The 137,089-nt window shown below is 53.3% G+C and overlaps 6 protein-coding genes across 12 annotated transcripts in view; 3 read left to right on the top strand and 3 right to left on the bottom strand.

Moving 5' to 3' along the window:
• Positions 1 to 14,814, bottom strand: part of ANXA6 (annexin A6) — a 15,963-nt gene extending 1,149 nt beyond the window's left edge. Inside the window, exons 1-24 of one of the 6 annotated variants that reach the window (XM_064724670.1) lie at positions 14,678 to 14,814; positions 12,250 to 12,308; positions 9,690 to 9,774; positions 9,369 to 9,463; positions 9,096 to 9,209; positions 8,899 to 8,989; positions 8,706 to 8,785; positions 8,573 to 8,629; positions 8,331 to 8,424; positions 8,153 to 8,248; positions 7,847 to 7,905; positions 7,469 to 7,591; positions 7,231 to 7,289; positions 6,729 to 6,804; positions 5,769 to 5,850; positions 5,449 to 5,543; positions 4,918 to 5,031; positions 4,421 to 4,511; positions 3,919 to 3,998; positions 3,672 to 3,725; positions 1,878 to 1,895; positions 1,011 to 1,107; positions 614 to 709; positions 303 to 361 (exon numbers count right to left, since the gene is read on the bottom strand). In XM_064724670.1, coding sequence (XP_064580740.1) covers positions 303 to 361; positions 614 to 709; positions 1,011 to 1,107; positions 1,878 to 1,895; positions 3,672 to 3,725; positions 3,919 to 3,998; positions 4,421 to 4,511; positions 4,918 to 5,031; positions 5,449 to 5,543; positions 5,769 to 5,850; positions 6,729 to 6,804; positions 7,231 to 7,289; positions 7,469 to 7,591; positions 7,847 to 7,905; positions 8,153 to 8,248; positions 8,331 to 8,424; positions 8,573 to 8,629; positions 8,706 to 8,785; positions 8,899 to 8,989; positions 9,096 to 9,209; positions 9,369 to 9,463; positions 9,690 to 9,774; positions 12,250 to 12,267 — 1,833 coding nt within the window. In that variant the 5' untranslated portion in view covers positions 12,268 to 12,308; positions 14,678 to 14,814. Of the gene's footprint in view, positions 1 to 302; positions 362 to 613; positions 710 to 1,010; positions 1,108 to 1,877; positions 1,896 to 3,671; positions 3,726 to 3,918; positions 3,999 to 4,420; positions 4,512 to 4,917; positions 5,032 to 5,448; positions 5,544 to 5,768; positions 5,851 to 6,728; positions 6,805 to 7,230; positions 7,290 to 7,468; positions 7,592 to 7,846; positions 7,906 to 8,152; positions 8,249 to 8,330; positions 8,425 to 8,572; positions 8,630 to 8,705; positions 8,786 to 8,898; positions 8,990 to 9,095; positions 9,210 to 9,368; positions 9,464 to 9,689; positions 9,775 to 12,249; positions 12,309 to 14,240; positions 14,466 to 14,677 lie in introns of those variants that run through there. The other 5 variants (XM_064724672.1, XM_064724673.1, XM_064724674.1 and 2 more) reach the window with 5 other exon arrangements.
• Positions 14,815 to 17,116: 2,302 nt separating this feature from the next.
• Positions 17,117 to 23,491, top strand: LOC135453867 (cationic amino acid transporter 2-like). The gene is made up of 12 exons (XM_064725334.1): positions 17,117 to 17,125; positions 18,686 to 19,058; positions 19,157 to 19,312; positions 19,568 to 19,736; positions 20,026 to 20,162; positions 20,526 to 20,748; positions 21,203 to 21,339; positions 21,656 to 21,758; positions 21,854 to 21,996; positions 22,309 to 22,475; positions 22,980 to 23,088; positions 23,337 to 23,491. The coding sequence occupies exons 1-12, from the start codon at positions 17,117 to 17,119 to the stop codon at positions 23,489 to 23,491; spliced, it is 1,881 nt and encodes a 626-aa protein (XP_064581404.1).
• A 328-nt stretch (positions 23,492 to 23,819) lies between these two features.
• Positions 23,820 to 33,307, bottom strand: CCDC69 (coiled-coil domain containing 69). Of its 2 annotated transcripts, none has more exons than XM_064724823.1 (9): positions 33,153 to 33,307; positions 28,131 to 28,200; positions 27,572 to 27,729; positions 27,319 to 27,394; positions 27,065 to 27,138; positions 26,755 to 26,856; positions 26,467 to 26,586; positions 26,121 to 26,218; positions 23,820 to 25,945 (listed from the first exon to the last, which is right to left on the bottom strand). In XM_064724823.1, the coding sequence occupies exons 1-9, from the start codon at positions 33,198 to 33,200 to the stop codon at positions 25,342 to 25,344; spliced, it is 1,350 nt and encodes a 449-aa protein (XP_064580893.1). In that variant the 5' UTR covers positions 33,201 to 33,307; the 3' UTR covers positions 23,820 to 25,341. The 2 variants fall into 2 exon arrangements, with proteins under 2 accessions (XP_064580893.1, XP_064580894.1); XM_064724824.1 differs by having other exon boundaries at positions 25,645 to 25,949.
• Positions 33,308 to 49,027: 15,720 nt separating this feature from the next.
• On the top strand, positions 49,028 to 53,827 carry GM2A (ganglioside GM2 activator). The gene is made up of 4 exons (XM_064725169.1): positions 49,028 to 49,315; positions 51,090 to 51,242; positions 52,069 to 52,251; positions 52,365 to 53,827. The coding sequence occupies exons 1-4, from the start codon at positions 49,199 to 49,201 to the stop codon at positions 52,518 to 52,520; spliced, it is 609 nt and encodes a 202-aa protein (XP_064581239.1). The 5' UTR covers positions 49,028 to 49,198; the 3' UTR covers positions 52,521 to 53,827.
• Positions 53,828 to 54,823: 996 nt separating this feature from the next.
• On the top strand, positions 54,824 to 75,178 carry LOC135453672 (proton-coupled amino acid transporter 1-like). The gene is made up of 11 exons (XM_064724944.1): positions 54,824 to 54,907; positions 58,172 to 58,319; positions 59,004 to 59,094; positions 59,692 to 59,780; positions 60,011 to 60,106; positions 60,805 to 60,889; positions 62,945 to 63,163; positions 63,394 to 63,492; positions 64,889 to 65,055; positions 69,710 to 69,879; positions 72,524 to 75,178. Exons 2-11 carry the CDS (start codon positions 58,177 to 58,179, stop codon positions 72,790 to 72,792), a joined length of 1,428 nt encoding a protein of 475 aa, XP_064581014.1. The 5' UTR covers positions 54,824 to 54,907; positions 58,172 to 58,176; the 3' UTR covers positions 72,793 to 75,178.
• Positions 75,179 to 76,703: 1,525 nt separating this feature from the next.
• Positions 76,704 to 133,160, bottom strand: FAT2 (FAT atypical cadherin 2). Its single transcript, XM_064724784.1, has 24 exons — positions 132,709 to 133,160; positions 118,012 to 121,288; positions 117,303 to 117,617; positions 110,887 to 110,948; positions 109,753 to 110,064; positions 108,902 to 109,112; positions 106,380 to 106,519; positions 104,684 to 104,959; positions 104,037 to 104,247; positions 99,017 to 103,069; positions 96,464 to 96,660; positions 95,682 to 95,835; positions 94,778 to 95,011; positions 93,605 to 93,994; positions 92,611 to 92,825; positions 91,871 to 92,008; positions 90,893 to 91,036; positions 90,448 to 90,645; positions 88,518 to 89,325; positions 87,633 to 87,778; positions 84,089 to 84,530; positions 81,428 to 81,581; positions 79,203 to 79,795; positions 76,704 to 78,166 (listed from the first exon to the last, which is right to left on the bottom strand). Exons 2-24 carry the CDS (start codon positions 121,265 to 121,267, stop codon positions 77,637 to 77,639), a joined length of 13,179 nt encoding a protein of 4,392 aa, XP_064580854.1. The 5' UTR covers positions 121,268 to 121,288; positions 132,709 to 133,160; the 3' UTR covers positions 76,704 to 77,636.
• Positions 133,161 to 137,089: the final 3,929 nt, after the last annotated feature.

Below are 137,089 nucleotides of genomic sequence, written 5' to 3'. Positions count from 1 at the left end.
GTTGATGGGGCCTTAGATAGTCTTGAAGACTTCCCTGCTTAGTGCAGGGAATTGGACTAGATGAAACCTTCAAAGGTCCCTCCCAACCCTAACTGTTCTATGATCTCTCCTTGGACATATGCTGGACTTGCTGCCAGCAAGACATCAGCCTGACACATCTCCTGATACCCCCAGATGTTGGTTTGAGCCCAGCCCTCCCTACTCCCTCAGGGACAGCCAGAGGACAAACCCCATCCCTTCCATGGAGTTAAAGCACAGTCCCAGAGGGAGCCCAGCCCAGCCCCAGGAGGGTCTGTCCTCACCTTCATGGACTTGTAGAGCTTGTCAGCGAAGAAAGCCGGCTTGTTCTTCACACTCCGGACTGTGACACACAGAGGGGACAGAAAGGGGGTTCATGGCACCCAGGGGACACAGCACAGCAAGGAGCTGTGGCACCACTGTCTCAGCCACAAGCCCTCCTTGGTACAAGGGTGCAGGCCTGGCCCTCTCTAGGGACCCCATAAGTGCCCCAACCCCATGCCCCAGTGGAGTCTCCATGGCCCAGCATGGAGATTCCCAGCAGGAATCTGGTGCCCCCCTGCCTGGGCAGTGCCAGCTGGAGGGGAGCACTGACCGATGGCCACGAAGGCGTCACGGACATCTCCCGACATCCGCTTCTTGATGGCGTGCTCCACGTCATGGTTGGTCATCTTGATGAACTCCTGGAACACTGGGCATGGGGGAGAGGAAGGGGTCATTGCTGAGCTGCTCCAGCACAGCCCTGGGCACCCTGCAGATTGGAGCCCCAGCTCCAGTCTGGAGACTTCTGGACCAGGTGGGACCAGAGCAGGCTTGGGTGATTTTGACAAGCCACCTAAATGCCAGGCCATACCATTTCCACTGCCTCATCCCCACCACAGCTGGGGAGACAGGGCTCAACCTCAGCCTTGAGGACACCCCCATCTCCCCATCTCCCACCCAGCCCAAATCCAAGCACTGGTGCTGCAGCTGATGGAGAAATGGGATCCTACCTCTGCGGAGGTGGGGGTAGCTGCGGGTGCAGAGGATGCTGAGGAATCGGGTCTCCAGGGAGTCACTGGAGTCATTGCTGGACACATCAGCAAGTTTCTGGGAGAGAACAAAGAGTGAACATGGAGACATAGCAGAGAGGGACACAGGTGTCAAAAAGCTCTTCCTGGGACAGCCAGTCCTGACTGGAAACCTTTTTGTAAAGAGATTATGAGCAGGAAAATAGCTGGGGATTTTTCCCCCTAAAAAAGGCATTTTCTCTGCATGGATGTGAAGCTGCACACTCACAGATTATCTCTAAGAAAATACGTTTTCCAGTTTTTATGAAAAAAGCTCTGCAATGCTCATGGTTAAGACTTTTTTTGTCCTTTGTGGAGGATGTTTCAGGGGTGACAACACCACCTGAAGAGGAAATTCAGGGCTGCCAGATCCAGAAACCACTCTGGGCCACAGCAGTGCTGCCCATGAATGAAATGGCTGCCATTCCTCTGTGCTAATCTCATCCATTAGGCCATTGCAGGAGAAAGTCACCCTTCCCCAATTCCCACTTTTGGGGAGCCAGGGAAGCCGGCCCTGAGTCCCACAGTGCCTGGAACATGCAGGCAGCAGGCAGGCTTAATCCCCAGGGGCAGGGCAGGTGCCTTTCTCCCTCTCCTGCCCCACACTGCAGGGAAGTGCCCTCATTGCAGGTCCCATCTGTCCCCTTGTTCCCTATCCTGATGCAAGAGTCCCAAGCCACTGAGCACAGCCCATGGGGTCAGAAAGGCCTGGCTTGTGGGGCTGCAATTCCCAGCCCCAGCCCTGCACCCCAGGGTTGCAGCATCCCTTCAAACGTGCAGAAGGGTGAGGAGCAAAAGGCAGGCACTCACCAGGGTCTCAGCAACAACCTGGTGGAGAGAGAGAGACAGGAAGACAACAGGGTCAGAAGGTGCTGCTCAACTTTTATAACTCCCTGACAGAACAAGGGAAGTCTAGCAAAATCCCTTCAAACTACCTGTCCTCAGGTCCCCTGCTTCCCCATGAGCAGGACCTGTGTCCTGCTCCAGTTTGGCCTCTACACCAGGACCTTGGGAGGGGGCTCTTTGCCAAACAAAGTGATTCCCCCCCAGCCCTGGAGCTTGGGTGCCAGCCTGTTGCTCCTCTTGGAGCATCCTTGCCTGGCTTTAGGCTGGCTCCCACCAGCCCACCTCTGCCAGTGGGATGAGGGGAAGGGCAGCTGTGCTGACAGAACACAGCGTGGTGCCAGGTCAGGTGCCACCTGGCTGGCTTGCCCCTGTGCTCCCTGGCTCTCTCTGTGCAGCAGGGTGGGGTGAGCAGCAGAACATGCAGCAGGAGTGCAGGCAGTGAAGGGGCAGTGATGCTTTAGGATTTTAGGTTTTATATTTTACATATATTTGTAATCCTGCAGTGCCTTAGTGTATAACTCTGAACTCCATATAGAGTTAAACTCCATTAGCTACTGCTTTCCCATTTTAGTCAGACAAAACAATTCCTCTCTAGGCCTGGGAATCAAGGACACCTTATTGTCTCAGGCCCCAAGAAATGTAAACAAAAGGGAGCTGGGGGGGGAGCAAACTTAGGGTAAATGACTTCATTACCTAAAGCTGTAATTGGAATATTAACCCCTAATATGCAAATGGAGCAAACTTATAAAAGTATGAAAACCTTTGACCTGTCATCCATTTTTGGGTGTAGCCGCTGGGGGGCTACATGTGCCCTAAATGTACCTGAAGGCCCTTCAATAAATATAACTGCTTTTAATTCTCTTAATTTTGTCTGGCCTCTGTTTTTAGGTGGTCCCAAAAAAGCAGGAGCAGAGGTACAGGCAGAGAGGGTGGCAGGGTGCAGGCAGTGCCAGGGCAGAAGTACAGGCAGAGTGTGACAGGGTGAAGGCAGTGCACGGACAGGGACACAGGCAAAGAGTGTGACAGGGTGAAGGCAGTGCATGGATAGGGACACAGGCAGCACAGCATCCACTCCCTCTGCTGGTGGCAGCCCTGCTGGGAATGCTGTGCTGCTCTCCTGTGCATTGGAACATCCAGTGCTGGCACAGCACAGCCAAGCAAGGTCTCGGGTTTGACCCTACACAAATCTTCCCAGCCCCTTACAGAAAAGATGCAGCCCTGAGGAGCAGGGGGCCAGGGGACACAGCCCGTGGGTCACAGGTCTCCTGGGACCAGGAGCTCAGCCAGGGAATGGTCCCTACACCTCCCTGCACTGCTTCTGGCTGCTCAGCCTCCCCCCTCCAGTTGTCTCACCACACCAGGAGAAGTGTGGAGCACCCCAGTGTGTCAGGGCTGCCCCCTGCACAACACACAGAGCTGGGTGGCTCCTACAGAGCGGCCCAAAGCTGTGTTCAAAACTCAAATTTCAGCATCAGTGAGTGTTACTGAACCACAGAGTGGCAGCTCTGCAGCCTACAGGTGGGGAACTCCCTGGGGCTGCTTTCCCCATGCACGGAGCAGCAGAGCTTTAGGAATCAGGAAAGGGAGCTTTGCTTCCAAGGGTGTCATTTCACCTGGCATCTCTCCCTGCAGTTCACAGACACCCTGGCCCAGCAGAATTTGCTTCCCTGAGAATGTCAGTTCCGGACCAGGACATGCAACATCCTCTCCTTTTTTTTAATGCAAAGCCCATGAGAGCACTGCCAGTATGGGTCTTACCTTGGCATCTTCGTGTGCCTGGGTGAGGTTCTCTGGTCCTTCGTCACGGTTGCCCTGTGGTTGGATACAAAAATCATGGAGATGGAGAGGGGACATCTCCTGGGAGAGCCCCACGTGAGGGGGTGGCAGACAGTCCAGCAGCACTGCCCAGCCAGGCAGGGATGCTGTGTCTCTCCAGCCACTCCTTCCAGACCCCAGCACTGCCTGTGGCAGGGAGAGGAGAATTCCCAGTAAGAGCTGCTCTTACCAGAGCCAGGGACACGAGAATCCTCTTGAAATGCCCCGATGTGTCAGAGCTCAGGTCATCTTCCAGGCTCTTGTGGTAGGCTGTGGAGAAGGGATGGCTGAGCCCTGCAGCTCAGATTCCCACCCACCAGTGCCTGTTGTGCCTGTGGTCCCCATGGGAAGCATGGCTGAAGCAGATGCTGAATTCAAGGGAAGAGGGGATCACCCCAGAAGCTCTAATTCCCTGAGCATAAGCACAGCTCTTCTCCAGGTACTCTGGAGGAAATAGGATCATTGTGAAAGAGCCCTCAGGGAAGGAGACATTGATGGCAGAGCTGTGGCATGTCACCATGAGATGGAGAGAGGTGAGGAGCAGCACTCTGCTGGAGGCACTAACAAACCTTCACAGCACCAAGCCATGGACCCAACCCAGAGACAAAACTTTGCCTGGGCTCTGAAAGGACCTTGCACAGGGTGCTCTGTGCCCAGAACCTGGGTGCTCCCCTGTCCCTCCTGTGCCCTACCTTCCTGATAGGCGTCGTTGATAGCCCTGATCTCCTGGTTGTTCCGCGTGGCCATGATTTCGATGAGGACACTCTCATCTGTGCCAGCCCCCTGGAAGAGAGAGCCATGGTGGGTGCTGCAGGTACCAACACCAAATGGGGACAGGATGGCACCACCCTGCAGTGCCAGGCAAGGAGGGGTCCAGAAACCATGTGGCAAAAGTCTATGCCCAGCAAATGGGCTGGTAGGAATCAACATGGAAGTGTGCAAGTACGCTGCTGGTGAGGTCCCAGCTGGTGTGACTGGTGGATAGTAGTGCATGTCACTGGTTTGCCCCTACCCTGGCCCCTACCAGCTGGCTGAGCATGCTGGGCTGCAAAGAGGCATGCAAGTCTTGAGTGCAAACCAGGTCTTTGTCCTGGAGCTTTCTGATATTTTCTTCTCCATAAGAGAGAGACCCTGGGGCACGTGAAGCTGTGGCATTACCACCCTGGGTCACCAGCAGTGTGACAATTACCTCCACAGCCTTCCTCAGCTGCTTGGCATCATACTGAGCCGGAGTCAGCATCAGCCCAAGGATCAGCTTGGCCAAGCTGCCAGACAGCTCAGACTTCAGGTCTGCCAACAGGTCCTGCAAAAGCATTTGAGAGTTCAGTCCCCAGCTGCTTCTGCAGGGATGGACCAGTTGAGGCAACATGAGAGAAAAAAAGGGGAAGAGAGGTAGGGATTGGAGACATATGTGAAAACCCTTGGGGCAGTTTGAAGTCACATATTTGGGTGGCTCTGGGGAGATTCTGGCTCTGGAGTTCTCTGTGCAGAGCAGCAAGCAAAGGGGAAGGGACAACCTCGCTTGGGCTGGTGGGGCACCCAGAGTGGGAGGCTGCTGTGACAACTGTTTCCCTTGGGGGAGCCATGCCAGGGCATGTGGGTGTGCCCCAGCTGCCCACTGCTCCCTGGGCAGGATTCCTTCCAGTGAGGGGCTGATCTCCATGTGGGAGGGGGCAGGATGTGGGCAGGAGGAAGCAGGGTGGGATGGAGGCTGCAGTACCCTGCCATAATGAGCCTTGTAAGCCTTTATGATCTGTTGCCTCTGCGCGTTGCTCCTCTTGGTCACCACCTCTATGATGGCTCCTTCATCCGTGCCTGCAAGGACAGCAGAGCCACACTGTGTCAGTATGTCACCGTGTCACCCCTGATCACCTGCACGTCACCACCCCCACAAACTGGGTAGGCAGGGAAGGGAGAACTCCCACAGTCTCTCTTCCCCCTGGGGCTTCCATGCAGCCCACGTGTGAGCCAGGGTGGATTCTGTGCCCCAGGAGCTGCTGAGGAGCAGCAGGAAAGCCCAAAGTCACGGTCCCCACTTACCCAGGCCCTTCATGGCCTTCCTCAGCACCTGTGCATCACCATCATCATTGAAGTCTCCTGCAGGCTGCACAGTTCCTCGCAGCTGTTGGTGCAGAGAGGGGGTCATGGTCACCCTCAGGATGAGAGGGAGGGAGGAAGGGATGAAGGGATGGAGAGATGGAGAGAAGGAGAGATGGAGAGGAGGGAAGGTGCCACCCAGCAAGCTGAGGCCAAAGCAGGTTCTGTGTTAGTGCAAGCACCTGGGGATCAGTGAGGATCTCCCCACCACCGTCACCCCTTCCATTAAGGGGCAAACCATAGCCAGACCAGCAGAGAGCAGGAAGAGAACAGCAACAGACAGTCCCTGGAGCCTCAGTGTCCTGCCCAGTGTTACACCTGCCTGTCCTAGCCTGGAACATCTCAGCCTGGGCTGGCCATGTCACTGAGAGCAAGAGTCACTAAAAGGGTACCCACTCCTGCCCTACAGTTCTATCCTCCTGTGTCCCTATGCTCCTAACACATCTCCATCCTCACACTGTTCATGTAGGGCTCAGGGTGTATTTTCTGCATATCTCAGAGCACCCTTTTGTGGGAGTTTCAGCTGCATGCATGTTGCCACTCCCCATATGCAGCCATGCCCTGGCCAGCTCTGGGCTGCCCCAGGGGGCAGGAGTTCTTTGGTGGGCACTGGAGCCAGGGCTGCATGTGATGCATTGCAGAGACATGCAGGACCCACTGCCCCGAGGGAGGAAGGCCTCAGAGAGAGGAGGGGGTTAGTGGAGCCCACAGGAGGCAGCCAGCCCTGCCATGGTTCCATCCTGCCAACCTCGTACCCCAAAACCAGAGAATGGCATCAAGAGAAGCCAGGGAGCGAGAGTCAGAGCAGAGGAGTGGGGCTGGCTGTGCCCCATGGCAGAGAGGAGCAGCCAGGGGTTCCCAAGCTGGCAGGCAGCACACAGGGGTGCAGGGGTGGGTGCTGACCTCTACTTTGACCGCACTAAGCTCCCACATCCGATAGGCCACCTGCGCCGCCTCGGGGAAGAACTCACCTGCAGCACTGCAACGGAGGGCAAGGACAGGGCACAGTGAGCCATGGGGCCCTGCGCCTGCCAGCAGCCCCCCTCACCCTGTCCTGCTCCTCCACGAGGGGTGTTTTGTATCCACTGGGCACAGGGGCAGGAACCAGGTGCTTGCTGTGGGGCTGGATGGGTGGGAATGGGAGGAAATGTGTGGTGAATCCCAACCTCCCCCACCAGAGCATCCTCCCTCCAGGGGTTTGGCTCTGCCCTGCAGGGCTCCCATGTGCCAAAAAGGGACCATGACATTGTGGCTGGCCATGCACAGGGGCCACAGGGCCCCCTGTACCAAACCACAGTCACTGTGGGTGCTGCTGGTCCAGGTGCTCCACCAGGCTCTGACCCAGATGTTGTACCCAGCACCAAGGGAACAAAGAGGGACAAAGGGGGGTGACAGGTGGCCTTACTCATCATCCCCTCCACACAGCTTCAGCAGAGCCTTCTTGTACTCCCCAGACGTGTCCTCCTGGAAAAGCAGATGGAGACAGAGGACCATGCAGTAGGTAAAAACAAGGTAGTGCCATGGGATGGGCTCATGGAGAGGGGTCTCCCTGAACCCAGCACAGCCCTCCCAAGGGCGCTGGCATCATGAGGGAGGCAGCAGCAGCAGCTGTTGGAGGGTGAGCAGGGACCCCCAGCACTTACCTTTATCATGTTGTAGAGAGATTTCTCATACTTGGTCCTGAACACCTCCCGGATGTCCAGCATGTCGATCTCACTGCGCGACACCATGATGCGGATCAGAGTGTTGTCCCTGGTGCCCAGACCCTGCAATGGACCAACCCCACATCAGGCCTGGGATGGCCGAGCAGCTCTGCTCAGCCCATCACCTGTTGGACCCTCTATCTGATCTCTACCCAGCCCTGGCTCTGAAGGAATAACTCCTTTGGAGGGAAGGGCAGAGACCCCAGGTCACCTAAGTCCTGCCTTCACAGACCTGTGTCACCCTGCTCTCCAGCAGCACCCCGTGGCAACGGGACCCTGCAATGCTGGGGACCTGTAGATAAGGGGAAATACACTCACCTTCATGGCCTTGTAGAGCCTTTCAGCAAAATACTCTGCTTTGCTCCTGATGCATTTCACTGCAGGGAAATTGAGGTGTGGTGAGGGATGCCAGCAGCCAGCTTCACCAGTGCCCCCAACCTCTGAGCACCCACACCCCATGGGAACCACATCCAGCATCCCCACCCATCCTGAAGGAGCCTCCCTGAGCTCCCAGATACCAGGTACAGCCACAGCCCTGACCCTGCTGGCCCCTGTGCTGAGCCCTGCCAGCCCAGGAAGGGCAGTGCTGTGTTTCTGCAGGATCCCCATGTGGGGCTGGCTTACCCACGGCCAACATCAGCTTCTCAAAGTCACCAGAGAGCTCCCCCCGGATGCTCCTCTCAATGGGCTTCCCAGCAATCTTCAGATATTCATCAAAGACTGTGGGATGAGAGCAAGGAGATGCCTGGAGGAGCTGCCAGGGCACCTTCAGGCCCACCCTGAGCTCACAGGTGATGCTCACCCAGGCGGAGATGCTGCCTGCTCCTCCGGCCAAGGATGAAGATGAACTGGGCCTCATCTGTGCCCCATTTCAGCTCCCCAGCTTCCAGCAGGTCCTGTGGGGATGGGGAAGGTGACACAGCTGGACTCAGGGTGTTTCTCTGGCAGCCACCCACCTTTTGCACCATAAATCCAGATGTCCCAGTGCCACCAGCCCCATCCCTGCCCAGATATCACCTATCAGAGTGACCCACCAAGGCTCACCTTGGCATCCTGCTCCACCAAGTCCTCGCTCACCACATCATCCTCTTCCCTGGCACCCTGTGGGAGAGAGATGGGCTCAGCCCTGCAGGGCACAGGCACCCACCACCTGCAGATGCTGGACAGATGGACATACCTGAAGCAGAACAACGAGCATCTTCTTGAAGTGGCCTGATGTGTCTCCAACGATGTCAGCTTCCAGGTCTCTCCCATAGGCTGGTGGAAAAGGAAGGGAAGAGGTCAGGCCTGAATGCCTGGATCCTTTCACTTCTGCCCTTTTTGTGGCCCAAGGGGACACAGGGCAGCCCCTGCCCTTTCTCAGCCCTCACCATCTTTGTAGGCAGCCACCAGGTCATGGATCTCCTGGTTGGTGCGGGAGGCCAGGATCTCAATGAGGCACTTCTCATCTGTGCCAACACCCTGTGGGCAGAGACACAGCCCCATGAGCCCTGGGCTGGCTGGGCTGCCCTCAGAGGGGCCCTGGGCAGCGTGCCCACCCCTGGGAGGGTGCCCACCCCTTCCTCACCGAGATGGCATCTTTGATCTCTTTGGCATCTCCATAGGCTGGGGGCCGCATCAGGCTCACGATCAGCCGCTCAAACTTCCCCGTCAGCTCGTACTTCAGGTCTGCAATCAGGTCCTGGTGGAGGGGCAGAAAGGGGCTGGGGGATCCTTTGCTCTACAGCATGTTCTGAGTGGCTCCAGGGAGTGCTGGGTCCCTGCATGGGCTGGGGGGTGGCAGCCACAGCCACTTGTGTTTGCAGTGGGGCCAAGGGCCAGGGCGTGCTCCTGGCCTTACCTTCCCATAGAGGGACTTGTAGGCCTGGCAGATCTCCACCCGCTGCTTGTTGCTCCTGGAGGTGATGAGGTCGAGAATGGCCTCCTTGTCACTGCCTGTGGGGAGAGCCAGGAGTCACCACAGCCAGCCTGCTGTGCCCAGAGCTGCTCTGGAGCTGGGCTGGGAGAACAAGCAGAGCCAAGCTGGCTCCAGGGAGGAGAGGAGACCAGAAGAGTCAGCCAGGTGAGAGGGGAAGGGATGCAGGACACCCAGCTATGCCGGGGTCAACCAGGGAAAAAGGGACACGGGGTAGCCCTGGGACAGTCTGAGGAGCATCCATACCAAATCCCTTCATGGCATTGTACAAGGCCTCTGCATCCTGGTTGGCATCAAAGCCCTGGAAATCCTTCACTGAGCCCCTGTAGACCTGTGGGAAAGGAGAGAGAAGGTACAAGAGGAAGGAGCAGCCCCAGTGGGATGGGGGAAGGAGAAATTGAAGCTGAGCAGGACTGAGGTCAGATCCTTTATGGCTCAGGTTGCCCAAGGCAAAGCTCAAGCTCAGACATAAACAATTGTTTTCCTCTGCAGTTGTTCCCTTTCCTGTTTACTCTCCCTACAGAGGGAATTAATTTTCCACTGCCTGTTGCAAGCAAGGAACCACTTTGGATGCTGAGGATGAGACAAAATTACAGGCACAAATGGGCTGCTAAATGGAGAACACTGAGAAGCACCAGAGCTGCCAACAGCATGTCCTGCTCCAGCATGCACTGCTGTGGGGCCCAGGCTGATACAAGGGGCTGAAGCAGAGACCCTGGGTACTGGGGGTTGATATAAGCCACTTCTATCTGCTCTTCAGTCACTTCCAGACTGCCCAGGAATGACACCTCCAGAGAGCTCAGGAAAAAGGATGGACCAAAATCCCCCTTCCCAGGTCAGCTCTGTTCAGGAGAATTCACCCCACAGGAGCCTGAATGAGATCAGCAACCCCTGGGTGAAAGCAGAGGTGAAACCATCCCGGCCCCACATGAGGAACTGGGATACATCCCCACCAGAGGCACAGAGTGGGAAGAACTGAGCAGCAGCATTTCTTTAGCTGTCATGCTGACAAACAGGGGGGCTGGGAGCTGAGGTGGGGCTGTCAGCTGTGTCAGCACTCAGGGAAACTGAGCATCCTTCCTTGGCTCTGCTGGGTCTGTGCACCTCCCTGGGCTCATCTGCTCAGGATCTGCTGCACGGCTTCCTGAAGATCTCAGGAGCTGCACAAGGGCCCAGGCCTGCTGCCAGCATGGACATCTAAAGCCAGCATATCCTCAGAGAAGATGGGCATCAATGTCCCTGACCCAGGAAGTGCCTCCAGGAATGATCCCAAGGAGATGGACTCAGGGCAGCTCTCCTGGCTCCCATCCCAATGTCACAGCAGCTCTGCTGCACATCCCCCCCAGCACCTTCACAAACAAACCAGCCTCTCTCCTCCTGTTTTCCAGAGAGAAGCTGGGCACATCCCACAGGCCCTCCTGGGAGGAGCTGCTGGCACTGGTGTCCCCAAGAGGAGATGCTGCCCTTCCAGGGAACCAGGCAGGCACGGGACAGATCGTATTGCAGGTGATTCATCAGGAGAGCTGGATTTAGCCCCACTTCCCAGCAGCTCCCAGACCCTCCTGGCTTGGTACACGCTGCTCCCACACACATGCCTTACAGGCATGGAAATAAATTGCAAGGCAAAGGAGGTGCCTGGAGGCAGCAGGAGTGGACAAGGTGGCTGGAGGGTATTGGGAAGTCAAGATATTGGCTTTGGTTAAATGGAGAGGAAGAGCAGGGCTGTGTTCCTGCCTGCTGAGCCATCAAAGCATGAGCTGCCTGCCTTGATGGAGCAAGGGAAACTGAGGCAGGAGCTCAGTGCTCTGCATCACCCCACACTCCCTGCATTCTGTGTGGGAATGAGCCCCAGGCAAGTGTGGGAACATCAGCTGGGATGGAAACAGCATCCTGCCCACTGCATACTCCTCATACCCCCTTTCCCCCTTTCCTTGCTGTTTCAGCTGCCAGGGGCCTCCTGCCTCCCCTCCTCCAGCCTCTGAGTCATCCTGGCCTGTCCGGGACCTCCCAGCTAAAAATAAGCCACACTGGGGCCAGGAGGGTGGAAGCGAAATTCCCAGCATGGCTTTGCTCTCTTCCACCCCATGGCTGCTCGGGGTCCTGGGCTGCTGCAGGAAAATGCTGCACCGTGCCTCAGTTTCCCCACCCAGAGCAACCACTGCCTTAGCTGGGCAGGAAGCTTTGGGCAGTAAGGTTGGAGGGAATGATTGCTGGATTTCCCCAGGGGATGGGAAGCAGAGCCTGGCCCCAGCAGAGCAGTAGGAGGCTCTGGGCTGGGACTCCTCCCCTGGCAGCAGGCAGGCTACACCGAGCCAGCCACGCCTGCCCATCGAGGCAGGGCTTCCACCCACACCGAGATGTTTTCCTGGCTGCAGGGGAGCACCTGCTCACACAGCTGCCACACTGCACCAGCCTGGAGTGGGAAGAAATCCAGGCTGGGAGAGGGGAAAGGCCCAAACAGGGCTGCATGCCTTGCAGCATGATCAGGCAGGAGTTTTCTCCATCAAATGCCCAAATCCCCAGTGCAACATCTCTTCTCCCCTTCCCACGGCCCTGCTTCTCTCCCCCATCCCACTGTGGTCCCAAAAGGATTTTTGCTCCTTGCTGTCCCTGCTCCCCAGCCCAGCACTTCCCCCATCTGCATCACATCCAGACAGCACTGGCTGGAGAGGCAGGAATGTAAACAGGCTCTGGGCAGCACAGTGTCCATGCACGTCACCCCATCCCTGCTGCTGCTGCTGGAGACACTGCCCCAGCCCTGGGGGCTGCTCTGGGCCCAGCCCTGCCCTGGGGAGGTCACCCTTACCTTTCCTTGGGGTGCCATGGTTCAAAGCTGGAAATCACTGGCGTGAGGGCAGGGAGGAGCTGTGGAAGGGAACAGAGAGGTCAGTGTGAGCCAAGGCCCCTCTCTGCAGGCTGGGTGAGTTAAGGGAGGGTTTGCTCCCTCCTGGGGGTGGTGCCCATGGGAGAGCACTGCCATGGATGGAGCAGGGAAAGGGGAGAGCACTGCCAGGTGCTGCAGGATGGATCAGGGAAAGGGGAGAGCACTGCCAGGTGCTGCAGGATGGATCAGGGAGAGGGGCTTTGCTGGCTTTGCACAGCCACCCTGTGGTTACTGAGCCTTTGGAATCTGGCACTGAGGGCACCCCACAGGCCAGGGGCAGAGCACAGCCTGCACAGTTTCCTGTCAGTACCAAGAGAAACCAGAGGAGAAAAATGTGCTGAATACATGGAAACAGGCTGAGCATTCTCTGCAGGGCTGGGCCTTCTCCCTGCACCCCTCAATGTCCCTCCTGCTCCCCTGCAGCCCCAAGCCCTAGGACCATCCCAGCCTCAGCAGCTGCTGGGGACATTTCCTTGTCTCATGTTGCTGGACAGCCCCCACAACATCCCCAGAGCTGTTATCTGCGTTTCTGTGCAGCCATCAAGGCCACCACCAGTCCCACACATCCTTGGAGACCAGGAAACACAGCTGCGTTTCCAGGGTAACTCGCAGGTTGTTTTCTAACACCAGCACCGTTTATAACTGCAACCCACTGCGGTGTGGGCTCTCCCCACCCTCCCAGAGAAAGTCCCCCAGCAGCGCCATTTGCTCCAGAAGAAGCTGGTAGAGGGAGAAAAACAGCTGGAAAATGGAGCCCGGCCATGAATGAACCGCTGAGCGTCAGCTGAGGCCCCGCCTGGCTCCTTCACCCTCCCTCTGAGACACGTTGCAGAAAAATGCAGAGCAGAGCAGAGCAGGGCCACCCCGGGGGATTTCTGACCCACAGGAGTTCGGTTTCATGCCATGGAGCGGGCAGGAGAAATCACATGAACTTCCCATGCCTTGGCTGAACATCCCTGCGGGGGCTGCCATGCAAGGGAAGACCCAGCCCCGCAACCATCTGTGCAGCTGGGTGTCCCTGCCTGGGCACAGGGAGCTTCCAAAAGCACCCACAGGCACCGTGCTTGAGGGGAGAGAGTTTTGCAGAAGCGCAGAGCTGCTTTCACCTCTCCTTCCCCTCCAGCCGGGGAGGGTGTGAGCCTCGCCCCTTCCCGTGGTGCGGGCCGGGGACAGCCCCACATGTCCCGCAGGAAGTGGGGCCGCACTGCGGATGCTGGGTGGGTGCCAAGGGGTCCTACCCCGCACAAACAGCCTGGTAATGCCCCTCTGGAGCCTGTGAAACCTCCTGGGCATGGGGAAATCCCAGCATGGCACAGCCCCGCTCCCTCTCTCCATCCATGTGGCAGCGGGGCTGAGAACACCCAGCTCATCTCGGCACTGGTGGGGACTCGCCGACCACACCCAGTCCCCGACCTGTCCTTGTAGTGTCCCGTCCCTGTCCCCGCTGCTGGTGACACCTGCGCGGATCCCGGGAGAGCAGCCCCGGGAAAATCCCCGCACAAACACACCCCGTCCATCGGGCAGCATGGGGGTACACCTGCCCCCCACCCAACAACCGAGACATGTGGGTTATGGGGATCCCGTGGGAAATCCTGAGTGATGCACACAGCCTCTGTGGAAGCCTGTTTTGCCAGCAGTGCACCCCTCCAGGCTCCCCAAAGCCCCCCCAGGGCTGTGAGCTCCGGGCTGCACCCCAAGAGCCCGACTGGCTTGGGGGGCTCCCCCAGCACAGAGGCCACAGCACCCAGCGCCCCGCCACCCCCTGTCCTGGAGCAAAGGGAGCTTCCCCGGGTTATAAATACCGGACCATTCTCCTGCAGGGCTTCCCCAAAATGCCCTGCCCCACCCCACTGCCAAAAGCTCCCAGGCCTTGAGGAGCTGCGGGCCCCGGGGCTGCTGTGGGCTGCCTTTACCTGTGCACAGCTTGGTGGGTACCAAGGCAGGGGGGATCCCTCCCCAGCCTGGATCCCGCTGGAAGGAGGGCAGGAGGGATGGGCGGTTCCGCAGCCGCCGCAGCACCAAAGCCCGGACGGACTGAGGCGCATCTCGGCCGGGACACACCCAGCGGGGCCCGCAGCCCCCACCTCGGAAAGCAGCACCGGCAGCGCAGCCCCCGCGATTTGTCAAGAAAGAAAGATTTTTCATAAAAACAAAAACCCCAGGGATTCCCCCTACAGCCACCCCTTGGATGGAGCCTCCCCTTGCGCAGCTCACCGCCTAGCCCAACCAAGGCTTTCCACGACTTTCCTCCCCCCAGGCCATTGCGGTGAAAAGTGCCCGTCCCGGTCGGGCACCCCGCCCCGCACCCCAGACCCGCAGCCGCGGTGCCCCGGCCCGGGCGGGCACTGACCGGCAGCGCGGAGCTCTCGCCGGGTGCGCTCGCAGGAGCCGCGGCCGCGCTCGGGCTGTGCGCGGGGCCGAGCGCTCGTCCTTGGCCAGCAGCTGTTTCCTCACGGCCACAGCGTCACCGCCCCCTGTCCCCGCCTGCCACGGCCACATCCCACCCCCGGTGCCGTGCCAGAGCTCAGCCCGCGGCGCGCAATGTCACCCCCGTAAAATCACCCGCAAAATCACCCGCGGTGCGGCGGCGCCCGGTGTCACCCGCAAAGTCGCCCTGCTGTGGGGAATGGGGGTCTCCTGGCACAGAGCCCCGCTGGTGTGTGCGGGGCGCTGTGCCAGCAGCGGTGGCTCCGTGCCACACGCACACTGCCAGGCAATGCCGGTGATTGCATTTCAGCGCAAGGAAATGTCACCCTCCTGTCCCCCCAGCTGTGGTTTCCTGCCAGGCGCAGGGTACCCCAGTGCCTCCCGGCCCTGCCGCCAGCCAGCCAGCTCCTCCCGCACCAAATCACCCCAAATCATCCCAAATCACCCTTCCCTGCTCACGGCTGGGAAATGTCCGTCCCTGACCCTCTGCAGGAGTCTGAGTAGGGACAAACGGCCTGACCTTGGTCCCCCAGGACCCGCTTAAGGAGGGAGGTGCTGACCAAGGCTCTGCAATGAGCACCCACAGGGCAGGACGCGGGCTGGAATGATGAGCTGGTTTTGCCCTCAGTCTTCTCTTCCCGTGCTGCAGACACGGATGAGATGCAGCCTGAGGCTCTCCAGGATGCTCCTGGCAGGCTGTACCGCTGCCTGCACTGCCCTGAGGCCGTTTCCTTCCCCGCCTCACCCACGTTTAACCTTCTTTGCCACCACCCAGCTAGTGGCAGGGCTGGAGGAGCTGGCGGGGCGTCCCAGGAGCCACAGGCGGTGCTGTGTGACACCGGCCAGAGCAGAAAACCCCAAGGGACTCCTGGAAATGCTGAAGGCTGCTGGTGTGTAACCTTCCAGGCATCCCAGCCCTGGTGGTACCCACTGGCCTGGGCGTCTCTCAAGGCAGCTGAGCTGCTCAGCCCTGCCTGTGTGGGGCAGCACAGCCCCCAGGATGGCTGGCATGCAGCCACAGGACTGTGCTCCCCTGGCAGGGTGAGACCCTCACGGCCTCCCAGCACTGGCTGCTCCTTCCTGCCCTGTTTTCCCCTCAGAGCAATGTTCCCCTGGGCTGGCACTGGTATCTGGAGACCTCGCTCATGTGAGATGGCGTGGGAGACAAGCACAGCTTTGTTCAGGCTGTGCTGCAATGTGGGACAACAGCCCTGCTCTCCCTGGCTCGTGTGCTGAGCCACCCTGCCCCAGAGGTGCTCATAGGGTCTCTGGATATGGGGCTGCCCCATAGAGCCAGGACAGAGTGTACCTCTATGCTTTGGATGCTCTGGATCCTTTCTTGCTTTGCTCCTCCACGGCTCCCGCTCCCTTCCTCTGCTCCTTGCAAGCTGAAAGCCAGAGAATGGGCTGAGCCACAGCCTGAGAGGTTTTTGTCTCAAAATACTGTAAGCAGACTCAACCTGAGCACTATCTATAATAAAATCAAACCAAAATCACATGAAAAGACTTTTCCCAACCTCTCCTCAGAGCCCAGACTTGGTCCTCTTCTCCCAGGATGCTGATGACCAACCAGGTCACCCCATCACTTCCTCCATAGCCTCTCCTTGCCTGGTGCAGCCGTGCAGAGCAGCTGTGCTGGTGCCCAAGGACACTCATGTGCCCTTCTGGCCCCAGGGACCCTCACCTGGGACCCCCACCCACACAGCCCTGTGCCCTCATTTAGGCCCAGCCCTGGATTTACCCCTGTCCTGCTTGCCCTCCTCTGCTCAGCCCCTGTGAGCTGCACCCCAGGAATGCCCAGATCCCAGGGAAGTGCAAGCAGCCTCAGGATTTTGCTCTGGGGAGTTTCAGCTGGACATTCTGCTGCAGATATCCCATGGAGCTGGGTCTGTGCTCCTGTGCCTTGCTGCTGCAATCCATTTCACATCCTTCTGTGTTCCCCAGGGGCAGCTGGGGTCAGTCATAGCTGTAGGTGTACATATCCCTAAACCCCAACCCAGCCTTGTTACTGCTCCTCTCTGCCTGAATTTCCTCCAAAACAGCTCCACAGACTGAGATGTGGGTCCTGGTGCAAGGAGCAGGGACAGAGGGAAAGAATTCCCCTTTTCACCTGCCCAGGGAGCTTGGAAAAGTGAATTAAACCCCTTCAATAATACCTCTGAGCCTATTAGCATTGCAGGCTGTGTGTATGATTTGGAAGGCGTTGTGGGAAAAATATTTCTGCATAGATTTCCCATTGTGCAGGCCGGAGCGGTGGTCAGCAGGGGGAGGGCCAGGGTGCTCCCAGAAGGGATTTAAGGGGACAGCCTCAGGGGGCATTCCTGGTGCTCCCTGTCCTCAGCAGCTCGTTCTGGAGCAAAGGATGGCTACGGTGAGTCTTTTGTTTGCAGGAGAGGGGAAAATCGCCGGGGTTTGGTGTCCTGGGCGGGACTGGGGCTGTGCAGAGGGTGGGAGATGCTGGGGGCGGCTCCTCCTCACCCCCGGGGCACTGCATTGTCCTGGGCATTGGAGCTCCCTGCGACACCAGGGACGCCTCATCCTGCGGGTCTGGCTGCGGGCAGGGCTGTCCCTGTCCCCTCCAGTTCCAGGCCACAGCAGGGATCGCATGTCCCCTGTGCCACAGGGATGTGCCACTGCCCGGGGTGTCCCCCCATGGAAGGAGCAGATGATGGCATTTGGAGTGTGTGGCACGGCCTTGCTTTGCTGTGGGGTGACCTGGAGGTCCTGGCAGTACCATGGGATGTGGATCAGGTTCTCCAGTCCTGGAGCTCCTGGGAAAGGATGTGCGGGATGGGGGACACAAATCCCAGGCATGGCATGGCATACCAAGCACAGCTTCCCCTGAGCACAGATGTCACACAATTTGGGGTTTCTGCCAGGCTGACATCCCCATTGGTGCCTCCAGAAACCAAAGCATTACTGCACAGGCTGATGGCCCAGGGGATCCCCCTGAGCTGTGCCACTGACCCACAGTTACAGGGAGCATCTCCAGCTGAGCAGGTGGGTCCTCCCTGGTGCACTTCAAGGCAATTTCCAGGAGCAGAGCATCTCCCATCCTTCCTTGTCTGGCATGGGTTCTGTATTTCAAATAGTTTCAGTGTCAAAGCTGGGATAATCCTGACTGTGTGTCCCTGCTGAGGGTGCTGCAGCAACAGGACCTTCTGAGCCAGCAGGGGGGTCAAACACTTGTCCTTGTCCCCTCTCTCAAATTGGACATGCATAGCTGCATTTGTCACTGGGGATGAGAGAGCAGCACAGCTGCTTGAGCACCTTCTTGTCCAAAATGGGCTGTTTTACTGGCAGGGACAGAGAGCAGGCAGCACCCAGCGAGTCCAGGAGCACTGGGGATGGTGGGAGCTGCAAGGCCACCACTGAGGCTGGGTTTGTGTCACATCAGGGTGGTCAGTGGGTGAGGCAGAGTAGAAATTTTCCAGGGTAGAAATCCATTTTGATTTAGGTGGAATGTACATCTTTAAGCATGTAGCTTGCAGTGTAGTCTGACTGCAAAAGCCTGGGCTCAGAGACACTGCTTCAGTGAAAGACAGAGATGAAGGGGGGGAGACAGAAGGTGATAGAGAGAGACAGAGGCTGCTGTGAGAGCAGGTCAACCTGACCTAGGAATTCTTTCTGATAAAGAAGAACCAGCTGCAAATGTCACGCAAAATTCGTAAAAATGAATCTGTATGAACATATTGTGAAATTGTATGCATATAGATTTGAGAGGGGGATAAAAAGGGACCTGAAGTTCCCAGAGGTACGCATGTCATTTTAGGCGAATGATTCCCACATGTGTCCTGCGCTGTAATAAACATTCCAGCTTTACAACTTTCACAAAAGTTGTGGAGTTTTGTTTATTTCTGCAGAACAGTGGGGCAGCACACAGTGTGGCAGCACACAGTGCCCTCACCGCTGCTGCTCTCCCGTCCTGCAGGTGCCGTGCTGGAGCCGGCTGCGCTCCGTTCCCCGGCTGCTGTCCCGCAGGAAGCGAGTCCCGGCCGGCCCGGGGGACTCCAGCCTGCGCCGCTGCCTCTCGCCCCTGGACCTGGCTGCCCTGGGGGTGGGCAGCACGCTGGGGGCTGGGGTCTACGTCCTGGCAGGGGAGGTGGCCAAAACCAGCTCTGGCCCGAGCATCGTGCTCTCTTTCCTGATTGCAGCCGTGGTGTCTGCCCTGGCAGGGCTGTGCTACGCCGAGCTGGGGGCGCGTGTGCCCCTGGCTGGCTCTGCCTACCTGTACAGCTACGTGACAGTGGGAGAGCTCTGCGCCTTCCTGGCTGGATGGAACCTGCTGCTGTCCTATGTCATCGGTACAAGGCCCTCTTGATCCCTCCCACCATGTGTTGGTGGCTTTGCTGGGTGTCTTTTGAGCCATCACCTCATCACACAGCCATCCCCTTCTCCCCAGGTACTGCCAGCGTTGCCCGGGCCTGGAGTGCTACCTTTGACCAGCTCCTGGGCAAGAGGATGGGGAGGTTTTTGGGTGCTCACGCAGCCATGAGCTCTGTGGGGCTGGCAGAGCACCCAGATGCCTTTGCTGCTGGCCTGGTGGTCCTGCTGGCAGGTAGGATGCTTCCCCCTGTGCCACCCTCCATCAGGTAGGATGAGCTCCTCACCTCACTGTGGGCTCTTCAGGATGGGGCTGACCCCTGTGAGGATTTGCCATTTCCCTGAGCAAAGAATGGAGAATGGAAAGGGAATCTGGGGAAATCTGCAAGATATCCTGAATTTACCACTGCCCCCCTTTTCCACCCTCCCCAGGACTGTCTACCCTGGTGTCATCCAGGACCTCATCCAGTTTTGATTTTTTATTCTCCAGCGCTTCTTTCCTTTGGAGTGAAGGAGTCCACCATGGTCAACAAAGCCTTCACAGCTCTCAACGTGCTCGTCCTGCTCTTTGTCACAGTGAGTGGCTTCATCAAAGGCCACATGAGCAACTGGAGGCTCAGGGAGGATGACCTGCCACAGGCAGCTGCCCACGAGGCTGGGTATGAGGGGCTTCACTCTCCCTGTGCTGCCTTCAGAGTGGGGTGGGGAGTCGGACCCCCAGTGCTTTATGCCAGGAGACACCACTTTATCCCAGGGGACACCACTTTATCCCAGGAGACACCACTTTCTCTGTTTCTCCCTGTTGGCAATGTGTCAAAGAGACAAAATCCTAAGCCCTGCTGGGTTGATGCTGTGGGTTGAGGGGGCTGGATGTTCAGCTTGACCCCATCCTGGGACCCCTTTGCACTGACCCCCCTGCACTGCCTGGCTCTTCTTCCTCCTCCCCAGGAACCAGTCCATGGCTGACAACAGGACCAGTGCCTTTGGGGTGGGAGGCTTCATGCCCTATGGCTTCACTGGCACCTTGGCTGGAGCCTCTGCCTGTTTCTATGCCTTTGTTGGATTTGACTGCATTGCTACCACAGGTAACTGGGGTGGGGGTGCTGCTGGTGGGACCCTCCCTGCAGGCTGGGCTGGCAGTGACTGTCCCCACAGTGCTGGGAACTGGTGTGAGGCTGGGAATTGGGCACATTCCCAGCTCTGTGCTGCAGCCACCCTCTCCTGCCCTTTCTAAGAGTCCTCGTGGAATGTCTGGGCTAATCCTGGAGCAGAGACGTTCTCTATCCCAATATCCCTGGGGCCCAGAACATCCAGTGGTCCTTGCTAGAAGGTCTCTGTGTCCTCTCTTGGGGGGATATGGGATCTTCTCTCCAGCCTGTGCTGGGCTCTTAGCCTGCCATGCACATTAAATGAGCCTCTGTTCCTACAGCTGAGCTTGTTCTCCCCAGGGGAAGAAGTGAGGGACCCGCAGAGATCCATCCCCATGGGCATCATTCTCTCCCTCCTCATCTGCTTCCTGGCCTACTTTGGGGTGTCTGCTGCCCTCACCCTGATGATGCCCTACTACCTCCTGGACACCACGAGCCCTCTGCCAGTGGCCTTTGAGTACATTGGCTGGAGCAGTGCCAAGTATGCTGTGGCTGTGGGGTCACTGTGTGCCCTGACCACCAGGTGAGGGGCACCCTCTGATGGCATTTCTGTGCTTCAGAGCAGCTACTGGAGCTGAACACATCCAGGAGATATTATCCCCAACCCCTCCCTCCTGAATTCCTCCTTGCCTTTCCTGCTTGATTAAAATCCCTTCCACACAAAGATGTTCCCACCCTGGCCCTTCCTGATCAGGGAGAGCAGCCAAAGCCCTTGGCCACTGAAGGAAATGGCCAGGTGGCACCATGTCCACAGGAGTGGGCTGGGGTGTTCTGGCATGCACAGGTGACTGCAGACATCTCTTCCCTGACACTGTCCCTCATCTGATGGTGAGGAAGGTGATGATGTTGTTAGATGGTCTTGAGAAGGTTCTGGGCCAAACAGATGAATGGGAGCTCCCTTGGAGGGGAAAAAGGCAGGATGGCACCTCCTGCATTCCTCTCCTCTTCTCCCCCATCTCCTCCCCTGTCTCATGCAGCCTCCTGGGCTCCATGTTCCCCATGCCAAGGATCCTGTATGCGATGGCTCGGGATGGGCTCCTCTTCCAGCCTCTGGCCAAAGTCAGTCGCCATCAGTGCCCGGTGGTGGCAACTCTGGTGTCGGGGGCAGTGGCAGGTAGGTGAGTGCTTGGGTCACCCTCAGCTGTGAGCAGGCCTTGGTGGGTGTCCTCCTTCCCTCTAGCTTGCCTGCAGCTGTTTGAGCCTTGTCTCTTCACCCAGAGACAGATCTCATGGTGGGTGAGGACCATTTGGCCTTGATGGAGTCCCAGCCTCTCTGCACTGCCAGGCAGGAGGTGACAGGATGCTTTGTGCTAGTGACCAAAGCATCACCAGTCCACTGAAGTTCTGTTGCAGTGAGAGTATGAACTGAGGTGGGCACAGCAGCACTGCCAGCTCTGCTCAGAGGCTGTAAGGGCTTCTCTTCCCCCCAGCTCTCCTGGCCCTTCTCTTCGACCTGAAAGCCCTGGTTGACACCATGTCCATTGGCACACTGCTGGCCTACTCCATGGTGGCTGCCTGTGTGCTGCTGCTCAGGTGAGACTGCTGGGACAGGGGACAGGGCTCAGCCAGCTTCTGGGACAGGGCAGGTGCAGGTTTGTGTGCACTGACACCCCGTGTCTGCTCCTCAGGTACCGGCCTGAGCCTGGCCCTCGGGACACTCCTGTGGGGAAGGTCCCAGCTGTGCAGCCATGGTGGAACCACCTGGTGCAGCCACCTCCCCATCCCACCCCTCGCTCCTCTGCCCTGGTGGTCTGGGCTCTGACAGCTGCAGGTGTGTCTGGGATGGTGGATGGGCTCTAAGGGAGTTGCCTGGGGGGACCCAGGGGGGACATCCCTGCTGTAGCAAGGGCTGGCCTGGTGGAAACCACCCAGCAGCAGATGCAGGGGCTGCATGGCTCCTTCCTGCCCTCATCCCACTGCCCCAGTGGGACCTCAGGAAACCTCCCAGAGGGAGAGAAAAGCCAAACCCACCATGAGAAGCCACCCAGCCGTGTCCCCTGGTTGTCATTTGTCCCCCATAGCAGCCTGACAGAGGGATGGCACAGCCCAGGGGAGCTGCCCTGACACTGTGGTCCCTCTGCAGCTGCCCTGGCCTGTGCCCTGGGCTGGGTGAGCACTGCTGGGCTGCCCTGCCTGCGGGCTGGGGGTGCCTGGTGCATCTCAGCTCTGGCCCTGCCTCTCCTGGGGATCCTGGCAGCAGCTCTTCTCATCTGGAGGCAGCCTCAGAGCCAGGACAAGGCGTCCTTCATGGTGAGCACCCAGCCCAACCCTCAGGGTGTACCCAGGAACAAGGACCTGGGGCACAGAGAGCAGGCAGGTGCTGCAGCCCTGTGGGGAAAGGGCCATTTGGGGCTGTTCCCTCTGCTGCAGGTCAGGCACATCTTTGCTGCATCCACATTAATGAGGCACTGCTGGAGGCAGCCTGTGGCTCATGGGGTTTTCCATAGGGACCACGAGGGCTCTTCCCCCCATGGGCGGAAGGGGCATCTCCCAGCTGAGCCCAGTGCCTGCTGAGGAATCCAGAGCTGCTCTTCAGTAAAAAGATACCTGGCCCTAACACCTTGGCTTACTTTCACAAGCCTCTCATCTCAAATCCTGCAGTGCAAAACACCCTCCCAAGCATCCCTCTCCAGCACAGGCTGCAGTCCCAGCTCGGATGTCTGAGCCTCACAGCCAGGCTGGGCTTCCCTTTGCCTGTGGACAACCAGCCAGAGCAACAAAGAGCTGCATTTAGCTGTGGAATTTACCCTGCAGGTTCCCTGCCTGCCCTTCCTGCCTCTCGTCAGCATCTCCACCAACGCGGTGCTGCTGGCCCGGCTCAGCGCGGCCCCCTGGCTGCGGTACCTGCTCTGGATGGCTGCGGGTGAGCACGGCCCCTCCCGAGGCCCCGGGGCTGCCTCCAGCCCCTCTGGGGGGAGGGATGGTGGTTTGAGGCACCAATGTTGCTCTGAGCAGTGGTGGGGAGGGAGGAGATGCTGACCCTTGATGTCCAGCAGTGGTGGGAGCACCGTGTCCTCTGAAGTGTGGCCCAAAGGAGGGGGGCAGCACTCGGTGGCTGGGAGGGGAAGGAAGAGAAGCAGCCCATTTACACCCTATTGTGCTCTTTCCCAGGTTTCCTCATTTACTTTGGCTATGGGATCTGGCACAGCACTGAGAGCCCCTGGCCTGAAGGGACAGGTCCCCAGGAGCTGCCCCAAAGCAGAGCCAGGGAGGTGGCCCTGGAGCCCCGTGACACTGCCCTGTGCCCATCTGCTCCGGGGCAATGAAAGGGGCTGGCCAGTTCCTGAGCGCCTGGCTCCCTCCATCCTGTGCCTGGGGGCAGGGAAGGGCCTGGCTCCCTCCATCCTGTGCCCAGGGGGCAGGGAAGGGCCTGGCTCCCTCCATCGTGTGCCTGGGGGGCAGGAAGCCCCTTGGGCTGTGGCTCCTCTCCCACAGAGGGGCCCAGCCCTGCCAGAGCTGCAGGAGCCACTGCCCCGAGCCTGGTGAACCTCCCTGAGCACCCCAAATCCTCACAGCGAGCCCCTGCACACAGAGTTCTCTTTGGAGAGGATAAAGCACCCAAGTGGTTTTGCTGTTGTTACTGGGCTGTGTTTTTGGTTTTTCTTTTGAAACTTTTCCCTGCAGCCACCCCACAGGCCCCTTGCCCACCCTGCTCCTTCAGCTGCTCACAATGAGGTGGAGAGGCCTCTTGTGCTGCCCTGACCCTCCATTTCACCTGGGCACCCAGCCTGAGCTGTTATCATCCCCCTCATGACTGCCACTGGTCCAGGCTTTCCCCCCTTCACAGTGTGCAAGTCCTTTTCTGCACTCATTTATTCCTCCTCCTCAGTTCCCAGTGTCCCCTTTCCCAGAGTCGGGCACATTCTTCCAAGTCCCACGCAGGATCTGCCTCTGGGGTTCTGGGATGTGGTACCAGGTGTCCAGAGCACCATCCCAGAGCCCACCAGCTCACATCCCTTTGTCCCAAAATCCTGATCCCTCCAGCCATAGCCAGGCAGGGTTTGCTGGGCTATCCCTGCTTTGTGTTACAGCACGTGAGGGAGTCACAGATGGTGTGGGGAGCAGAGGGTGCCCTGGTGGGACATGGTTCTGACACAACAGGCTCCCCCATTTCCCCCTATGGCCACCCCATGGGCGTGTGTGGGTCAGAGCTGGACCCCACATCCACGTTGCCTTCCTGGCTGCCCGTTCAGCTGCTGTGTTTGTGATTAGGGTCAGCACAAAGGACGGAAGTGGCTGATGCAGTGGCCCTGATGCTGGGAGGGCCCGGGTCTGCCCTGAGCAGGGAGCCCATTGAAATGGAGGAAAAGGGGCAGGAAAATGGGGATCAGCCTTAAGGGCCTCATCTGGAGCTTCTTTGTTGAGTCTTTGTGGTGCCAGCTCCCACCCTTCCACTTCTCCCCACTGTATGGGGTGTGGAGCACACAAACCCCCACTCTGGGATGCTCCTTCACCAGTCCCCCAAACCACTGACATGGGATTGCTGAGGCTGCTGCTTTTTGCAGATCTGTAATCCTTACAGCCAGCAGCACCTTGGCTGGTGCACACACACACCCACACACACACCCACACATACCCACACACACCCACATGCACACACACACACCCACACGCACACACACCCACGCACACCCACACCCACATGCACAGCTCTGGTTAAACAGTCATGGGGAGGGAGGGGACAGCCTGTGACAGCCCCAGAGCAGTGGCTCCCACCACACTGGTGCACCCAGGAGAAAGTGCTTGTGTGCATCCAGCCCTGATCCACAGCCATGCTGGCAGCACCTTCCCTGCTGGGGATGCCCTGCCTGGAGCAGAGGGTGTGACCTGCCAAAGCCTGGTACCCCGGGAGGATGCTCTGCTCCCTGATGTGCTGCTCCAGCTTTTGGGGGAGGAGATGGGACTGGTGGTGCTGCTGATGAGCAGCAGAGACAAGTAGGGCTTTGTGAGCTGGGACATGCCTGAGCTGCAGGAGCAGTACCTGGGAGACATTTGCTGAAGGTGGAGAAGTTGATGGGAATAGTAGGGTGGGAGCCCTGCCTGGTGAGGTTAACACCATGTCCCCAGTGCCGTCCTCATCCTCCTGGTGCTTGTCCTGGTGGCCTCCTCATTGTCCTCATGCCCTGGGGCAGCACTGGTGCTGTTTATATTCAGAGCCAAGTGCTGGGTCAGATCTGGCCCAATGCAAGTCTGTGTGTCCTGGCTGACCCCTTTCACCCCCAGACACCCCCTCACCAGAGCAAGGGGTGCAGGGACTGCGTGGGTGGGAGGCCAGGGTCCCTCTGCAGCCCCACATGGGCTGGGGAAATGCAGGAGTAAATGTCCCGTGAAATGCTCCATCACTGCTGTGAAATGCTCCATCGCTGCCGTGAAATGCTCCATCGCTGCTGTGAAATGCTCCATCACTGCGGTCAGTGAGGCGCCCTGAGGGCTCGGCCAGCCCGGAGCCCTGCCCCGACTGGGGGCACTGGTGCGAGCAGCCCCGGTGAGAGCAGCCCCGGTGCGAGCAGCCCCGGGCTCGCAGGGCAGCCCCGCAGTCCCCGGTGCCGCCGGTGCTACGTGGCGATGAGGGGCACCTCGCCGGTGGCCATGGGGAAGGCGGCGCCGTCCCCGGCGTGCAGCACTCGGTACAGCAGCTCCTCCTTCTCCCGGCGAGCCTGGTCCAGCAGCTGCGCCTCCTTCTCCAGAGCCCCGCGGGCCGCCTGGAGCTCCTCGGAGAGCTGCCTGCGGGCACAGGGCACAGGCTGAGGGCACAGGCTGAGTGCCCACGAGCCCCTCTGCTCCCTGCAAAGCACCCGGTGGCACCGCAGGCTGCGAGGTGCTCCCGCACTGGCACCTGTCCCCCCCCAGTGCAGAGATGTCACCTGTGCCCCCGTGGGTGGGACCAGCGCTCACCTCGCCATGACCAAGTGGTTCTGGGTGCGAACTTGCAGGTCCTCGTTCTCCTGCTGGAGAGTTTTCACCTTCTCCTCCAGCTGAAGGTTCCTCTCCTCCTGGAAGGGGGCAGGAGGGTGAGGAGAGAGCTGGGAAGCACTGTTGAGCCCCCTGCCACCCCATTTTGGGTGAAAAGTTGGTGTGGTGGCTCTCCCATCTTCCCATTACTCCCCCATCTCCTCCCCAGGCCAGGAGAGGAAATGGGCTCCGTCCACCTTTACTCCAGCTGCAGTTTCTGGGCAGAATTTAAGTGGGTAGAGGAGCTGAAAAGAGGAAAGCCCATGTGTGACCCCCCCTTTCAACCCACCACGATCTCCAGGTGCAGCAGCTTCTTGTCCAGGCCGTGGATGTGCTCGTTCTTCATCTCGATGACAAAGTGCAGGCTCTCCAGCTCCTGCTCCCAGAACGGGCTGGGGCTCCCGTGCTCCTGCAGGGCCATCACTTGTGTCCAAGGGAGCTCAACACCCCCCAGGACAGGCTTTGCTCCCCCCTTCAGCTGTCCTGTGCTCCCCTCTGGTTCCAGCCCCCCTGCCAGGGGCCATCAGAGAGGCCCCTTGGCTCTGGGTCAGCACCCACAGCAGGTCCCTCCCTGCACCTGGATGTGCTTCTTGTAGTCTGTTCTCAGGAGTGACTCCTCCACCCGCTTCATCCTGTCCTGGAAGGATTTCAGCTGGGAATTCAGTGCCTGAATTTTCTCCTAGGAGAACCAGGGAAAAAGCAGAATGAGAGGTATCTGGGGTTGCTTTCTGGACTGTGGTACCCAAATAACACCAGGGCTGGAGGAGCTGGTGCAGTCCCCAAGCACACCAGGGACTGAGGTGGCCATGTGGGGCACCATGGCAGAACCAGCAGATGGTCCTCAGCCCTCCACAAGCCCCCCTCCCCAGGGATTTCTCTGCTGGTACCTGTAAGGCTGCCTCAGACCTGTGGTGGGACTCTGTCAGCAGCAGCTTCTCCTGCTCGTGTGCTCCCTGGAGCTCTGTGGGGGAACATGAGCTGAGTGCCACCAGAGTGGGGACATTGGGGCAGCTGGCTCCACCTGAGCCCCACAGAGGTGGAGAGCAGGGAACAGCATCCCCATGGCCCCAGAGGCAGCCAAAGGGACAGGGCAGTAGCAGAAGAGGGGGACTGCAGGGAGCCCCACTGCCCTGGCACACACCTTGCAGGGTTTCTGTGTGCTCTCTCCTCAGGGCATCGAGCTGTTCCTTCAGCTCCCGCTCTTTTCTCTTTTCCACCTGGGAAGAAGTTGGATAAGAAATCTCAGTGTAAGGGATGCAGAGCTTCCTCATCCTTTCTTAGACCCGTCCTTCTCCCAAAAATGGGAGAGCCCAGCATGTGCCAGGGAAGACCAGGCTGGTGTCATGCTCCATGCCCAGCTGCTGCCTCCAGCAGCACCAGCTCTTCCAGCTCACCTGGATCTCGATGTCCTGGGAGATGCTGGCAGTGCCTGCCCGGCCGCCATCCTGCTCCTCCTCCTCTTCCTCCTGGCCTCGGAGGAATCTGGCACTCTCCGCCCACTCCTCTGGCCGCGCTGCCTTCTCGCCGTGCTCAGGAAGCAGGCAGGCATTGGCTGCGGGACAAACACGGCTGAAGCAGCGCTGGCTGCCTCCCCTGGCTGGGCTGCCTGCACACCCTGGGCAGCTGAACCTGCCAGTGCTAGGGCCGGGTTCAGCACTGCCCTCCTCCCACTGGAGAAACACCTCCCTCCATCTCTCTGGTCCAAATTGGGATGGTGCTGCCAGGCTCAGAGAGCACACAGAGCTTGTCGGGTCTCCTGTTCTGGGGTCTCCTGTTCTGTCTGACTGACAGGAGGGGATGCTGCTGTCTCTGGGATGCCCTGTTTGCCCTCCTGCACCAGCATGCGCCTCCATCCTCCCCATTCTCCCTGGTGCCATGCTGGGGCCTGACCACTGCTTCCTTAATATCACTCTGAGAAGGCAAAGCAGGGGGAAAACACATTTTTTTCCTCACCATTCTGTGTCTTCAAGGCTGAGAGCTCCTGGGAAGCCGATCCCCTCTGCTGCTGGGCTTTTAGCTGTCTCTGGCAGAGAGAGAGGGGGCTGGAGCAGGGGGGAACAGAGTGGGGCAGGTGGCTGCAGGCAGAGAACACCCTGCACTGAGCCCCCATCAGCTCTGCTAAAACACAGGTCCTGGGGGAGCAGCGGCCCCTCCCCAGCCCCTTGCCCTCTCCCAGCACTGGGCACCCATGGGTGTGCATGTGCTGCCCATCAGGCAGCCTCAAGCTCATGCCAATTCCCTGCATCCCAGACAGATCACCAGGTAGCATTCAGCTGGAAAACCTGGGGGATGCCACCCCCACCGACACGGTGCTGGTGCAAAATGGGCTCCAGCAGCAAAACTTTTGGTGGGGGAGAGCAGGCAGCACTTGGCAGGGCCCCAGCTTTGGCACTCCCTTGCCACCCTTCTCCTGTCCTGGGACGCTCAGCTCAGTCTGGTCCCTGGCACCTTGCAGCCCCCCAAACACAGGGCTCTGCCAGGGCCTTACACAGATGGGCTTTGACACAGCTGGAGCAGGAGTGAGAAATGAGAAATAGCCATAAATCAGAGACGGTCCAGCCCCTGTGCAGGGCTGGCAGCAGGCGGGAGCAGGCGGCCAAGCAATGAGCTCAGGAGCGCAGGAATGCGCTGCACAGCCCCGCACGCTGCCGCTGCTGCCTCGGGGCTGAGATAACCCAGAGCCGGGAGCTGCCTCCAGCAACACAGCTCCGTGGGATGCCTTCCAGCCCTGCATGGGTTTAATTTAGTCACTTGGATGGGAGAAAAAAAAAAGAAAAAAGGACTGGATGTATTTTTATCAGTTGCTGAAAGATAGAAGCAAAGCTCGCAGGCTCTCGGCTCGGCCTCGCTGGCAGAGGGCAAATCTGGTCCCTGATGCCCATCATTGAGATGTGCTTCTGGATATTGCATAGGTGCACGGGGGGGTGAGAAAATTCACCTGAAGGCACGGAGTGAAGCAACTTCCTACCTCTAGGAGCAATTAAAATGCTCTCCAGCCCCCGGCAGAGCTGTCCCTAAAAATCCCGATCCCTAAGGAGAGCAGCCCTGTGCCCGCTGTGCCGGCTGCTCCCCGGCTCGGCCCCGCTCAGCGGCGCGGCCAAATCCAGCCCGGATTAGGGAGCCTGGCTTGGGAAAAAGCAGGGGAAAGCAAACAGCCGCCCCTGTCCCCGCCTCCCCTGCAGCCCCCCTCCTGGAGCTGGGGGGAGGCGCAGTTCCAGCGAGCAGGAGAGCTCCAAGGCTCTGGGAAGCCACGGCTTTATCTTCCCTTCTATGGCATGAGCAGCCGCGGCGTTGAACGCGGCCCAGGCGAGGGGGCGAGGAGGCAGCCGGCAGTCCGAGCTCACAGGGCTCGTTCTCCTTGTCCATGCAGCTCACCCAGAAAGCGAGGGGTGCCCTGGGATGCTGCTGAATCCTGGCACACCTGAGTGCAAAGTGTCCCCAGGAATCCCTGACACAGCTCATGCCACCTCATACCTCATCCCTGGTATTTACCGTACCCGTGTCCTGTGATGGGATTTGAAGTCAGGGGATGGGGGGCAAGGGGAGAGATGGATGAGACAGTCGAGGCTCTGCAGTCCTGAGGGCATCACAGGAGTCACAAAAAGCCTCCTCCCCTAGCCCCACACCCCATATCCCCCCTCTTTTTTCAAAGTCTGTGTAGGAGGACCCTGCTGACACAGGGGGTGACACACACCTCAAGGGGTTTGGGTGATCTCAGCAGAGCTGAGAACAGGATGCTGTTACCACCTCCAGGAGGGACCCCAAACCCCCAAACCAAACCACCTCTGCTCCATTTGTCCTGCTCACTGGCATAAGTGATGTCTGAAGACAGAGAGCCCAGGTCACCTCCATAGCACAGGCAATGTCCCCAGCACACACCCAGGGAATCTTCACCTCTCCCCCACACCCCAAATCCAGCAGGATGGGACCTCAGAGACCCTCAGCCTCTAAAGGAAGGTGATTTGAGACACCAGCCCTGAACTCAGAAATAGGTGAAGCGAGCAACAGGTTCACCAGCATCAACAGACAAATCTAAATACTTGCCCTGAGGTTATGAGTGAGGCACCTTCCTACCTCTAGGAGCAATTAAAATAGCATCTAGAGCTAATTTTAATCATAAGCACTCAATTGTCCTTTGCAATAAAAGCTCCACCTCTGAGGCAAACAGCAAAATTTGGCTGAAAGCTCTGAAATATGGAGGGACTTTCCACTGTCACTTCCAGAGAAGCTTTGCAGCGCCCAAACCTCTGGTATCGCCTGGTGCATTTTGGAGAGCTGGAAAATCATCCTGGAATCCACAGTGTGTGCAAGGAGCAGGTTGGGAATTGCTCCAGCTGGAACAGCTTTGGCCAGGGAAAAAGCAGCCTGATACATCCTGCAGGTGGGGGCCATCCACAGAGTAGCTTATCCTGTAAGTTCTTGGAAACCTCTGCCAAAAATACCTTCCAGCTATGAAAAACCAAAAGTATCTACATTCTTAGAACTAAATATTTCTAATAGTCTGGAGCAGAACTGTTTATGGATGGATTAATAGGGATTTCCAACAGGACCTGAGTCATCTCCAAGGGTTCTGGGGTGGGGAGCACCAGTGCAGAGCAGCTGGCACAGTGTGGGCAGCCGGGGTGGCTGCAGCCTCTGCTTCAGCTCTTAGCGTGAGGTGGGGTTTTGGACTGTATTTTTCTTCCTCTTTTCCTGTTTTACAAGTACATTAAGCAATTCAACCATGCAACCTAGCAAAGGAAATCACAAAGAGGCAGGAAATGAGTATTTAAATCCTGATTCTGCTCCTGGGGAGGAGGCTTTGCTTTGTGGCTGTGGAGAAGGGGGCCAGGATTTGGCCCATGACTGTAACACCTCCCAGGACCTGCAGCAGATGCTCAGCGCTGCCAGGGCAATGCTGGCACGGCTCCGTGGGACCTGTCTCTAACCCTGCTGCTGTGTTTCCTCCAGCGATGGTGATGGCTGTGTTGGGAGGTGATTATCACCTCTCCTGCAGTCAGATCTGCGCCGAAGACTGTAGGCAAACACTTCACACTGTTGACAGCCCCGAGTTTTGCATTCTGACCCTTCCCTGACTCCTGCTGCTCCGTACAGTTCCTAGCACTTCAAAATAAATTCACCCCAGCCCTGGAAGGCGGCCAAACCTCAGCCCTGACTTTTGGGAAGGCACCTTGGCCTCTCTCACGCCAGCAGCGTGACCAAAGCGCGAGCGGTGACCGTGAGTGGCCAAGCAGGGGTGGATGGAGCTGAAGGGGAAGGAAACCCCCGGGGCAGCACCCACAGCTCAGGGCTGGGTTCTCTCTGTGCCTCCCTTATCGCCCTGCTGCCCGCAGACTGGTGCCAGGGAAGGATGAGGCTGCCAAGGCACCTCCCCCAGGGCACACAGTGGCTCCTGGTGTGTCATCCACCCACCAGACCCAGCCCAGCACCAGCTCCTCAAGGTCACCTCAAACCTGGGACTGGCTTCAAAAGCCTCTGCAGCCCCCAGTCCCATTAGAGTCCCCAGCCCCATGAATTGCACATGACTTCTGGATGGGCTTATCCCTGGGGTCTGAAGTCTCCCCTGACCCTAAGCAACCTCAAGGGACCAACTTTGCAAGTCCACCCATCAGCATGGAAGGTGAAGGTCTCTCCTCCTGCCTTTTGGTACTCTGGACATGAGAACATGGGCAGGAGTGGCCCCACGCCTGCCCTTATGCCTTTTAACCATAACAGGGATTTTAAGTGCTTCTTTCAGAATGACTTTCAGTCACAGCAGCAGGGCTGTTTATGGGTAATGACTGTTGGTGACACAGGGCTGAGCAGAGCTCGAGCGCGGGCAAGTGCAGGAAGGGAGACGTCTGTAGGCAAATGACAAATTTCCGTGTTTCGGTAAATGTGGGGCTCTCAGCACCTGGGGCCTTGGGGCTGTTGTTTCACCCTGTCCTCTGCCTGTTCTTGAGAGCTCTCAGAGTCACAAACCAGACCAGAAATATCTGATCTTATGGCATAGCATAGAGTGGGATTTTTTCCATGATGTGGAGAAGCGACCAAGCCTGCAAGTGCTGTAAATAAAGTGCACTTGTTGGATGCATGTGAGCCCCGTGCCTGCTCCCCATGCACATCCTGCAGTGGGTTCTGTGCTCCCAAGTGGGGACTCTCACAGCTGGATCTGCAAAGGGCCACCCGTGCCAGGGGTGTTCCTGCCTTCCCTCCTTCCCCTGCCACCCTCCAGCAATCACAACACCAACCGCAGTAAGCACAGCACATCCAACAGCAAAAACATCTCCCGAGGTCAGTGGTGAGGCACTGGGGCAGCATGAGCACATCAAATAATAACAATAACAATGATAACAACAATCAGCAGATAATTTCAGACCTTGCTGAAGAGCTTTTCAGTACAGAGCAACGTGCTGAGATCTGAGGGGACTCAGAGTGTTCCCCTACAGGAGCGATGCCTTCAGCTCAAGGGGACACGGCCTTTGGGATCAGGGAGGATGCTGTGGGAAGCTGGCAGAAGACTAGCTGGGGGAACCCATCCCTGTCATCTATGGGACCAGCATTTCCAACAGGCATCATCATCCCAGATCCTGCACCCCGTTAACTATAAAATCCCCGTGATGTCGGGGTGAGCCTGGAGGGGTGCAGCAGAGTGCAGGAGGATGCAGGAGGACGGGTGGCTGCCAGCTTTCATTGTCCCCGCTGCCACCTCCCCCTCCACAGTGCCGGAGGGGTCCCACACAGCCGGGGACAGCCACACCGCCCGGCACCACCGCTCCCGGGACAGGGAGGAACCCACGCCGGGTGCCCCAGCACCCCTCATCCCCAGCACTGCGAGCAGGACTCCCCGCAAACATCAGCCCCGCGCGAACCCCAACTCCATCGAGCCCCGACAACGTGTGCACTCGGTCCCACAAGAGCCCGACCCCACGGAGCCCGACCCCGAGAGAAGCCCAGCCCAAGCCCAGCCCAGCCCAAAGCCCCCGCAGCCGCTACCTCGGCACCGACGGGGCAGCAGCGCAGGGCGCTGCCGGTGCAGCCCATGGAGCCCCGGCGGGACCCGCTCAGCCGCGGGGCGCGGGGCGCGGCATCCCCCGGCGAGCGGCTCCGGGACGGGACGGGACGGGACGGAATGGGATGAGCCGCCCCAGCTGGCAGGCAGAAAAAAAAATAATTAAAAAAAAAAGTAATAAAAACGTCCGGCAGCTGCTGACAGGCAGCGCCGGGAGAGGGTGCTCTGCACCCCCGAGCCGCGGGCAGGGCCCCCGGCCGCAGCCTGCCCGCCCCCGGGGCTGGCCCTGCGCCCCCTCCACCCCGGGGTGTCCCCGCCCTGGGCCGGGGTGCCTCGGGAATGCTCTGTCCCAGGGCCCCCTGCCCTGAGGATGCTCCGTTCTGGGTGTGGGATAGGGAGAGCCGGATCCCTGCATTGGGGTGTCCCCTCCTGGGCGAGGAGAAAGGGGAACAGGAGCCCTGCACCAGGGCCAGGGTGGGAGCAGGACCAGCTGCTCAGGGGGCTGCCTCTGCTGAACCCACCCCAGCCCCCTTCGGAGTAGGGATGAGGGTGAGGAAGCAGAATCCATCTGCCTTTTGCCATCACCCCATCAAGTTTCAGCTTGTGTGGGGGTATTTGTGGACAAGTGGTGGGTTTGGGGTGTTGCTCCTGGCAGGAGCTCTGCTCTGGGGGTCGTCGTGCTGGCTGGAGAGGGTTTTGGTGTGATCCATATTGCCTGAGGGATTGCATCCTGACAACCCTTCCCTTGAGCATCCCACACACCCCAAATGCTGGGCCTGGAGCCAGGGTTCCTTTTCCAGGGGGAAATCCTAGATTTGGGAAGTGGGTCCTGAACACATAGGGAAAAATACATGGATTTGAAAGTGTCCCATCTAAAAAATAATGTGAGGAAAGGTAGGTTCTTCCAAATGTTTTTATTTTGATTTTATTTTTAAAGGACATTTTAAAAATTATTATTTTTATACATTCCTGAATGACCACACATTGTGACCTGAAAACCCATTGGTGCTACCAGAACTGCTGAAATTGGAGTGTTTGAACCTGGTCACAAGGCCGTGCCTGCATGGAAACATTGCAAGATTTTTGTCAACAAGTTTCTATTCTGACATTTTCCAAATATCCCCTGGGAGAAGTCCAAGCAGCCTGCGGCTCTGGGGATGCCAACACCTTGGCATTTTGCCTGGGCAGCGAGGGAGGAGTGGAGGTGCCTGGTCGTCCTGTCACGTTCGGCTTGGAGGTGTTTTTCTTGCCCTGGTAACCCTGGCACGGGAGGAAATTGTGAAACACCACTTGGATGGGAGGGTGTGGAAGGTGAGGGGCAGGTCCACACTGCCCCAAGTCTCCAGGGGACTGGTGGGACCAGTTGCCTGCGTCCTCTTAGGCGGCTGCTGCCAAACCTGAGTGAAATTTTGTGAGTCACAGAAGCTTCTGGCATCTGCTCCCACTGCTCAGAAACCACCGAGAGCATCTCAGTTCTTATCTCTCCTAGCACTTCAGAGTGGGGCAAGTCTCCTTCCCTGCATGAGAGTACTTATTTGGGCTGAGCAGATCGTTTGTGGGATAAAAGCACAAGGTGCTGTTCTCCACCTCTCCAGGGTTAATTAAAAATCCCGGTCCAGACTTCTGAGACTGAAGGCCTACAGGGGCAAGCACAAAGCACATGCAGATTTCCAGGCTGAATCTACATCGCTGGAGCCTGGCTGCAAAGAGAAGCAACTGTGTGGGCAGCTGATGAGGAGCCTGTCCAGCTGCCATCACATCTTGCTGGTGCACAAAGGGCCAGTACTTCGCACATGTGCTGGTGGAAATTTCAGCTTTTTACTGTGGGGTGCAAGGGGTGCTTGGGGATGTCCCCCGTGCCACAAAAGTGGGGATCCTGGTCGGATTTTGCATGACGATGGTGGAGAAAAAACAGTTTGGTCACATCAGTAGGCAGAGCTGGGGCTTGGGGATGTGCCTGTGCAGCAAGGCCAGCTGCAGCACCCCCATCCCCAGATCCCCAGCCTCTGCTGCAGGCTCTGCTGTGACAGCCCTGTGCTTCTAGATTGCTGCCTTTTGGCTGCCCAGACCATGTTACATCCTTCCTTCAGCCTGTGGGTGCACTTGTGAGGCTGCCTGCCAAAAGCCCTGCCTGTGCTACCCCAAATCTCTCTTATTCTAGCTTGATTTTAGCAGTTCCTCAGTTTCTCCAATCTTTCCTGTGGAAACTGCATGGGATATGTGCCTGCCAGACTGGTCTTTCATCTCAGCCCTGCTTTATCCTCCTCTGCCCCAGTACACTGAAAACTTGCTCCCTTTTCAGGGCAGCACTTTTAACAGCCAGAAACTGTTCTGTTCAGCTGCTTTTAAGCAAAGCAGGGGGTTTCCATGGCATTGTAGGGGTAACCAGAGCACCCCAGGGATCTGGGGAGCAGAAGGGCCTGGAGGCTGCGTGAGGCAGCCTGGAGAAAAAGGAGACTGTGGGAGTGAGGGAATACCAGGGGCTCCAGGTGAGGGGCTCTGCTCCCCTCCCAGCCCCAAACACAATGCTCCTTCTGTGTCCCCATGCATCCCTATCCTCATCCCTGTCCTCCGGCTGCTCCAGGGCCTCAAAGTGAAAGCCAATCCCAGGGGATATCTTTCAGCCCCGCTCCCGGCTGGGAGGTGCGGGCTATTTATGCCTCACCCCGGAGCCTCGGCCGTGGATCGGCGGCGCAGTTGTCGCTGCGGGCTCGGGGTGGGCAGCAGCACCCAGCGCGTCCCCTGCCTGCTCCCACGCCCTGCCGCACGCTGCCGCCCGGCCTCGCTGCTAAATAAGGACGGAAGGCTAAAAATAGAGCTGAGACAAGGAGCTTTGGACAAGGCAGGCAACCCTTCCCAGGGCTGGGAGCACTATGGGGAGGCCAAGCAGTGTCCGTGTGCGAGGCAGTGCAGAGCTGAATGTGGGGAAGGGTCTCACAAGTGGCTCCTGACCGTGCTGTGGCAGGGGGGAGGGCTGAGACCTGCCACACTTGTGTCATGTGTGCTCAGCTGGCTCAGTCCCCTCCGCAGGATAAAAGCATCTGTCCACCGAAATATATGGGAAAATCCATGCTGCTGTGCCATCCTGATGGAGGGGTACCCGTGTGACCATTCCAGCATGATGGGGGTGCCTGGGGCTGGAAAATGATCCGCTAACAGGGGGTAGGAAAGGAAGAGGGGATGATAAATCCAGCATTTTACATCGATGGGTGGTAAGAGTGCTGTGGCAAACTGCCCAGTCAGGGGCTACCCGATGCCAGCGTCCCCTCCCCCCTGCTCACACACATCGGGTGTGAGGGTCTCAAATATCTGAAATATCTCAAATATCTCTGCTCTTCAGCTGCCGCCTGCCCTGTGCCGAGCGCGGGGGGAGCGTGGGGGTCCCGGGTACTGCCTAGAGGGTACCGAGCCTCGCACAGCCGGGGCACCCCCGAGCGGGATGTGCGGAGAGCCGCAGCCCGGGGTGGAGGGTGGGTGGTGGGGAGGTGGTCGTGCTTCCCCATGGCAGCCGGGTGATGTGTGTGCCCCGGAGCCCCCCCAGTTGCTCCTAAAGCCCCCTTCTGCCTCTCAGCTCCCCCCATCCTCTGTATCACCCTCCTGCCCCCTCTCCTCAACCCACAGCCCCTTGTGACACCCTGCAGCCCACAGACGTTGTCCCTGCCTGTCTTACTTGGGTGTTGTCCTGCTGCGAGAGCTGCACTGTCCTCCAAGGGTTCGGGCTCCCGCGTGCTGCTGGAGGGGACTCAGGTGGGCGGTGGGTGAAGGAATGGATGGAGCAGGAAGTGTGCTGGGATGGTTAAGGGCGGAGTGAGGGATGGAGCAAGGGCGGGCTGGAAAATAGAGCAGGGTTAGGGGCGGAGAAGGGAACACTGCAGTAGGGGGCTGAGGTGAGGAGGTGCTAGGAGGAAGCATAACTCCATAACTCCAAGACCAAGTCTGCAGTACACGAGAACTCTGAGTGACCTGGGAGTGCCAAACGTCTTTGGCAAACTGATGTAAAGGAAACTGGGGTGATGAGTTTTGTTTCCTGTGGAAAAGGGATGGCATTTGTGTCCGTGGGCCTGCACCCTGCCCAGGACCTTTGATCTCGAGTGGGCTGCCACCTCCTAAAATTCCAAACATGGCAGGTGAGACGGGGGCTTTGAAATTTTACTTGGGGCAGAAACCAATTTTGGATTTAGCTGAAGTCTAAAAAAGGAAGTTCGAGGCTACTGTCGGAAAAAGAAATCTGGGTTACAACTGAGTGCATGGCCTTGTCCCTGTGTGAGTAAAAGTTTGAGGTTTTGCCAGCAGCCGTCGCTGAGTGCTGAGGGGTCCCCTGGTCACAACTTGGGAGGGTTTGCTTCAGGCTTTGCTTGTGAAAGGTGTGAGAAAAGCAAGCAGCTCTGAAGCAGATGAGCAACCTCTTGCCTGTTGAAGCACTGGATAAATCAAAGATAAACCTTCAAGGACCCTTCCCACCCAAACCGTTCCATGATTCTTTGCCCTGGAGGCAAGGGTGCACCTGTCACCACATTTCTCCTCACAGAGAAAAGCAAGGCACAATTCTTTTCAAGAATATTTCTGGGTTTCACATTCTCTGAGCCTCAGAGAAAGGAAAAACAATTCTTATCTCATTTGCTGTGCCTGTGTTTGTGCCAAAGTAGAATGCAATGTGGAGATTGCTTACCCAAAGTGATGTTGTTGTTTCCTTGGCCTGTCAGGGCCGAGTGTGTGTTTGTGTGTCAGGACTGTTGGGTGACAGTCACGAGTTGTATGTAGTGTGTGCAGGGTTGAGTACTTGGCAGATTCAGTTTATGCAATATAGTATAATAAAGTAACTAATTAGCCTCTGATAAGGCAGAATGCAGATTAGTAATATGATATGACATTAAAGGACACGTGAACTCTGTGAGACAAAGACACAAGATCTGGCCCATCCCTAACTTAGGACACAGCTAATAATAGATAAAATAAATTTTAACCTATTTTTGAAGAACTCTATAAAACTAATGGCAGATGATCATCTGGCAAGCTTCCATGCAAAATTTCCTGCTGATGCTGGCTCAGACAGATGGAGATATGGGAGGAGGGGGAAGAACAAAGTGCCACAGGGCTTTATTGGATGAGCCTTGAGAGGTTTCTGCAAGCTTCTATTGCAAGGTTGATGAACCTTGTGTTTGTTAACTTCAGTTTTGCTCAGTGTTTTAACCCTGCTTTATTTCCTGTGGTCCAGATGACACATTTATACATCTTTAGAAAATTCAGTGGGATGCTCTTCAACATGTGAATTTGCACCAGTGAGGGCAGAAACTTGATGGTTTTACCTCAATCTATAGTTTTTCAATATTGCTATAGAAAGTGCTTTTCTGTGAAATGTCTACTTTGTTTAGATCATGCAAATTTAGTGCTGGCTGGTACTTCCATAAGATGAAGAGTAAGAATAACTCAGGAATGTTTCATCATTTGTCTCTGCACTGGTCAGATATAGTAATTTGAGCTCCAATCTGTAGAAATTTAGTTGGACACTCAGAGGACAAAAACAGAAAAAAATGCTTTGGAAGGATTTTTCCTTACTAGTGAGTGAGTTTCTACCTGTAGGAGCATGCGGGGGGTAGCACAGTCGGGATGGACGGAGACGAGAGATCTCTACAGCCAGGTTGTAGAAATTGGGGTTTATTGCAAAGGGCCTGGGTGCAGGGGCCTTTTGGAACTTGGGGTTTGCAGGCGCGAAATAATTCTGTCTGTCCTCTATTTATTAAAGCAGCTGTCATATTCCACCCTCCCCGTGAAAAACGCCAATCACTTGTTTTTAAAATCTTAAAAGTTTAATAGTAATAAAATGGTTATAAAAATGGTAATACAATTAGAGCAATAATATTTTGGACAAATTGAATTAGGACAATATGAGACAACATAAACAAAGAGTTACGGACGTCCGGGTACCTTTATCTGGGCAGCACGAGCCCGAAAAAGGACCCACGTTAACAGAGAATTAAGCCTTAAAAACAATAACGCGGAAGGATACCTGGAAGGCGGTGCAGTATTCGCCTGCAGTGGTGCCGTGTATGGACCCGGTGGCGGCGGAAGTGGCGTGCCCGGGCACAGGGATGCCGGCTGTGGCTGGCCAGCGGCATGCAGCGGCTCGGAACCGGCACCGGGCTCGGAACCGGGACCGGGCTCGGAACCGGGCTGTTCCACAGCTGCGGCGAAAGCGGCGACGGGTGGCGGCGGGGCCGTGGAGATAGAACTGCGCATGCGTGCGGCTGATCCCGCAAGGAGCGCTGTGGTTGGATGAGTTGGCGCGGAGGCGCCGGGCGGGGGTTATAGCAATGCGCATGCGTGAGTTGCGTCACTAAGGCGGCGCGGCGGCGGCGGCGGGCGGGCGGCGCGGCGCGGCGGCGGGCGGGCGCGCGGCGCGGCGGCGGGCGGGCGCGCGGCGCGGCGGCGGGCGGGCGCGCGGCGCGGCGGCGAACGACGGGACGCCCGTGGTTGCGGCGGGCGGCAGAGCCGCGCCATCCAGCCGCTCTCAAGCGGGGGTCCGCCGTGCCGAGCGGCGGCGGCAGGAGAAAGCGGCGGGGTGGCCTCGTCAGCGGGAGATTACCCCGGGGTGGCGGGAGGCAGGAGAAGCGGCGTGGGGGCGGCGGGAGGCTGCCGCGGGGGGGGCCATGGCCACCGGTGGGCTAATCGGCGGCTGAAATGAACTCGAACCGCGGCGTGCAGCCGCTGGGAGCCGGCGTGGCTGCTGACCCAGCGGGCAAGGGCGCCAGGCGTGCTCAGCACCGCAGAGCCGGGAGCAGCACGGGACTGCAAGGACGCAGCAGCGACGGCACTTGGGCCACCACTGGCGCTGTGTCGGCAAAGAGGGCCAGGGGGACTTGGGGGGCGGCAGCAGCGGCCGCACTAGCGCGGAGGGGGGGGGAAGCGGCGAAATCACCGGGGGCAGGAGGGAGCGGGGCCGCGGTAACGCTGTGGGCGGGCTCGTAGAGGCGGGATCAGGGGGCGGGGCCGCGGTGGACGGGATTGCAAAGGCCGGGATGGCGGGAGTGGTGGGAAGGGCCGCGAGGTCCGAAGGGCTGGCTGGGCAGGGGGCGGGGCCGTGGGAGGCGGGACCGCAGGGGCCAGAGAGACTGCGGGTACCGGAGCCGTGGGGTCCGATGGGGAGGTGGGGGGCGTGCCCCGTTCTAGACTGGCAGCAGGGGCGGAGCTTGGCGGGGGAGCGGCTGCGGCCGGCTCCCTTGCAGTAAATAGCTCAGCCAGCGCCTTGCAAGCTCAGACCTGCCGCAAGGCAGCCACGGCCCAGCGGCAGATACAATTAAAGAGTTTATGTCCCCCTGTGTAAATAAAAAAATTCCTTAAAACAGTCGCGCTTTACGGCAGCTTTACGACAGTCGCGCTTTACGGCACCTTTTACGACAATCGCGCTTTACGGCGCCTTTTACGACAGTCGCGCTTTACGGCAGATTTACGACACTTTACGACAGTCGCGCTTTACGGCGCCGTTTACGACAGTCGAGCTTTACGGCACCTTTTACGGCAGTCGCGCTTTATGGCAGTTTTACGACAGTTGCGCTTTACGGCAGCTTTTATGACAGTCGCGCTTTACGACAGTCGCGCTTTACGGGACCTTTTACGACAGTCGCGTTTTACGACAGTCGCTCTTTACAGCAGTTTTACGACAGCCGCGCTTTATGGCACCGTTTACGACAGTCGTGCTTTACGGCACCTTTTACGACGCTTTACAACAGTCGCGCTTTACGGCACCCTGTTTTACGACGGTTGCGCTTTACGGCGCTTCACTTTACTGCACTGTATGGTTTGTGATTTTTTAATATCAAATGAATATAAAAATTATTAAATTTTTTTTAGTTTTAAAGCTTTTTTTTTTTAATTTAACTTTATTTTATTTGGACTTTCCAGACCAGGTCTGGCCCATGATTGTGGTGGTGTTTGAGGGTCCCCAGGACGAGGGAAAAGATGAGAACCTTGATGCTACTTTTCAAAAGGCTTATTGATTATTTTATGATTTCTATTATATTAAAATAAAATGAGATATTATGACTACACTAAAAATGCAAGGAGACATCAGAAAGCTTGAAAGGAATGAATAATAAAAACCTGGGACTGCTCACAGCCCAGACACAGCTGGACCATGATTGGTCATCGAGTAGAAACAATGCACAGAAGACCAATCCAAGGTGCTCCTGTTGCTAAACCATCTCCAGCCCACACTCCACAGCCAGCAGATCATTATTGATTCCATTTCTGTTGTAAGGCTTCTCAGGAGAAAAATCCCAGCAAAAGGATTTTCATCCAACATGTCAGTGCCAGGTGATGGCACAGGCAGCATCGGCTGGCCGAGGTCACCGTGTCATCCCTGCCAGCCCAGGTGTCACAGCAAGGAGGAGAGAGTTCACCCTGTGCTCACCCTACTATACAGAGCAATACGACACAAAACACATACTAACACAAGATGATAACCTTTTCCTATTTTCATTACATGTTGATTTATTGTTACAGGAAAGCCAAAACAACAAAAGCACACAGAAAACAATACTACCATAACCACCCCCTTCAGATTACACACAAACTCACCGTCCTTCTCATCACAACTGCTAAATTACAACCCAGCAAATATTGGTCCTTGGGAACGTGGCTCCCGGGAGGCACCAAAAAAATCATCCTGCCAGACGAAAACCCAAGTTCCTGGACAGTCCATGCCCAAACTTTGGCGATGAACGTTGCCTCGCAGACTGACCGGGACCAAGGGAAAAAACCACCCAGCCCTGGGGAAAAAAGCCAAAAACACCCGGCTGAGGATTTTTTATTCTAAATTTGCTTTTCAGGTTTGTCAACTCATTTATAAAAGTCACACACACAAGGTTAAATCCAGTCAGCATATGCTCACACACACAGAGATGAGCAGACACAGACACGTGCTCTCACACATGCTCACACACTCTTCCCACTTACATGCTCACTGCAGCCCTTACTCGAGACACTGAAGAATGTGCTTCAACACATCTTGTGGCTGACGCTCCTTGATGTCAAATGGCAGATTCTGGGGAAATCGGCAGCCTCGGGGACCTGTGAGACAACAGGAAGTGGTCAACAATTGGCTATCTGGCAGCTAGGATTTGTCCCCGCTCTGGACCAATAAATTTTCTGTCCAAAATCCCATAAATGACAGGTGAACAATAAAGTTTTTATAACTGTTCTACCTAACTGTGACTACGTGCCAGGGCAGGGCAGCTCCGATCATAAGTGGTACAATATAAGTATACAAAATATAAGCCGATGCATACAGTGCAAGTGTACATAGAGTGCAAGTAAACACAATATAAGGCGACGCACTTACATACAGTCTAAGTACATACAATGTAAGTACATACAGCACATCTTGTGTCTATCTAGGAATATCATCTAGAGTCCAGCAACACCCCACAAACTGCAAGTCCCTGGGACTTGTCCTATTGCAGCAGGCTATGTGGCAGGGCAGAGAAAAGGCAAAAGGGACCACAAAGACACACTAGGTAACATGATGCAGTGGACAACATAACATGGACTGGAACTGTTCTGCACTGCCTGCCTGAAAGCTGCCATCAAAAGTAGAACCTCTCCCTTTAGCTGTCCTAAGAGGCTCCTTAGAGAAGATTGCTTTTCCCTCTGCTAATTTTTAAATCTGTCCCAAGAATTCCCAACCTGCTACTCTCCCATCATCCCATCTCCAGGCCGTGGCCCCTGACTTATCTTTTGGAAGATCGGTAATGTAAATCCACATTGCACCTGAAATGAGTCTGCCTCAGAGGGCCCCGTGATCACCTGTTAGCCTTTTGGTCAGCTACAATAAAAAATAACAAAACCAATGTATGAGTTCAGTGTCATGTGGGCCAAATCCCAGCAAGTCAGCTACTTGCCCTCTCCTGAGTGTGCCTGGCTCCTTCAGGCTCCAGCTTCATCCTGATTCCAAGGCTGTGGCCGTTATTATGAGTGGCACCTGGGCTAGAGAAAGGCAAAGTTAAATGGCATTCCTGTGAGTGCAGTGGATGACCTTGTGTGCTGTAAGACATGTGGATGCCTCTGCTATGCTTCTGAAAAGCCGGGGGGGGGGGGCTCAAATAGACATGATTTCTCATCCTGTTGTCTTATAAGTAAAAATAAGAAAAATAAAAGCCTCCCAGGCAGTGTAAGGGTTAAGTGCATGCCAGGCTCACCCTTCTCTGAGATACTTGGTCCTACGGCACAGAAAAAAGTGCCCTGAAATGTAATTTTAAACCTTTAAAATGCTGAAAAAGGCAGAGCTTCCTTCCAGTGAACCCCTTAAAAAGAGGAAATGGGGCAGTTACCTCTACTGAAAGTAATACAATGGCAAATAAATAGCTCCTGCCCTTTAATTTACTCTCCTTAAGTATTGGGAAAAGAGGGGTTTTCCTCACTTTAAATCTCTCCAGTGATGAGAAAAGAGGGATTTTTCCCTCAGTTCAAACCCTTAAGATGGAGGGATAGGTGGGCTTCTCCCTCAATTTAGGCCTCAGGACAACAAAAAGGGGCGGCCACCCTTAATTCAAACCCATAAGAAACATTGTCAAGGTTTCCCCCTTCTATTTAAACTGGAAAATAATAGAAAATGGGGACTCCCTGTCAATTAACACCCCTCACAGCATAGAAAAGGCAGGATTCTTTCAAGTGAGACCATTAAAATTGCAGAGGAAGCCGAGTCCCTCCCAGTTTGAACACAAAAAACAATGGAAAAGGAAGCTTTTCCCCGTTTTTCTAAATCCTTTTTCTCCTAATAACCCCTCTCCTTTCTGGGAGTGCTGTGGAGGGTCTGGGGGCTCTGGGGAGGGACTGACACAGTAAAAGGGTAAAGTTGAAAGCCCTCTGCTGGAACACCACATGCTGCCTGGCCTGCTCAGATGCTGCCCCTTGGCAAAAAGGCTCTTCCCTTGGCATTTTCTCAAAGTGATGCTCCATGCCCAGGTGGATCTGGCTGCTCCCTAGTCCGTGCTGGATGCTCCAACCATAGTTCCTGGAGGGACACTTGGGATACCCCTGTTAGCCCCTCTGGACTAGCAGCTCCATGTGCAGGTGTGCCTGGGTAACCCTCTGAAAGCATCTCGTCACACGGGGGGCTGCTAGACCTTGGAGTGGGGGTTGAGGTGAAGAAAGGTCCTGTGAGGAGTTCCTTCCCCTACACAGCCCTTTGTCTGCCCCTTAAACCATGGGGTGCCAGACTTTCCTTTCTAAGGAAATTAACAGTCTTTTCACTCTGTGTGTCCATGGCCGAAACTGCAATTCAGCCTCCAAAACTGCAGAGAACAATTTCTCACAGACCACATCTGCCAACACTAACAACTCTTGCTGCCCTTGGAGTGCCACGTGCCTCCTGCGAACGAACATCGACACGCAGCAGGGGTGAGTTTGGTTTTACAGGGAAGAGGGCTGGTGCAGGGAAGAGAGCCGGACCCCTGCGTTGGAGGTGTCCCCTCCTGGGCGAGGAGAAAGGGGAACAGGAGCCCTGCACCAGGGCCAGGGTGGGAGCAGGACCAGCTGCTCAGGGGGCTGCCTCTGCTGAACCCACCCCAGCCCCCTTCAGAGTAGGGATGAGGGTGAGAAAGCAGAATCCATCTGCCTTTTGCCATCACCCCATCAAGTTTCAGCTTGTGTGGGGGTATTTGTGGACAAGTGGTGGGTTTGGGGTGTTGCTCCTGGCAGGAGCTCTGCTCTGGGGGTCGTCGTGCTGGCTGGAGAGGGTTTTGGTGTGATCCATATTGCCTGAGGGATTGCATCCTGACAACCCTTCCCTTGAGCATCCCACACACCCCAAATGCTGGGCCTGGAGCCAGGGTTCCTTTTCCAGGGGGAAATCCTAGATTTTGGAAGTGGGTCCTGAACACGTAGGGAAAAATACATGGATTTGAAAGTGTCCCATCTAAAAAATAATGTGAGGAAAGGTAGGTTCTTCCAAATGTTTTGATTTTGATTTTATTTTTAAAGGACATTTTAAAAATTATTATTTTTATACATTCCTGAATGACCACACATTGTGACCTGAAAACCCATTGGTGCTACCAGAACTGCTGAAATTGGAGTGTTTGAACCTGGTCACAAGGCCGTGCCTGCATGGAAACATTGCAAGATTTTTGTCAACAAGTTTCTATTCTGACATTTTCCAAATATCCCCTGGGAGAAGTCCAAGCAGCCTGCGGCTCTGGGGATGCCAGCACCTTGGCATTTTGCCTGGGCAGCGAGGGAGGAGTGGAGGTGCCTGGTCGTCCTGTCACGTTCGGCTTGGAGGTGTTTTTCTTGCCCTGGTAACCCTGGCACGGGAGGAAATTGTGAAACACCACTTGGATGGGAGGGTGGGGAAGGTGAGGGGCAGGTCCACACTGCCCCAAGTCTCCAGGGGACTGGTGGGACCAGTTGCCTGCGTCCTCTTGGGTGGCTGCTGCCAAACCTGAGTGAAATTTTGTGAGTCACAGAAGCTTCTGGCATCTGCTCCCACTGCTCAGAAACCACCGAGAGCTGAGAGCGTCTCAGTTCTTATCTCTCCCAGCACTTCAGAGTGGGGCAAGTCTCCTTCCCTGCATGAGAGTACTTATTTGGGCTGAGCAGATCGTTTGTGGGATAAAAGCACAAGGTGCTGTTCTCCACCTCTCCAGGGTTAATTAAAAATCCCGGTCCAGACTTCTGAGACTGAAGGCCTACAGGGGCAAGCACAAAGCACATGCAGATTTCCAGGCTGAATTTGCATCGCTGGAGCCTGGCTGCAAAGAGAAGCAACTGTGTGGGCAGCTGATGAGGAGCCTGTCCAGCTGCCATCACATCTTGCTGGTGCACAAAGGGCCAGTAGTTTGCACATGTGCTGGTGGAAATTTCAGCTTTTTACTGTGGGGTGCTGAGGGAGTGCTTGGGGATGCCCTCGTGCCACAAAGTGGGGCTCCTGGTAGGATTTTTCATGACGATGGTGGAGAAAAAACAGTTTGGTCACATCAGGCTAAGGCAGAGCTGGGGCTTGGGGATGTGCCTGTGCAGCAAGGCCAGCTGCAGCACCCCCATCCCCAGATCCCCAGCCTCTGCTGCAGGCTCTGCTGTGACAGCCCTGTGCTTCTAGATTGCTGCCTTTTGGCTGCCCAGACCATGTTACATCCTTCCTTCAGCCTGTGGGTGCACTTGTGAGGCTGCCTGCCAAAAGCCCTGCCTGTGCTACCCCAAATCTCTCTTATTCTAGCTTGATTTTAGCAGTTCCTCAGTTTCTCCAATCTTTCCTGTGGAAACTGCATGGGATATGTGCCTGCCAGACTGGTCTTTCATCTCAGCCCTGCTTTATCCTCCTCTGCTCCAATACACTGAAAACTTGCTCCCTTTTCAGGGCAGCACTTCAGTAGCCAGAAACTGTTCTGTTCAGCTGCTTTTAAGCAAAGCAGGGGGTTTCCATGGCATTGTAGGGGTAACCAGAGCACCCCAGGGATCTGGGGAGCAGAAGGGCCTGGAGAGTGCATGAGGCAGCCTGGAGAAAAAGGAGACTGTGGGAGTGAGGGAATTTCAAGCCATGCAAAGACAGGAAAATGAGTCCAGGAAAGCAGAGGTGGTGTGGTGCCCCCACCTGAGGCAGCTTCAGCTCATTTTGAAGTTTGCTCTAATGTCTTTTTTTGGTGTTATCTTGATCTCTCCCCAGGAATGACAGCAGCTGGAGACATCTCCAGGGCTTTGTCTAGAAAAGTGAGACAAGGAGGCTTTATCACATGCTCGGCTGAATTGCCGCAAATGGGATAACAGCTGGAAAGTCGAGGTAATTTGTACCAATGGTCATTTAAAGTGTTTGCCAAAGCTTTTGGATAAGAAAAGCATTTGTGCAAACTGCTTAAGTGTCTCTTGTGGCTCTCTCTCTGGTTCTAGCTGGTAAGGACTAGGCACAACAGGATGGGTACAAGGCAGTGTCAGTGCCAGCCTGGCATGGTCTGTTTGCAGAGTGGTTCTGTGAGTGCAGATGGGGTAATTATTTTTTTTTTCTTATTTGTATGTCTTATTTTCAGAAACCTAGTCTGGAAAAATTAAAAAAAAAAAGAGAGGTGGAGGATATTTTGCTGGAAGGTTTTTGGGTGATGAGCTGGCATGTGGTGATGCCTGATGGGTCCTGGTAGAGCTGCAGCCCAAGCAAGGGACAGAGAGTGGTCCTGCTTAAACCCTGCTCATCATTTGCCATCGGTTTGCTTTTGTAAATGAGAGGTAATGATGTTTCTGGCTGCTTTTCTTCAATGCAAATCTGAGGTGTTTAGCCAGGTCTGCTGAGACCTTGTGACTCAATTTTGCATGGGTGAGATAGCTGAAAAACTGTTTGAATTGGAGAAGTTCTCACATGTGTTGGAGCCCAAAAAAAGTCACAGGCTCTTTTAGTGGGGATTTAGGTCATACATGATTCTGCCTTGAGGTAGTGAAACGATTTCAAGTCATTCCTGTCCCTGCCAGTGCTTTTCCAAGCAAAAAGATGTGGGTTAACCTGTTCTTGCAGTCCTTTATTCTCTTTTTACCCCCATGGCAAAATGAAGTGGAAAAGGATGGGAAAGGGAAGTGAAACCTTCACTCACAATGGCTGTGAGAAGCAGAGAAGCATACGATACCAGTGGCTTGAGGTGAGGGGCTCTGCTCCCCTCCCAGCCCCAAACACAATGCTCCTTCTGTGTCCCCATGCATCCCTATCCTTATCCCTGTCCTCCGGCTGCTCCAGGGCCTCAAAGTGAAAGCCAATCCCAGGGAATAACTTTCCGCCCCGCTCCCGGCTGGGAGGTGCGGGCTATTTATGCCTCACCCCGGAGCCTCGGCCGTGGATCGGCGGCGCAGTTGTCGCTGCGGGCTCGGGGTGGGCAGCAGCACCCAGCGCGTCCCCTGCCTGCTCCCACGCCCTGCCGCACGCTGCCGCCCGGCCTCGCTGCTAAATAAGGACGGAAGGCTAAAAATAGAGCTGAGACGGAGCTTTGGACAAGGCAGGCAACCCTTCCCAGGGCTGGGAGCACTATGGGGAGGCCAAGCAGTGTCCGTGTGCGAGGCAGTGCAGAGCTGAATGTGGGGAAGGGTCTCACAAGTGGCTCCTGACCGTGCTGTGGCGGGGGGGGGAGGGCTGAGACCTGCCACACTTGTGTCCTGTGTGCTCAGCTGGCTCAGTCCCCTCCGCAGGATAAAAGCATCTGTCCACCAAAATATATGGGAAAATCCATGCTGCTGTGCCATCCTGATAGAGGGGTACCCGTGTGACCATTCCAGCATGATGGGGGTGCCTGGGGCAGCTCTGTCTGGAAAATGATCCGCAAACAAGGGGTAGGAAAGGAAGAGGGGATGATAAATCCAGCATTTTACATAGATGGGTGGTAAGAGTGCTGTGGCAAACTGCCCAGTCAGGGGCTACCCGATGCCAGCGTCCCCTCCCCCCTGCTCACACACATCGGGTGTGAGGGTCTCAAATATCTGAAATATCTCAAATATCTCTGCTCTTCAGCTGCCGCCTGCCCTGTGCCGAGCGCGGGGGGAGCGTGGGGGTCCCGGGTACTGCCCAGAGGGTACCGAGCCTCGCACAGCCGGGGCACCCCCGAGCGGGATGTGCGGAGAGCCGCAGCCCGGGGTGGAGGGTGGGTGGTGGGGAGGTGGTCGTGCTTCCCCATGGCAGCGGGGTGATGTGTGTGCCCCGGCGGGGTGGGTGCAGCTCCCGCCCCCCCGCTCCAGAGCCGGCTCTGGGATCCTGGGAAAGCGGCGCTTCCCGTCCCAGCATCCCTGCGAGTCCAGTCCTGCGCTTGGCAGCGAAACCGGGAAAGGGAGGGGAAAAAAAAAAAAAAGAGCAAAAGGGGAAGGGAAAATGTGAGCGTCCTCAGGGGAGGGAGTGGCATCGGGCGGTGGTGGGCCGGGCTCCGAGAGAGGGCTCGTCCCCTCTGCTCGGGGCTTCAAAGACCGGCCGCTGCCCGCCCGGTCCTGCCGAGGTGCCTGCCCTCCTCTCGCCTCCCCACCGCTCGGAGCAGCTCCCCGGACTCATCCCGGCCCGTTCCCGGCGCATTCCCGGAGGATGCTGTGCGCGGGGCTGGCGCTGGCGCTGTGCGCGCTGCAGCTCGTCCCGGCCGCGCTGGCCGGGCCGCAGCCGCCGCTGCTGGTGGAGCGCAGCGGGGCCCGGCGGCTCAGCAAGGTGAGCGGGGATCCCGCAGCCCTCGGGCTGCCGGAGGGCACTCGGCGGGGCGGAGAGGGGTAAGACTCCGTCATCCCGCTGGGATTGCAGGAGACCAGGAGCTTTTCCTATCCCGCTGGTGGGTGCGTGTTTGTGGCTGGGCAGGGGAGTGGGTCCATGGAACCCCGGAGCCCCGGAGCCCCCCGCGCTGGGAGCAGTGCTGGAGGTTGAGGGCAGCTCGGAGCAGGAGGGATCCAGTGTTTACAAACACTTCTCGACGCTGAAACCCAGCGGCCTCGTCCTTCGGCTGATCGTATCCCGGCTCTCATTTTGCTGCTCCATGAATCTTTTCCAGCCCAGGTTCTTCTTCCTTATTCCCACGGAGTTCTGGGTCTGGCTCATTAACACGCGCTGATTAAGACACAGCCAGTTACCACGTGTAACTCTCACGCGGTGTGAAGGGAAATATCGCAATTTATTTTCCAGGATTCCTGCGCTTGCCCGAGGGAAGGGGGAACCGGTTGGGAAGGCTGCAGGGGGCTCGGCGGGCAGCATTCTGCAGCCACGCACTGATGCTCAGCTCGCTGGAGCCTCTTTGCCCGCAGACTCTCGGGCTGGGGCCCCCCAGCTCTGGCTCAGTGTCGGGGTGCAGCCTACCCTTGTCCCGGCTTGTCCTGAGCCCTGTGTCCTGCCCTGGGCTGCTCCCGGCGGGCGAGCGGGATGTGGGATGGGCTGCTCGGCTGCGTGGGCTGCGCTGTGCCCGCTGGGGCTGCCGTGTGGCACCAGGCAATACAGCCTCCACCGGTTCTGCGGCTGCGAGCAGGCAGGAGAGCCCCGCGTCATGCCGTGGGGACATGGGATGCTCCAGCCAAACCTGCTCTGGGAGGGAGCTGGGGCTGGTCTCTGCCATTTGCCTCTGGCAGGTTCAGAAGTGGCTGTTCCAGACAAGTCTTGCTAGCCCTCCACCTTTGAACCAAAGTGTCTTTACTGGTGGTGGCTGGAGAGGTTGGTGGGACTTGTAGGGAACAGGGGAGATGTCCCAGAGTGACTCTTAACTCAGACCAGACACATAAGTGATGTCTCTCATTCGGGTAACATCTCCTTATGTGTGGATTTTCATTATCACATTAGGGCAATGCTGCTTGCTTGGCTCATTCGCACTCTGGATCAGGATTTGTACTCATTTGTAGCTCAGGGCCAGGTCCCTGGGGTGCATCAGGCAGAGGATGAGCACAGACACTCATCTGGTCCCTGAGTGTGATTCTTGCTCCTATGAGGAACTAGGTGGTGGAGCTGGTGGATGAGGGCTCACAAAGCAGGGCTGGTCCTGGATGAGGTGGGAGGCTGTGCCAATCTCACTGCCCCTCCAAGGGCATCCCCCCACACCCCTGCCCAGCATCCTGCTGGACAGTGCAGCCACCATCTGGTCCCAGCTTGCTCTGACCTGTCCTCACACACCTTGCTTGGTGCCGTTGGCATGAAGGATGCATCTTGCCTTGGTCACACGTCAGGTGTTTGGAGGCAGAGCTGAGGCAAGTTTGGAAATTGCAGTCTGGTAATCCTCTTTGGGTGTAAAGGACATGCAGAGGCACACAGACAGAGGGTTCTGCAATGTCCTCAGTCTTGGAGAGCTGGGAGTTCAAGAACAGTCATTTGAAGGGGCTGAAGGTCATTTTCTGGCTCTTTGTGAGCAGATGTTTGGCAGGGGTCAGAGGGGCAGCTCTGGATAAACCTCCTGCAAACACAAGGCAGGGCTTGCCCTGCCTCTAACTCCTCCTGTCCCTCGGTGCTGCAGGTTGGTGGCTTTGCCTGGGAGAACTGTGGTGACAAGAGGGACCCAGTGGTGCTGCAGAGCCTCTCCGTGGCGCCCGACCCCATCAGCATCCCGGGGAGCCTGCGTGTCAGCGCAGCTGTCAAGAGTGGCAAGACCATGGGCTCCCCTCTGAAGGTAAGTGCCAGATGTCCCTCTGTGTGGTGAGGGAGGGCAGAGCTTCCCCAAACCACTGGCAGCTGGGAAATGGGTACAGGAATGAGCAGCCCTTGGGGAGTGAGGTGCAGAGAGGTGCAGGGCTGAGTACACTGGGCTTTGTAAGCCAGAACAGGGCAGTGGGCATGGGGAGACCTGTTCAGCTGGAGCCTCCCAACCTTGTTCCTAGGGCAGAAACCACCTGAGTTGTTTCATGTCCTGGGGATGTATTGGCTCCAGGAGGGAGGTGAACCCCAAGTGCTGTGGGTGTTTCTGGATGTCACTGCAGCACTTGTTTTTCAGCAGCCAACCCAGCTGCTCCCTCCAAGGACATGGCACAGCGCTGCTCTGGGAGCCTTGGGCCATGCCAGCTGCCCTGCAACGCTTTTGGGGAGTTTTTTGGAATGAGACAGAACATGTCTCTTGTCCAGTGTGTGTGGGTTGTCTTGAACAATGCTATGGTGTCTGTTTGGGCCTGGGACTGTGGGGTGAGTGCTGGAGGAGTGAGGAGCCAGAGCTGCAGGATGGGAGCACCCTGGGAGTTTTGGGACAGGCAGAAGAGAGGGGAAGCAGGTGGGGATGTGAGGCGTGGGGTGGTGTTAGCTTAAGGGGTCAAACTGAGGTTGGAGGAACAGAAGCTGCAGGTTGAGAGGAACTGAAAGCCAGGAGGGGGAGGCAGGAGGGGGGTTTAGTGACCACATGGACATCCCAAGGATTGCATGATCAAGAGTGGAGGGAGTTGAGTTGGCTGGTGAGGAGCTGTGGGTGCCCCTGCTGGTTGTGCTGGTGCTGAACACCTTCCCTGCAGGCGGCGCTGGTGGTAGAGAAGGCACTGGGTGACCTCTGGATCCAGCTGCCCTGCATCGACCAGCTGGGCAGCTGCACCTACAATGACGTCTGCAGCATTCTGGATGAGCTCATCCCACCCGGCACACCCTGCCCGGAGCCCCTGCTGACCTATGGCATCCCCTGCCACTGCCCCTTCAAAGCGGTACGGCCGTGCCTCGCGGTGACACTGGCACTGCCACTGGGTGCCACTGTGCCCTCTGGTGCTGGGCTGGCCTTCTGGCTGACCTCTTGTCTGTCTGTCCCCTCTCTCCACAGGGCTCCTACTCCTTGCCAGCCAGCGATTTTGATGTGCCCGATGTGGAGCTCCCTTCCTGGATGACCAACGGCAACTACCGCGTGCGGGTGGTGGTCAGCAATGGCGGGGAGGAGCTCAGCTGTGTCAAACTGGCCTTCTCCCTGCACTCCCACTGAGGGGTGGGACACTGGCCCTCATATCCCTCCAGCTTGGTCCCCTGTCCCATCCCATCCTGTGCCAGCCCATCCCTGTGAGGTCCTTCCCTCCTGCTGTCAGGAGGAGGCACCTCCTGTCCTCCCCAGTGCCTCTTCCTCTGCTGCACCCAGAGAGGCCCCTTTGGCTGTTCTGCTGTCCCCAAACCCATCACCAGGGTATCTCCTGCCTGGACAGGGTGGCCTTGGAGCCTAACTCCAGCATGACCTGGGGTTGTTATTTTTTATCCAATTTCTTTTTTTTTTTTCTTATTCCTATCAGGGCAATTTTAGACAAAAACATTCCAGAGAAAAGCAGTATTTCTTGGATCAGTCCGTGGGGATGAGGGAGTGTTTGGGAGTGCTGGGGCAGGCTAGAGGGATGCAGCACTAGTTGCAGAGGGTTTTCCTGCTTCCCACCATCTCTGGCCAGAGCACAGGGCTGTTTTGCAGAAGTGTCCCTACCCCACACAGCAGCTTTGTACCTGCTGTTGCTGCATCCCTGTCCTGCATGGGGAACCAGCTTAGTGGCACGAGGCACCTGTGAAAGGCACCTCCCCATGCTCCTCTTGTGGCAAACAGGAACACCTGAGGATGGAAACCACCTGAGCCCCACATGGGCATTCCTACTTAGGGGGGACCAAGAGGCTGGTGATGCTCCCAGCAGCAGAAGAGGTTGCTGGTTGATGGCTGTGCTCACTCCAGAGGGGCACACAAGGCTGTGATGCACTGCTGGGGCACAGCCTGGCTGAGGATCAGTCACATTCATCTCATTTTTCCTCTGGGAGTGAGCCAAGGCAGGATGCTGCACTGGGACTGTCCTTCCCCAGTACTGGCAGAGGCACCCAAACACAGCAGCATCCTGAACATGGGATTACTGGGAGATGACCATGAAATCCACCAGCCTAGATCCTATTTTGGGGTGTCCTGGCCATGGCTGGGGACTGTCCTTCTTGCTGCAGCTTTGGGCAGGGTATGAGCCTGTCATCACTCCCCTGTGCCAGGTGCCACCAGCCACCCACATCCCTTGCTGTCCCTGCCTGCTTGTGTTTTGTAGCCCCTCGACAGGGCTGGTCTTTTACAAGCACTTTATAGGCCTTAACTGCTGCGGGTGCTCCTCCACCACGCAGATGTGCTCCCACTGCCTTTCTGTGCCCTCTACTCGCTTTGTTTCACCCTCTGGCTTTGCCTGGAGAAGCACTAACCCTCTGCCCGTGCTCCCCTTCAGTGCCACGGCAGCAACCTCCTTTTGGGCAGGTTCTGCAGGTTCTTAATAAATCTTTTTACCAGGACGTGGAGCTGGTGCCTCTTGTTGCTGGGGGTGACCTGGAGGTGACATTTATTTCGCTGGGAATAGTGTGGATGTGGGTGTGAGCTGGGGGAAGTAGAGGTGGCGTGGTGGGGGTGACCTGGAGGTGACATTTATTTCACTGGGAATAGTGTGGGTGTAGGTGTGAGCTGGGGGAAGTGGAGGTGTTGTGGTGAGGACAGCAGTGGAGGATGCTGTGGCCAGTGGAGCTGAGCAGCCCCAAGGCCAGTTTCTGTGTGAGGAGCAGGGATCTGCAAACGCTGCTTTGTGATGTGGGGACACAGGGACACAGCCATGGCCCAAGGAGCCACAGCCCATGCTGGGGGCTTTGAGAGTGTCGCTCATCTGGGTGACCTTCTTTAACCCTGACATCTGCATGGCTCTGCAGGCTTTGCCCCAAGGCAAGGGGGATCACAGAAACACAGAATCAATGAGCTTAAAGAAGATCTCTGTGATCACCACCTCACTCTGTGAGTCCAACCCCTGACTGAGCACCACCATGTCCCCTTCACCATGGTGCTGAGTGCCATGTCCCATCATTCCTTAAACACCTCCCGGGATGGTGACTCCACCATCTCCCTGGGCAGTCTAATCACTCTCTCTGTGAAGAAGGCCCTCCTAAAGTCCAACATAAACATTCCCTGGTGCAGCTCAGCACCTTGTCCTCCTGTCATGGCGCTGGCTGCCTGGGAGCAGAGCCCGACGCCACACGGCTTCACCCCCCCTTCAGGGAGCTGTAGAGCGTGATAAAGCCACCCCCGAGCCTCCTGCAGGCCGAACAAGCTCAGTTCCCTCACAGTGCTGTGCTCCAGACCGCTGCCCAGCTCGGTTCCCATCCCGGGCCGCCCCTCGGGGGTTCGGCGCTGCCGCCTTTCCCCACAGCGGCCTCGGCGCCCGCCCGCCGCCAGGGGGCGCCACCGCCCGCGCCCGGCCCCGCCCGGCCCCGCCCCTCGCCCTCAGCGCTGCCCGTGCGCACGCGCCGCGCTCAGCTGAGCCGCGGTCACGTGACGGCGCGGCCGAGCGAGCGGGCCCGGCGGGGCCGGGCGGTGCGGGCGGCGGAGAGGTGCGGAGCCGGGACAGGGACAGGCACCGGGACAAGCACCGGGACAGGCACCGGGGGGCTGCGGGTGGATGGGTGGGGGCTGTCAGCCGCCTGTCAGCCCGCCGCGTGCCCAGAGAGCCGAGGGCACGGTGGATGCGCGGGATCCTGGCAGTGCCGCCGTCCCGCGTGGGTGCTCGGGGCAGCCGGGGCGCGCTGAGGGATTCGGGGCTCCGGGGCCTCGTTGGCAGCCCCTGTGCAGGGGCGGGTGCTCAGGGCCTGGGGGTCCTGGCAGCTGACATGGGTGCTGGAGGCTGACATGGGTGTGCTGGGGGTGCCTGGGGGTGCTGGAGGCTGACATAGGCGTGCTGGCAATGCCCTGCAGGAAGGCTGGCACCCCATGGGGCTCCTCCGGGCGTGCCATGCAATGTAGGGGACACAGTTCCTGATGTGAGGTGCTGGGAAGGGTGCGGGATGCTCTGCGGCACTGGCAGGGTGCAGGGAGCCCCACACTCTGCAGGCTTCAGCTGGGCTGCTCTGTGGAGGGGCAAGGGGAGCTGGGCAGCACAGCCTGGCTGCGGTGGGAGCTGTGGGGACTGGTGGGGTTTGTGCCCAGCAGCCTCCATGTGGGGAGAAGCTGGGCTGAGGGCACTGGCTCATGCTGTGAAACCTTGGAAAGGTGAATCTGGGGATTCTTGGAGCTGTGGGAGCACTGGGTAGCACAGGGACAAGAGAACTGATGCTGTGACTGGGAGGTGTCAGCTGGCATGGACATGGTGGCCTGGGGAAGGGGCTTGTTGTTGGCTCTCCTTTGTGTCAGGAGGCGGGTTATTACAAAAAGTGCTTTGGAAATGAAGGATTCAACATGTGTGGTAGGAAGCAGCAGTGAGTTTTGCTCACTTTTCTGGAAGATTTCCTGATCTACACACAGCCCCAGCTCAGCTGGGGACAGCTGTCTTGGTCAGCAGCAAGTAGCAGCTTGCTTTTGACTTCTGGCATGGGGCTGTCCCTGTAAGGGACAAATTTCTGTCACTGCCCCCCCCAGCATTCCTAATAGGATGAAATTGCTTCTGTGTGTGGGTGGCAAAAAAAGCACATGAGAGTGGCTGAGGAGTTGGGTTTGAAGTGGGAACCGAATGTTCCTGCCTTTGCTGTTTCCAGTGACAAGGAAATGGTGTAATGGGGTTTTGCTTTGATTTTAAGTGTTTTTCTTGTGGATGAGACAAGTTTTGCAGCTTTTCCTTGTTGGTTGTGGGAGAGCAGAGTGCTCGCTCGCTGCTGCTATGCAACCTTTAATCCAGACACGAGGCAGGCAAGTCACGATGAATGCATTTCCCTGGCTCTTCAAAGCAGAAAGCAGACAGGCCTGCTTGAAAGGGAAAAAAAAATCCACAGGGAGCAATCAGGCAGAGTGATGTCAGCACGTTGTGTTTATCTCAAACTCACTGCTCTTGGGTGCTTTGGATGCTGTGCAGGCCCTCCTTGGGAAGGGTACCTTTGCCCAACCCAGTCCTGCACCCCCTCTGCCCACTCTCTCTGCCCTCTGCCAGCCCATGTGCTTGGCAGAGCCTCCCAGGTTTCTGTGCTGCCCCTTGGGCCTGGCAGTGATGACAAACAGCTTCTAACGCTTTCCTTGTGTAAACTCCTGCTGCCGCTCTTCCCGCTCCCTGCCCCACCGGATCCCTGCCTGCGGCAGAGCCGGTTCAGGACACGATTACGTGTCCCAGCTGTGAGGGAGGAGGCTGGGCAGGAGTGATGCATGTGCTGCCTTTGGCTCTGGAGTGCCTGCCTGCCAGCCAGCCTCACTGCTGCTCCAGAGCCTGGTACTCCATGGGACACTCTGCTCCTTCCTGCTGCTGGTGTTGCCTGGTGCTGCAGGAAATACAGGACTGCTGTTGTGGCCTGGATAACTGCTCCAGAGCAGCTGGGATCTGGAGCATCCAGACCTGGGGGAAATCCCTTGCTCCCTGCTACCCTTCTGATCACCAGGCTGGACCCTCCCAGTGGTTGCAGCTTGTTTTCCATGTAGCAGCCAGGTTTGCAGAGCAGTGCTCTGGGGAATGCCTGGGTGCTCTGTGGGTGAAGCAGCACCCCGGTGGCCCAGGCTGAGCATTCCTGGCACAGCCAGATGTGTTGGTCTGTGCTGAGGTTGCATCTGGCAGGCTCTTGCATGACTTGGTGGGTTCATGAAGAGCTCTGGCAGGAAACGAGACAGTTTTTTGCAGTAGTGACATTTCTCTGCTGCTTCCTCTTGCTCCCAGTTCTTTACCAGTGTTGGGGAGTGGGATGGGGGAGCACCAGGACTGCTGGGGCAGGTGTGAAGCCTGAGGCATGACAGCCCAGAGGAGCCGTGGGGCAGGGACTGGATCACCAGTCTGTGGCGCAAGAGCCTTACACATAATTTCCCTGCCTCTGGTGCTCCTTCCCAGTGGGTGTTTGGGATACTGGGTGTGGCATGTGTGGGAATTGAACCAGCTGATTATTTTCCAGACAAAGGCATGAGGTGTCTGTCCTTGGTGAGGCTTGTGCTGGTGCTCCTGGTTTGCTGGACACTGTTGGAGTTTCTGTTGGAGCAAGAGCTCCAGGCTGTGCAGGTGCCTCATCCTGGGAAGTCCCTTTTCCCCATAGGCACCTCCTTGGCTGTGAAACCTTTGGGGCAGGTGTTTTGCTGTCAGCACATGATCTGTGCTCCTCAGTAATGGGAGTATAAATTTTTGTAAAAATTCTCCTCAATAAAAATTCTTCAATAAGGGAAAAGGAAAAAAAGAGAAGTTAGGAAACTTTCCCTTCCTTGGCAAGAGCAAGCTGTTCCCTTGCAGCACAGTGTGTGCAAGTTAAAAGCAGTTACACTTTCCTGGCCCGTCCACTTGACAGCCCTAGTCCCAAGTGCCAGAGCAGGGGACACAGTGCCAGCATGTCCCCTCCTACCCTGCTGCCTGTGGTGTCACGCTCACCACCCTTAGAGCAGGGGTGCACAGCTCCCATGCCTGACATGAATTGGGTCACATCCAGGCTCTGCCTGCAGGATCCTGACCCCATTCTGTCTGGGTGTGCCCAAAACATGGGCACCAGCCTGAAGGAAGAGCCAGTGGGAATGTGCCGTGCACCTTTGACCTTAGGACATGCCAGCTGTGTGATTGCAGGGGCGGGAGCATGTGGCTGTATAAAAGCCCTGGAGCAGACCTTGCTCTGGCAGTGCGAGCCGCTCTCTCTGCACCATGGCTGACCCCAAGGTGCCTGAGGATGGGGCTGTTGAGCTGGGCACCCCTGATGGCACTGCCCCCACAGGGACCATGTCCACGCGGCGCCTCCGCAGCGAGGACTACAATGACTACAGCTCCACAGATGTGACACCTGAGGGCAGCCCTCCCGATGGCATGAATGGCTTCGCGCACCCCGAGTCCTACCAGCGCTTCGGGGAGACCAACGGGACAACGTGAGTGATGCTTCCCTCCTTCCTGGGCTGGCCTGGCGCTGGGGAGGGGGGAGGAGGTCATGCTGGCTCCCTGCTGCCTTTGCTAGAGGATGGTGGAACTGTGGTTTTATGGGGAGTTCTCATGAGGGTGATGAGGGCACAGCTGTGGTCCTGCAGCTGTGGGGTGCTGGCACCAAGCGAGCTGCCCCAGTGTAGCTCTTTGCTCTCTGGTGAAGCTGGGCTTGCTGGCAGTGATTGATGCTTTTCCCAATATTTATCCATTCCACCTTCATTCGATGAGGAACTCTGGCAAGCAAACAGCATGCCCAGATTCAGAGCCAGCCGTGTTCTGGGGGCTTCCTTGTGCCCAGGTGTGCAGAGGATGCTGTCTTTGCCTGAGAGAGACTGATCCCTTCACCTCAGAGACTTCCTTATGCAGGTCCTTGGTGCTGGGCTGTGCTTACGCTGGGTTTTACCATAAAGTTGGTTTTGCAAATGCCCATCCAAAATCTGTTTGTTCAGTCTTTGCTTTCACACCTAGCTCAGTCCCAGCTGGTTAAGCTGGCTTCAGGGGACAGGATCATGACCTCCATGTGCATTCCCTGCAGCAGTTCAGAGCTGCTGTGGACCCTTAACAGGATAAGCTGTATATGGTCTGGGTATGGGCGCCTGCTGACAGTGACCTCTGCATCTGCTCTCCCTCAGGTGGTACCAGACCCTGATCCATCTGCTGAAGGGGAATATTGGGACAGGGCTGCTGGGGCTGCCTCTGGCTGTGAAGAATGCTGGCATCCTGGTAAGGCAGCTCAGCCCTGCTGTGCTGGAGCCTGTGGGGCAGAGTGACCCCGAGGCACTGGGCAGCTCACATGGCCAGTGTTGGGGGTGCTGGGGATTGAGTCCATGCCCAGACACCTCTCATTGTTTGGTGACTTGCTCCTGTTTGCACCCTAAGCTCTGTGGCTTTGTTTCACTGCTGAGACTGTTCCTGCTGCTCCTGCATTGTTGCTGCCTGGTGTGGGGGAGATCAATGTGTGAGCTGGGCCTATGGTTTCCTCTGCTGAGGTCAGGCAGGACACTGTGTCCAGGTCATGACATCTTCATCACCTGCATAGTAGAGATATGCAAAATAGTTTGGAAAACAATCCTAGAAGTGCTTTGCTACACCCAAACTGCCCCAACATGCTTATTTTGTATTGTTCCTGCCAAACTTGTGGCTCTGTCAGGTTACTTGGTCCTGGGGGGCTGGTTCCTGGGAGCAGCACCAAAGCTCTGGTTGAGCCTCCAGCAGTGTTTGCACTCACCCAGCCCGTGGAATTTTGTCTGGAAGTAGAAGGCACAGTGCAGCTCTGCCTGTGGCCATCAGAGTGCAGCCTTCCCCCTCTCTTCCCTGCAGCTGGGTCCTCTGAGCCTGCTGGTGATGGGAGTCGTGGCTGTGCACTGCATGGGCATCCTGGTCAAATGTGCCCATCACTTCTGCAACAGGTAAGGAGCAACTCCCCTTCTCAGCCCTGCAACTCCTGCAGTTCTTCCCTCTTGTCCAAAAAGCCCTGGGGTGTTTCTGAAGCCCCTCAACAGCAAGTTGCCCATGCCAAAGCCTCAGTTTGGAACTTCTCTTGTTTTTCACAGGAACTGTTTTCCTTTTAATGTCACTATTTGCCTTGGGAACTAACAGACAGGGCTGATGTGATGATCCTTCTCCCTTCTCTGGACAGGTTCCAGAAGCAGTTCCTGGACTATGGAGGTGCTGTGATGTATGGGCTGGAGGCAACTCCCAGTGCCTGCCTGAGGACACATGCCATCTGGGGAAGGTACTGTTCCCCTGCCCCAGGCAGGGACTCCTCTTTGAGCCTAGCACGTGCTGCAGCTGGGACAGAAGGGCCTCTGGTCACTGAGCTGTGTCAGCAGATAAGCACAAGTGCCATAAAATGCTGCTTGGCTCACCTGCCCTGAGTGCTCAGTGTCCCCTAGAGGGTAATGCTGAGGTCTTTGATCCAGTACTGTCCCCAGCCAGATGTGACTTAGACTAAATGTGTGGGATAACTAAGTCTCCACAGCATAACAAAGGGGTGAGTAGGGTCTTGCAGTGCTGGTCCATCTTGCCAGACATGGAACGTGTCCAGTGGCTGCTCCCTGCCCTGTGGGTGTCCCACATTGCATCACACAGATCATTGCCCATCAGGGGGTGGGAGCATTCACCTATTCCTGTGTCCAGGGAGTGTTGCCTCCAGCTCTGACAATTCAGCAACAGACTGGATGTGCTGAACCCAAAAAGGAGACTTTTCTCCTGAGGCTGGTCCTGACCTTGTGAAAGGGATGGGATGGGGAGACTGGAGAGCCTGAGATCTGTGAGGCTGGGTGGAGAGAAAGTCCTCTCTCCTGATCACAGAGAAGTGAGTTGGGTGTGCTCTGACCTGTACACCCCAACCTTGGGGACAGCAGCATTGCTGTGCTCTGCAAGTGCAGATCTTCTGATCTGGCTGACAGATGCTGTTCTTTTGCTTTCCAGGCGTATAGTGGGACTTTTCCTGATCATCACTCAGCTGGGTTTCTGCTGTGTGTACTTTGTCTTTCTGGCGGACAATCTGAAACAGGTTGGACTTACACCTCCTTCATGAGCTGGGGGGAGGTGAGAGGGTGTGAAGGTGCTTGGGTTTTTCTTAGCTCTTGTGCCCTGTTTTCCCCCAAAGGTCTGGTTTCTGTAGGATATGCTGCTCTGAAAAGTCCGCTCTTCTGCCCAGATACTTTTGAGGATTGGTTTTCCTGTTCAAACAGATCAGGTTTTCCTGAGACTCTCTGTGATTTTGCAGAGGTGCTGGAGGTGTCTGTGTTGCCCAGGAAATGTGAGGCTGTCCTTAGTGAGGGAACAACAGGAAAGGGATGAAAGCAGAGGGACTGTGCATTTTCTATCCTGTCCCCCTCAGTAATTGGTTTATTGGTGTCGATGGTAACGTGTAAGTCCAAGGGCCTGCTGTGAACCTCTCTTCTCCCTTCCTTGGATCTGTTTGCATTCCAGTTTCTTTCCTCATCCTGTGGCTCTGAAGCTTAATTACATCTGTAGAGAAAGAGTTTCTTCCTGCCAGGCCTCAGGAGGAAATAAACAGAAACCCTGAACCGCTTGGCTGGCTCCTGTTCTGCAAGAAACTGGGGATAATGAGTCCCCATTCCCAGCCTCCAACAGCTCAGTGCCTTGCAGGCACTGCTCAGCTTTTTTCCCCATGTGCTCCTGCTGCAGTGCTCTGGTCACTGCCACCATGGCTGTGCCCTTTGTCAGCTCTTCAGTGGTGGCCATCAGCTTCAGAGGGGAGCAAGGGGAGGTCCATCCAGTGTGAGACTCTTCCTCTGCTCTTGGAGCAGCAGTGAGGAGATTCCCATTGTTGGGTGGCAGGAGGAGTAAATAGGTCAACACTGGTGATCCACCAGCCCTGAGAGCAGGAGGGTCCAGGGTGTGTGCAGGGGCCAGGCTGCTGCTGGCCCCCACCCCTGGGAGCAGCCCCCTGCCCCACTTCAAGGTGGGCTTCTTTCTCCTCAGCCCCTCACAGCAAAGACTGAAGGCTGTCTCAAGCCTCAGGGGAAATTTTCAAAAACCTGCAAATCCACACTAGTTTTTTAGGCCACAGGTGGGAAACCCCTTGGCTTTGGTTTTGGAATTTTTTTGGGTGGGGAGAGGGGAGTGTTGCTTGTTTCTTTTTGTGGTGAGGAATAGCATGTTAGGTGGAGAGTCGTGGTGCAGGTGGTACCTTGGGCGAGGTGCCACTGTGTTGGGCAGGGCTTTGGTTTGGAAAATGGCTTTGGAGCAAGGCATGAAGAGGCAGGGCAGGCTGGGGCTTGAGCAGCACTGTCCCTTGAGTGCATGGCCCTGCACTGCCCTCTCCCACAGAGGATGCTGGTTTACACAGAGTTCTTCAGCCTCTCCTCTGGGGCAGGACTTGCTCTGGAGCAGGTTCAATCAGTTTGCAGACTGCTCTTTGCTGCAGTGACTGGACAGGACCTGGTACCTGAACCAGCTTGGTCATGGTTGTTTTGGTGATTCAGGGAGCCCGTGCTCTCTTGGGAGGGATGGCTCAGCCTCCCTGGGCCTGAGCTGCCTCTAGAAGTGAGCACCTGGCCTGAAGTGCCTTTGGGATGAAAGACCCCAAGGAAGGAATGGTTTTGCCTGAGAACGTGAACTTGGGGCCAGCAGTAGTTTCCAGGTGTCCTTGCATGTGAGTGGGGCACTGGGGAACTGAAGGACTGTATGACTTAAATAACAACTTGGTGCAGCAAGAGGGAAAGGATTCCTTTGGAAATAGCACTTAGTGCCTCTTCCCTCTCTTCTCAGCTGACCTCGTGGGCAGTGCAAAGATGCAGCCTGTGCTTTCTGCCCCTGTGTGCCTGGCTGCTGAGTCCTCCTCCTCTGTGTATCTGGGCTTGGGCAGGATTTGCTGTTCTGGCTCAGGTGCCATAGCCAGTCCCACCTCTGCCCCCTGCAAGATAACAGGGATTTGCTTCAGAACTATCTGAAAACAGCTTGTTGCTTTGATTTTAATCAGCTATCTCTGCTTGCAGTGACCTCTTGGGGTACTCTGACCCACCTGGGTGGGCTGCTAAGATCTGTGGCTTTTAGACCTGTGTGATGCAGTTCACCAGGGCTTCCTGTGCTTCCCCAGGTTGTGTCTGCTGCAAATGGGACCACCAATGACTGCAGCCCAAACAGGACAGTGGTGATGACCCCCACCATGGACTCCCGCCTGTACATGCTGTCCATCCTGCCTTTCGTGGTGCTGCTCACCTTCATCCAGAACCTCAAGGTCCTGTCCATCTTCTCCATGCTGGCCAACGTGGCCATGCTTGGCAGCCTTGTAGTGATCTACCAGTACATCGTCAGGGTACGTGTGTGTGGCTCCCCTCTCTCATTCCTGTGCTCTCCCATGCTTTGGCAGGGGGAGGGAGTTTGGCAATGGGGTATTTGGATGCTGGGGGGTCCTATTTGTTCCTGTGGGCATGATGGTTCCCTCTGCTCTGCAGGGCTTTTCCTGCAGCGTGGGGCTGTGACAGGGAGTGATGGGAACAGGCCATGTCTTCCCTGTGTCTGAACTCTGCATGGGCTTTTTTCCAGGATATTCCTGATCCCAGAAACCTGCCTCTAGCAGCAGCCTGGAAGACCTACCCTCTGTTCTTTGGCACTGCAATCTTTGCTTTTGAAGGCATTGGCGTGGTAAGTCTGGGCATGTGGCAGTGGGGCTGCTGCACAGGAGGCTCAGCCCTGCTCGGACTTGCTGCAGCACCTGCTCTGCCTTGCAGCTGCAGTTGCAGCTGCACTTTTCTGACAGTAGCCCAAATTCTGGATGGTGCTGTTAGCTTTAGCTCCAGGCTATCTCCTGGGTCAAACTCTGGTGCTTCCATCTGAGGCTGGAGGAGCACGTGCTGCCAACCTCATGAGGTTGGTTGCTGCATTAAAGCTGGCTTTATCTGGCAGTAAATTGGGAATCACACCAGCCTCTGCCTTGGGCTCTGCTGGCTGACCCGCAGGTGAGGAATTGTCCTGAGTCTTGTAACAGGCTGGATCCTGAAGTGCTTAAATGGGAGGCCAAAAAATGTGGCATGAAAAGATGTGATCCTTCCCTTCCCACCCTGCTGTGGGGACACTGAGATCTCCCTTTGGCAGCAGCGTGGCCCCAGCCTGCCCATGCAAATGGGCCTCTCATGCAAGATGCTGTAAATAGACCAACTGTGTCTGTGAAAAAAGCTGGGTGGGTGGGTGGAGAGCTTAATTACTCCCTAAGATGTTGTGAGTTGTTTCCGGGAGCTCCCTTCAAAGGAGGAAAAAGTGTTTTCATCTCTTAAATATAAACAGGGCTGGAGAGGGCCAGATCCGTTACAGGAGGAGTGCTCACTGAATGCTGTGCCCTGGGCAGAGGGTTCTTGCCAGCACTGAGGCACAAATGCTCTCTTCCTCACATGACTTGGAGGTGAAGAAGCAAATAAAAGTTTTTCTTGTCCTGCCTCCTCACCAGACTGCCATTGTCTCTCTTCTTGAAATGAACACCACCCAAGGACATCTATAAAATTGTTTGCTGAAGGCCTATATTTAGTGTCAGTAGCATAGAGGTGGGAGAATTACCTCTCCTTGCTCTTTTTATTGTCCTGCCTGGTTGAAATCTGTCCAGATAAACTTGCTAGCAGAGGAGAATGTGTCTTGGTCTTCCCAGAATTTAATGGGGAAAATAGCACGGTGTAAAATAGTGGGCATGGCTGTGCTATTTCGGGGTGCAGAGCATAATGCACCCAAGATATGGGTGGTTGGCATTGCCCCAAGACCCAGCACTGAGCACAGCTGCTCCCAAGGGCAGGGAGCAGGTCCCATCTTTAAGACAAGGGTGTGGGTGATCTGTTGGAGACTTGCTATGCTCCAATGGGAGCACAGAAATTGGATCTCCAGTGTAGTTTTTTTTTTCCAGCTGGATTCTCCAGGCTTCATGTGGGACTATCAATCCTGGCATGGTGGGCTGTGCTTGACCATGGGGCTGCCCCTCCTTCTTTTTGGGGCTGAGGGGGGTATAGAAGAATGAGCAATCTGTTGCTCTGTCATCTTCCTCCTCCTCTTGTCCCAGGTGCTGCCTCTGGAGAACAAGATGAAGAAGCCCCGTCAGTTCCCAGTGATCCTGTACGTGGGGATGAGCATTGTCACCATCCTGTACATCAGCCTGGGTGTCCTGGGCTACCTGCGCTTCGGGGCAGACATTCAGGCCAGCATTACACTCAACCTGCCCAACTGCTGGTGAGTCCCTGTGGGCAGTAGACTGGGGGGTGTGGAATGAGGGGCCCAGATAGGCAGGTGGGAGAGGGGGACCTCACTAATCTGGGTGAGCTTGAGGAACTGCCATAGGCAAACTTCAAGGAGTTTGACAAAGATTGTCAGATGCATGTGCTGGAAGAGTCTTGTTGCTGTAGTGTCTGAGCCTGGTTTTGGAGCTCAGGCTGTTTCATTGGATCCCTGGAGGTCCTTGCCTGGGTAGGTGCAGCTGGTTTTTTTTTTTTCTTGGAGCCTTGTGGCATCTTTTTAGGGCTCAGTATGCACTGACTAGCAGATGTTGAACACAACCCCCATGCAGCCGTACCAGAACATCACTGAATTGTGCAAAACTTCTCTTCCTCAAATGTAGCACGTGAAAAACCAAGCCAAAGCTGGGAGCTCCCAGAGGGAGTGAGATGTGACATTGAGCCAATGCTTTGCCTATGAGCACTGGAGCCATGAGGATACCCCATCCTTCTGTGTGGGCTGAGCTCTGCCTGCCTGCCTGCCTGCCTGCCTGGAGGGGTTGTTTCTCCTCTTGCCAGGGCTGGTGGCTGCTGCAGCAGCTGCCCAATCTGTGCTGCTCTGTCCCTGACGATGGGTGGCTGCTCAGTGTCACAGCTCCATATTCTTCCACAGGAAAAATGCAAGCAGTCCTATTTGATGGTCTCTGAGTGAGACCTGGAGCTGGGGATGCCTGTCCTCCACTTCAGCCCATCCTCTCTGCTCCTAGTAGCACCCAGCACCTTGCAGCGGGACTCACTGTCTCAGTGTTGTGTAAATTTGGGCAGGACTCAAGTTTTGAGTCACTGGTGCTCCCACATGCTGTCCTGGTAGAGCTGCACAGCTGGAGCTCTGGAGACAGCAAAGATTTGACAAAAATAGAGCCTGGTTTTGCTTTAATTATTGCTGTGTGGGTTTGTTTTCAGTTTGAGTGCATGGATGTTCATTCATGCTGGGTCTGTGTAGTGACTGCACTGCTGGATGTTGGTGTTGGTGTGGTAGAAGATCCTGCTCCTGCCAAGAGCCTTGTCCTGTCCCCTGCAGGCTTTGGGAGCTCTGCCAGGTCCCTGCTCTCAGTGAGGAGGGTTGGGGCTGGTGGAAGGATGTGCCTGTGTTGTAGGGAGGTCTGAATCCCACCATGCCAAGCACAGGAGGTGTGAATCCCTTCTGCTCAGTAAACTGAAGTACAGGGTGGAGGGGATGAGATGCTGCTATTTCTCCTGAAGGTGGAAAGCAGGTCCTTTCCAGGCTTGGGCTCTGTGTGCCACAGCCTGCAATGACATCTGCTGACCTGAAATGCTGCAAAGGGGCTTCTGCAGGGAATCTGAGCTCTGGGTGCCCTGAGGAATGGCATTCCCTTAGAACAGATCCTTAGAATGGGATTACTCTGACCTGCTAGGCTGCAGAGAGAAGAATGCAAATCCATGTTTCTAGGAGTATCCACACTTTCTGCCTTTTCTTAAACTACTTTTCTCAAAGTGAAGCATTCTAAAGTTACTTCTCTAAAGGTAGCCATAGGGTTTTTGGATAGTGAGAAGAGAAGAGCCCTTTGGAAGCAGTGTGGGCATGTGACACCCAGCTGCAGGGAAGGTGTGCTGTGGTCCTTGTCACTTGTCATGCAGCACACTTTGTTGTTTGTGCATGTTGCCTCTTGCCAGTGGATGTTGGACCTGGAAATGAGTTATCTCAAGTAAGGGCTGTGACAGTTGTGATAAAGTCTTCACTACCACTCCTGCAGATTAAACCACAGGTGCTGGGTAAAGACTTGCTCTTGAAATGAAAGTCTTGCCCATCCTGCCTCGCCCATGGCTTTTCTTCCTGACAGTAAAAGGCTGGGCTGTAGGAGCTGGTCATAAGGGCTGTGGGTGAGAAGTCATGGGGTTTGCCTGCAGCCTGGGAGACAAGGCAAGGATTGTGGTGGAGGTGCTGCAGCCTTCCTTAGGTGCAGCCATTGCCTGGAGGTCTCTGGAGCAGATTTGCAGGAATCGTTGAGTTGCAGGGTGACTAAGGACTTCTCCAGTCTCATTTCTCTGAAACCACAGCTTCCTCAAACAAGGAGTGTGTCAGTTCCCAGTGCCCAGGTCTAACCACAGTGTCCAAAATATAGTGCTGCTATGCAGAAATCCTTCCTTGCCTCCTAGGAAGGGTTGCCTCACTGCACTATGTGAAGGGTGAAGAAATGCTGTAATGAGGGGGAAGCTGTTGGGTTGCATGTGGCCAGTTGACGGTAATGGCAGAGCTTATGGTCCCAGGAGAGTGTTTCACTTCTTTTAGCCTTTAGGAATGGCCTGGCATGGCAGTCTGGCTGAAGCAGGTGTTGCTGTGGCTGGCAGAGTGTCTCTCTGGCCCTGTATGGGCCTTTGTTTTCTGTGGATCAACGGTAATGCTTGAATTCTTCCTCTTCTTGGTATTTAAAATGCCCTTTGATCTTGTTGTCATGGTTCATGACCTGTGCAGGACAGGTACACAGCCTTCTTCTGTACTTTTTTTATTAACAACTATTAATCTTGAGTTGCCCTGGAGCACTTTATGGCTTTTATAGGTTCCCTTTCTTGGGAAAGCAGTGATAAGATATGCCAGCCGTGGGTTGGTGGCTCAAGGCTCCTGTGCACACGTGTGGCTGCTCAGGTGCACTCTGGACTCTGGAGATAACTTTGTGTTCAGCTTGCCTCTGGAACCTCAGGGTATTTCAGGCTGGAGAGGACACCATGGGATCACTGGGTCCTCTCACCAGCTTAAGTGTTGTCTGTCAGTAAGGACAGTGATTCCCTACCAATCCAGGCCCTGAACCATCCTTTGAAGATGCAGCTCTAACTGCAACTGGTTCTTCTGCTGTGCAACTCCAAGAAGAGCTGTTACTCTCTCCTCCATACCCTCCTATTAGGCAGCTGAAGAGATTAATAACATCCCCTTTTAACCTTCTCATCATGCTGAACAAGTCCAGGGCTTGCAGCCTCTTTTTGGACATCATGCTTCACCCCAACCATTTTAGTAGCCTGCACTCAACTTGCTCTGCAGGGTAAGTCAGTGTCCTGTCCTGGAGTATCAGGGCTGGACACAATACTCAGAATGCACAAGCCCCAAACAAGAAAATAATCTCTTGATTCCTGTCCTTCACCTCCTGGCTGTGCTTTTGCTAGCACAGCCTGCTTTGTGATTGACCTTCATCACTGCAGGGTGCTGCTACTGGCCATGTTCAGTTTGCTGCCCACCAAGACCCCCAGGTCCTGTTCTCCTGGCCCCAGCCCTTCACATGTGTGGGAATTTGTGTTTGCACTTGAGCTTTGCTTCTGACATCATGCTGTTGCTCCAAGCTGTGTCAGCCATTTCCTCCAATTTGATCTTGCTTGGAATTTGATGAGAATGTGCTCTGGGTCACTGAAAGCTCATCCAGGTCACTGATATTTGCATGATTACCCTTTGGCAAATCCCTGCTGGCTGTTTACAGTCCAGTCTGTGCCTGGAAATAGATACCAGGAGGACTTAACCCATATTCTTCTGGGGATTGAGGTGAGGCTGATTAGCCTGTACCTTCCCTCATCCTTCTTGAAGGTGGATATTATTCCTTTCCCAAGGCAATAGGTCCTTTCCCTGAGCACCCTACTCTTTTGAAGATGATAAGGTGGCTTCAGGCTCCTGTTGGCTGCAACCTTGAATACATCTGGACTGGTCCCATAGACTTGTGTAACATTCCATTCACTTAGGTGATCCCTAACTCCATCTGTGGGAAATGTTTGACTCTGCCAGACTCTGCCACTAGTGTTCCAAGCTGTCTTGCATGGGAATACTTGGATTTCTCTGATTTAAGGCTGTTGTAGAAGGTGGATGCTGAGACCCAACATACAGAAGGGCACAGGCCCAAGAAGGTAGAGGGGAGGCAGGAGCCAGATGCATTTCTCAGCTTGGATCCACCCCATATTTACCCAAGTGGTATGGCCAGGACCCATGTTTCCCGCTTGGTTAGTGTGTCTTCAGTTGGGGAAGGGTTAGGACCATATGTGAAGTAACCAGATGTTACTTCTCTTTTGGAGAGGCTTTTTCTGCTGCTGGGAAGCTGAGGGCAGAGATGGGATGGGAGGTGCCTTTTGGTCACTTGTGATGGGCTCTCTCCTGCAGCCACACTGTATCACTGCAGGATCTGGGACACCCTGAGATTTGACTTGGGGTGAGCCCAAGGTGCTGTTTGCAGCCTGTCTGCACTCTGCCTTCCTTCCTGCTCAGCCCAAACTGCTCTTTTAACTCTCTTTCCCCCAAACATGTACCATGCAGCATTCCAAAAATAGCTGCTCCTTTTTGTTTGATGGAGGAGGCTGAGTTGCCTGTTCCCATGACTTTGCTTTTGGAACATTGTGATGTTCATTCTGCATGGAAGCCCAGACTTATTCCAGCAGTGCTGTCCTTTTCCCTCTCCTCAGAAGCCAAGCAGCAGCTGTAGTGTGTAATTATGGCTGCAGCTGATACATCTTTGCTGTCTCTTGCTCAGTGATTAAATGCATCACCCCTAATTTTCTAAGGGTGTTCAGGAGTTGAGACCCCTAGCTCACAAAAATCCTTGCAGAACATTCCTTTTCTGCTGTTGATGTTATCAGGGGCTGGAGGAAGAGCCAAAGTGTCAGTGTGTTCTTGTCCTTTGCAGGCTGTACCAAGCTGTCAAGCTGCTTTTCTCCTTTGGGATTTTCTTCACCTACGCCGTGCAGTTCTATGTGCCTGCCGAGATCATCATCCCTCCCCTCGTGGCCCGCGTGTCGGAGCGCTGGGGCTGGCTGGTCAACCTGCTCCTCAGGATGGCCCTGGTGTGTGTGACCTGTGAGTACAAACCTCCTTGTCTGACCTTCCCTGTGATGCTGAGGCACCTCCTTCCCACTGAGCCTTCACCCCTGTCCCTAAAGCCTTCACCTTTAGCCCTCACAGCTGGTAGTCCCTGGGCATCCAAGGAGCACACAAGGTGCCTCCAAGGAGCAGCAGCAGTGGTCCTTTGCCCCCTCTGTATGGGACCAACCTTCTCAGTGGAGGACTAGGAAACTGCATTGTTTAGAAGTGGCAGATCCCCATGGAGCCTCAGGGCTGGGGATGGCAGTTTTGCAGGACGTTGAGTCCCACCAGGGTTTGCATGAACAGCCAGCACAGGGCTCAGTGCCAGGGCAGCCTAGCCTAGAGGCTGTTTTCTGTAGGCAGGGTGCAGCCAGGCTCCTCGTGCCTGTGTGATGGGGACATGGCTGCCGAGGAGTCACTGACTGTGAGGGATGGGCTGTTCTTGTGCCCACACACTCATTGCAGTGCAGAGCACAGCAGGACACAGCACTCCATAACCAGAGCTCTGATGTGCTGCTGGGCACGTGTGCCTGGAACAGCCCCACAGGGTCCCTTCCCTTCATGGTGTGTGGGGCCTGTAGTGAGGTTTTGGTGGATCAGGCTCCTGACTTGAGCCTGGTGGAGTGAATCAGGTGGTATCTGATTTTGGCTGGCTTTGATTCCTGAAGACCAAATGCTTGCTGTTGTCAGCACAGCTGAGATGCTTGACTGAGCTCCCCGGTGTCCCCTGCTGAAATGGAGCTTTGCTCCATGGCTTGATGCTGCTGAAGCAGCAGAGCTGAGCATCAGGGAGCTGGCCCTGTGTCCCAGCTGGCTTTGGCTTGGGTTTGAGAGGAGTGGGGTGCTAACTCAGGGTGGTGGAGCTGGCTGAGAGCAGAGTGCTGCTGCTTCTGGCTCTCACTAATGAAAGGCCAGAAGTGCTGCATTAACAGAGGTGGGCAAAGCCCATCTCTGTGCTGAGTTCCTGAAGCCTTGATGTCCTCAGAGGGTGCAGGAATGAAATCCTGCCGTGCTGGGTGATATGCTCTGGCCACCCTCGTGCTGTGGGTGAACTTGGAAGTTGCTTGTGGGGTTGGAGCCTCTCCTGGAGGGTGTTGGGCTGTGCCAAGCCATGCAAGAGTTGGGATGGCTTTAGGCATCAGCAGTGCCCTCCTGTTTGGGGGCAGGGAGGCAGCAGAGGTGTTGGTGGAAGGATGCAGGTTCCTTTGTACCTCCTCCCCTCACCCTTCCATGTAAGGGATCTCTGGCTCCTGCTGAGGATAAAAGCCATTAGGGGGGTTGTGTGAATATTCATTGGAGGCTTGTGTGGCCACACAACAAGCCCCCACCAGAGCTTTGGCTCCTAAAGAGAGGATGCAATCTGGTGTATGGGTCTCTTTCAAGCTTAAACTTCAAAACCAGCATGCTTAAAACCTCTTTGAATTAATACCTGCAGAAATCAGACCGTTTCCCCGGAGGCTGAGGACTGCAGCTGGTGCTTCAAATCTGCTTGTTTTAGAGGGGAGTTAATAATTTTGTTTACTTTTGAGTCCAAAGAGCAGTGTGGGGTGGGCTGAGGATGCTGTTGAAGGGGAGCTGCTCTGCTTTCCTCAGAGGCTGCTGGAGCAGGGATGCTGCTTGCAGCAGAGCACTCCTTTGGCTCTGTCCAGGACTGAGCACCAGGATAAACTGGCTCAGGACCTTTGTTGCTGTTTCCCTTGGTGAAGGGATGGTTTACCTCTAGGCTTATCCAGATAACAGCAGTGTTGCAGTAGTGGCACAGTCAGTCTCCCAAACTTTCCTTCTGTAGTTCCATGGATGTTCTTTGGCTTAGGGAGGCTCTCTATAGCTGATTGTCAGGGAGAGAACAAATCCCTCCAACAAGGAGCCCTGAGATGTCCCTTCTCCTCAGGGGCTGTTCCTCCTAGGCCCTTCTAGGTGTCTCCTGTTTCTAAGCAGAAAAGCTTTCAAAGCAATAAACCAATTTATTTCTCTTGGTCACTGGTGAAGCACTGGTCTGCTTTGCTTGCAGGGGGTTCTGTTGTGACATCCCTTTGTCCCCTCCTGGAGCCATGCAGGAGGAGGAGCAGAAATATCCCAAAGCTGAAGCTCACACTGCTAAGCTCAAGCTGTCAGGAGTCTCCCAGGGGGATTTTCCTTGGCTGCAGTTTTCACCTAACAAATGAGTCCTAACAAATGTTCTCCCCCGGGCTGTGCCGTGGGCGTGCTGCTGCTGGAGCAGCTCTAAACACACGCAAACCACACGGATTGATTTGGGGTGGGGGGAGATGCCTTTTTCTCCCCTTCTCCTGCTTTTATGGGGTTTCTGAGGCTTTATGGCTCCCCAGGTGTGGGGAGCAGCAGTGCTGGCTCGCACAGGGGGGTCGGGAATGCTGGCAGCCAGCAGCACCCATCCTGCTCAGCCCTGCAGCTCGCTCTGGTGGCGCCCAGGGCGACAAAAAGCCTTGTTAATTTAACAGCTTAATTGCTGCTTGGGGAGGAGTTACTGGAAAATATGCAGCTTTGTCTTCTGTCAGGGAGGAGGGCAGAGGTGGGACCCAGCCAGTGGCATTCCTGGGTAGGGTTCTGCTAGCTTTGACACGGGGAGGAGCCTCTGTGGCAGGTGGCAGCACTGATGTTGTGTCTGTTCTTCCTCCAGGCGTGCTGGCCATCCTCATCCCGCGCCTGGACCTCGTCATCTCCCTGGTGGGCTCCATCAGCAGCAGCGCCCTGGCTCTCATCTTCCCCCCGCTGCTGGAGATTGCCACCTACTACTCGGAGGGCATGCACCCCCTTGTCATTGCCAAGGACATCGCCATCAGCCTCTTCGGCTTCGTGGGCTTCGTGGTGGGCACGTACGAGGCGCTGGTGGAGCTGGTGGCACCCGCGGCCACCGTGGTGAATGCCACCACTGTCCTGGTGCAGTGACCATCCCCTCGCCCTGCTGGCCCCTCTGGGTGCTGAGCTGGGGGTGCATGGACCCTGGGCACTGCTCTCCTGGGAACGGCCTCCCCTCTCCTCTTGGGAAGTGTGGTGGGTTTGGCCTGTGAGGGGATGGGGCTGCCCAGCACCACAGCCCAGCTGCAGCAGGATCCTGCCCTGGCTCTGCCTGGAAGGTGGGATCCAGGCTGGGGCAGTGCCTTCCCTGGGGGCTCTTAGGGCAGGTGGTAGAGCAAAACAGTTCATCTGTAAATAGGCACTTTGAGAGGTGAGGAATCCCAGGGATGTAGATTTTATTTTATTATTTTTATTATTTTTTAAAATCCCAACCTTTCCATATTTCCCCTGTCCCTTCAGTCAGGGCGGGGAACAGGGACTACTCTTTTTTTGTGCCAGTTTGATTTTATATTTTTTTTTTCCCTGAGCACTTTATTTTTACAGCAACAGACAAACCTCAGCTCAGGTTAGAGAGCGTGGAGATCCCTCCTCACCTCAGCCTTGTGGGGAGGGTGGGCAGAGCCTGAGGTGTGGAGCGTGCTGGGGCCCACAGCTCTCTCTCAGTGGGATCCCCATCTGTGGGCATGGCTCCTGCAGTGCCTCAGCTCTGTTTGCAGCTGAGCAGGCCCTGGAGCTGGGCACTGGGAGGGTTTGCTGACCCTTGGTCCACACTTTCAGTGGTGACACTTCTTTATCCCCATCCAGCGCACAACGCTTGGCTTTCCGAAGCTTTACAGAACTGAGGTGTGTGGGGAGCAAACAGGCTCTGCCATCATGAGGGGCTGAGCTGGTCCCCTTTGGGTGGGATGGGGTTTCCCCAGGGGTCACCACATGCTGCCCACACACCACAAGGATACATCATCACCTTGTTTACAGTGCCTGAGCTGGCCCTGGCACGCTCCACCTGCGTCTGCAGGCTGATACTGAATGTCAGATCACACACAAAAACTCCACAATATTTCTGTTTTTAACCCTTCCTCTCCTGCCTGCACTCCCTCTGCATCCTCTGCTTCTGCCCAGCTCCTCTCCTCCTGTAGGATGCAGCTCCCTGGCTCCTCTCCCTGTGCTCCTGTTGCTTCTTTTGTCGTGGTTGGTGCATGCCTGGTGGGCATGGTCCTGTGGCACTGCTGCTTTCCTTTCTCTCAGAGCCCAGCTTCCTCCCTAGAGAGTTTCCTCACCTTTCTACTGGATTTCTACTTTTTTAAGACAAGGGAGCAAATGCATCCTCCACAGGACAGGTCAAGCTCCTGCCTGCTAACAGCATCTCCTAAATGCCAGCTCTCTCTGGAGAGCCTTCATCCCTCATCCCACTGCAGCCATGTCTCCCTGGGGGTGGGCAGAGGCTGCTGGTGGTGGGAAAGGAGGCTGAGTACAGCATCAGTGGGCTGTGTTCCCATCTGTGGTGGAGGGTGAGGTTTGCAGTTATTTTTGGTGTTTGAACGGGTTCTGTGAGGGGAAGGCTGTGTGGAGCAGGGTCCCTGCAGCCTGCCTCTCCCTTGGTGCTGCTTGTGTTTGCACTGCGCCCCTTTGCTGGCAGCTCTGGTGCCACATGCCACTATGTGTGCCCACGGCTGGGTGTGGAGTGGGTCTGTGCCACGTCTCTGCCCCTTTCCAGCCCCTCTTTGCTCCCTGCATCTCTTGGGGCTCACCTCATCCCACCCAAGGCTGTGCTGGGGAAGGTTTTGGCTTGCCAGGAGCAGAGCAAAGCTTTAACTCAAATCCTCCCTCTGGAGGGCGCCATGGGGATAGAGAGGAAGCACCCAGGGCTGGGAAGGGACTCCAGGGCATGACACAAGCGGGACAAGTGCAATATTCATGTCCATCTCTGTGTGCTGACCCCAGCGTGGCCCTTGGGGTTGGGTTTGAGTCAGAACTGTCAAGCAGAGGAGGGAGCAGGGGATGTGTGATGCTTCTCCTTGCCCTGCTGGTAGTGCACTCAAAGAAGGCTGGCCACATTTTAGGGCCAGCTGTGTGCTAAGGCATGTCCCCAGCCTGGCACTCACTTTGCAAGCAGCAGTGCAGATCTCATTTCCAAGGGGACTGGGATATCACAGAAGCATTAAATGGGTTTTGCAGCTCTTCCCTTTTAATGGGGTGAGCAGGGCTGTTTGAAGATGGTGACACATGTGGTGTGAGAGGCTCTGCTGAGCCAGGGGTCAATGGTGGACAGGAAAACTTGACACTTGTGTATTGTAGGCTGCTCAGTAACCAAGAAACTTGTCTGTGTAAATATAGCAATGGTCACGTCCATGTCTTGTGCCTATGGATATTGTCAGTGTACAGCACAGGTGCCTGCCCAGCAGGAGAGCTGGTGCTGCACCTGAATCATGTATCTTACTTAATCAATAAATATGATCTATTTTTTATGTGTAAAGGCTTTGGGGGTGTGAAGTGTGGGTTTTTCTTCCAAAAGAAGTTAGCAGGAGATGTAGAGCCCAGCAGGCAGCCAGGATCCCATCCTGTGCTGCTCCCACCCCCACACAGCACACACGATTTCCCCTCCCAGTGAGTGTTTCAGATAAAAGTGTTCCAGCTTTGCTGCTTGGAAAATTTAATTTTTCTTTTGACCTCATTTGTGCAAGTAGGTTGTGGGCAGAGCTTCTGAGCTTGTAGGGCTGAGCTTTTCTCTGCCTCACCAAAGTTGGGCTTTGGTTTCTCATCTCCATATTTACGCCAAAAGTGGGGCTGCAGCTGAAAAAAAGAGCTTGGCATGTGAAAAAAGATGGGGGATGCTGAGCTGCTGCAGATCAGCCCTAGAGATCAAAGGAGCAAAAGTCAGCCCACACTGGGAGACTGCCAGCACTGCTGCAGCTCAGCTTATCCTCACTGCTGAATAATTCATGCCCTTGCAGTGTGTCATTATGGAGCTGTTGGGAAATCAGTGCTATAAAAAGTTCATCTTTAGAAATCTGGCAGATTTTTTTTTCTTAAACTAGGAGGCTTTTGCAGGCTGATGGGGACTGTGGATCTGAGGTCACCTGAATGACAGGGCAGGAGGGGTGGCTGGGCACAGGCACTCCTTGTGCTTCAGGTATTTCTGACTGGAGAGTCACCATGGTGGGATCCACAGCCATCCTTTCTTAGGGGTGAGCACTGCAGGGCTGTCCCCATCCCATAAAATGGCTTTACTGAGGCTGCTCCTTCCCAGGTATTACTTAGAGGAGCTTCATTACAAGCTGCCTTTGCCCTTCCCTGTGTTGTGACCACTGGCCAAAGCAACCCTGGGGCATTAAAAAATCTAAAGGAAAATATCACTGTTATTTGTGCTGCTTCTGCTGCTGGGAAGAACAATTTGTGTTTTCCCTATGGGTAAAAGTGGTGCCTGTTGCTGAGACACCTCAAAATTAAATGTCCTCAAAGTACAGAAATGCATTATTTTAGGATCAGAGCAATTTACCAAACAGAATAAAACCACCTAGATAAAAGAGGTCTAATCTAGGCAGGGACTGCTTTCTGCTGAGCAGAACTGGTGAATAAGTTTTATGGAAGTGCATGAGACCTTTGAGAGATAAAACAAGTGGTGTTTGTTTGGGATGAAAAATCAAAGGCTTCAATTTGGGTCCTTTCAAGCCCTTTACTCCTGAGCTAAGAGATACCATGAGGAGGCTCATGGTTTCCCAAAGCAAGACAGGGTACTGTGGGTCTGTCTGTCTCATCCCTGTGGCACACAGAGGATCCTCAAAAAGGTGTTTAACTTGCTGTGTTGGTACTTCCCTGAAAGCTTTTGGTGCCCAAACTAAGCTGTTGTTCCCTTGGCTGAAGCTAGGCAAGGATGTCCTCATGATTTACAAGAGAATCTCTGGGATACTGAAAAAAATCATAATAGTAAAAAAATCCAAACTCTTTTAATACTTTCCAAAAATTCAACAACAAAAAAAATTACATCAAACAACCAACCAAAGCAAACCTCTCACGAAGAAACAATACATGTCCAAGCACAAGGACAAACAGGCAAACCCATGCTCAGTAGCCTCAGTGCCCCTCTCTGGTCAGAGATTCCAGGCAGTGCTGGCCAGTCTTTCTGGGATACAGCACGGGGTGTGCAGCTGCATCAGTGTGGGACTGTGACAGCCACGGGGACAAGGCTGTGCACACAATCCTCGGGGCAGGGTCCCCCTTATTTGTGTGCACACAGCCCAGCTGGGCAGCCTGCTTTGAGTCTGTGGGCGGTTCCTGCTGTAAGAAACCTTGTTGCTTGGTTTTTCTACACAAATTTTTTTTTCTTTTTTTTTTTTTCCCTTGGACTTCTGTTAGTGATGTGCTGGTGGGACCAGCTGCATTCCCTCTTCTCTCTCCCAGTGTCAGGGAACAGACATGAAGAGGGTTTGCATCAGCTGATCCATTCCACGAACAAACTGTTGGCTTGATGCAAGCCCTTGGAGCCAGAGCTGGGAGCAGGGAGCCTCTGTACCCCACAAGGGGCACTGCCAGGCTGTGCACTGCTAATCCTTCCACACCTTTCTCCTCCATGACTGCTGCCATACCTGCAGTGCTTGCCCTCCTCCTCCTCATCCTCCCCGTGGCCAGGAAGCCTGGCATGGGAGGAGGCAGCATGGTGCTGGAGGCAGTCCCCTCGGTGAGGAGGCAGGTTAGTCACTGGCATCCCAGGAGCATCCTCCATGTCCCAGCAGTGCCTGCAGCATCTCCCCTCCATCTGCAGCAGGAGCACCGTGGACGGCAGCGAGGGGAAAGATCCAGCCAAAATTACAACCCAGCCATGCAGGGGGGGACGCTGCAAGCTGACAGGGACACACACAAGCCTCCCTTCAGCAGCATGTGCCAGCCCCCTGCCCTCTGTTCTGCGTGGAAACTTCTCATCCCAGGAGCAAGCCCTGCTAGAACATCACCTCCTCGCAGCTCCCATAGTCACTCTCCACCATGTCAGAGCCCTCGTAGTTGGGGGGTGGCAGGGGCTGGGCTCGGATGCTGGGCTGGTGGCCCAGCTCGCAGTCGGCGTAGGAGGGCTGGGCCACGCTCAGGCGCATGCTGACCCGCTTGTAGCCCGGCTCGGGCTGGAACGGGACCCCCTCGCCCTGCACCAGCTGCGCGGGGTAGTAGCTGATGGCCGTGTACTCGTTCTGGCACTGGGATGCCCCCACGTCCACGGGGCCCAGCGGCAGGAAGTCCTCCAGGTTCTGGTTGCTGTAGCGGGGCGGGATGGGGGCGCGCTTGTTGCTCTGGTCCAGCGGGAAGGGGAAGCCCCCGTAGAGAGCGACCGGCTCCGCGTCTGCCGGGGGAGGGGGCGGGGGAGGGAGAGGAGGGTGAGAGGAGGCAGGGGGGCCTTGGATGATCTCGTAGTGGGAGTACTCCTGCACATCTGATGACAGGTACCGGGGCGGCCAGTAGGTGGTTTCTGCTGGGTAGACTGGAAGGAAACAAAGTCATGTTAGATGCAGCTCTAGCAGCTGGTGCCTCTCTCTTTCCCTCCTGCAAATTCCCTCAGTAGGCTCTGAGCCTGTAGATGTGGCAGACTAGGAAAGAGAGATGTGATCACTAATTTGGGAATTGTGGAGACCTGAGATCACCCCTGGCTGTGCTGAGACTGTGTCCCCACCAGCCTACAGATATCCACTACTGCAGCACCCAAAAGACACACTTCATTATTATGTTTGGATGCAAGAAACCCATGTTATGAAGGGACTGGGGCAGTGATGCCTTGGATCTCTCCCTTTCCCTGCAGTTACCTTTGTGAGGAACTCCTTGCTGTCCAGAGCCATTCAAGGTGTTTCCCTGAGAATGTGATCCCTCTGCCCAGAAGCACTGATACAAATGTCTTCACTAAAACTCCTACTGACTTTTAGGATCTTAACTTTTTTTTTCCAATTTTTCTCTTTTACAGTTTTTTTTTTGATCCAGGATCACAGCTTGCTGTGCATTAATGGCTTCCCTGCTGATTGTGTAAAAAACCAAGCAGAAAAAGCAGAAAACTGGGACGTAGTGGTGAACCAGGAGGAAAGACCAATGAAAGCCCTACAGCAGAGCTGGGGCAGCATTTGCCCCTACTTTGTGCGGGGACAGAATGTAAGAAAATAAAGATAGTGCAGAAGGTAATCTCACCCCTGAGGAGTTGCAGCTGTACTGATTACCAAAGATTAGGAACAGGCCTGCACTTAACAGGCCACAGCTGTGTCCAATAAGGATGAGTGCTATCAAAGAGGGGGTTAGCTGAGCGAGAAGGAAGCTGGAGTTTGTTGGCTGTGCTGTGAAGGAGGCAGTGTGGAAGGAGTCAGTAAGGTGATGCCCATGAGAAATCACCAAGATGGTATGGAACTTTTGAGATAAGATGACAACACTACTTTGCTTCAGCCAACACCATTTTTCCCCCATGTCTGCAAACCTCAGATCCCCTTGCCAAGGGAAGGAGGGGTGTGCAAGAACAAGAAGAAGCTGTGGCTACTGACCCATCTCCTCCCTGGCCCAGGTGCACTTGATGAAGGACTCGTTGTCGGAGTTGGATGGGGGTGCGGCGGGGGGCAGGTTGGGTGCCACGCTGCACACGATGGTGCCGCGGTGCTTGGGAGCGTTGGCCGAGTTGAAGGTGACGAACTCGGGGGTGCCGGCGCCTTTGCGCGGCTCGGGCGCGGCCCGGTCCAGGTTGTTGTGCGCCGCATCGCCCAGGATGTTGAGCTCGATGGGGGGCACGGGCTGGGTGCCCACGCCCACGCTCTTGGAGAACTCGCTCTTGGAGAGCAGGTCGGGGTCCTCGCGGGCCACCGGCTTGTGCGCCTTGGCGCGGTGGCAGCAGCGCTTGCGCACCAGCACGAACACCGTGGCCAGGATGGCCGCCCCCAGCACGCCGGCCGCGATCTCCGCGATCTCCTCAGGGCCCAGCGCCCAGTGCGTGGGCACGATGGCCGGGGTGATGATGGGCTGGGTGCAGTAATCCCCCTGGTAATCGGACGGGCAGATGCAGTACATGGAGCCCTGGCTGCTCACGCAGCGCCCAGCGTTGTGGCACGGGTTGTCTGGGCACTCCTCTGCCAGCTTCTCGCACCTGTGCGGAGAAAGGGATGGAGATGAGCCCTGTCAGCCTGGGATGCACCAGAACTGCCTGATCCTGGTCAGGCTCTGGCTTACACCACCCACGGATGCCCTGTCCTGGTCTGCTGTCCCTCCCTCGCTGGATTCTTGCTACCTGCTTATCCTGGCAGAAAATCCTTGAGTATAAAATGATGGTTTTCAAGAGGCCATGTTTTACAGGGTGGTCCTATTTTTCAGTTGTACACCCAAATTAAAATAGGGGGCTTTCTGCCTCAGAGCAGTGTTTGGAATTCTAGGGCTAACACTGCATAGAGAGATGCTCCCATCCTGTTAAATTAGGAAGCCCAGGGTCAGTATGAGGTGTGTTAACCTCTTATGAAGTCTCCCATGTCCTCCAAGCTCTGTGGAGCCTCTGGATGGTCTGTGGATGTCTGCAGGTTGCAGAAAACATTTGGGAAAAGACCACCATGTGAGGTGGTGAATGGACACCCTTGCTGGAGAGGCTTTTTGACATTTTATGGAGCATCTGCAGAACTGAGATGGAATTTCTGAATCTCTGTCGTGGTCCAACCCACACGCAACCTAAATGTTTGCCAACAGTATAGGGGACCTTTCCTTCCAACAGCAATGACCTCCCCATGCTGGGGGGAATATACAGTGTTTTAGTGGCTTTTCCTCCCCTTTTTTGTTCTCATTACTGAACAAACTCTGTGAAGTCTGCACTGCTCTTGTTGTAATCAGTGATTTAGGATGTGTGAGCTGATGTGTGCGACATGTACCCACAGGCTCTGGCTGATGTCAGGTATTACACTGCCACCTAATGCTCAGCCACAGGCTTTTATTCCAAGAGCTGAACAGATCATTTCTGCCTTTGCCTTGATCCACAGGACCAGCGTCCATCCTGGCTAAATGGGCAAGGCAGAAGGATGAACTGGGTGTGATGCTGTTTGAGCTGCACTGGGAATCTCTGACTAGGCTGGGCTGGAGGCAAGGTGGGGGTCTTGTAGGGGCTGCTGGGCTGGGGTGGTAATGCCCACTGTCTTGAGCTGGGATTTGAACTGGATGAATCACAGCTGCGAGCTGGGACAGAGATTTCTTTTGCATGAACCCCACAGAGTTCCCAGATAGAAACAACCCCTTTAGCACTCTGCAGGGTGGAACTGAAGCAGGGGGCACCTCACAGCCCTGCCAGGCAGGTTCAGGGCACCCTCCTGCCACCCAGGGCAGTGTCTGCCTGTACCCTGCTGCCAGGTCCCCCACCACAGCTGAGCTCCCCCCACCACAGCCAAGGTGTTCCCATTAGTGCTGAAAGTCCTGAGTTCCCTCACAGGGGGCAGCAATGTGTGAGGAGAGACTCTCCCATCACGAAAAGTCTTTGCACTGCCCCACAGCACCTGCAGGCCCCAGAGCATCTATAAGCAGAGATGTTTCTGTTTTCCCTCCTGCTCAGAGGGGCAGTGGCCACACGATGGCAGAGTTATTTGTGTCCTGCTCTGCTCAGCTCTGCCCTCTGACACCTCCCGGCTGCCTGCAGTTTGCAATTAATCCCAGAGTGTGGGGATCTGGTGAGCTCCAGGAAGGTGCAACGCTCATGTTCTCAGCCCATCATGGGATGCCACCTGTCCCAAAGCCCCCCAGGCCTTACCTTTCGCCCAGGTACCAGTCAGGGCAGTGGCAGGAGTAGCCTGTGGCTGAGAGGGTGCAGGTTCCCCCGTGCAGGCAGGGCTTGGACTCGCAGGGACTGTCCCCAAGCTCACAGTGCTCACCAGAGAACAGCCCGGGGCAGATGCAGGTGTAACCTGGAGAGGGTGAGAGTGAACATATCCGTGAGGAAAAATGGGCAAGGACAGGGAGGAGCAGAGCCTGGTGCTGATGGCCCCCACACAGCTATCCAGGCACAGGAATTTGCTGCTGCAGCAGATGCTGTGGGACACCCAGGCCATCTCTGGAGGCCTGGTGGGTTCATTACAGGACCTGGTGTGGCTGCTGGAGGCTGGGTGGCCATTTTGGGGCAACACAGTGGCACTAGGGAGCTGTTTGAGCAAGAAGTCAAGCCCGTCCTCTTCTGACACAGGTCAGGGCACAGCTTTATTGCACGGAGAAGCTGAGGGACAAATCTGGGATAAAGGAAGGGGAACTCGGCTGGCTGATTCACAGTTTCTGACTTTGTTGAGTGCAATCCCCTGTAATTTGTTGTTCTCAGGAGTCTTTGGTCCTGCGAGTTCTCGTGGTATTTAGTGCCTGTCTCAACTTGCCGAGTTTCTCCTGCTTGCAGGAGATGTCTGCGCACAGACAGAGAGAAACCCAGCAGAGCCAGGGACTCAGAGGGGCTCCTGCTGTTTGTGCTTTTGGCTGCTGTTTAGCATAGCCCCAAGCGTGGGAATGTCCCTGGCTGTGCTGGGCTCCTGCTCGTCACCTGGCTGGTGCTGCTGTGAGGGAAATTCAGAGTTTGCACCTTCCAGCACACTTGAAAAGTCTTTGCTACTCATCCACAAGCTGAACAGCCCTGCTTTAGAGCACAGGGCAAACAACCTGGGCCTGTTCCCACATGTGTGTCAGTGCCTGTACCAGAAGGACGTGCTGACACTGGTGCAGCAGGTGCTGGACATTGCCCACAGGGCTGTGTGTGCCCAAACACAGGTCCTGGATGTGGGGCTCACTTGTGTTTGTGGTCCTGGGGTGGTGCTGGGCTGGCCTGGGTGCTCTCCCCACAGCTGTGTTCTCACACAGCCACGTGGTTCCCAGGCTTGCTCCACAGGCGAGTCCCTGCCTGTGCTGCAATCCCACGCTGAGATCCCTGGGCACAGCTCTGCAGGAGCTCGCTAAGATCCCTGGGGTGCAACCCCGGCTCACCTGCAGACACATCTGCCACACCTGATAGGTCCCTGGGCCACTGCAGCTCTAAGGGGAGGATACTATGGGAGCTTGCAAACTGCCCAGGTCCCCAGGACTGAGCCCATGGCACTCAGGGTACCAGGATAACCTCACAAATAAACATCCCTTAGGCAATCCCTTCCCTGCAGCAGTGCCCTGCCTGGGGCCATGTCCCCTAGGCTCTTTCCTGGCCAGCAGGACCATTTGCAGGAGACATTGCTCATCCTGGAAGGAAACTATGGGAAAGGTGCTGGACGATCATTAGGTTATTACTGAGGGAGTGATTTTTCACCTCCCCATCCCACCGTATTCTCTCTGCAATGAAAGCAGGGGATGCCTTGACTTAGAGCAGAGATGTGTTTTCTCCTCCAGGGCTTTGAGCTCCTTCCAGCCCAGCAAGTGAGCTTTTCTGTGGAGAGGGTCTAAAGGCTGAGGTGTGAGTGCCAGCCAGACTAACTGTTCTGTACATTTACACCTGGTGTCAAACAAGTTCACCTGAACCAGGCAGCTGCTGAGTCGACAGGGCTGGGAATCTTGTTCCCAGAGGCAGCGGGCAGGGCAGGGGAAGGTGGTGCCTCCTCTGTCCTCACTTGCTCGCTGGGCAGGGTGTGCTTTGGCAAGGGCCCCAGAGAGCTGCAGGAGCAGCTTCTGCCCCACACAGCAGCGTGGGAAGAGCCCCACTGCCCCTCAGAGGGGCTGAGGCACAGGCAGTACCCATCTCATGGAGGGTGTTATGGGGTGCAGCCCTGCTGTGCTGGCAGCTACAAGGAGTTGTAGGGCAGTGACACAGGGTGGACATCACTGGGAGCAGCTCTTCTGCTCACAGCCCCTGTCCCTGTGACACAGGACACTGCAAGGAGCCCCTGATGGCAGGAATGGGGGAGCAGGGACACTGCCTGGGGCAGAGCCTGTATCAAACCTCTTTTGGGTGTGTGTACCCCATGTTAGCCTGGGACTCTTGGATTTGAGCTTACAGTTTTCCCATATCGCTTTGCATAGCCCTGGGGAGTCACTCACTGCAGTGGGAAGAGTCCAAGATCTTGGCTTGTTTCTGCCCAGATACCATCACCACATGATCCCATCTTGCCTGATTCCAGCCTTGTTAACAGCTCCTTAAGCAAAAAGGATGCAGAGGGGTGGGTGGAATCTCTACATGCATTTGAGTTTTTGGCAACACTCTGCTCTCCTATGTCATGCACACTCCTCAGAAACACCTTCCTGCCCTCTGGGCCCGTGGTCCACTGGTGAGAGCCAGGATGATGATCTCACAGCCTGCAGCTGCTGCTGCACTGAGTCACCTGAGGTCCCCTGGGATAGAGGATCTCTGCCTCCCCTCTGGAATAACCCCTCTACAGGGATAATAAAGCTGCTGCATCTTTCCCCCCCTCACTGCTTACTGCTCTGCACAGCCCTGTGTGGGATGCTCACGTACCTCCTCCGTGAGTTTCGGAGCACATCCCGTTGTTGAGGCAAGGGTTGCTGCTGCAGGCACCGCTGGGGGAGCAGCACTGCCTTATCCCCACCTGCTCCAAGACTTCCCTCGACTGCCCTTTCCCTGGAAGGAGAACCACTTCTCTGCCGTTGATTGCAACCAGGTCCAGGCAGCCCCTGAACCCCCGAGTGATCCTCTGGGACTGCAGCGGCTTTGGGAGGCCCCCAAAGACCAGGTCTCTCCTGCCCTGGGGGACACCACAGGTCCCTGGCAGCTGGAGGGAGGCGTTGCCCAGGCCATCGACGAGCAGGCGGACGGAAGAGTTCTTCACCTCCAGGAACACCGAGTGCCACTCGCCGTCGCTCACAAACCGTGAGGAGGACAGGTTCCCAGAGGAGGTCCCCCGGCAGCTGTAGCCAAGGTGAGGCACTCCATTAACCATCTGTAAAACACAGAATCACAGCTAGCTGTGACATGGTGGCTGCAGTTTCATGAAGGGTTTCAACATTTCTGCTGCTGCTTGTTCCCCTCTCTCCTGGCCTTCAGACTGGCAGTTGAAATTACTCCCAATTTTCTGATTCCAAGAAGCACCAAATGCAGCCTCTTTCACCTTTTTTTAACCTATGCCTGGATCAATTAAGGGACTGCAGCTCTTTTATTTCGCAGAACACCCTCACCTCTCTGTCACAATTTCACCTGTCGTCCTTCCTGGCAGCCTTTGACCAGCATGCAAGGAAGGAAGCCCATCTTTCCATGTCACAGAGCCATGGGATCACACAGCTACTGCTGCAGCTGCTTGCCCTTTCTCCCACCCTCCTGTGCCTGATCAGAGCCCTGGCATTCAGACTATCCATAAAAGCACCACCAGTCACAGATGGACTCTTGTTCTGGGCCACGTGGCTTTTGTTCTGTTCTCACTGTCTCATTGGTGGTGGGGAAGGTGCTGGAGCAGTTGTCCCTTTGGCAGGGGTGAGGGTGATGAAAGAATCTTATTGAGGAGAAGCGCTGGCAGCTTTCTCTGGGGGAAAAAGCAGGACTTGGGAGGCAGAGAAAGGAATTACTGTTGTACCCATGCAGGAAAACCAGGCCAAAGTTACTGATATGTGCAGCAATCCAATCCTTGATCTCCACCAGACTGGAGAGAGACGAGGCATGGAGCTGCTAAAAGTGAACCACACCAATGTCCTCTGCATTAAACTGGGACATCAGAAATTCCTATTTCTGGCCCAAGATGCATCTTTTAAAGTCACGTAGGACAGAGAAAGGAAAAGTTAGCTGTGTTATTTCAGGGTGAAGTCAGGGTTAAACCCCTTTTTCACCTTTATGTCCCCAGTGCTTTGCTGATAAAACCTCTCTCTCACAGAAGCCAAGAGCCTGTGAAAAAGGAGAAAAGGGATGGAATGAAGTGCTGGTGGGAAACCTGCAGAGCCTGCTATGTAACATCAAGCAATTGATCCCAGGCAGGAAAGATGTCCATGGGGGACATTAGAGACAGCAAGGAGGGTCTGATTCTTGGAAGGGGTTAGAAGAGTAGCAATGATTATGGGCTACCCTGACTCTAGAGAAACCCACACAGAATATGAAGGGACTACTCTGGAGCAGAGCAGGACAACAGTTAACTCTTAGAGAGTTTATACCCCATGGTATAAATAAATACCAGTGGGAGGAGATGGCAACTGCTGAAGGAAGAAAGAACAAGAAGCAGCTGGCACATGGCATGGAAGGGCCTCAGGGCAACACGTGTGTAAATCCCTTTGCACAATTGGCAAGCACACCAGAGAGCTTTGTCACTTCACTTCATCTGCAGGAACATGATTTCTCTTCAGATGGGTCTGTAGATTTGGCTTATCAATTTCTGGGGCTGGGAGACAGCTGAGAACTCGATTCCCTGGAGCAAGAACTGACACACTGCCAAGCCTTTCCCAGCTTGCCTGGTCTGCCATCCTCTTCCTGTAACCTATTTCTGAACATCAGGAGAGCTTAGAAACTGGAAAAGCGATGATATACATGCTCTTGGGAGAGCTCATCCTCTTCATCAAATCTAAAAACCATCAGTTATGGTCTTTTCAAGGCTTTGACTTATATCTGGAGTACTTCAGTCTATAAAGTTTAAAATCTTGAGGGATTCCTTCAATTTTATCAGGCCAGGTGGTTTAGAAACCTTTTTATCCCTAAGATATTGCTAATAAAGTGGATCAGGAAAGAAATTATTCACAGGTACTTTTATGGAGGAGGCTTTATGAATGTTTCCTGTTGAAAAGATTGTGGAGACAAGCTAGGGCACACGACATCATGGGCTCACTGAACTCCACCAATAGTGAGCCTTTTCTCCCTTGACTCCCTGTGCTGGCCTGGATCAGTGGAGTTTCTTGCCATCTTGTACTTCCCAAGCACCATCTAAAGTGCTGGATTCCTTCTAATGAGCTCTTTGGTGACTCTCCTTCTCAGAGGTCAGGTAGAAAGCATGAGACCCTTTATGAGAAGTTTTCCACACTGGCCCTTTAGAATTCAGCCTAAAGTCACTCTCAGAGATGGGTGCAGGACATATGCATGATATTTCTCTGCTCCTGCTCTTCAGGAGTGATGGCTGTGGCAGCTGGAGCTTGAAATATGTGCAAAAGGCATGTGCGTGGGGGTTGGCTGCTGTGCAGCTCCCTGTCTGAGTGGGTCTGAGTAACTGTGGAAAGATGGAACAACAGGAAGATGGGGTTGTGAAACCATGAGAAGGGATGGGGAAATCCAAGAACAGGATGAACACTTCCAGGCAGGTTCTAGTGTGTAGATCTCAATGTGATCAGTCTCAAGGACAAATCTCTGTAAGCTAGTAAGCAGGTGCTGTGATCTTAGTCTCCAGTTAGTTTGAATTCAGTCGATGAGGAATACATAAAACAGCTTTTCTTTAGTAATTTGCTGCTTTTCTTCTGTTGGCAAAGTGGAAGAATGAGATGATCTTTGAATGCTTTGGAACGTTCAGTGCTCAGCTGAGGGGAGGAGAGTAATCAGAATGAAATACTCCTGTCTCTGCAGGTGTCTAAAATAGTGAAACCATCTGAAGAAAGTGGTTTAAAAGAGGGGAGTTTGTGTGAAAAATACAATTTTGGATTCCTGTTCTTTCTTTTCTGTCCATTATTGTAAAGAACCTGTAATTTGAGGTATGGGAGAAAGTTTGCCCTTTGCCAAAGTGGAAACAAACTGGTTTGGGAACAACTCCACCTGATAAATTCTTTGCCCTGAGAGGTGAGATGCAAGAGAGGAATGAAGAAACCAGAAAGAGGGTGATGTAGACCTGCTATGAGTGTCTGATGACTTCACCAGAAGTCACACCAGAGACCAATACATGCATTTACATGTATAGAGAACGATTTCCTGTTGTAGTTGCAGCAATTGCCAAACTGTGCTTGGCTCTCATTTGGTCTTCCCAAGTCTTGTATTTCATGGATTACCAAGGGTACATATTTTGCGTATTCTTTCTGTGATTCCCCTCCCCGAGAGAGTGAGGTTTTTGTGGCTGAGGAGAGCAGTACCCCTGCAGTGCCATACCCACCTCCAGCGTGGCGTGGTCGCTCCCGTTGGCGTGGAACACGACTGCGTGGTGCTGGTGGGTCTTGAGGCGAAAGTGCATGTGCCAGGAGCCAGCCTGGGAGTGCTGGTACCAAATGTAGCTGTGGCCCCCAAACCTCACAGCTGTTCCTGAAAGGAGAGTGAAAGAAAGGTCTCATCTCTGTGGCACTTTGAGGCTATGCGCTGTATCAAGCTTTGCCTCTTGCTAGCCTGATGCCACAGCTGTCCAGGAGCAGTCCCATCCACAACAACTCATGGATCCCTGCACTGCATCTCCCACAGCCCCACCAGCAACTCCCAGTATTTCTTCTATGCACTCAACTGTGAAGCAACCCTGAAATATCAACCTGGCTATTTCTGTCCTTCAAGGTGCCCTCAGTGTGGCCTACAACACCCTTGAATTTCTCCATCCTTATTAAGTTTTTATATTATTCTGTGGTATCCCCTTACCTTCCTGCCCTAATGTCACTGATCCCTGCTCCCTCCAATTATTTCTTGAAATATCCTAGAACCAGTGTAACAAATATATTTTATTTGGCTTTCCTCAAATTTATTTGTTATTCTGTGCTTTGGTCCAGAATCAATACAAGAGATCAAAGATAAAAAATTCTAATCACTGACCTTCATTTCCTGCTAAATATGAGTGACTTTTCCCAATCAGAGAGACAGATGTTGGTTGCTGTTATTAAATGCTACAGGAGATCACTTTTTAAAAAGAGACTATATGAAACTTCCAGATTTTAAAGTCTTTGAAGTTGTGGGCAGAACTATTGGTCACTGGGCAACCTAATTCCATGGAAAATCCAGGTGCTCTATAATGTACTGAAGGAGAACACAACATGCCCAGGTTTATAGAAGGATTGCTCACCATTGCACGAGCAGATCTGCTCCAGGCTGTGCCGCGGGGTGAGGACGCTGAGCCGGGCCGTGCTGTACGTGGACATCATGCCTGGGTCCAGCTGGATGGTCTCCTTGCAGACACGGTGGGCACAGTCTGACCCATGACAGGGCACGTGGATTGCTTTCTTCATCCGGAGCCCCACGAGCTGGTCCATCTCCCCAGCTGACCCAGTGAGCTTGCTGGCCAGCACCCGCGGCTCGTACAAGGAGCCGTGCGGCTCTCCGACAGCCAGGAGCAGATCGACTCCATCCGAGGCAGCTGCAGGCTGCAGGCTGGCCATGTGGATGTTCTGGCGCCGCGTGACGAGGATGTTGCCCAGAAATCTCTGCAGGTTGCGCCAGTGGTCCCCCACAAACTCCTCGGGGGAGAGGTGTCGGAAGTGCAGCACCACGGCCTTGTCCAAGGCCTCCTGCGTGAAGCACCACACGTGGATGCTGACGCTCGTGGTGGCTGTGAACGTTCCATCACTCACGGTCACGTTCAGAAGGTAGTGCCCGTGGGGGAGCTTGTCCCCAGCAATGATCTTCCCATCTGCAGCCCCAACTGAGAAGAGCCCTTCCTTGGGCACCTGTGCCACCAGAGTGTACACCAGTGTGTCGTGGGGGTCCCGGTCTGTGGCGTGGATCTTGCCCAGAACGCCGCCTCGGAAGGCCTCCTCGTTGGTGGTGATGAATATTTCCAGGGGAAGGGCTGAGGGGGCATATTGGCTCTGCTCAGTCACTTGGATGTTTATAAACGCAGATGAGGAGAGGGGAGGGATGCCGCTGTCGGAGACCTGGCAAGGAAAAGAGGAGGATCTGTTACAGCCACACACTGACTGACTTTCATCTCACCTGACTGGGGAGGTCTTGCAAAGGAGAGCGCCTTTCAGGGAGCAGTGAGGGGAAGCTCTCAGGCAGCAGGCAGGGAGTGAAGAAGGAATGGGAAAACTTGGCAGCAGTGTTGGAGCTCTGCCTGGAGAAAGCCCTAGGGAAAGGGCAGCTTCCCTGCCTTAGGGAAGGATGCAGGAGACTGATGAGGCCTTGGAGACTGACTGAGGCTCTCTGCTAGTGATGGGGTCACGCTCACTTCCCTTTGCATTCAGCAGGGCTGAGGCACCTCTGAGTGGCTCTGAATATTCCTGAGGGTTAATAATTTTTTGTGATGTTGCCAATCTTTGTGGTTCCACGTGTAACTGAGTGTACAGAGATGTAAAGCAGTTACGCACATCAACACATTCACTCACGTTCCAGGCTCTTCAAGCCCCTGTCCCACCTCTGACAATATCTGTCTAGCATTGAGTCAAGGAACCTCAAACAGAAAAATGCAAATAATCAGATTATGGGATAAATTTCTCCCTAATGCTAAGCAGTTAGTGGTTGAGGTTTGTAATATAATAGTACCCAGCTTTTGCAACAATTGCCATTACTGAAAAGTATGTACTTTACATGTTATTATCCTTTTGTTTGTAATGGACTATCCCTACTGATAACGTTGAAAAGTAATGAATTCATTCTGCAACAATAGAAATCCTTTTTGAAGAGGAACTGAAACCACTTCTTAAATGACAAGGATAATTAGAGAAAGCTTGTAGGACCAGATCCAGGTCTCACTTTAAATTGGAATTCACTAGAATGATTATGGGGAAAGCATCTGTCTAAGGAAACTGCTGACAGAGTATTGTTCATGATCATATTATCTGATTTTATCAACACAGAAGCTGGCCCCCTGCTTCTTGTGGGCAGACTGTGTGGAGAAATGAGCTCTGCAGCTGGCTCCAAGCTGCAAAATTTGTGCCTGGATTGGATTTCTTCAAAGCCAGAGATGTTTTCATTTAGCTGGGCCATGCTAATCGCATTTTATTGCAACTTAAGCTCACTGGGGAATTCAGACACCAGGACAGTAACACAGGCTCTACCTGGACTTGCAATAGGTACTGTTCTTTCACTCTCCTGTTCAGGACAGACGATGTCACCAGCAGACCATTTTGGGTGACTTCAAAGGCTTTCCCATCATTGCCCTGGGTGATCTGGAACGAGTAGGGTGGTCCATTTTCTGGAGAGTCTCTGTCACTCATAATCAGCTCCAGGACACTTGTCCCCACGGGAGCATTCTCCTGAAATGGGGAACAACACTATTGGAGGAAGGAGAGCAAAGAGAAATGGCCCAGGGGAGCCCACAGTGCCCCAGGAACTGCTGGATCAGGAACAGGAAAACAAATCCCACCCTGCCCTAGAACACACAGAGTACAAAGCAGCGGTGTGATTCATCACTGTCTCCCCACTTTACTCCAACAGCAGCCTACGAATGAGTTCCTGAGTGCAATGAGAGGGACTGGGAGAACAAACTGTCTCCTCGCTTACCTGCACCACCACACTGTAGTTGAGCTGGAAGAAGCGAGGAGGGTTGTCATTGACATCAGACACATGGACGTGCACAGGGACATCACTGAACTGAGCAGGGTGGCCATTGTCCGTGGCTCGAACTGTCAGCGAGTAACTGGGGATCTGGAGGATTTGTAGTGCAGGATTATTTGGAGAAATGGCAGAATGGTAGCTTTTTCACATCCCAGTTTTATTCTGCTGCAGCTTGTTGAAATGCCTGAGGTCATGCGCCATGGCCACAACAGCCTTGCCTTTGGCTAAGGCTCTCCATCCATAAATCTCACTCAAAGCTCATTGCTAAACTAAACCAGCCTCACAACAGTTGGAGAAAAGAGAAACTTGGCAAAGATGGATGAAACTAAGCTGGGCAAACACCTGTCAATAGTGGTTTAAGAATCATACAATCACACAATAAGCTGAGCTGGAAGGGACCAATGAGGATCTTCTCCTGCTCCTGTGCAGGACATCCCAAGAAATCCATCATGTGCCTCAGAGTGTTATCCAAAGGCTTCTCAACTCTGGCAGGCTGAGACAAGCTGCTGCTGTTTTATGAACGAGAGATTGTCCAGGTTACCTCTCTCCTCTCCACACCTGTTTTCTCTAACGCAGAGAAGCAGAACCCAACCATGTTGTTTTCCACAAGCAACATTCTCAATATTGAGACCAAAACTCAGAGCTGTGGAAGGTGACCCCGCCTACAGAAGGGGTTGGAACTAGATGATCCTCAAACTCCCTTCCAATCCAAACCATTCTTTGATTCTATACTGCCTTTCCTAAAGCCCAGCCCTCCTACTGCAGTATCTGTGAGTCTAGAAAACAAATTATTGCCTTATCTTCTACCTACAATATTGTAAGTAAATAATTCAGTAAACAGGAGGTAGCTGAGTAAGCTGTTCTCCCTCAGTCTTTTGGGGCGCATCTGTTTCAGTCTTCCCATTCTCATTTTCATGAACTCACCTCCTCCCTGTCCAGATGCTTGGCAATGCTGATCTGCCCATTTTTGGGTTGAATGGCGAAGTGTCCCAGTGGGTTCCCTTCCACAATGGAATATGTGATCTGATTGTTCATGGACCCATCCAAGTCATCAGCTGACACCTGTTTGGAGGAAAAACAACAAAACACTAGGATCCTTGGGCCAAAAAGGACATGACATGGAGAAATGGGACCAGTTTGTCATTTTAGGGTATTGGTTTGACCTTGCCTAAGTGAGGAAGGGGAAAGGAGGGTAGTTCAGATAAGTGTCATCCAATAGTTTTTTCAAAACAACATCGTTTCCTCAGCTTTCTCCTCATCCTTTTCCTGACTTTACCACCCCTGCGATGGTTATAGGCTGGACAGGGAACTCCACATCACCTTGGACTCTGCTATTCTGCCCAGGGGAGCCTCTGCCTTCCCCAGGTCACAAGGGCATTGTCCTTTTTGAGGCATTTTTGTTTTCTTGGGATGCTCTCAAAGTTCCTAAGCCCTTAATTTTCACTTAAAGGTGTCTCATAAGGCAAAGTGTTCTCCATGTCTGTGGAGTTTCAGGAATTCTGCCAATCACCCTTTTTTAAAGTCATACTTTAATCTTAGATGCTGAACACCACAAGCCCACTGAGGTCATTGTGTCCAAGGAAAAGAAAAGTTCACAAGAGGAGTGAATATTGCATAGCACAAATAAGGAGGAGGTAAAGACAGCTGGCGTGGTTCAGCCATACCGTGAGGATGATCTCTCCAATGGCAGCATCCTCCCGAATGTCAGTGGAGTAGGGATCCTGGATGAACTCTGGTGCATGGTCATTAATGTCAGTGATGTTGATCACCACCATGGTCACATCACTGAGGGAGGCTGAGCCCTTCCTCGTGCCCTCAATGGACAGGTAATACTCATGACTTGCTTCAAAGTCCAGGCTCCCGTTGATGTATAAGGCACCTATGTTGAGAGATGGGGAGGAAAGGACAGAAAATATTTCAAATGAATGGCACGTGAGATTTCTTGGAATACTGCAGATATGCCAAGGCAACTGCCAAACTGCCAGCTGAAACAGTAGTTGACCTAACTTTAACCCCCTTGATGTGGAAGAATTAGCAAGAGACTTGTGAGCAGAGAGGCTGAGGAGCCACTGATGAGTATGTTACAGCGAGGGCAGAAGGTCATTCCTGACACAGCCAAGGGCTTGTTTCAGGGAGTTAGCACTGGCTTTCTGATAACAGCTCTTATCACATTGCTGTGCAAACAGTATAGGGCTTTATATGGCTGGTAATCATGGCTCAACACCTGCCCATGGTTAGGATGCTATTATCTATGTTCATTGAGCACTACTGAATAAAGCCGCCTGTTACCCTGGGCAGCAGGTTCCTCGTGAGTTCTTGATGGAAAGACTTTTTAAATGAAAACACTTTCTCCTGAACTTTGAAGTGGGAAAATTTCCTCATCCTGTTCTCCATGTATCCCTGATTCACATGGTCCTGTCTCAGACACATAGGAGGAATCTTTCCATTAATTTCAGTACGATTTGGATCTCTCCTTAAGTGACTTGGATGGCAAAATTTGAAGTGGAAAAGAAGACTGTATTCCCTGCCTTTGTGATGTGTAAAGACAGAGCTAAGCAGAAGTGAGAGCCAAATGGGGAAGAACCAGAGAAGATGCACACAAAGACACCCTTTGATGTTGGATCATCCTGGACCTGCTTGGGCACAAGATCATTTTACCTGTGTTTGAGTTGAGCTGAAATTTCCCGTGGTCATTGCCGTTCACAATTTCATACTTGATCTCTGTGTTTTCTGTGTTGTCCCTCGTCAGGACTGACAAGTTGAGGACCTCGGTGCCAACAGCCACATCTTCTTTCACCATGGCCACGTACTCAGGGGCCAGGAAAACAGGCAGGTACTCGTTGAGATCCACAACAGAGACAGTGACAGTGCCCAGGGAAGAGAGGGGCTGCGGGCTGCCCCGGTCGGTGGCACAGACTGTCAGCTCAAAGGCTGAGTGCTGGGAGTCCTTCAGGGGCTTTTCCAGACGGATCACCCCCGTGGTTTCCTCAATTGAAAAGTGTCCATTGGCAGAGTCAGACAGAGAATAGACCACCTCAGCGTTGAGACCTGGAAGGGAAACAGGCTGCAGTAATTCATGGGTAGGGATGCTGTTTGGTATATTTATTTATAATGCATTAGGATTATATGAACAGAATGAGCTTCAATTCCCAGGGAAAATGGAGGCTGTATGAACATCATACCAACATTGAGTGTGCTCCTGTCCATCTGCAGGTTCAGCCATCTAGCCAGCCCTCACCATTATCCACCAGTGTCAGCTATCTGCATTTACTAGTGTTCCTCATTTTTAATTACCTTGTTTTCAAATGTAATTTCTCTTCATATCTGCTTCCAAAGAAGAGAAATATGATCTTTCTGTTCTAAATTCAGCCTCTGCTGGAGAAGTTCATTGAAAGTTCCTTTCTTAGGAGCCTTACCTATACTTCTGAGAATCTCTGTGTTTTCTGGAGGACCTCCCCATCCATATTACCTACCCCACCCATATCTAAAGCTCCTTTTCTCCTTTATTACACTCAGTCCCCACCTTTGAACAAGTTTCTGTCCAGTTTGGATCTCTGCGTCACAGTTTGTGCTGTGCATCACAGCCACAGTTACTGAGCACATTCTCAAGGAAGGTCTGCATGTTTCTACAGATACTGTGCTCCCAACAGGGTCACAAAAATGCTGATGCCAGCCCAGTAGTCAAGAATATGTCAGCGAGGAGATCCAGGCGCATCTTCGCCAAGATTCAATCATCTAAACCCACTGCTGTAGCAGTTCCCTGGGTTTCAAAGGCTTCTATTCAGAATGAAAGATGAACTCTACCAACACATAAATCCCATTCTGACTCACCTTCATCAAGGTCCCTGGCAGCAACCACAGCGATGGGTGTCTTGGTTGTGGTGTTATCAAAGACAGCCACGGCGCAGTGGCTGGGGAAGAACCTGGGTGCGTTGTCATTGGTGTCCTCAATGATGAGTGTCACATCAGCCTGGCACGAACGGCCCCCGCCGTCAGTGGCTTTGGCTACGAGGTGGTACATGGGCTTCTGCTCACGGTCCAGGGGTGCAGATGTGGTCAGCTCCCCTGTGGGAAAGAACAGGAGGTGGTCATGTCTCCAGCAATCACAGCTGCAGCCTACAGGACCTGAGAGGTTCAGCTGTTTTCCTGGATGAACCGTGGGAGACAATAATTGAGCTAATAGTGGTGATGTGTCCACGCCACATTGCCCAGGGCTATCCTCGGATCATTGCCAGCCAGGGCTCTGGCAAGGCTTTGCATGGGCAGCCCTGCAAGTTCAGCTGAACTTCATCCAAGGGATGCCATCATGGGATAAAACTGTTCAGAAATAAATTGTACTTCTAAACTCCACTGCACAGAGCTTTCTGCAATGTAATGAACCCAAGTGATCTCTAGAATGATCATCAAGTCTGTTTGGGTAAATACAGTGGCCAAGACACAATAAGAGGTGTTTTGGGATTTAGATCTTGTGTCTTTGGCTCAAGCCAAATACTTGCTGCTCCTTCCTCCTTGAGACCTGGCTGCTAGCAATGGTGTCTGCTCTTCATTTTAACAAAACAGAGAGAGCAAACAGGATGATGTAGAATTCCCTCTCCTCTATGCTGTGGCCATTCCTTCCTAGCTGGAATAAACATCTCCTTGTGTTGGCTGAGAAGAGGTCAGTGTAGAGCCATGTTGGGAGCTTGCATTTCTCAGGGGAGGGTGAGGAAGAGGATGAAAGCAGCCCTGCTCTCACCTGTGTGTGGGCCCAGCCGGAACTCCTCAGCACCAGGGCCGTGCAGGCTGTAGGTGATCTGGGCATTGCTGCCCACGTCAGGGTCACTTGCTGATATCTTCAAAATTAAAAGACCTGGCCCAGCATCTTCAGAGACTCTCCCAGTGTAGAGTATCTGGCCAGGACAGAAAAAATCATTGGCATATGAGCTCTCTCCAAAATACCTCCACCCCATATGCAAGGAGAACAGACCCACAGAAGCTTCACAGAGGATAAACTCTGTGTTTTATAGGGGAACACAATGTGCCTCCCATTCTTGGCTGCTGGGGTGTGGACTGGGACAAGTGAGCTCATTTCACACAAGCCTTTGAATCTCCTTTGGGAAGTAACCACCTCTGCTCGTTCTCACCACGGGTGACGTCCACACCAGCGATCAGCTCTCTACAGCAGCAAACCTCCTGATGGGAATCTCCCAGCTTAGCAGGATATAAAACTCAGTAATTTACATGCCCCTTCCCAGGAGGCTTCCTGGCATTGTTTATCTCCAAAAATTACTCTTCATAATGCTTAGGCTCTCACTTGCTGCTGGCAAACATGCTTGGAGGCTAGATTTAATATTCTTGCTTGACATGCTGCTTAATTAAAATTGTTAAGCATAATCAAAGCAACAGGATCGTGTGAGAAGAATTATGACAAGCCAAATCCTTTAACATGCTCTGCCTGTTCTTTCTTCTTTTCTATTGTTTTCTTTCCCTCCCAGGATCTCCCTTTATGCCCCTGATGTCCCAGAACAGATGTCTTACCTGGCCACACTCAGGGCTGTTGTCATTGATATCCAGTACAAAAATTTCCACTTCAGTGGTAGCCTGAAATTTCCCATCAGAAGCCATAACCTTTAGGAGATATTTCTCTGTATCTTCCCTGTCCAGAGGCTTCTTGGAAGAAATTGTCCATTCACCCTCAATTTCATCAACTGTGAACTGTCCCAGTACATCTCCTTCTAGAAGGGGGCAGGAAGCAATTAAAAAAAGGCATTTACTAAGGGCTGAAAATTAGAAGGGGTAAGGAAACAGAATACAGGTGTGTCCACTGATGGCTCCTTAGGAGACCTGAAGGACCTGGATGCTCCTAGAGGTCTTTTCCAATCCAAATGATTCCATAACTGACTCACACTGGTGGTGCAGAGTGGGCACTGGTGGCACATCCAGCAGGTGAGGAGCTTTTGGTCAACCTCACTGCACAGCTGGGAAATACCCTGCACAATTTAAGTTATTCCCTGTCTGCACATTACAGTGACAGAAGGAAACAACTGATTGCAGAAAAGTCAGTAATGTTCTGCAGATGTGCATATTCATTGCCTCAAAACCACATTGTCTCACCTTCCCAGAGCCTGTCAGTCTTTTTTGTGCATGTTCCTAAAAGGATTTGAGAGCTGTAAACACCCTGCAGACATGGTTTGGATCTTACTGTTATGGTACCATGTACAGTTGTACTTCCTCTAACCTGTAGAAGTATTTAACATATAGCTTTGTTTTCTGGGGCTACTTTTTGTTTCTGTAAGAGCCAAATTACGAGAGACAGGTAAATCCAGACTAGGCAGGCTCTCTGGTACACCAGATCCCTGCTGCTCCTACTGTTGTTACACATGCTGGATTTTAAACGGGCTGGATGCTGCCACAGGAGAATCCCTCTCTCCTGGGAAGGAGCTGGTGCTCTCTGCTGACCCAGGAGGAAGCACAACAGGCAGTGAAGAGAGCTGGCTGGGGCCAGTGAAGAGAGCTAGCTGTGGAATCTGTTCATCCTGGACTCTGAAGGGTCTCACACAGTGGGATAAATTAAATTCACTCCCTTTCTGCTTTCATTTGTGCTGCAGTGATGAGGTTGTGGAGGCACAATGACACCTGTACTAGCTCTTCTTCTGATGCTGGGAAACACCAGCCCATGCCCAGATTTAGTTTCTGTGTGTTTGAAATCAATATGGACAGGGGGAAGCTGGGCTCTGTGTTTACCTAATCCTCTCTTTTTATGTTTGTTTGTAAAGTTTGATCTGTGTTTGTACGTGCAGAGCAGAGAGCACAAGGTGTTCACCCCTAACATAAGTGTGCATCCTCTCAGGTTTAAAGTACTTGAAAGTCACTACTACCTTTAAGAGGGCAGAAACGTGAATACATAATGGATTAAATCTTTCCTCTCAAAGGCTTGCAAATACCTAGGCATGCCATAAACCAAATAAAAGCACCAGCATTCCTCCCCTGTTTCAGATGGTTACAATAATAGATAACAGGCTGCAGCATGATCTGGCCTAATGTTTTGACCCTGAAGGGTCCTCCTTTGAGCCTGAACAAACATTTTAATTTGAAGGATCTGCCCCAGGTCTTAGAAAGACCCTTTAGGGTCAAAAAATACCATAAAAGCAAGCTTATACTTGTGCAAATGCAGAACAAACATTCCAGTGTAACTTTTCTGTTATTTTACAGCAGTGGTTAATTTTAGTTGGCATATGTGATGTTTCAGGGATGCAAGAGTAATTTTTAGTATTTCTTAGCCAAAACCTTTTCTAAGATTGATGTGATAGTCTTAAATATTCCCCAGTGCAGAATGACTATCTGCAGCCTTGTTATTAAGCCAACCTCCAAGTGGTTTTGTAGGAAACAACACTTAATACCAAAAAGTTATACATAGTTATTAAAAAACACAAATAGACTACAGGTATATATGTGATGTATAAACTGACTGCAGTGCTGGCAGGAGAAAAGGCTGGGTCAAATAACTTAAATACAGATCACAATATCTGTTTGAGAAAAATCTTCCTCCCTGCTGTACTGCCTCTCCTGTCCTTCCATTAGGCATTACAATTATGCTGTCTTAAATACTCCTCTCTTAAGAAAATGTAAATAAATATTTATACAGTACAGTGTAATTACTTATATGTATTTTATTTATTTTTTTATTCCCAGAGAAATAGGACGATTCAGTGGTGAGACAGTTATTTTAATGATCATTCGTATTTTAATGATCAACCCACTGCAGTTACATATAATTACTTATATGTATCTTATTTATTTATTCCCAGAGAAACAGGACAATTCAGTGGTGAGATAGTTTTTTTACTGATCGTTCATATTTTAATGATCAACCCACTGCAGTTACTAAAGGGTTTTGTATTCCCCAGATTCATTTGAGTCCAGCTCACAACAGAGCTCACCCTTCATCTGCTGCTTCTGACAGGACTGTACTGTTAGTACAGTACTATAGTATAGTACTATTTCTGTACTAACAACCTGTAAGACAAGGCCTCACTTTGAGATGACACTCTCCCCTTGCCCACTGGAGATCTGAAGTCAGGAACTACTCACCGGTGATGTAGCAGGTGACGCGGCGGTTCTGCTCGGAGATGTCGGCGTCGATGGTGCTCAGGGTGACAACGACCTGCCCCGGCTCCGCATTCTCAATGACCGAGCCCCTGTAGAACTCTGAGGTGAACTGCGGGGCGTTGTCGTTTTCATCAGACACCGTGACCTCCACCAGGGTTTGGGAAGAGAGCTGCACCTTCCTGCCGTGGTCAGTGGCCACCACGTAGAAGCGGTAGATCTCCTGCTCCTCGCAGTCCAGCTCCTTCAGGGTGGTGATCCACCCGCTCTCGCCGTCGATGGTGAACAGCCCGCGGAGTTTGCCAGACTCTGCTTCCAGACTGTAGGTCACCTGCCCGTCACTTCCCATGTCCTGGTCATTAGCTGTCACTTGGATGACTGTGGTTCCTGAAGGCATGTTCTCCATGACAAATGCTCTGTAGGGATCTGCCTCAAAAACAGGTCTGTTGTCATTCACGTCCTGCACTTGGATATTCACAGAGACCAGAGAGACCAGCTCAGTCTCCAGATGTGAGCAGTGAGCCATGACATCCACCTGGTACCACTTGGTGGTCTCATGATCCATAGGTTTTTTGATTCTCAAAGCCCCTGTCTGTTCATCCAGTGTGAACACCTCGTCCTTGTTACTTTCTGTAGTGGTTCCCTTCACCAGGCTGTATATAATGGGATCCTCTGCAAAAGCTTTGACTGACCCTATTTCTGACCCCTCTGGAAGATCCTCAGATGCAGAGAATGTATAAAGGGGCTCAGAAAACCTTGGCAACGTCACCTCCCTGGGGACAATCTGGAGATTCACTGGAACAAGAGAGTTCCAGTGAGGGGGTCTGCCATCTTCAGCTTTCACCTTGAAGTTAAATGCTCTGTTTTCTAAACCAATAAGACTCTCCTTGACCTTAACAACCCCAGTGGCAGCATTGATCTCCACAAGGTCTTCTGCCACATCTTCCACAGAGTCAACAGAGTAAATGACATCCGCATTTGCACCTTCATCAGCATCATAAGCCAGCACCTGGATGACAGGGGAGCCTTTGCTGACATTGGACTGGATGGACAGGGTGTATTCAGAGGCTTTGAACAGAGGTGGGTTGTCATTCTCATCTGTAAGGATTATTTTGACAGTGCAGAAGGCCACCTTCCCACCCCCATCCTTGGCCATGACTTTAATGGCAATGACCCTCTCTGTGGAATTTTCCCTGTCCAGTTTTTGCAGTGTGGCAATACAGCCCTTATTGTCGATGGAGAACTTCTCATGGGCGAGTTTATTTATGATGGTGTAGTCTATGGTGCCATATGGGCCACCATCTGGGTCAATTGCCAGCAGCTCAATCACTTTGGTTCCTATCTCAGCATTTTCTGCCAGCTCTGCCTCGTACACATTCTGCTGGAAAGAGGGGCTGTATTTGTTGGCATTTGTGGTATTGATATACACAGGCACAGTGCTCTTGAAAACTCCATCTGAAGCAGAAACTCTGAGATTGTAAGATGGCTCCAAGTCCTTTTTGCAGCGGTTGAACATGGATATTATCCCAGAAGTGCTGTTGATGGCAAAGTGCCTGTTGTCATTACCCGAGAGGATCACGTACTCCAGCCGGGTGGTGTCTCCACTGTCGGGGTCCAGGGCCTGGACTTTGATCACAATGTGTCCACACGTAGCCATTTCACTGACCTTGGCTTCATACTGAAGCTGGCTGAACTCAGGGGGATTGTCATTGATGTCTGTCACATCTACAATTACCAGGGCATCGCTACTGAGTGGAGGCACCCCGTGATCCACAGCTCTGACTTTCATGCGGAACTGCTGATTTGTTTCATAATCAAGTGCTTGAGCTGTTGTTATTTGCCCTGTGCTGGCATCAATATTAAAGAACTTGGCAGCATCTGAACCATCATCCATGATCTGATAGGAGACCACTTTGTTTCTGCCCGAATCCTTATCAGAGGCAAAGAGCTGGACAACAGGGGTCTGTGGTGGCAAACTCTCTGAGACAGATGCTGTGTAAACGATCTGAGAAAATATGGGAGGGTTGTCATTAATGTCCTCCACCTCCACTTCTACTCTGGCTTCTGAGAAGGATCCAAGTGCTGTGTCTGTGGCTCTGACAGTGAATGTGTGTTTTGTCTCTAGCTCATAGTCCAGCTGCCCTGTGACAGTGAGGACACCAGTTTTGAAGTCGGTGTTGAAGAGTTTCAGAGAATCTTCTTCCACAATGTTGTAGATGAGGCGCAAGCCTTCGGGGCTGCGGGCCTGGATGTGGAGGATAGATGTGTATGGGGGGACGTTTTCTGGCACCTTCACTCGGTAGTACAAACTCTGGAACAGAGGGTTGGATCTGTTCCTCACACTGATCACAACCTCCTCTTCAGCCTGCAGGGGAGGCTCTCCTTTGTCCTTAGCAATGACCCGGAGGTTGTATTTATTTAACGCTTGATAATCAAGAGGCCTCTTAAGGGAGATGTCTCCAAGGTAAGGGTCAATCCAAAAGTATTTGTATTCCTCTGCAAATGAGTAGGTAACAGCTCCATTATCCCCTATGTCTTTGTCTGTTGCTGACACCTGAAAAAGGACATCCCCTGGCTCTGTGCCATCCTGCACTGAGGCGTAGTATGGCACATTCTCAAACTGGGGGGGGTTGTCATTGACATCCTCTACATAAACTCTGACTGTGGCTTGGGACACTCTTGGTGGCTTTCTGCTGTCCTTCACTTCCACAGCTACCTCGTGCATGTCTTGCATTTCGCGGTCGAATTTCACACCCTTGGTCTGAAGAACTCCAGAGGCCTGGATCATTTTGAACCTTTCCTTTTCATTCAAAAGTGAGTAGGAAAGGGGCTCATTTAGCTGATACCCTTTGACCCCAAGAATGGTTAGAGTCTTCTCATCTGTAGAGTTCTCCATCACAGTTGCTGTATATACGTCTTGCTCAAATTTCAAGCTGGTACCTTGTGCCCGAGTTAAATTTAGCTTAACCAGAGCAGTGCTCTTATACAAGCCATCACCAGCTCTGACTGTGAGCTCTTGGTAGCTTCTCAGGCCAGTTGTGTTATAAATGGAGATGAGACCTGTTAGTGGATGGATATGGAATGCATTGTCAAGGTTCCCTTCCACGATGCTGTAGGTCACCTCTGAGTCTGCATCTTTCGCCTGCACTGACAAAAGCTCCATCCCTGGGTGGGCAGGTAGCAAGACAGAAATGTCATAGGTGTCTTTGAGAAAGACTGGAGGTGAATCATTGACATCTTTAACGTGGATTGTGACCTTGGCAGGCTTGGATGCAAACAAGCTGGGACTTCCACTGTCATGCACATGTACACTGAAGTGGAAAACTGGGGTGAGCTCATAGTCTATATCACCACGACTGGTCAGCGTCCCTGTGCTGGAATCCACAGTGAAATATTTCAGTGCCTCTGGTTCCAAAATCTCATAGGTCAGCAAAGCATTGGAGTCTTGATCAGCATCTGTTGCATAGGTGACGAGGGGAGCGTTGCTTTCATCCAGAACCATGCTTTGGGATGGGGCATTCTCCATGATCCAGCCAACAAAGGAAGGCTTAACGAAGACAGGCACATTGTCATTCTCATCTATGACATAGATGAGCACCACTGCGTCCATAAATGCTCCAGCCATGTTGGTACCACGGACTTTCAACTGGTAAAAAGATACCTGCTCAAAATCTAAGTTCTTCTGAGTGGAAATAAGGCCTGACTGATAGTTCATGGAGAACACTCCATCTCCATTTCCATCTTTTATTTCATAGCTGACTGGTGACAAGCTGGTGGCTGAAACCTGGATCAGAGGAGAGCCAATAGCAGTGGATTCACTGATCTCTGTGATGTACTCAGCCTCTGGAAATTTTGGAGGGGTTCGATCCGAGGGTCTAATGTGGACATGTACTGTGGCAGAATCTTTAAGCTGAGGAAACCCCTGATCTTCTGCCTTTACAATGAGAGTAAATCGCTCCTGCCTGGATGGGTCCAGTTTCTGGGCAACTGTAACAATCCCAGAATATGGGTCGATACTAAAGAAGCCTTCCCCATTACCTGCAAGAAGAGAAATTACAGAGTGAAGAATGCAGACACCTTACTGGTCTTTGTTTTCTACAACTCTTTTTCATAGATTCTCCTGACTGCAGACCTGATTAACATCTGTTTCTTCTACTGAGAGAAATTAATTCATTTCTAAATAATTTTAATTGTAAGAACAACAAACCCATTGAGATCTGTGAGCTAACATTTGAATCAATCAAAATGTAAATTGGAGATAAACACCCTTCTAATTTAAACATATTTAGTGGTGGCAGAGCATGTGCTTGAAGCTTTTGCCTCGTGTGCAGAACATGGTAGCACAGACAGTACTAGTTCCTTCAAGCCCTGTCATGCTTGTAATTACCAATACTTCAGGAGCAATTAAATTCCTCAGTCCTTGATCTAAATTGCAGTGAGAAAGATGGAGCAAAGGATGCCTTGTCTCCTGCAAAGAGTTTACAGGCTAAATAGGCCATGTGGCACAGACATAAATACTTCAGTTTTAACCTTCATAGTGAATGATAAAATATTTGCCCATTGAGCATGAATGACTCAAAACCACCACCAGTCAATGCTGAGAGGGTTCTCACCATTCCTTGAGGATGTATTTCTTGGTAGAAATAGTGGAATGGTGATGACTCCTGTGGGAATTGGGAGTACTTTTGCCTAACAACTGAATAGTTCCCATGGAAAAAGAGGAGCAGATTTTAGGCTGTTCTAACTTGTCCAGTCACTATTTTTCTTTGACCAGTGACTCAACATTAAGCTGTCTTCTTAAGAAAAGATGCTAATAATCCATAATATGGACATTACCTACTCACTCTGGATTTTTTCTGGGTAGGAAGAAAATCACATTTCAGAACTGTGCAGCCATTTGATGTTCCTTGCAACAGCCAGAGAAAGCTGGTCAAGTGGCCACCAGTTATAGCATGGTAATGCAGGTATGATCACAACCTAAACCATCTTGTTGCATGGCTCTCACCTGCCTGAAGGGAGTAGTGGATTTCTGCATTAGCTCCCTGGTCCTGATCAAGGGCTCTGACTTGTACAACCTCTGTGCCCACCACGGCAGAGTCCAGCACTTCTGCTTCGTAATGGATGCTGCTGAACTGGGGAGGGTGCAGGTTGCAGCTGTCCACGTGCACGATGACTCGGACAAAGTTCCGCTTGATGGGGACCTCCTGGTCTCGTACCTGAATGGCAGAGAGAGAGAGAGCAGGAACAGTCACACCCAGGGAGGAGCCAGTCTTGCCTGCACCATCTTCCAAGTAACTCATCAGCACTCTTACAGAAATGGCTGTTTTGCAATGGTACCAACCGCTTGGCTGGGAATGAGCCTGGAAGTTTCAGAACCAAAGCTCAGCCTTGAATTTGAAAGCAAACATTAACTATTACACACTGTGTTTTCTTTTGTAAGAATCCAGTGGCCCTCCAAAGAAGGTGGTTAGAGGAATGCAGGGTGTTAACTACATTTAGCCATATAGTAAAGGTTAACACCCTGCTTTCCTCTTCCCTATTGCTCCAGACAAATCCTCCCTCAAAGACTAAAACCCTTTTAATTTCTCCAGTGACCCATATATCCTGGCCAAACCGGTGGACTCAGCTTGGTTGGGCTTGGTTAGGACTCACCATCACTGTGAGGGTGTGCTGAGGCATGGGCTGGGAACTGAAGCCTTCTGCTGTTGTGAGGGCTCCATTGCCTGGATCCAGCTGGAAAAGCCTTGTGCTTTTGGGGTCCACACTGCCATGGATGGTGTAGATGAGCCCCTTTCCTTTGTCTTTGTCTGTTGCACTGACTCGAAGGATTTCTCTCCCTGAGGGGGTATCTTCAGGAATCCTCACCTCGTAGTGGCTCTGAAGAAACTGGGGACGGTGCTGGTTGATGTCAATCACGTGGATAAATGCCTGTGAGAGAGACAGCACAGTGAGGGCAGTAACTGGACATGCAGCCACGTAAAATCTCAGCTACTGATCCTTCTTGGGTGCTGACACACTCTGAGTGCCATAACCATCACAATTTTCCAACTCTTGGAGCTTTGCCATCCGTGATGACCGGGAGCCCCTTTGTCCTTCATCCCAAGGAAAACCTGCTGCATTTTCCCCTTTTGTGTTTTTCAGTTTGCTTCCTCTCCTTGTTCAAAATCTCTCCAGTCTCTGGCAAGGCATTCAGAGTGAACGTGCCTGCACTTGGCACATGGGGAAGCAGTCACAGCCTGCCATGGAAAGCAGCAGCAGCTCAGCCGTGGTGCCAGCTTTGCTGCTGGCTGGTGCCTACACAGCAACCCCCACTATTTACTCAACAGAAAGCTGACAGAAGGGGATGTTTGGTTAAAGAAGGGAGGGTCTGGCCTACCTCAAGAGCAGCAAGTGTGTGGAGAAGCAAAATTTCTGTTCTGCCCTTTTTAGCCAAGTTTTCCTCTCTGCATTGAACAGCACATGCTGGGAATCCTGAATCCTGCTGGGGAAGTCACTGCTTTCTCCTGTGTGGTCTCCTACCCTGGCTGTCCTGACCCTCCTACTGATGTGCCTCCTGCATCTTAGGAAGCCTCAACCAAGTGTAATAATTTGCTTCCTTCAGCAAACCTGAGCATGCCATGGGGGTTTTACACGAGCAGGTTTCTTGACATCTGCTAGCGGTCCTGAGTGCCAAAATAAACGTGGGGATGAGATGCAAGGTGGCATGGAATGCACACTAGGCAAGGTGGGGCTTTGTTTGTTTATTTGGAACAATACTTGAAGATAGTTGAGACATGTGGCCATCCATTAGCATCATATTTCACAGGAATGGTGGAGTTCCTCACTCATCATCCCCCACAGAGAATTTCCCATGATAAGCATTACTGACAGGTGACTCACATCCTAGGTCTTCCTGTGCATTGAGGGCTGGATTTTTGGCTGCTTCTTATGCATGGAGAAAATGACTAGTGAAAGATCATGCCTTGAACACCCCTCGTCAGGGTAGTAAAGATGGGCAAAATCTCATCATTTTAGCCAGGGCTCAGGGACATGCCTGAGAGTGAAGTGCCTCCTTTTGGAGCTTGGCTGGTGTGGATGTGTCCCTGTGGGCTGCCTGGGATCACAGGAAAGATCCAAGCTTTCCTAGACCAGCTGTGTTTCCAACAACGTAAAAACAATCATAGCTTGGTGTAAGATCCATGTATTGCAGGATCCTCCATTACACTGTCACTGTGTAATGGAGGATCACAGTGTGAGGACATTTCTGTGCCTGGCACCTGATCCAGAGCTCAGCAGATCCAGAGGAAAGATTCCCTTTGGCATATGCTGCCTCTCAATACAGTCTCCACAAAAGAAAAAAAAACATTACCTGGGTTTTGATCGTACTGGACCCATCAGTGACTTCTACTGTGAGGTTATAGCTTGACTTCTTCCTTGCATCCAGAGGTCTTGCAATGACCATGCTGCCTGTGCTCTTTTCAATGTCAAAATCCATGTCATCATCACCACCTGGGACACGGGGGAGAAGGGAAACAGGAGGGCAGTTACAGTCAGCCAGACAGGGGACAGTGCCACAGGTAAGGTTTAGTCCAAATCCAGAAACTCAAAACAACATGTGATAGATAGATTAGATAGATAGATAGATAGATAGATAGATAGATAGATAGATAGATTAGATAGATAGATTAGATAGATAGATAGATTAGATAGATAGATTAGATAGATAGATAGATAGATAGATAGATTAGATAGATAGATAGATAGATAAGATAGCTGCACACAGGAGATAGAGAGGACAAGGCAAAGCTGGACAAAGGGACAGTCACAGATGGTGACAAAGGAGTGTGAAAAGGAAGATGAGGGGAATGAGGGAAAATGAGGAGGAAGAGAGAAGGGGAAAGGATGCACTTATGCATATGATATCCTGGCTAGACTGGCAACAGGCCCATTTGAGCATTGATTTATTTGCACAAGGTTTCCAGCCATGCACCATCACTGGCTTAGCACGGACCAGGGACCTGCTGGGTAGAACAGGGCTCTTGCTGGCTTCTGATTCAAGGTCACACTGTGGGCATATCAGCAGTGGTCCCCATCACCACGGCTGGGAGCCTGTGAGCTCCCTGAACTCCCAGCACTCCAACAGTTGGGGAGGCAGACGGTGCTTCCAGGGTGAGCAGAGCCTGTTGCCTCCAACCCAGATGGCTGAGAATGGCCAGGAACAGCAGGCCTGAGCAGCTCAGCAGCAGAAGGCTGTCCCTCACACTACTGCTGCTCAGCCCTGGCATGGCAGCTCCTTTCTCATGCCTCACTTGCTGGGGCCTGTTGGGCCCCTCTTGCACATTAAACCCTGCAAAGCTGCTCTGAGATATGGAGAAGCTGAAACAGTTTCCTGTAATTTATCTCAGGTCTCAACTTCTTCCTTCCTGGCTACTGGATGCTCTGGGTTCTGCTTTATTCTATTACCAGCTGGTAAAATCTTTGCTGGTTGTAGAATTACAAATCTTCCCTTGCTGGAGGAATGCACTGCTCACCAGCCATCTGGACCACTGCTCTCTTGCTGGGAAGGAGACAGAAAGAAGCACAGACAGAGGGAAGAGAGACCCATGGATGTCTTTCCCTGAGAAAAGAGAGACGAGCTCACCGTGCACAGTGCCCAAATGGAAAGAAGAAGCCCAGAAAAGGAAAGAGATGAGGAGTGATGTTGCTTTGTCAGAGTTTTTGCAGACTCCATCAATCCCAGTGACAAAGTGATTGTGGTCTGGGGAAGCTTTGAATGAGATGCTGAAGGCTCCTGGATCTCTGCATCATCCCCTTGGTTGGCAGCTACCATGATGCTTTCCTTCCCTTGCAGGGAAAATAAAATCCTGTCCTTTTCCACCAGGATAGAAACCAAGACAGCCTTCAGCATCACTTGGAGCTCTAGGAACTGGGAAAGATGAGGTCAAGCTACGCTCCAGCACTTAGCAGGGAAATGATGGGATAACATTCAGAGGAATACACCGTTAATTCTGCAGACCCAAGCAGACACTACTAATGCCAGATAAACCTTGCACTGATATTTTCTTGCTTCTTGTAGTGTTGTATCTTTTGTTGGTTAATTGTATTTATACACCATTATCCTTGCCCTAACACAGTAAGGGGAGAAACTATTCACTTGCCCAATTAAGGCTTTGTCTGACAAGGACAGGCCCTGCAGGCAGTACCAGGGAAAGGCTGTGCAAGGTTGATTAGGGCACCACTTCAAAACATCAAATTACATGAGCACAATTGGCCCTTGTTGGTAGGACCAGTTCTGCACACAATGCCTGGAGAGTCCCCTGGGGGGACAGCCCACGTCCCCTCTGAATCCTGTGTCTTGAAGGAGGCCCTAGAGTTCCACATTCCATGTCTAAATCACCCCTGGGATGTGGTGAGGAAGAAGGGAGAGCCCCACAAGTTAGGGCAGACCAGGTCTTTGAGGAATGCTTCCTTCTCCTTTCCCTGCTCAAGACTCAACAGGGAGAGAGACATGGGGGGTATCTGTAACACTCAGCCACACACCTGGATCCTCGCAGGCAGTTTTAACAAAACCAAGAGTGTCACTTGACTCCAGGAGGAGCTGGCACTGGCATGCCCTGCCTTTCGTGCGACATCGGAGAACACCTCAAACACAGGCAAGTTCCAGACTGCCATTAAAAAACCGTGTTGGGTAATTGCACTTGGCACCTGAGGCCCTGGATGGGCAGCTTTGTCTAATGGCTGTTTAAACCTCCTGGTGCCTGTGAGAAAGCTTTCCCTGTAGCTCACCTACACCTAAAGCAAACAATTCCATTAGCTCAGGCATGCGAGTGCTGAAAGCCAAGGGAGCCAGAGCAAACGCTCATGGACACTGCTCTGATTTCTGCGCCTCACCTGTTATATTAAACCACACTTGGCTGGGGCCCATCTCGATGCTGATCACTCCTACCATGTGGTTCACAGGATCTGTTTCCATCACGGCAAAGTTGAAGTGGGGCTCATCAAAAGCCAGAGGCTCTGAGGAAGGGCCAGGCCGGGCGACCCAGCTGATGTGGAGCCTGACGTGGGAGGAGAGCGGGGGGCTGCCACCGTCTGTGGCCTTGACCTGCAGAGGAAGGCACGAGCACCCAGGGAGAAAGCTGAGTTAGCTCATGGGAGCTCCAGGGAAAGTTTCAGCTCCCAGTGTGCCCAAAACCCCATAAAACAAATCCTGAGGCGGTGGCTCATGCTCTGGTTGCTTCCAAGACAGAGCCATGCAGCTCAAATTCCTCTTTACTGTCAAGTAAATCTGCCAAGCTCTATCCATAGCAGAGACCTGGATCACAAGCCTTGTCTGCAAGGACCCACAGATTGTGGGAAGGCTTTGAACCTACATCCAAGCTCCATGGCCTGATGGAGCCATGGGATGCCACATTCCAGAATGCCATACAGAGGCATGATTGAATCCAAAGACTGCTCAGGTTTGGGTCCACATTCAGATGGAATCGTGGATCAATTCCTCTCTGAATGTAGGTTAGACAGTTAATTTTAAACTTATTGCCCATTTTTAACAGCTTCCTACCTTCTGCACTTCCTACCATTCCCACTTTCTCTCCCTTAACACATTTGCCTTATTCAAGCTCTCCTCCTCTCCACTGCTGCATTCTCTCCATCTCTTTGATCTTTTCTCTTTCTGAACCCCTTTCTCTCTTTCCCGCTCTGCCTGTCTCTCCCCATCCGCTCTTTGCGCTTCCCCCTCCTCTCACCGTGAGTATGTTGTATTCAGAGGCAGGAAAAGCTTTCCTGGAGAAGACTGTGCCGGTTGTGGGGTTGATGGTGAAGATGCCCTCCTCCTCCTCCTCGATGGTGTAGGTGACCTGGCTGTTCTGGCCCTGGTCGCGGTCGGAGGCGATCAGCCTGTACACGGGCAGTGGGGTCTCTGAGGCCTCTCTCTCGGGGAGCTGCACCATGAACAGCTTGTGGGGGAAACTGGGAGGGCTGTCGTTGGCATCCAGCACCTGGATCACGACTCTGCTGGTGGACTTCAGGGCTGGCTCTCCATTGTCAGAGACAGCCACCTGGCAGCAAGCAAAGAGAGAGGTGACATGGCTCTTAGGTGACCTAGAGTGTGACCAGCCAGCCTCCAGCCTGGTGGGCAAAGACTCAGCTAGGGGGTTTTGTGTGGGTCTGCATTTGTATCTCAGCATTTTCTGAGGCACTGCTCCTCTCTGCAGGGCAAAGCCTGGTGGCTGGCACTGTGCAGGGCCTGTCCATGGTGAGTTTGCAGGGCTCCTGCCTCCAGCTGCTCTGGGCAGTGGGTCAGGCTGGTCTTTAGAGATCACACACAGATTAGAGATCTGAAAACATCTGTACTGCCACGGCTTGGCCAGGCACCAGCCATCCTCACCCTGCCCTGCCTGTGCATGCTCCCAGCATGTTGCACTGCAGACAGAAATGATAGACCCTGATAGGCTCAAAAACCTCCAGATCTCTCTGATGGGAATACTCATAGCTGTGTGCAGCTGGGGATGGGGGCTGGTGAGCAAAGCTACACAGCAACATCTGATACAATGAGATAAACAAGGGTGGGTTTCTCTGGCTTGTTCTTTCCCCCATGATGTGTAAACCATCCTGCTAGAGGACAGTTCCAGACCCCTTCCTGCAGTCCCACAGCTTCCAGAACAGAACTTTTGCTCCAGTCCTCAGCAAGAAAATAATAAACCCTGCAGTACTGCTGCAGCTGTCTCTGGGGTTAACACACACCATTTAATTAAGTTTCCCAGCAGTTGGGAGCTGATGGGATGAGATTCTTTCTCTGTGCTCCAACTTGCAAGGAAAACCCTTTGAGGACTTAATACACTTGTAGGTAAATAAAGCTAATTACAATTATCATTACCCACCTCTAGGATATGTTCAGCCTTGTATTCTCGATCCAGCTGCCGTGAAGTCGTGGAAATCAGACCTGCCAAGAAAGAAACCCTTTGAGCTCCAAGACTCAGCATGCAAGAAAAGCCAGGGCTGATCAGATCCCCGAATGCCCAAGATGAGCCTGCCCACCTGTCCCGTCTCAGGCTCCCTTTGTGATCAGAGGAAAAAGGCAGATACCCCCAGAGGGTAACCCATCCCCTCCCAGCCTGAATCCCTCTGTGGAGGTGTTGCTGCTGCTCTCTGATCACACAGACCACGGAGGAGGGGGAACACCTACCAGATGCCTGCATCAGTTGAGGGTTGGCAAGGCATTAGGTGAGAAAAGCTGCAGGACCACGAAAACAAAACTTTTCTTATGCCTCTAAGTAAGAAACATTCTGCATGTGCTGGCACAAGTCTGGCCTCTTAACAAGTCTCTACTCCTGTTTTTCCTCTGCTGAACCTTGCTCTCTGTAATTTACAGTGTTTTGACAAAAGTTTGTCTCCTGTCTTGGGAAATACCCTCTACTCAACTGCTAGAACAAATGCATTCAGGCTAAAAATAAGGTACACAGTCAAAAATAATGTTGGTGTATTATTTAAACCTTGCTGAGACAGAGGGTGAGTCTTCCAACAATTGCAAGATTTGAAGGATTTCTGAAAAATACACATTAGTTTAACCACAGGGAATAGGTTGGATGCAGGAGGGAAGAACTGTGGCTGTAATAAACTGGAGTTGAAATAAAAACATCATAATTGCCCCTTTTTGGCCCATCAATGACTAAGCTGAGCAGATGAGAGAGTGGAAAGGATGGAGTTGAGGCTTCTCTTTCCATGTCTGGTTTCATAACAGTCCTTGCTGAGTGCCTTGACTCTTCACTTTTGAGGAAAAGCAGCTCCAGATCATTTTACAACTGCTGTACCAACGATGGAAATTGTATATGTAATATTGTATTGTATTGTATATGTAATATTTGACTTCCTGGAAGTCATCAAGGCTGACACGTGTGTTTTTTGTCCTCTCCCAGTTATCAAGGTCTCTCTCTTCCCTGTGAAGGGAAGTTCTGCTTCCTTCCTTCTTCACACCAGCAAAAGGCAGGGTGAATTTCCCTGAGCAGAGCAAGCACTGACACAGTAGCACATGCTACTCTGGGAAATGCTTCCCATGGGATGCCATGTCTGTGTGAGCATGTGCCATGAAAGACTTGTACATCCCAGCTGCATGAACCCATCTCAACTCTCATTTCTGGTGCAAAACCAGACAGCTTTAATTAACAGTACTGTCTTCGGGTGTACCATAGTTTTTGTGTATGTCTGTCTGAGCATGACAGCAGGAGAAAATTTCAGATGGCTGCAGGAAACACGAGGCAGCTGAAGGAGGGAGCAAGGAGCAGCTGCTTGGAACACAACTCGTGTTCACTGTTTCCACTTGTTCTCTGGGATTATTCACATTTGGCACCAGCCATGGTGATAAACATTTATTTGATGCCTTCACAATCATAAATCAACACTCCTTAATGCGTTATGACAAGATGGCTTGAAAAATTCTGTTTGCTTGTCTGTCATAGTGGGGTTTTTTCTCTCCCTAATCATCCTTTTAACATCTCAGCAGGTGAAGAGGACTCAGCAGAGAGCCTGCTGGCTGAAGAGCTTTTAAAATTTTCCCAGGTTAGTGAGAGGCTGTATGGCTCCATTAGCAGCAAAACTCATGGAAATGCTCTTCTAATGGGGGCCTGGAGAAGGAATTGCAGCAGCAGCTCACTGAGATCTCTGATGTTCCTGTCCTCACTACCAATAAGTTGGTAGTGAGGACAGGACTGCAGCTACTGCAGGGAATGCTTCATAATTTTGCCCACAGGACACAAAGATATTGAAAACAGACACCCATGTGCACACTGGGGATGTTTCTGGTTTATCAAATTCCAAAATCCAGTTGCAGCAGACTAACACCTAGTTTGTACTGGATTACTGCATGCCAATGCATGATGGAAGGGAACTTAACCACTCTAGAGTAACTATCTGGATTTGCTTGGCCACAGCCTGAAATTCTTCCATGACTCAATGAAAAATATGAAAGAAAGCAGGATCATAGCTCAGCTTTCTAGTGCTGGAGAAGAACTGTGGTGAAGGCAGATGAACTGGAACGTAATGACACTTGAATGTCTGTATCACTGAAGATGCTCATTCTCCTGGGGAGTAAGAGGTGACTCTGCTCTCTATCACATAACCTGTGCTGTATCCCAGCTGGGAGTCTCACCAGATGGAATTTTTTTGCTTTATCTTCACATCTGCTGAGCCACAAGGCAAAGGGTTGGCTTCTCCTCCTGACCCCAGGCAAACTCTGTCCCTTACTCCTGGTTCCCCGCTCTGGAGCCAGTCACCACTCTGCCCTGGGATCTGAAAGGCCTTGTGGTTAATTAATTAGGGTTAATCACCCTAATTCCCGTTTGGAGCCGCGGTGCTGAGATGCACAAACTGACAGCAGTGTTCACACGGGCACGGAGCACCTGGAGCTGGGGAGATGGACCCTGCACACGGCTCCTGAGAGAGGCAGCTGGGATTAATGCACATTTCCATTTGGTGCTGCTTGCTTATACACCCTGTGAGGCCAGAGGACTAAAATGCAAGTGGAAGCTGTTATTAAAGGGGAGCTGCCATCAGCTTTTGTGGCCTGGGGACACAGTTCCTTGGTTCTTTCTGCTGTCCCCTACAAGGCCTGGGAAGTGCATGCTGAGTTTTAATGAGTGTTTTGTGTGTGCATGTGCATGTGTGTGAGTTATCAGTGCCCTGCCCTGCTGGAAAACCCCATCCAGCCTGTCCCATGGGACCTGTGATGGAGTTGAGTGGGTGTCCTGTATTTGTGTGCTTACATGAAGCCCTGATGGTTTCTGCTGAATTCTACAGAGACTGAGCAACTGTCAAAGTTCCTAATTGCACCTGGCCAGTTAGCCAAGCTCTGCATTCAGGTGAGGGCCCAGGAACAATGCCTTCTGCTGCCTGCATGCAGGCAGGCATAGACTGTGCTCCAGCAGCCTGTCCACACACAGCAGTGAGGAAGGACTGCCTGCCTCTCTCCTGCTTGCTGCCTGCAAAGGGCAGAGAGGAAGGCTGGTCATGTTGGAACAAGAGCACCAGAATTACCAGGGCACTGTTGTCAGGGAACAAAAAATAATAATAACTTCTGCTGGCAAGAACAGGGCTGGGGTGGAGGTTACTGGCCCCCTGCCCTTGCTGCAGGGGGGAAAATCTAAGATAGTTAAAATAGCCAGAATCAGGTTTGCAGGCACTGAGGCTTTCACAAGAGCTTGAGAAGGGAAGACCCGCTTTCTCTTGTCTTACTCCTGTTTCCATTTAACCTTTTTATTCTTCTCTTCCTACCACCCCATCTCTTGTTCTGACCCCACTGTGCACTGCTCCATGCTCAGCTGTGTATTATGTTAATTTTGGGGAGCAGCCATGCAACCATCCCTTGGGCCTAAAGAGCAGGACGTCCTTCCCTGTAGAGAAATCTTTCCTTGCAGGGAATGACAAACACCCTGGGGAAGCCAATGGACACTGTCACAGCACAAGAAACACCAGAAGAACAAGCACTAGATAAGAGCTGGAAACAAATAATCCAAAGTAAGAGGATTGTCCAAACAGAGTTTCAGCAGGATGAATGGCTTTGTCCTGCCACAGCCTCCCAGTTCCTCCTGGTCCTGTCTGCACTCAAACCCCCTTCAAATCCTGAACAAAACGAGCTGAAAACCTTTCCAGCACAAGAATACCCCAAGCCCTGCTACCTGCCCATCTCTCCATGTATCCCTCTACCCCTGTCTCCCACAAACCCTGCTCCACACCAGCTGCCAGCCTGGGCTGGAGAGATTCCATCGCCCATGGCACAGAGCTTTCATCTCGATGCAGTTTTGTTCCCTCTTCTCATCAGCCTTTCATGTATTTTCCTCCTTTTTCTCCACCCTCTTTAGAGAACTGAGAGCTCGGAGATCTTACAGCCTTCCTGTGGTGTTTGGGAATGCTGGAGAAGCCAGGACAGTGATCATGGCTGTTCCTGGTTCACCTGCAAGGCCAGAAGGAGAAGTCAAGGGGCCCTGCTGGTTATGTCTCCACAACCCCACGTCAAGGCACTGAATCAAACACAGAACCAGCAACTGAATTAGGTTACCTGCAATAGTGTGTCACTCTGCCCTAAATGATTATCCAGGGCTATTCTGCAGGGTAATTCTGGGTGTAGGTACACCTGTTGTAGCAGCACATCAGGACCTTAACTCCTATTAAGACACAGGATGAGAATAGCTTCCTCTTCCTCCTCCTCCTCTCCCTTTGCCTAGAGGCCACTACCAGAAATGTCCTACCTAGGAGAGACCCAGACTGACCTCTGGCCCTCGTGTCCTGGCTTATTTCAATGCCAGTGTATTTATCTGTCTGTCCTTTGATGACAATGACCATGTGAGACAGGCAAAAAGGAGATGTCTGATCACAGTCTCTGCCCTGCAATGGGATAACCTTTTTTTTTTAAATACAATCCTGCACTAATGGGGATGATAGCAGTTCATCTTCCAGCACTGCACTACCAAGCTGAGACCAAAGACTATGGTTTTATTCTACTTAATGGAGCAACTAGCCTGCAGAATGAAAATACTGCTGGGTTTCCAAAAGGCTGCCTAGGGCCCTGAACGTTAGACAAGCTGGGATATTCCTCCTGACAGCAGCAGCAAATGACTTCTCTTTAGATACTGTAAACATGAGGGTATAACTGCTCTGTTTGTGCCAATGTTCACAGGTAATTAAAGGCTCTTTTGGGTGACGTGCAAGTAAAATAATGGATAACGGAATCCTCATCAGGCTTGGAAGCAGGACTTTAAACAACCTCCAAGCTCAGGGTTTAAAGAAGAGACTTCCAGCAACTGTCCAAGAGATAAGATCAGCCCATGAGTTTCTTTCAGAACTGACAAACTTATCACTCTTCTCATGCAAATCACCCCAGTATAGGGAGAGATGGAGAGGAGATGACTCATTCCTGGGAGAGCTTTTTTTGTCTAAGGTAGGATTAATGGGATGGCTCAGAGGTGAGGTGTCTCATTAGGAAACATTTGGATTTTGCCAGAGTCACTCATTTTGCTTCGGAACAGCCTTGGATGTGACTTTGCACTCAAATGGGGCTGAAAGCTTTGCCTGCAGCATAAAGGCTGCATTTCCTGCAGGGTGCTTGGCTGCTCAGCTGAAGAGGGGAGCCAGCTCGGTGTCCTGACAGCCATCCTGCTCCACATCCCATCAAACAGGCAGTGGCTTTATGCCACAGGGCTTCTGAAGGAACATTTCTGCAGAACCCTGCATTGTGCAAGCTGTCCTGGGGCTGGGTTGAGCATGGCTGTTTGGATTATGTGGGAAAGCTGGATGCAGAGCAATGTCCTGACCAGGCTAAAAGGTTTCTGGCAGCACAGACAGCTCCAGCTGTGGGCAGCAATGATCACAGTTAGCTGACATCTCCAGGTGCATTTATACAGTGCCATGTAAACACACCCCATGAGGTTCTTGTGACAAAAATATTTTAGTACTTCATAATAATAATAATTTCTTTCTTCCATCCCCCTCCTAGCCAGCTGTAGAACACTGCCAGAGAGCCATCACACCACTGGAAACACATAGCTGAGAGCAGCTCTAGCCTTTTCCAATCCACCCAGCTCCTCATCTGAGAGCAAGCTTCCATCCCGCTGCAGTAGCTGAACAGCTTTTATCATCTCCAGGAGATCAAAGTCATGCAATTAATCCTCTCCCATACTCTGTGCCCTCCCTTCCCTCCTCTCCCAGGAGCTGATGGCATGAAGGGCTCGGCACAGCTTTCCCTGCAGGACTGGCCCAACGTCAGCTCTGCTGGGATTGTTTGAGGAAGCTGTTTACACAAAACATCAGCGGGTTTTTGATGGCTCTGGAAGATCTGGTAAATAATCCTCAGATGAAAGATACAGTCTAGGAAGATGGCAGAAGAGGCTTACTACAGTTACTACATTAATGGTGCTGGAGAATGGGTGGAGCCTTTAAGTGCAGTGGAATTCATTTTTGTTAATCCTGCCTGGGTCTGTGTCAGGAACAGTCACCTCCAGAAGGGTGTTGTTCCCTGGCTCAGGATGTGCAACAGTTGTTTACAAGGGGGAAGATTAAAAGCAACTGTTTATGGCTTTGAAAGCAGCACATTTGTGTCATTCTAAGAGCCATCTGGATGCAAATGGCAGCCCTCAGGTTGAGGGTTTCAATCCTCAGACTCCCCACAGAGTGTATTTGGAGACTGGGACTTTTGCTGCAGCAGAGAAATGTGACAAAGGCAGCTGTATGGGCTGTTTATATTGAATACGTAACATCCTCTGGGCATTTGGAAGCCTCAAAAACAGATGCTGAGCTGGGTCAGTCTTACCTGTAATGAGGTTAATGGTGAAGAATCCTTGAGGATTTCCAGTCAGGATGTGAAAAGTCAGTTTTCCCTCTGAGCTGGAGTCTGGATCAAAGGCATCAAGCTGAAGGACAGATGTGTTTGGTGGGGAATTCTCCATCACAGAGGCATAGAAGACAGGTTTGGACATCTGAGGTGGGTTGTCATTGGTATCAGTGACTTCAATATAAATTTCAGTCACAGAAGACAGAGGAATTGTTCCCACGTCAAGGGCCAGCACTGTCAGCCAGTAGTGAGATGTTCCCTCTCGGTCCAGCGATCCTATGGTCCGTATGGTGCCTGGGAGAAGGACAGGCAGTGTTTGCGAGGGATTTAAAGAACTCAAACCACTCAGTCCTTGATGACAGAGCAGTCTCAAGTCTGCTTCCTGCTCTTTGCTGCACACACAAACTCTCACACCCACCTTGTGTGAAGGGCCTGCTGCTGCTGAGGTTAATTTCTGGTACACAAATGATAGAGAAGACCTTGGTATTTTGGGGGAGGACCGACATTGATTTGCTGTTATTTTAAGGAGAAAACCCCCTGCTTGTTCCTACCCAGATCCAGGGGTAAGTTAGTAAATCCCTGCACTATCAAGAAAGGCTTGAATGCATAGAATATTGTAAAGAGCCAAGCCAAACACAGCAGGTAGCTTAAGCCTTCAAGGTACACTATTAAATGAAGAAGTCCTTACCTGTGTCCTTTTCAATGTGGAAGACTGACAGGCCAGTGCCTTCTCGGAGGAAATACTGAACCTCTCCATCTTTGCCCCTGTCGATGTCCTTGGCTGTGACCATCATCACTGACGTGCCCTTGGGGCTGTTCTCCTGCACCCAGCCTTTGAAGACAAAGGAGGCAAAGCGTGGTGGGTTCAAGTTCTCGTTGACATCGATGACGTTCACTTCCAGGTGGCAGAGGGAAGAGCGAGAGAAGGGCTTCCCACCGTCACTGACCTGCACGGTGAGGTTGTAAGAGTCCCTCTTCTCATAGTCCAGCTCCTTGTCCAAACGGAGCGCCCCGGTCAGCTTATCCACATGAAACATCATCTCCTCATTGTTGATAAGGCTGTACCTCACCTCCCCACCAGAGCCAGCATCAGGGTCAAAAGCTTCCACAAACAGGAGAATGGTCCCCACGGGCAGGTCTTCGGGGACCTTCACACTGTTGAGGGCTGGGAGGCACTGTGGAGTGTTGTCATTGACATCCTCCAGAGTCACAACGAGGTCTGTGACAGAGAACAGCTGGAAGCCTGTTTTGGGCTGGTCCCTGGCTTCTATTTTCAGCACATAGCAAGGCCACAATTCTCTATCTAGAGCACCTGTAACTGTCACTTCTCCAGTGACACTGTTAATGGCAAACTTGTCCGTGGGGGTCAGGAGAGAGTATTTTACTCTCCCATTGTCATCTGTATCAGCATCTTCTGCTTTCAGTTGAGCTATTGTTGTCCCTGCTGCTACATGTTCTGGTATTGCCACCCAATAGGCACCTTGAGTGAATTTAGGAGTATTATCATTGGTATCCAACACATTCACAGCCAATAGTTTCCAAGATGATTTTTGTGGTGTGCCAAGGTCATACACAGTAATGTTGAGAATGTAGAAGCTGGTTTGCTCATGATCTAAAGGAGAAAGGACTTGAAGGAGACCCAGTTCCAGGTCAATTGTAAAGCAGCTGTCATCGTTTCCATCTGAGATCACATAAACCAATTTTCCATTAAAACCAGTGTCAGGATCAAAGGCTGAAAGGTCAGCAATAGTTGAGTTGATTGGAACAGTCTCTATGATATCAATGGATCGTGGAAAGCTGTCATCAAACTTAGGAGCATTATGGTTTATAAGGTGCAAGTTCAGAGATGTTTCATCATCCTGCCCATGGCCTTGAGACTGAGACTCGATGGAGTGTATGATGGTTTCTGTCAATTGCTTCAAGACTCCTGTTTCCTCACAGTGCATTTGGACAGGGAGGCCTTGGCTGACCACAGTGATGTTTACAGATGTTGGCAAAGCATAGTTCTCTCCGTCTGTTGCAGTTATTTTCAAAGAGTAGAAAAGTGGCTGTTCAGAAGGAAGATCTCGCAGAGATATTCTAAGGGATATTACTCCAGAGATGGGATTCAGTTCAAAATGCTGCAAGTCGTTGCCAGACTTGATTTCGTATTTGATATGCTGCAGCTCATCGCTGTCGATTGCAGAGACCGTGGCCACAGGGCTCCCAACTGGAAAGTCCCGTGGGATGGTGCCACTGCAGCTTGCCTTCTCAAACACAGGAGCGTTGTCATTGACATTGCTCAGCGTGAGGGAGACGTACACCTCGGTCTCGCGGCGGAAGGGTGAGCCCCAGTCTGACGCCCACACCCGCAGGTGGTACCATCTCTGCATCAGCTCGTAGTCCATCGACTTGGAGGTGGAAATGACACCAGAATAGGAGTCAATGACAAAGGGAACTGATTTCTGGTTGGCTATGCTGTAGGTGACAAAGCCATTGTCTCCTCTGTCTTCATCTGTAGCCCTTACTGTTAAGACGCTGGTGCCAGGAGGGACATTTTCATCAAAGGTCCCATGGTATGCAGACTCAGTAAAAACTGGAACATGATTGTTGCAGTCGGTGACGTCAACAATAACAGTGGTGGATGTGTGACTGTTACTGCTTGTAACTTCAAGCTCAAAAGTAGACTGCTCATGAAAGTCTATTGCTCTGACTGTAGTTATCAGCCCAGTGTGAGGATTGATCTTAAAGCTTGTGCTGTCAGGAGTAGGTCTCAAAATGTATTTAAGATTTGGGACAGCTGGTGTGATCTTCACCATAACAACTTGGCTGCCAGCTGGGGAAAATTCACTGAGCTGGACCCGGTACACTTCTTTCTCAAACCTGGCAGAAACGTACTTGGAGGGAGGTATGTGGACAACTCTGACAGGAGAAAACAGTGGTGGCTTGCTCTTGTCCTTGGCTTGCACACTGAGGTTGAAACCAAAGGGGTAAAGTAACCAGTTTATCTCTTTGTTTGACACAATCATGAACTCAGTGCTCCCAAAGTAGGATCTGATGGCTCTGAAATGTCTTCCCGGATCTCCATCCACAAACTCAATCCCTGCTTCTGAGTCACCACTTTCTACAGAGAGAGTTGCATAGATAAAGTCTTCACCTGAGTCAGGTGATGTCACCTTCACCGAGGAGATAGAGGGGGCTTTCCTGGCAGATGGCTCCACCTGGATGGTGAGACTAGCCAAGTTCCCAAAGCCATTCCCTTCCGTGATCTTTCTCATTCTGTCCACAGCCAAAACCTGCAGGTTATGCCTGCCTCGATGGGTGCTGTTGAGCCTGCCTGTGACCATAACTGCCCCTGTGGTGGGGTGCACAGAGAATAGGCTGGACTTGGTGTTGAGGGCATAGTAGAACTCAGCGTTCTGGCCAGCGTCAGCATCAGTGGCACTGAGCGTGCTGATCACTGTTTTCAGAGGAGTGTCTTCTCTGATGGACACTTTGTAGGAGGGGGGTGAAAAGAGAGGTTTCAAGTCATTTCTGTCCAGAATATGGATCAAGACTTTGGCCCAGGCTTCGTAGGCAAAGGTGCTCTCTGTGGCCTTGATTATTAACATGTAACTGTCTTTGACCTCGCGGTTTAAAAGTGCTGTGTTGCTGCTCCTGGTTCTTATTCTCAAGAAGCAGAAATCCCCAATCACGTGCTCCTCTGTTTTAAACAGACCAGTGTTGTCCCCAGAAGCTATTCTGTACCTGATGTCCCACTCAGGCTCTCTCTTGTAAATACCCATCTTGGCGTAGCTCTCCACGTAGGTCTTGGGGGCCGAATTCTCATAGATGGTGGCATTGTAGAAGAAGTGGGTGAAGTGCAGAGGGGAAGTGTTGCCCTTCTCACAGCTGGCCTTGTGGACCACACAATGCATCAGGAAAACAGCAACACTCAGGAAGTGACTCCTGATGGAGACTTCCATGGTGTGGTGTCTCCTTGAGCCCTGCAGGTGTCAAAGGAAGAACATTGGTAATTCTCATTAAGGTCAGTGTGTTACAGATAAAATTCTGCAAGGGCTCAGCCTCACCTCCCTGCTCTGTCTACCCTGACCTTCATGGTACAATTGTTAGCTCAGCTCTTCTTCCCTCTGTCCCAGTGACAGACTTGTCCTCCCACATCCCCACGCTGGCTCAGATTTCTTCACTTTCTCTGCTTCAGTTTCTGCCTTTATAGAGGGGTGAAAATGTGCTAAGTCACGCAAAATGCTCTGATCAGGCTAACTTGCTATTTTGTGAACAATCTTGCCCTCCCTTCATTCTGCTTTCTCCTAAGTCAAACAGCATATCTACACTCCCCACCCATAATCCAAACTTCCTCTTCTTTTGTTTCTCCAGCCTCCCTTTTCCATCTTAACTTTTCTCTCCACTGAAATTTCTGAAAATTATCTTTGAGAGTCAAAATACAAACTGATTTATGTACCTCTCTGTGGTTTTCTTCCCTTTTCTCTCCCTGTGCTACAGGATGTGTGGTCCTTCCCCAGCAATGATGGGGAACACATGCCATGTGAAATGTCCCATGTAAAAATTCCTTCTGAATGTGCAGCCCCACAATGTGGCCTTTCCAACAGCTTTCTCTCACTTTCTAATCAAGCTCTGTCTCAATTATCTGAAAATTCTTCTGATTCACAGGCCTGACCCTGCTGCCCACTCTGAGCTGACTGAAGGAGCAGGTTTCCAGCTAGACACTTTGCCCATGTCACCCTCAGCCCTTGAGTAATCTCTCTGGCTGTTGCCTTCTCATGGCAAAGCCCCAGGGTCAGGATTCCTGTGGAGGATTTGCTATCCATGACCACCCTCCATCAGCTCCCTTCTCCAACAGCTCCCGAGCAGCTGTGGCTCCACTGTTTATCTCTGTGAACAAGGTGTATCAAAGGAGGAACTGGGGAGCACACATGTGATTAACAGGGATGCAACTTTATTAGGGAGCTTTGCAGAGCTTGTTAAAGGATCAAGGCCTGTTCTTTTCAAAAGCTAAGTGCACGCTGCTGTGTGTGCAGTTAGGGGTTGAAACCAGGGATAAGCTAAATATAGGTGCATATATTTCCCCTAGATATCCTAGGAGATCTTTATCTAGAACTGTTTCTTCCTGTTTTAAATTTAAATTATATATCAAGTACCTGCCAGTCATTTGGCACATTCCTAATTTAAACAGGGAAGACTTGTTTTTCCAGACACTTTTTCAAGACTCATCTCTTTAAGAACCAGAACTAGTTCAATTTGTAACTCAAGTTGAATGTTAGGAACAAATTGTTAGATCCCAACTAACAGTATGTGTCATATTCTCCCACTGAGGTACCTAATTACTGATAAATACAAAGCTGTAAATTTCATATTTGCTTCAAATCCTTTTCTCCTTGGTAAATAGAAGCCAAATATCCAAAAATCACTCTGTGGTCATCCTTTTACAAAACAACTGCTCTGAAGCTGAAGTCAAACTAGCAGAAGTTGGAGAGAAATCAACACAATTCAGTTTTGACAAAACTCAGACTCATTTTTTCACGCCACCATTTCACTTCTAGGAAACACAACATAATCCCAAACGTATTTCAAATTAAATAAAAACTCAGAAGGCAGAGATGGGTGACCCAGAAAGGGCACTGTGGCTCCTTCTGAGAAGTCGAAAACCATGTTCTTAAAAGCTCTGCTTGCTGCTTGTTACTTAACAGCCCTTGAGAGCTGCGCAGCATGTAGGGACCTGCCTAGAGCTACTCCCGTGCAGCATTTTCAACTGCTGAACCTGGCGAGGAGACGTTGGCAGGCTGCGCACGCGTGGCTGGGGCCAGGATCCACACAGCACAGAGCGCAGCAAGGCACCAGAATCAACCAGAACCAAAGCAGAGCTGCTCCACCAACAGCAGGCTTAATGAATCCGATGGCTTTGTATCTGGGCTAATTGACTTTTTAATTGAATTGCACTCGAACGGCAATGTGAACTCATCTCTCATAAGACATCAGAGAAGCCGCAGAGCAGAGACGTTATGAACTCCACAACCACAAGAAAAGCTGGATCCAGAGCACATGCCTTCCTGGGCACCAGCAATTCAACATGGGAGGATAACCTTCAGCAAGGAGTGGGTTTTCTGGCAATTAACAAGATGCAAGCTTTCGTCTGAATCTCTCCTGGAATGCACTTCACCTCCCTCTTCCCTGTGTTATTTCCTGACATCTAAGAAGGGCTTCACTTAACATTGCTGCTTTTCCCCTCTCTATTAGCAGGGTTTTACTCCTCTGTCCAGATAATTATTTTTCAAAACCTGTTGTGGCCTCAATATTTCTTAGAGCTTTGCTCCCAATTACAAGCTGGACTGAAAGCAATCAATGGCTTCAGCAGTTATTACGAGGGATGGAGAGTGACTACGCATCTGGGCATGAGGCAGAAGCCTCATTTCCTCTGGAAGTGATCTGAAACTTTGAAAGACACAGTCAAAACCTGGGGAGAATTGTCTAGGAGGCATCATCACCAACTTTACAAGAATTTCTCTATGTGTCAGGACCATGCTCAGTTGAGCAGTAGCACAGAGAGTTTGAATCCCCTGACAGCAACTTCCCACCCTGGGCCCAGAAATCATCCCCTATGATCTGCAGCTGCAGTTTCTCCCTTAGTAGGCAGCACTGGGAAGCAATCATGCTCTGAGGGTCTTGTTTCTCTTTCTCCAGCATGGTTTTAGTGCAATTTTAAGTGCAATAGATCCACCAGGAAATGTCTGTGATGTCCCTGATCTGTCCTCTGCTTCTGGAATCATTTATGCCACAGTCCCTACAGTCATAATGCAAAATTATCCAGAAGTGGGATGGGGACATTTCCAAGGGCCATAGGGAAACTTAACAGAAAAATGGGGGAGAGTGCTCTGAAGAGAGGGGAAATTTGGTGAATTGGCTCAGCTTCAGGGGAAATCCTGTTGGGACTGACCCTGGAAGATGACCAGCAGAATGAACCAGCAGAAGAGGGGTTTTCTATGACTTCTGTTCTGTGGGTTGAAAGCTGTGCGTAGCATGAAACCAGCAAAAAAATAAATTTACCAGCCCTTCTCCCAAATGCAGGTGGCTACCAGGGAGGAGCAGCACTGCCGAGCTCAGGGGTCCTTGCCACGGATTTCAAGGATCTCCAGATGGAAACTGGGTGAAATCAATCAGACTTTTCACGCAGATTAAGAGAACCATTCCTTCTGTCCTTGTGCTGTCAGTAACTAGGGCACGAGCCATGGGACCTGTGGCAAGGACCATACACACCTCAGGCTGCCAGATCAGCTGCAAGCATTTAACACTTGAACACCCTCACTTGCCTCTGTCTCTTCACCTCATGGGACCATTTATTTCTACTCCTGAGTGCTCCAATCCTCTTTGGTGGTCTGCTGGAGCTGCTGCATTGAGGGCCAGCAGTGCTGGAGAAGCCCTCGGTGGGATGGAGTGAGGAAGGCAGGGCACGCTCCCACTGAGGGAAATACCAAGGCATCATTATGTGGTGATTCAGCCTCCTCTCCTAATCACCAGGTGAGGATCAGAGAGCCTCGGGGGGCTTCCCCTCAGCCCCGTGGATGCAAACTCCCCATAAAGGCAGTAAACAGCCGGGGTATCTCTAATCAGAGCCCGAGCGCGCGGCTAAATTTAACATCCAAATTGTGAACCTCTGTCAAAGACATGCCCAAATCTGTCGGGCTTGAAACGAGGGAACAAACACAGTGCTGAGATTCAAAGTGTGTGCGTGGGGAGACCCTGGAGATGGTGATTTGGGGGGCTTGGTGCAGGGAAAGGCTGTTCTGGCCAGCTGGGGTGAAGGGCTGGGGCAGGGCCGGGGGGCTCTGGGGGCCCTCCCAGGGGTCTCCTGCAAGCTGTGGGCTGCTCTGTTTGTTGGCCATATCGCAGAAAAGTGCTGCAGCCTGCCAGGAAGCAGGTGTGGCCCCAGCCCCACCTTTTGATTCCCTTCAAGAGGAGCATTTGAAAGCAATAAAAACCCAAAACACAAAACAAAGCAAGTGCTGAGTGCACCCAGAGCAGCATTCCCCTCATGAGCTGTGGTGGGGGCTTGGCACAAGGTTTTGAGATCAGAAGCTTAAAGAAAAATCATCATTTTCACTGGAAAAGACAACTCTTCCCTTACTTTGCTAGCATGCATCCCAAGTTTTCCTTCTTCCTCCATTTTCTCTCCCTTTTTCTTTCAATACAATAAACAGCCTCTTCCCCATGATAAGGACCAAGCAAAATCACCCCCAAACACATCAGCTTCTCTGTCAGAGGCTGCAAGAACAGGGAAAGACACGAGATGAGACTGGCTCTTCAAGTAATTAGTTTAACGATGCATTTCAATGGCCATTGTGAAACAGAGACAGAGAGCAAAGGGACCAATCCTGTAAGATGGTGAGTAGAAGGTTTTGGGAAGGCAATAGGAGATGGGACATTGTTCTTCTGGCTTGGTGGGGCAGAAGGCGTCCAGCTACAGATGGGACAATGTCCTTACAGCTGCTCCCAAACAGGACCGACCAGAAAGCAATCCCTGAGATTTCAGTGTGGCAAAGTCACAGAGTTCAATGGACACTGTGCTGGCCATATCTGTGAAATGTTTTGCTTCCCAGTGCTGAAATATCCTGTTCACCCTGCAGGGAGGTTGTGCTGCTTGGTTAATGTTTGCCCTCTCCTCTGCCACAGTGATTTTGGTGGGAATTGGATTCTTTTACTCTGGGGAGCTCCCTGATGGCTGCTCACAGTCACCCCGTCGGGTTTGAATGCTCTGTGGAGATGGGTATCTCTCCAACTGTTTTCTTGGACTTTGAAAGAAAACCAAACAAATCCATCCCATCCTCGGAGATCCTGCTCCTGCCTTTGGTTGTGCAGTCTCTGCTTGGTTTTGCAGTGCACAGGAGAAACACGTCCTGGAGGTACTGCACAAAGCCAGAAAACTAATGAAAAGAGCCCCTGCAGTTACGGTGTTTCCTTCTTCAGTGTATCTCGGGGTTTTCCAGCGCCTGTGGATGGTTTTGCAGGGCTGGTGCTTGCAGAACTGCCTGCACCAGCCTGCTTGGGGGCTGTGCTGCTGTGGGTGCAGCTTTCTGCTGGACTGGCAGATTCCATCCAGGCACAGTTGGGCTGCTCCTTCCCCATCTCCACTTTCCAATCTCTGAATGGCTTTGGAAATTGTTTCCAGGTTGCTGGGCAGCCTGGAGCAAGGTGGCTGGTCATGTAGAACCTGGAGCACATTCCCTTCACCTCCAAGGACTGTCCTTGCTCCCAGTGTCCCATGAAATGCTGCCAGGGCAGTGCCAGACCTGTGCCACAGCCATGCCATGGCTGAGCTCTGTTCCTGGGGGAAAGGGGCTGGGCACTGATGGGGTGGGCTTTGCTGAGGGCTTCTCAGCTGCAGAGCCATGGAAAGCCGTGGGTTAATGAGTCTCATGCTGGCATGCAGAGCAGGGACTCTCTCCTTGGCCTGCCCAGCATGGCAGGAGGTCACACACAGGTCCCTGAGCACTACAGGTACAGGCCTAAAGCACTACAGATGTTCCTTCGATCATCTGCCAGCTGAACCAGGGAGGAGCTTTAAGCCAGGGGGTCTGGGTACCCCAAAGAGCTTGGGCTGGCAGCCTCTATGGGGTGTTGGTGGACAGAGACTCCCTTGAAGGAGTTTGGGGGAAGCCTGTGAGACACTGAGTGGTGTGGGGCAGTCTGGGCCCCAGGCTGGGAGGAGGATCTGGCAGAGATAACCTTTTTCTCTGTACTGCTGCAGGACTTGGTGAAAATGCTTCATTGTGAGGCAGCCCTGCCTTCCCCAGACCTGGTGTGCTGTGAGCAGGGGACCTATGGGGGGTCCTGCCAGGACCACCCTTCAAGGCTGACAGTGGGAACAGGGGGAGATGCTGCCCCTTGAGTGGTGCAAGACACAGATGAGTAGAGCCACAGAGGAGATAGCAGGATGGCCTTCCACATGGGAAGGGCAGCTGGGAAGCATTTAGTTACTCTGATGTCCAACTCCTCTTTCCCCCAAATTCCACAGGTTGGATGCTCAGAGCCAGACTGACTCTAAAGGCACCTTGCTCCATGACATCTTTCTGTGGCTTCCTCCAGCCAGCCACTCACCCCCTTGCTCCTGGGACATCTCACGCATTCCTCCATCCCTGGAGCTTTGGCTGTGCCCTGATGCTGCTCCTGCTGCCCTGCTGTGACCCTTCACTGGAGCAGGCAGGTGCTGTGTGTCTTTGCCCCCAGGCCATCCTCTGTCCAAGAGCATCACCAGATAGGTGAAGCCAAAGGCCACCTTTCCACCTGCAATCTGCATTTCTGCCTGGAACCCAGGGAGAGCTGGATTTTGCACTGCTGCCAACACCTAGGCCTGGCCCAGATGTGTCACCTAGCTGAGGTGTCACTTTGTAAGCTCATCTTTAGGCACAGGACAACCTGAACATAGTTGAACTCTGCAGAGTTGTGAGGGTCAATGATCTCTCTCTGTTTTGGCATTGCAGCATCATTCTAGAGAATTCTAGAGTTAACTGAGCAGCCCCAGAGCCCTCAGTGAGGTCTGGGGGTTGAGGGAACCTTGCAGTGCCAGCTGCCTTGCAGCTCCTGTCCCAGGGCAAGTGTGACAGGAGGGAAGTGAAGAAGGGATGTGCAAAGGGAACCATCCTTATACATCATTCCTGATCCCTTTCCTCTGCTCTCCCCACCGATGGGAGCAAGGGGGTAAATCCTGCTTATGATCCAAAAGCTGCCACTGCCCAGATAACCAGTGGGGGGGTTGAGGGGTGGACAAGGACAGCAGCTGTGACAACAGCCAGGAGACAGGGAGAGACAGCACATCCCACTGTGGCTGTCAGGGGAATGGGCACTGCTGGCTGGGACAAGAAGCAGCCCTGGGGGCTGGAGAAGGGGCAGCCAGTGCTGGCAGGAAGGAGATTTGGTGGGAGCTGCTCACCAGGCAGGGTGTGAGGGGCCCTGGGGTTGGGCACCACAGAGCAGCAGCCCAAGCACATTGGCACAAGGGCCAGGTGGAGCATGCCAGGATCTCACATGAGTGTGCCCCAGCTCTGCTGCTGCTGCTGGGACTGTGCACCACTCACCCTCCTGTGATTCAGCTGCCATGGAGGCTTTAGCACCAAAGACCTCATACCTCAGTCACTGCAAACTATCTGTGAGAGCCCACAAGGGGTCCTGGACTCTTCTCTGATTGCTTTCTCCTGCCAAAACTGATCCTGAGCCTTTCACATTTTCCCCATGCTTGGGATGCAAGTTAGCTTACACTATAATCATCCCCCTGTCTGCAGACTGCTGAAGGATTTGGGTGTGTGGGACCACACTGTCAATCCTGGTACCCTTCAGATCCGCACATTTAACCAGATAGGCAAAGACCTGAAAGGAGTTAACTTTGCACAAGCTTGTGAAAAGCAGCAGGACAGAGGAGAGAAATCCAAATTAGGACTCCCAGCTGGAAGAAAAAGCTCTAATGTGAGCCCAACCCGATTATTAGACATCAGAGAATCCACACAAGAGGGAGCGCCGCGGGCAACTGAGCTTCATGAATTGTGCTGCTCACAAACCAGCTGTTTACTGAGGTGCTGCAAAGCTGGGAGAGCCGAGGTCCCACACACAGCTCACACCTGACCCACGGACACCAACAGGGCTCAGCTCACTCCAGGCTGGGGAGAGCAGCAGCTCTGCCCAGTGTGAAGGGGCTCTGACCCTGTGAGTCCTCACTGCCGCCTTCACTCAGCCTGGCTGCTGGTAACGAGGCCGCTGCCCTCATCACCTCCAGTGCCCTTTCTGCGATTCCCCGTGGGGAACACACACGTTATCCTAAAACCGCTGAAATTCCTTGGGAAGGAGCCCAGGAGCACCTTGGTGTGAAAGCTGCTGAGGGACCTTGTGCCCCGCTGGGCTCAGGTGAGGAGGGACAGCCCGGCCTCGTCTGCCCCGCACACACCTTGGTGTGAAGCTGCTGAGGCACCTTGTCCCGCTGCCGCAGTATAACAGCCCTCGCTGCCCCACAGCCTGCCACCTGACTCCTCCTCATTGTCCTGCTCCCAATTCCTTCCCTGCACCTGTCCTGCCTGATCGATGATTCTCTCCTTGCCCTGCCCAGATCCTGCCGGTCCTTCCCTCCTGCTGCCCGCAGGTGAGCTCGGAGCGCAGCTCTCTGCTCAGCCCCTCTCTCTCCGTGTCCATCTGTCCGCCTCCAGCTGCTCCTTCCCGCCCCTTTCCTGCCTTTGGAGGCAGCGTGAGGACACAGAGGACAAAAAAAAATGAATGAGACAATCAGGGCATCAAGGATGGCTGGCCAGCACGCCAATAGCCGTGCCACAAAAATTCCCTGCAGCAGGGATTTATTGAATGCAAGGGTTACCTGCGAGCTGATAGAAACCCTTCAGCTCCCAGAGCTGCCCGCAGCCTCCCACCTCCTGTGCTGTGTCCAAGCTGCTGCAAGGCCACCCCGTGCCCTGGGGAGCTCGGTGTTTCACCGAAAAAAAATATTAACCCCCAGGAGAGCCGCGTTTGCCCAGGCTGGCCTCACTGCCACAGTGTGTCCTTGTCAGCGCTCCCAGCACAGGTCACTCCCTCCTGCTCCATCCTCTCTGCTTTGAGTGTATTTCTGTGATCTCCTCCCATTGCAGCGCCTCTGTGGGGCCGGCAAGGGTGCGTGGACACTGCGTGGAACACCTGTGACCAGCAGGCAGGGCACAGAGTGTCCCTGTCAACCGGGGCCATATGGAGCAGCTATTCATGGCTCAACCCGCGTCTCCCGGGCTGCCTGAGTCACAGCTCCTGTCACACGTGCAACCCAGCCACTCAAAAATAGTCACACAATGGAAGAGCATCCAAGTAGCCCTGCCTGATCAGTTTTGATTGCTTAGTGGAGGAGCATAAAAAAGAAGGCACAGGAAACCTTTCTCCCACTTTTCAGCATCAGTGCAAGTACCTGTCTGATCTTGGGCTACTGCATTTAAAAACCTTCACTGGAGCCGTCCATACCAAATGGATCAAAACCTTGTTTGAAGCCGAACACAACTTTTGGTGTCTGCAACATCCTGTGGTAATTTGTTCCCCATTTAATTATGCCCTCCATACAGAAAAGAAAAGTGTTTCCTTTGGTTTGTTTCAACCCTGCTCCTTGTCCATTTCTGAGCTGCAAACCTTCCTAGCAGCCCTTGCAGCCTGCCCCTCCCTGGAGCTCCTTCTTCCAAGAATTAAAGAAAGTTTCTTTGCTAATAAAGCAGTACCTGCCTCATTGCCAAGGAAAAAGTGTGGTTAGAGGAAAAAATGCTTGCTCAGCAGATCAGCTTGTTAATAGACAATGCAGCATCCATGTTGCCAACCCAGTTTAAAAAATTTAAAAGGGCTCAGGGGTATTTAATCCTCTTATGTTTGTCCATGATACAAGAGGAAGCCCAGTGCTAACAGCTCAAGGTGCAGCTGCACTTGCATGCTCCACACGTGGCACGGAACAAAGCGAGGTGCAGGGAGCAGGGAATGCCATTGCTGCAGCACGCAGGGAGCTGGAACCATCCTGCAGCGCTTGCCTCGGAGCAGTTGGCAGGAGAGCAGGATGCAAAATGCATTAGTCCCTAACAGATGTTTGATTCCAGGTGTCGTGCCTCCTTTGAACTCTCCCTCCGTACATGAGCAGTGCTTGTTTGTTTGCAGGGTTGGGAGCTGCGCTGGTTTGGGAACATTAGGGTTTGAAATGCATTCATGGTGTGAGGGAAAGGCTCAGGACAGGAGTGGATCCTGCTGTGCTCTCCCCTCCACAGGCACGGCAGCTGGGCTCATTTTGGGAATGTCACAGAGCACGCTGAGCCTACAGGCAAGGCTGGGAGAAGCAGAGACCGAATCCCTGGCTGGGTTAGAGACCTCTCTCTGCCCAGAGCCTCAGGAACCCCAATCCTACAGCACACAGGTGGATGTCCCTGAACCATTCCCGATAAGGTGAGGGGTGCTGCACATTAGGAGATGATAAAAGCACACAATGCCAAGCCTGGAGGCTTTGCTGTCCCAAATCCCGAGACAGCCCAGCCCTGCTCAGGAGCCCAGTACAGACTGTTTGCTTTCCATCCCAAATGGAGCCCCTATCACCTCACAGGTCTCTCTAGCCGACAGCCTGGAGAGCCACGGCAGCTCCCTGCACATCCCCTGCCTGCTTTTTGCCCCTCTGAGTGCCGGAATGGGGGAACAGAGCAATCCATGTGCCCCTGGCAGGATCCAGGGCCAGCAGGAGCCCGTTGGCCACAGCCCTGCCTGCCCAGCAGAGCCTGCCCAGGCTGAATTTCCACACCACCTGGGAACTCTCAGCCCTCCGCAGCCACAAAGGCAAAGAAGCAGGAGCTTTCTTTGAGGGTTTCCTCTGAAGCAACCCCAGTCGCGTGACCGCTGATCTTTGCCCCTCTGGAGTGCTGTGCTCCACCGAGTCCAACTCCAATTTCCCGGGAGGCTGATTAGCTGATAACTGCAGTTTGGAAGGGTTGGCTCCCAGTGCCCAGGCCTCCCTGCCTGTATTTCCACCTCCTTTATCAGGGCTGCACATGTACATAGGAAATAATTCCTGCACGCCCTAAAGTGGGACTGGGCTTGCTCTGTCTGGGATTTCATCCTGTCAGAAGGCACTGGCAGTGAATGAAGGTGCAGACACAAAAAGGGTGGCTCTGCCTTCAGCTCCTGGCTCTGCTGCCCATCGTGGAGGGGCACAAGGGCAGGTGAGGAGCTCTTAGCTGGGCGTACAGGGAAGCTGGGCAGGGGAAAACCAGTGCTGTGACTGCACTTGGGGATCCCCAAAGCACAGCCCAGGGGATCCCCAAAGCATAGCCCAGTTCAAGGTGACAGTGAAGTGGCTCAGTGGGGCACGTGGGGACAGAGTTTGGAGCTGTACACCTCACCCTGGTTAGCAGGGCTGGACATGGCCAATAGCTGAGCCTACAGCCAGACGCCATCGCTGCTCCTGCTGCACCTCATCCATTTACTCCAGCACAAGCTTGCTCCCTGCAGAAATCCTGCCCTGCTCAGACACCTGGATTGCTTCTGTGCTCACTCCCTCCACACCTGCCTTGCTCTGCAGCGTCGCTTTTGCCTTTGATACCTGGAGCCCACCTGCTCGCACTGGCTGCAGCCTGCTGGAGCTCCCCAGCTAAGCCAGATGCAAACACGAATGAAACTTTTTCTGCCTCCTTCCATAAGCCCTGTGCTAGGGCTGCCAGAAGCGAGGAAGAGATGAAGAGCTCTGCATCCCAAAGCTCTCTCTGTAGGTAAATGCTGCTCCCAGCAAAAGTTACTCACATGCAAAAGCAGTTTGACGATTAAATCTCTTCAACCTCCATGCCTTCCTCCATCCATGCTGCACAGACTGCTCCCTGAGTCATTCTCACTCCCCACACCGGCCAGCAGCGTGCCTTACCTGTTGCAACAGGAGAGGCACCTCTCCTGAAGTTCACTGCTGCCTCTGCGCTCCCTGCGCTGCGAATCCTGTCCGGCAGCAGCAGCAGCAGCAGCTCCTGGCTGCCCGCCGGGGCTCCATGGTGCGGGCAGATCAGAGCAGAGGGCTCCGAGAGATCCCTGCAGGAAGGGCTTCTGCCGGCTGCAGCTCCGGCGGCAGCGCTCGGGAGCGGCGAGGGAGAAAGTTGCGAGGGGTGGAACTGGCTCGCAGGAGCGCCAGCCCTCCCGTGACGGGCTGCGGGAGGAGGAGGAAGGGCATCGCCCGCTCCCTCCGTGAAGTTGTGAGTGTGCCTGTGTCAGAACCGGGCAAGGACCCAAGCCTTAGAGCCAAATAATTGCAGCGCTTTTTACTGTTAGATTAACCCGAAATCCAGGGCTTCAACTGCAGGGCGGGGGGTGGTGGTGGGCTGGCGGAATATGTCGGGTAAATCCCTCCCAGCACACCTGAAAAACTCAAAGATTGTTTTTAGCTATCTGCCAGGTGGGTGTTGTGAGGAGGGATGGGTAGAAGGGGGTGGGGGAAACCTGAATTTGCCCTCGGAGCAGCTGCGTGCGAGAGGCACTTTGAAGGTGGTTGTTGTTGTTGTTTGTGTTGGGGGAGCCCCCAGAAACCTCGGCTGGTGCCAGCGAGCCCCGGGGGGCTCCGTGCTGCACGGAGGAGAGGGGATGAAAAGGGGGTCCTGCCCTGAAAAGGCAGGAGGCAGCGAGGAGAGATGGCAGCGTGGGGAGATAGACAACGTACAGGAGCTTTGGGGGATTTATCTTTGTAGAGCATCCTGGCTCTGGGGGAGTTGATCAGGGCTGGACCAAGGTGGAAGGACACGGACTCTTCTGTGAGGGTCCTTCAGTCCTATTTGTCCCCTTCTGCCTCCCCCCTTCCTTTCCATCCCAAACCCCAGTAAATATTAATATTCCTCCTTTAGACTGAAGTGAGGTTTGAACAGGGTACTTCTCAACATGGGAAATGAATGTTCAGCTTTAAGTAAAGTTTCCTTCCCCTCTGGTGTGTTTTTGCAGATGAAATTACCAGAAAGCCCTCTGTATAGTTTTAGAGGAAAAAAAAATAGTATGAAAATTGGACAGTTTTAAGTTCAAACTGCCCACATAGGTGCCTGGCTGCTCCTCATGAGGCTACACCCAACAATGGCACAGGAATGAGTGGAGGAGAGAGACAGGGTCTATTAACATCCCGTTTGAGGAGGAGTGGTTGGTGCAAGCCTGCACCTTACTGGTCACCAGCAAGCCTCACAAGACAGGAGGGTATTGATCCTCTGGCCACATGTGCAGCCTTGACTGGAACTTGTCTCAAACTAAACGCTGTCAATTTAAATCACACAACACCAATCCCTTGGAAAATCCATGTGATTTCATGGTGCAAATCCAAAATGATGTGAAGAAGTTGACCCATGGTGTATTGGGACTATTTGGAGTTGTTGGTGGAGATGAGTGAGAGCAACATGGTAAATTCACCAGAAAATGTGGTTTTGATGGAATCAAAATTAGTCAGGAATTAGGATTAAATCAAGGGAGTTTGTACTAGGAATGAGAGGGGAAATGTGCATGGCATGGTGAGACTGAGCAATCCCCCATGGGTCACTGTGGGACACTGCTGGGTTTTGGGAAATCTCTGTAGCTATGGTGCTCCAAATGTTCTTGTTGGGTGCTCTGCTCACAGCATTTAACTCCACTTGGAAAGTGACTTTGATTTCCAGCTCATCATGGCCTTTCAGAAACAGTCTGAACTGAGTGAGAAGAAGGAAAAAACTTAGTTGGATTTACATGTACAGCTTATCAATTTTTCCGGCTGGTTTGTTCAGGTGATTTATAGGGGAATTTGTAGTGAAGTTTTGAGGATTATGAAAGTGACAGTAGAAATAGTAGTACCTTGAAATTGCAAATTAGCTTCCTTTCAATGACATCTCATGAGAGGAGGCCAGATCAGCCAGTGGTGGCACTGGGAGGTGCATTTGGGAGGAAGGAAAGGAAAAGTTCCTTCACACAAGCTGCATGTCTCACAGCTGGGGAAGGCGAGAAAATCAGGTATTGGTGGCTGGATCTCAGCAGGGCTGACGCAGGGCTCAGAACAATCCCTGTATTATATTTAGACACACCAAGGTGCAAGTGAGCAAACCCCTGGCTTCAGGGCATCAGCTGATTGCTGCAAGAACCAGCATTTCCCTGAGTTTGGAGCCTTTCACCGCTGCACAGGTGCCTTGTTCCCTCTGGAGCAGTGGGGGCTTGGTCTCATCCTGTGGAGCAAGGTGTGAGCCCTCAGCTAGCAAGGCCAGCAGTGCTGATCTCAGCATGCCACCCACGAGCCAGCTCTCCCTGTCTGCACTGTCTTCTCGCTCTCCCAGGTGGTGACAGGGCCCCTCTTTCATCCCTTCTCTTTGCTCTGCTGATGAAATGCTCTCTGGGGAGGCTGGTGCTCACAGATGAGCTGTGTATCAGTCAGGCCCTGCAGAAAAATTGGGTGTAAGCCAGTTATTACCTGATCCCCTTACAGAAAATGTACAGTATCCAGTGAATGCAAAAGCCACTGACAACTCCACCTTGTTGGCAGCAGGTTGGTGGCACTGGGTGTTCCTTCCCACAGAGGTGGCAGAGAATGGTGCTGCTCTTGTTGGCTGCAGGGGACTAAAGGGTTGGCTTTAGCTCTCAGAAAAAAACTTCCTTGGCTATGAAGCAGCAGACCATGAGGGACATGACTGAAGGAGGGCTTGGTTATCCAAAAGACAACTGCTTTTCCAAATGTACCAGATGGTTTAATAACAAAATTACCTTTCCTAATTAAATCATGCTTTGGGGTGAGCAGCAACCTAGCTATGGAACCCCCAAAATCCTCATAGCTAGAATACTAAGATGGACTTCTGCCTTCCATACAAAAACAAACATGGTCTCTTAGAGCACATTTGGATGGGTTGCCATCTCAGTGATCCAGGAAGTACAAGAAGCAGAGGAGAGCTTTTCCTGAGCTCCAGCTGTTCATTCCATATGAGTGGTGAGTGAGAGCCTGGAACTGGTGAAAACTTCTGGCTCTGCCTCCTCAGCTCTCCTGCTCAACCTGAAGTCAGGCTGGGTTGGGAAGAAAAGTGTTGTGTTTATCCCAAGGAGCAACTCCTGCTCCTGCAGAAAGGGGTGGGTTGTGGAATTATTTGTGGTGGCAAGCAGAGAGGATTGGCCTGGCTGGGGGGAGCTGTGCCAGGAGGAAAGACAGAAGATGGAGCTGTGCATGGTGCCTGGCTTTGTCCTTCTTCACACCACTCAGACAGTCAAACAAGCCAGCAACGCTCCATAAGCTGCTGTCAACATTTCATGCCACCATGATGTCCTGCTGCTGGGATCTCACCCTGCCAGAAGCAATGGGGCCTTTCCAGGCTCTGGGGGATGTCAGAGCTCCATCACTTGGCTGGCAAGGGTGCTTCTTTCTCCCTAATCATGGGGAGAGATTTCATTTCCTGGTTCCACCCAAGATCTCCATGTAATGAAGCCAAAGTGTTCTGCGGTGGGTTACCTGCATGCAGAGTTTTCCAGTGAAGCAGCATGTTCAGGCTGGGGCAGGGAAATCACCATGGGCCTCTCTGGACCAGCAAGAAACATCTACAGGGGTCTCCCTGCTGTGGACTCACTGCTCTGCCTGTGCCCTGAAGTTCTGCCTGCAGGCCCATCTTGCAGCTCATCCTCCCAAACGTGCCTTTCCCGGCCAACACTTGAAGCTGCAGTGTTGCCTCCATGGCCCCGCAGGTCAGGGCAGTGCTGATGAGATGTGGCACTGGATTTGTTTTCTCCAAACCCTTCTGCCCTCAGAAACAGCCACGATGGTGTGACCCCCTTGATCATCCCTGCTGAGGGTGAGGGTGAGCTGGGGCTGGAATGTTCCAGCTGTGTGGGTGAGGATGGGCAGCACAGTCTTGGTGCAAGCTCAGGGGTGTGCAGGGATGTGTGAGTTCCCTCCCTCGGGGACAAACAGCTCCTGTTTCCCCTTTGCAGGGAATAGAGCCCGTCTGTGTGTCTGGCCCTTCAGCCCTGCATTGCTGCCGTGCTCTGTGGGTCTGTTTGCACGGCAGCGTGCAGGGACTTGCCAGGGAAGGGGCGATTATCTGCCTGGAACGGCGGCGGCAGCGCTTCCCCAGGCAGCAGCAGCGTCTGCTGGGGGCAGGGAGGATCCTCTCCTGGGCAGGGATCGGCTCCCCGAGCCGGGTCTGGCTGCAGCCTCCTTGACCAGGGCTGCTCCCGTGACTCAGGATGGTTCCTGTAAAACACCCTGCAGCTCCCAGACAGGCAGGATCATTGGGGAATGAGGGGGTGCTGTCTGGAGAGGGACCTTTGGGTGCTTTGGAATC

Source organism: Zonotrichia leucophrys, chromosome 13 (genome assembly GCF_028769735.1).
Source record: "Zonotrichia leucophrys gambelii isolate GWCS_2022_RI chromosome 13, RI_Zleu_2.0, whole genome shotgun sequence".
NCBI classification, from domain to species: Eukaryota; Metazoa; Chordata; class Aves; order Passeriformes; family Passerellidae; genus Zonotrichia; species Zonotrichia leucophrys.
Note: the sequence above shows the minus strand (reverse complement) of the source record. Positions and strands in the feature narration are given on the sequence as shown.

What these genes read in the sequence shown, in the direction of transcription:
- LOC135453867 (XM_064725334.1), top strand. An exon ending in TGACTGCATTGCTACCACAG is followed by an intron (nt 20,163 to 20,525) that starts GTAACTGGGGTG and finishes TGTTCTCCCCAG; the next exon opens with GGGAAGAAGTGAGGGACCCG. An exon ending in CCTGCTCTGGATGGCTGCGG is followed by an intron (nt 23,089 to 23,336) that starts GTGAGCACGGCC and finishes GCTCTTTCCCAG; the next exon opens with GTTTCCTCATTTACTTTGGC.
- CCDC69 (XM_064724823.1), bottom strand. Translation starts at nt 33,200, where the DNA reads ATGGGCTGCACCGGCAGCGCCCTGCGCTGCTGCCCCGTCGGTGCCGAG. An exon ending in GCTGCCCCGTCGGTGCCGAG is followed by an intron (nt 28,201 to 33,152) that starts GTAGCGGCTGCG and finishes TCTCTCTGCCAG; the next exon opens with AGACAGCTAAAAGCCCAGCA. An exon ending in GCACACAGAAACCCTGCAAG is followed by an intron (nt 27,139 to 27,318) that starts GTGTGTGCCAGG and finishes GTTCCCCCACAG; the next exon opens with AGCTCCAGGGAGCACACGAG.
- GM2A (XM_064725169.1), top strand. Translation starts at nt 49,199, where the DNA reads ATGCTGTGCGCGGGGCTGGCGCTGGCGCTGTGCGCGCTGCAGCTCGTC. An exon ending in GGGCCCGGCGGCTCAGCAAG is followed by an intron (nt 49,316 to 51,089) that starts GTGAGCGGGGAT and finishes TCGGTGCTGCAG; the next exon opens with GTTGGTGGCTTTGCCTGGGA. An exon ending in GCCACTGCCCCTTCAAAGCG is followed by an intron (nt 52,252 to 52,364) that starts GTACGGCCGTGC and finishes CTCTCTCCACAG; the next exon opens with GGCTCCTACTCCTTGCCAGC.
- LOC135453672 (XM_064724944.1), top strand. Translation starts at nt 58,177, where the DNA reads ATGTCCACGCGGCGCCTCCGCAGCGAGGACTACAATGACTACAGCTCC. An exon ending in TGAAGAATGCTGGCATCCTG is followed by an intron (nt 59,095 to 59,691) that starts GTAAGGCAGCTC and finishes TCTTCCCTGCAG; the next exon opens with CTGGGTCCTCTGAGCCTGCT. An exon ending in ACACATGCCATCTGGGGAAG is followed by an intron (nt 60,107 to 60,804) that starts GTACTGTTCCCC and finishes TTTGCTTTCCAG; the next exon opens with GCGTATAGTGGGACTTTTCC.
- FAT2 (XM_064724784.1), bottom strand. Translation starts at nt 121,267, where the DNA reads ATGGAAGTCTCCATCAGGAGTCACTTCCTGAGTGTTGCTGTTTTCCTG. An exon ending in CACCATTAACCTCATTACAG is followed by an intron (nt 110,949 to 117,302) that starts GTAAGACTGACC and finishes CTTTCTTGGCAG; the next exon opens with GTCTGATTTCCACGACTTCA. An exon ending in ACAGCCCTGAGTGTGGCCAG is followed by an intron (nt 95,836 to 96,463) that starts GTAAGACATCTG and finishes TGTCCTGGCCAG; the next exon opens with ATACTCTACACTGGGAGAGT.